Source organism: Periplaneta americana, chromosome 7 (genome assembly GCF_040183065.1).
Source record: "Periplaneta americana isolate PAMFEO1 chromosome 7, P.americana_PAMFEO1_priV1, whole genome shotgun sequence".
Taxonomy (NCBI): domain Eukaryota; kingdom Metazoa; phylum Arthropoda; class Insecta; order Blattodea; family Blattidae; genus Periplaneta; species Periplaneta americana.
This window is the reverse complement of record NC_091123.1, coordinates 90,440,123-90,584,301: the sequence shown is the minus strand read 5'-3', so window position 1 is coordinate 90,584,301 and position 144,179 is coordinate 90,440,123. Positions and strand designations below refer to the sequence as shown.

Below are 144,179 nucleotides of genomic sequence, written 5' to 3'. Positions count from 1 at the left end.
CCTTATTATCTGCTGCTGCCTTTTTTATTCTTCTTTTGTAATTCTCGTATGCAGTTTTTAACTGGGTAGCAGTCCTTTTGCCCTCAGACGAACACCTATTAAAATCGACAGCAATGTCTGACCACGCCTTTTCTTTTTCTTTTGACCAAACTGCATCCGTTTTTTTGTTTTCGATTATGTTCATATATCCCTCCACTATATTTAATAGCAGAGCTCTGTCAATGGAGCTAAAATTTGGGCCCCTTGGTTTTTTTTATTGGAATCGCTCATTGACATCTTGATGTTCTAACCTCAAAGCGTATAATAAACAGACGTTCATTTACCGCCGTTAAACAGCTGAAGGTTGTATTGCGAGCTGGTATGGCGCTGTTGCCATAGGTATTTCTCAGTCAAATCGACAATCTGTTGACCACAGCCATCTGATCGTATATTAACTTTCCTGCAACTCGATCTGTCAGTCAAGTAAACAACACATCAAGTAATCTCCGATTACAACCTGATTTGATTTGCGTTTCTGCAACCGGGCCTTTAAGTTGCACATAATATTTTTTGTTCCCCTGAATTACGTATAAACCAGATACAACTGCAACTAATGAATTAATAGTAGATAAAAACTATTGGTGAAGATAAAGTGTCTCCTTTATTATATTACAATCTTTCTTGTGTATAAAAACTATAATTTCATGTCAATGCGTACTTTATAATGCCATAAAAATTTTCAGTTTTGCGATGCTGTACTTTTTTTTTGCGTATTTCTGGCTGAAGCCGGTACAATGTTCCATTTTTCGGTTAATTATTATATTTACTATTCAGGGTTGTGTTATATAACTCACAATTTGTTAATATAGTAATATTACATTTTTAAAGAAGTAAAATATTGTAACTAAGTACTTTACAATACATTCTTATCTAATGGGTTATTTTTAAAAACCTTTTTCATTCACTTGAATAGCGATCTTGAAACTGGGAACTGAAAATAGGGCTAGCGCCACTCGGCTACGATCCACTGAACTAGAGGAAGTAACATCTTCTACCCGCTCTGGCAGTAGTAAAAAAGTATTGGTGAAAATATAATGTCCCATTTGATATATTATATTATACTTTCTTGTACATCGAAAACTATAATTTTGTGTCAAAATGTACTTACAGCAACACAAAAATGTTCAGTTTTGCGAAGCTGTACTTTTTTTTTGCGTTCTTCTCTCTGAAGCTGACAGAATGTTCCAGTTTACTGTTGATTATTATACTCGTATTTACGATTCAGGAGTAAATGATATAACTCAAGCGTAGTTAATGTAGTTGTATTACATTTTTGAATAAGTAAAATATTGTGATAAACTATAATATACTTTTATCTAGTGGGTATTTTAAAAACATCTGCATTGACTCGAATAGCGCTCCTGAAACTGAGAACAGAAAGCAGAGCGAGCGCCGCTCTGCGACGAACCGCTGGACTAGTGGAAGTATCGTCACTTTCTCTTCTACCCGCTCTGACTCTACTGATACGAACAACGAGCACAGAATACATAGAGTAGACACTAGCATCTTAATACCATTTGACGGAGTGAAGCCGGTTTGATGGACCTGACGCCATCTTGTTGCTACCAAAACATTGCAAAATAGCTATTACGTTATAGAAGATCTTATGATAATAGGAATTCCATATGTCCTTAATTTCCTGGAGGACTCACACTTTGTTACGCTAGGCACGTATTTTTAGCAAAAATTACAAAACTGTCATCGATAAATCACATATATAACATATTTAAATTGACAGCTCTTCAAATTGCAGTATGGTATTTAATAGGTACTGTGGAAGGTTAAACAAACAATAATGATAAAAAGGAAGATAACAGTTTGACCTTATTTTGCTACTAGTCCAATAAAAATGCTAACCTATAACAATTACTTTTATAGGTTGATCCATTTGCTTCGATTTAATAATGCAACTTGTTTCTTAACGCAAATTATCATTCTCTTCCTTTTGCCAGTATTTCGTATAGATGTCCCGATTTTGTTTAGAGAAAAAGTGGAATACTCTTAACCATATAATATCTGATTGGCTCTTCATTTATAGTAGGTCTATATAATTAGATTATAACGGCGAACAAAAGTGAAGTTTTATCACAGTCTAATACTTACAGTCGCGCAACTTCAACACTTTTTTTGCCAACATTCGCGACACTAGCGCCCAAGCGGCAGGCAAGGCACTGGTAATAGAGTTGATACAATCTCGTTCAGCCAGCACGTGCTTTAAAGGGATGCGAGATGTTATAAACATTTTAATCATGCGTCGGAATAAAGGCAATGTGTGCAATGACGAAAATTGCAGTAGCAACAAGTTTAAATCTCCGAATTTGTCGTTCTTCAGATTCCCTAAAGACCAAGAGAAAATCATAAATCAGTCATAACCAATAATCCACGATGTAGGTAGCCTACGTATTGTGTTCTATAAAACATTTATTAGTTATCAGTTACCTATTTGTATGTCAAAGTAGATACCTGTTACAGTATATTATTTTTTTGCAGAGATCATATGTGTAAATGTGTAACCATTCCGATTTTGGATAATGTATCTAGAGTTTTTAATGCAAGTAATTCCATAATTTTTGTATTCGTGTTTATTTCTTTATATTTTTCAGAAGTTGAATGTTATATTGCATTCAAGTAGGGATCATGGTGTTAATTTTTCAAGAATTCATGGAGTATTGTAATCCTTTTGCGAAATATTCACTTCTTGAATAAATCCGGACTGTGTCGATAAAATTTCTGATGTGTTGGTGTAGATTCATGTGGCAGACGTATTAAGTTCTCAAGAAATAAAAGAGCCTTTTTAAATTTAATATAAAAAAGCAATCTTTTCTGTAATAATTTGCATGACTATTAACTGTTATTGGTGTTGATTTTACATTCCCAGTGGTTATTTGAGCCGTTCAGAGCAGAAGTGGTGTAAAAATTCTGTAAAATACAACGCAAAGTAGCAATTAATATATCCTTCGTGCTATTCACTGACTACTAATAGTTTAAATAAATTCAATATTAAGTGCTACTTTGCGCTGTATTTTACAGAATGTTTACGTTAACCCTCATTACCCATTTTTGACTTACACCACTTCTGCTCTGAAAATAAAATTAGGCCTACATTTTCGGAGTTAATATTGAAGTTACAAATTTTTCAACAAAATTGTGTGTTCATTTATTTGTTCTCACCTACGTCATATTAACAGTAAGTGCATGTAAATTACGTATTATATAGGTAGGATAAGTTAAAATTAAGCTTATGTGTGAAAACTGGAAATGTAATGTAAAATGCGGTAAATTTGCCATAAAAATTTACACCATAATATCAGTACTATTTGTGACTCAAAATAATAAAGGAAATACCGGTTCTTAAGAAATTGAAAAATAATGAACTTCATAAATCGATGTCATATTAAGGTTTAAATCCTCCCCTTTTTTTATTTTCAAGTTTACCTCAGCGGCCGAGTTTACCCCAATTTGTGGTATGGAAAATAGTTCATTTCTCAAGAAATAGGGAGAGGAGTTCACCACGCGATGTACCCTACGAGATATGGCCTACAATTTTGAAGCTACTAATTTTGACTCTTCTCACAATAAATATAGAGTTCCAATGATTCATAAATATATTTAGGAATGAATTGAATTAACCGTCCACGTACGAACAATTATATTATTTCAAACCATGATACGTGATCAGGGCCAAGATTCAGTTGTAAGGAGCAGAAAGAATTACGTTTATTCCCAGCTTCTGAAACTTGTAGATTAACTGCGTGTGAAATTCTTCTAGGATTCTAAAGTAAAATTAATAAGAACATATACACTTACTGTATAGCATAAAAATATAAAATAAATTACGCAAAACCCGTTTTCTGATGTGTTATCATATGTCGTGTGCACACTGTTAACTTGCCTGCCGCTAGAGGGCTACTGTCGCGCCAGCTGTCAAATGTTGGCTTATTTTATACGTATGAGTTGCGTGACTGTAAGTATTAGACTGTGGTTTTATTACCAAGTGGGTCAAGTTAGATCACGACCGAGTTAATGAAGCTACTTTTGTACGAGTTTCCGGATAGGCCCTAGCTTACCAGTGTTAAAAGTGCGTACATATAATTTTCTTTTTCAGAGACTGTTAGGATTATAATCTTGAAAAAAATATAAGTTGTGTGATGTACCTTTTCGATTGCTTTAAGACAGCAGCTGTCAGCAACCTCATTATCATCTGATTTCATGATTATAAAAATTAATTACAATAATATTAATACACTATTTTCTTTTTCTTCATCAAACGAATACGTGCATTCGGTTGAAGAGAAACCTCGGTACACCCATTTTCTATAGCACGCAACACAAACTTCTAACTTGGGTTGTTAGGTTGGTTTCGCTCGTAAATGCTAAGTCTGCAAAGCGTAAGTCTGATTCAGTGATTATAAAAATTAATTAAATAATATCAATGCACTAATCCTTTCTCTTAATCAAACTAATACGTGAACAATATGAATCTAACAGACTAACCTAGGCTAAATCATTCATTATCTACCAGTAATAAGTACATTTCACACATGCATATTTACCTGTGAAAAGTTATTCCAGGAATTTTTTTGAAAACCTGTTTGTGCAGCCATACGCAGCACATGTAGGCATATTTAAATTAGTTCATTTATTAATTAAAACAACGAGGCAACATCACAATCAACTGCCCATGTGCTAACCGGGAGCCCAATGTTTTGGTAGCATCATAATGGCGACTGTCCACAAAATCGGCTTCACCTTCAAGCTGTTCATGTCTACTCTATGGATACGAACTCCCACGCGAAGTGAAGCAAACTCTGCGAGCAACAGGGTTGCCAGATGAAGGAATCGAAATCGTCGTACCACAGTCTAGTACACAGTCTAATACTTACAGTCGCGCAACTCGTACGTATAAAATATGCCAACATTTGACAGCTGGCGCGACAGTAGCCCTCTAGCGGCAGGCAAGTTAAAAGTGTGCACACGACATATGATAAAACACCAGAAAACGGGTTTTGCGTAATTTATTTTGTATTTTTATGCTATACAGTAAGTGTATATGGTCCTTATTCATTTTACTTTAGAATCCTAAAAGAATTTCACATGCAGTTAATCTACAAGTTTCAGAAGCTAGGAATAAATGTAATTCTTTCTGCTCCTTACAACTGAATCATGGCCCTGATTACGTATCATGGTTTGAAATAATATAATTGTTCGTACGTGGACGGTTAATTCAATTCATTCCTAAATATATTTATGAATCATTGGAAATCTATATTATTTTCCTGTGAGAATAGTTAAAATTAGTAGCTTCAAAATTGTAGGGCATATCTCGTAGGGTACATCGCGTTGTGAACTCCTCTCCGTATTTCCTGAGAAATTAACTATTTTTCATACCGAAAATTGGGGTAAACTCGGGCGCTGAGGTAAACTTGAAAATTAAAAAGTGGAGGATTTAAACCTTAATATGATAGACATTGATTTATGAAGTTCATTATTTTTCCATTTTTTAAGAACCGCTATTTCCTTTATTATTTGAGTCACAAATAGTGCTGATATTATGGTTTAAATTTTTATGGCAAGTTTACCGCATTTTACATTACATTTCCAGTTTTCACACATAAGCTTAATTTTAACTTATTCTACCTATATAATACGTAATTTACATGCACTTACTGTTAATATGACGTAGGTGAGAACAAATAAATGGACACACAATTTTGTTGAAAAAATTGTAACTTCAATTAACTCAGAAAATGTAGGCCTAATTTTATTTTCCGAACAGAAGCGGTGTAAGTTAAAAATGGGTAATGAGGGTTAAGGGTACTGGGACGTGACGAGTGCCTATTTTAGCTCTTGAACTAGCAAATAACATATAGGCTCTACTGAAGCATTCCTATGTCACAGGTTTATGAAATTTATACCATGCATTAAACAATGTTTATATTATCTTTTCATGAAAAATTAAATCACTTATCTCCAATAGAATATTTATAGGATGTCCCCAAATAAGGTAATTAGAAAATAAATTCTTATGCATGGTTCATCAGTTAGGTACACATATCTCATATAATTTTAGTCAGACCTCTCTAATTTTTTTGTGGTACAATAAGAACATATCAAATGACAAAATGAATGCACTACTTTCTTGACTAAACATCACATGTGTAAAAAATTTTAAAAAAATTATTAACATAATTTTTTTCCAAAATTTTCCTTAGATTTGAATTTTTAAAAATTCAATGATGAAGTTTAAAAGAAAACCACTCCATTCATTTTAAAGAGTTAATTAATATGTACCTGCCACAAAAATTTAATGACTCTATCTTCATTAGTTTATGAGATAAGTGTACCTAAGTTTTGAAAAATCAAGGTTACGGGAAAATGCAAAAAAAAAAGAAAACGTGTATTTTGTACTTCACTCACCAATCTAGAACATTCCAGCCCCATACTCATCCTGCTCCTGTGTTTCTTGGTCCTCTCTCCTCCTTTTGGCATTCCTCTTTCTTGTTCTGACCTCTTTAGTCATTTGCAAAGCAAACTTTTCACCGTCTTCGAAGCGCTTCTTGTCAATGGTGTAAAGTGCAGTTTTTGTATTTGAGCCCACTTCAATGCCCAAACTCTCCAACACATTTAGTCTACTTACAGAACCATCATTAAAACAGATGACTGCATCTAATACACCCAGTTTCAAGGTTTTTAAACCCACAAAAACTGTTTTTGGGATGCGCTCCCATATACAATGATTAAAGCTTTCATTAGGGTTTTGTGTATTCCCATGTAAGCATTTTTCAATAGATCCTGGTTGCTGAGGTCCCTAAAGATGGGTTTTATTTCATCCATCACAGCTGGAGGCAGTGAATGCTGATGGCAATACTTATTTCCAGTGACTGAAGCTTTATTGTACCCACACCAGCAGTCTTCATCTGTACCTGGAGGACATAACGTGTGATATGGCTCCTCATCTGTGCTATACTTGTGGAAGTATATTGCCCACACTGCTCTTCTCATTTTTTCTACATCTTTTCCAGCATTCCTCCTTATGGCCAGTACATAATAGGTTTGCAACTGATCTATTGCACTATCTGTTAGCCGCCCTCTCCCTGTTAGCGGTTTACCATCAGAACATTTTTTACCTTTCATGTCTTTACATAATTTTCTTAGTTTTGTTCCCATTCTCTTTTGCACATGTTCACAGCACTCCAGCTTACTTACTTCCACATTCCCATAAACATTTAATTCTTCAACTTTCTTATATCCCTTTGAGTCCCCATCTCCTAAGTGATTCACATACCTGACCTGATATAAATTCTCAGACCTCTGAAAAATTTTTACTACTGCATCGCTCTCCATCCCACCACTGAAGCCATCATAATTTTTCATGCAAACATGTCCAGGCTGGTCTGATTTACAATTATGGCAGAATTTTGTCAAACATTCGACATCAATTACTTTCCCATTGTCTAGTGAAGTTGCAGTGATGACACCATTGAGGGAAGTGTGGCCTCGCTTCTGCCAGGACCCATCGAAAGCAGCAGTTATGTCCCTACTGTTTTCATTTAGAGCCACTGCTTCTTCTATAGCATTTGTCATAGATTTTTTTTGCTACTTCTTCCAGACTTTCAACAGTTGGGAAGTGCAGAAATTAAATTTGGCAGTTGGTGGTGGGAGATCCATTATACCACACAGAGTTTGTGCTGGCTTCCTGCCTCTGCCAATACTTCTCATTCCATATACAAATCTTAAATTTATTTCATAACATTTTGTTTTCCCTACCTTATTGGATGTCATACTTGAAGCAGACTCTTTACACTTATTACAAACAACAGACAGTTTAGTTGCAAGCCCTCGCCTACTATTTTTATTTTCTGTAAGTTCAACACAGTCGACGCCACTACAATACTTACACTGTACAGTTTTCTTCACCAAATTAGATAATAATTGAATGTCCACAATGATAAAACCCTTTGAATATCCCTCATCACTAAAATAAAAGTTGTCATCACACTCTGGTTTTATGTGAGACAATTTTCTTGCAGCTAGGCTCTGACAGGTTATGTTCACTTATATTATGTTTGCTTTTACTTACATTACCATTAAACACTGGTTTTCTTTTGCCAAACTTCTTTAATCTGCCCATTTTTACTACACACACACACACTAATAATGCTGAATAAAACTGATGCAAATAACACCACAAAGATTCTTTTTGCAACAAAATTTACACGAGGTTATTCAAAACAAAACAGGAGTGCTTTCCACTGGGCTGTGTTATGCTCTTTGCAGTTTCAGAGTATCCAGAAGAACCAACAACAGCAAAGAAATTTACCCGGTCAAAATATTCCAATAAATAGCCCAGAAATTATAACATATTTAATAAGTTGAATTGGGCATTTAAAAAAAGGGCGTGCAACTACGACGCCATTTTTAAATTCCCTATTTTAGGGCATTTAAACCCAGAAACCCCTACAATATATATATTTTTGGATAGAGAATTTATTCAAGAATTCGAAAACAATGAAAACAAAAAATGACATTTTTGGCCGATTTTCACGTCCTAGTACCCTTAAAGTAAACATTCTGTAAAATCAGCGCAAAGTAGCAGTTAATATTAAATTTATTTAAACTATTAGTAGACAGTGAATAGCACGAAGGATATATTAATAGCTACTTTGTGCTGTATTTTACAGAATTTTTACTTTAAACCTCATTACCTAATTTTGACTTACACCACTTCTGCTCTGAACGGCTTAAATAATCAATGGGAATGTAAAATCAACACCAATAACAGCCGTGCAAATTATTACAGAAAATATTGCTTTTTATATTAATTTAAAAAGGCTCTTTATTTCTTGAGAACTTAATACGTCTGCCACATGAATCCACACCAACACATCAGAAATTTATCGACACAGTCTGGATTTATTCAAGAAGTGAATATTTTGCGAAAGGATTACAATACTCCATGAATTCTTGAAAAATTAACACCATGATCCCTATTTGAATGCAATATAACATTCAACTTTTGAAAAATATAAAGAAAAAAACACGAATACAAAAATTATGGAATTACTTGCATTAAAAACTGTAGATAAGTTACCGGTATCCAAAATCGGAATGGTTACACATTTATACATATGATCTCTGCAAAAAATAATATAATATAACAGGTATTTACTTTATTTTTATTTAAACTCTCCTTCCTGACATACAAATAGGTACCTGATAACTATAAATGTTTTATACAACACAATACGTAGGGTACCTACAACGTGGATTATTGGTTATGACTGAGCTATGTTTTTCTCTTGATCTTTAGGGAATCTGAAGAACGACAAATTCGGAGATTTAAACTTGTTGTTACTGCAATTTTCGTCATTGCACACATTGCCTTTATTCCGACGCATGATTAAAAGGTTATTATAACATCTCGCATCCCTTTAAAGCACGTGCTGGCTGAACGAGACTGTATCAACCCTATGACCAGTGCCTTGCCTGCCGCTTGGGCGCTAGTGTCGCGAATGTTGGCAAAAAAAAAGTGTTGAAGTTGCGCGACTGTAAGTATTAGACTGTGGTCTAGTATATACAGTCACGAAGCTTAATACTTACTAAATATGCAAACATAGACAGTTGAAATATGCATCCATAGATAGTTGCTCACCACCAGGATCGCTACTATCGCCTCATCACAGACTCTTTCCCTAGCAGACCATAAAATGTATTGTACTTTTGATATCGTGTTCTTTTGAAAAAATTAACATCTTCCTTCCGCTATTTAAAAATGAAAATACATAAGGTTTACATATTATTTTCATAAAATATAAAAACTCACCTTCCTGGATCTTTCGGAAGGATAACTCTAACCTATTTTTCTTACAATTTATAGTACTACAAACGTCTCCTTGTCCCATATCATTATTCAAATTATTGTATTTTAGCCATAACGAACTTTTCACAAAAATGCGAAATACGGCACAGTCAATGTTTTTTTCGATCGAAACCAGGCCGTACTGTTTGTTCGGGTTTTCTATTTCAGTGTATGGAGCTCAGTGAAATATTATAACTTTATTAATTATTATTTTTAAGCTTTATTTAGTGTAATGTGTTATAAGTTCCGTTTACTTCTTGTTGCATAAAATGTTGCAGAAATAATTACAAAACTGTGTTATTTTAATGTGAAGAGAATTTTACATCTTAACATATCTGTTCGTGTCAATATTTCAAGTTTAGAATGGAAGCTATTTTGAGGATTAATAAAAAAGAATTTATATTGGGATTTCAATTTAGCACATCTACCTTCCTTAATTTTAGACAAAACATTTACCATACCACTCCTATGAAATTAGTGCACGTACAATTGTGTTACTTCATCTCTTAAGTAGTTGATAAATACAATAATTCAGTACTCAATTGTAGTATTAAAATACAGACAAATTGAATGTCCGGGTTATCATACATGACATTATGCTTAATTATAATGTATGATTGCGAATTTAGGAATATAAGTTAAATATAGTAAACATAATCTATAATTTTCATATGAATGGCAAGGCATTGGAGATCACTAAATTTAGACAGAAAGGGGTAACTGGTACAGTAAACATAACCTATAATTTCAACATATCTAAATATCCGTGCGGTGCAATTGAAAATTATTGAATCGTGCATAAATGAATGTACAAGAATTTCGCAATATTTAATCGAAATAAAGACAGGTATTACACACATGAACAACGTAATTTTCACAACATAAATAATATTACATTTCAACTCGCAAGTAAATTATGTCTGAAGTGTCTTATAATCATTGTTTTAAATTTTATCAATGGAATTACACTACATTTTAGTGACACATATGTTACTGTTATGCATTCCAACTAATTTATATGGTTGAAACGCCGGCCTTCGTGATCGGGTTAAGCGAGTTACATGGTTTGCCTTTCGGCCTGTATTAGATCACGATGGCTGTGGCATAGCCTATTGTTCCTAGTACTCACAGCGCTCCAAGCGGCTAGCAACTACCGCGAGATTTGCAAAAAATCACCCCAAGCTTCGTGACTGTATATAGTAGACTGTGGTCGTACCATAGCTTATGACAATTGTCGTACTTCATCATAAAACTATCGTACATTTTTCAGTTTCCTAATGCATTTCTAGTCCACCGCTGTGTAGTAATGGTTAGCATGTCTGATTGTGAAACGAGTGGGCCTGAGTTAATATATATATATATATATATATATATATATATATATATACACACAATAAAACCTATTTATCGAACAAGCAAGGAAGTGAATAAAATTAAACTCGTATTACTTTGATATAACGCGTCGTATACGTTAAACCTATACCTCAAGATGACAATATATATATATATATATATATATATATATATATATATATATATATATATATACTGTATATGGTCTACACACACACACACACACACACACACACATATATATATATATATATATATATATATATATATATATATATATATATATATGTGTGTGTGGTCGGCCTCGGATTCGCAGTTGGTATAGCGCTGGTCTTCTGTGCTCGAGGTTGCGGGTTCGATCTCTGCCCAGGTCGATGGTATTTAAGTGTGCTTAAATTCGACAGGCTCTTGTCATGCGGGACAAAATTTCGGCACACCGGCGACGCTGATATAATCTCGGCAGTTGCGAGTGTCGTTACATAAAACATAATTAAAATTATACCAATAAATTTTAGTTCCAATTAAAAATGCTATTCATTATTGTTCATATCCACAATGACATTCAGCATTGAAACAGTTCACCACCCATTTCATCATCAACACTCTCATCGCCGTAAGGCGTGCATAATGACGCTTTGTTAGAAACAACTTTGTTATAGTCAGCAGAAATTTTATCTTTGGCCGGCATGGCGACAGATAGGCCTGTTCTAGTATCAATCAATGCTGCGGCTGAAAATTATATCAAACTAGCTGAAAGGACCCGGCGTTGCACGGGTTTTCCTTTCTGCTTCTGTTTTTAATTAAACTGCTTATTACATTTTCGGAAATCTAACTATAGACGACCAAAACGAATTGTCTTTACTAAGCTAAGATGAATCTTTACTTAACGTCACTTACATGAATTGATGAACTCCTTAGCGAAATGCCTGCCAGCGTTAACTCAATTTAAAACAGTTGTAAATCAGGCACCGAAAAGAAAACATGTCATCATGTGCCTGACGTTCAAGGTTTTTTTAATTTAGGCTATATATTTATTTGTTTTTATTTATTTATTCTGGTGTAGTTAAGGCCATCAGGCCTTCTCTTCCACACCGCCAGAAATACAAATAAAATAATAGAAAAATCAAACTATCAACAAAGTAAAACCCAATGAAAATATGATTCCTTTTCCTCTTTCTGATCAGTTTCAGCATCGAATCAATATGTACATATATAATTTAATTTATATTGGAAGATTTTTTACCCCTTGACCGCTGTACACCCACTTATACCCAGTTTTTTTTAAATATGACTTGGAAAACTATATCTCACAAATTCAGAACATATTATATTCATTCTTATTTTATACATAGAATACAGATACAATATAAACTTGCAATAAGTCATTTTTTTAACATAAAGACTAATATTCTGAGAGACGTATTGAGAAATTAAGAGATTGTTATTTCCACAACGCGTAACATACTACATGTGCAACGTGATTATACATATAGAATTCCGCAGTAACATATTTTCGGACGTGAACAACAATATTTTGAGAGACGTATATTTTAGAATTAATACAATGCTATTTTCAGTCGGCTTACGTACATTGACATACTACATTAGCACATGACAGAAATATCATTGAACTGCTTTTTGGTATGTGTATTTTTTTTCCCCACTCCTTTGTATAAAATATAGTGGAGGATGTGAAAAACACGCAGTTTTTAAGTCAGTGTCTGCAACTTTGAGGTACTGTCCTTGAGCTTCATTTTAATATGGTCATTACAAATGCTAGTCGCACTGAAATTGCAATTGCATTAAATAGAATGGGTATCATAGCAATACGTGAGATAAAAACATCTTCTCCTTTCGTTTTTCCAGTTAATATTGCGACTTCTATTACGTTTCGCATGACTTCTTCACACCAATTCATGTTGGTGCATAATTTTGGTGGGTTAATATTTCGCAATAGTACTTCTGGTTATTCAATATTAAGTAAATTATGTGGTAGCAATCCTTGTAGTTTAAAAGAATTCTAGAATTCAGTTGGATAAAACACAGCCTGCTCACTATCTACAACTGCATCGAGAACATAATACGGTCCTGCACTGCGTAAAGATATTTATTGTACGAATTATCTACTTTTAGCCTTCATGATGTGTACCAACAGTGTTATTCGTGTTATAATTTCCATGGCCTCGTGAAAGTCGATGTTGAATACAAAAGACAATAATAAAAAAACAATTGACTATAGAAGATAGCATTTTAATATTACACATGAATGTTTGATCGTATTTATTTCTATTTCTTAATTTTTTTTATTAATTTAATGTCCATTTGTACAATTTTAATATAGCCTATGTTTTTCTCCTGGTTATGAAGGTTAAATGTGCAAACTTCGGTAAATATCGGTCAAAGCGTGTAGATTTGTATAGAGAACATACATATCCACCACATTCACTTTTATATATTAAGACTAGCTGAAAGCACCCCTGCGTTGCCCGGGTTGTCCTTTCTGCTTTTTTTTTTTTTAATTAACCTTGTTGTTAGACTTTTTGGAAATCTCAGAAACTCAACTATAGACTACCAAAACGAATTGTTTTTAATAAATTTTCCTCTTCCATAAAGATGACTCTTTACGTAGCGTCATTTACATGAATTAATGAACTTCTTAACCAGATGCCTGAAAGAATTAACTCAATTTAAAACAACTGCAGATCAGGCAACGAAAGAAAAATTTCATCACGTGCCTTACGTGTGTGTGTGTTTATTTATTTCGGGCGTAGTTAAGGCCAACAGTCCTTCTCTTCCACATCACCAGAAACACAAATAAAATAATAAAAAATCAAATTATAATTGAAATGAAACCAAACGAACGTATATATATAGGCTACAGTCACACAAATTTTAAATGAATTGGCATTGTCTTGAAGTTTAGCAAAACAAAAACACACGCTTCGATCCCTATAGGCCCACTTAGCATTGTATCAATGTTCTACAGGTCTTACATTTTATCTCTGCCGGCCAGTGACTTAAATTTCAAGTGGCTATCTTAGTCATGGGAGTCAACGTATTAAAAAGCATTACAACGTTTTTGCCATCTCCTTTCCTCCCCCGCAAATGTGATATTGCACAAAGGCAGAGACAAAATAATTATAAGATCTGTACATTGATTCTGAAGCTGTGCATTTCACGTAATTTCATGTCTGTATGTACTTTCGCTTGAATTTCAGAGACAGCTGGCAATAAACAGGGAATTCCCTTCTTCCCAGTCTGAACCCGTTGGGGTGTCATCGAGAGCCAAAATTTCTCTATCGGTCGTACCAAAGAATATATACGTAGATATATAATTTAATTTATATTGGAAAATTTTTTACCCGTTGACCGCTGTACGCCTATTTTTTTAATGTGACTTGAGAAATTATATCTCACAAATTCAGAACATATTATATTAATTCTTATTTTATACACAGAATACAGATAAAATATAAACTCGCAATAAGTCATTTTTCAACATAAAGACTAATTTTCTGAGAGATGTAGGTATAGGCCTACCGGTTTTTTTTTTTTTTTTTTTTTTTTTTTTAGAAATTAAGAGATTTTTATTTCCACAACGCATAACATTACTACTCGTACATACAGTTAGAATTTCGCAGTAGCATATTTTCGGACATAAACAACAATATTTTGAAAGACGTATATTTTAGAATTAATACAGTGTTATTTTTAGTCGCCTTACGTACATTCACATACCACATTAGCAATATGACAAAAGTATCATCAAATTGCTTTTTATGTGTGTAAAATCTTTTTTTTTTCTACTTCTTTGTATAAAATATAGTTGAGAATGTGAAAACACGGAGTTTTTAAGTTAATATCTGCAACTTTGAGCGACTGTCCTTGAGCTTAATTTTAATATGGCCATTACAAATGCTAGTGACACTGAAATTGCTGTTATTTAAAATCGAAAGGCATGTTAGTAGGTATCATAGGAATGCGTGGGATAAAAATATCTTCTCCGTTCGTTTTGCCAGTTAGTATTGTCATTTCTTACGTTTTTAATGATATTTTTTCACAATAATTCTTGTTCCATTGCATAATTTTGGCGGGTCAATATTTTGCAATAGTAGTATTGGTGATTCAATATTAAGTATTGAATTATATAGTAGCAATCCTTGTGGTTTCAAAGAATTCAAGAATTCAGTTGGATAAAACACAGTCTGCTCACTATCTACAACTGCGTAAAGATATTTATTGTATGAATTGTCTAGTTTTAGCCTTCATGATGTATTTCAACAATGTTATTTAATTTCGTGTTATAATTTCCATGGCCTCGCGAAAGTCGATGTTGAATACAACAGACAATAATAAAGAACAATTGACTATAAAAGATTGCATTTTAGTATTATACATGAATGTTTAATCGTATTTATTTTTATTTTTTACTTTCTTAATTAATTTAACGTCAATTTTAACAATTTTAATATAGCCTATGCTCTTCTCCTGGTTATGAAGGTTAAATGTGCAAACTTTGGCACATATCGGCCAAAGCGTGTAGATTTCTATTGAGAGCATACACACACATACATACATACACATACATACATACATACATACATACATGCATACATACATACATACATACATACATACATACATACATACATACATACATACATACATACATACATACATACATACATACACTTTTATATATTAAGATTAATTCATCTACAATCGACTCAAACCCAACACCTCTATAAAGTCGGTGCGTTTAGATATCTTAATGCTACTGCGGTACTGTTTAATTGATAAAAGACTTCCTTTATCGAACAAACAAGGAAGTTAATAAAATTAAACTCGTATTACTTTGTTAAAACCGTGACAAATACGTGAAAACCTAGAGCTCAAGATGACAAATTATGACTTGCATGGCAAGCATAGTTACCAGATCGATTTTCAAAGCACCCCCCCCCCTTAAAAGCACGTTTCTTTCATATTAGTCCAGGACATAATAGAGGTAGAAGGAAATTGACTAAAAGGGACGAATTAACCATCAGTTTTATTTTAATTATAAACCAAAATTATAAGTTCCCAGTTATTTTTTACCTTTAGTGAAATAGTCGTACAAAATTACGTACGACATAGAGTGCGGTCGTACCTCGTACAATAGTCAAAATAGTCGTATGTGTATTGTTTTATTAAAACATTTCAGAGCTTCCTCGCAAAAAGAGCAAGCTTGTTTTGCTCATGAGTAAGATGAGCAAAGTAAGGTCTTCAATTAAATTAATACCACCCTAATACTTGGATGCAGTGCAAGTAGCAACTTCCGTATAACGGAAATAATTAGTTCGTGAGTTCTGGCAAGGAAAACTTGTGGTTGAACAGCTTTTTAACAGTAATATTCGCTATAGGGTTCAAATCGTGTGTGAGACAAATTAACTGGTTGACGATTTTTCCAGGGTTTTCCCACAACCCTTTTAGAGCAAATGCAGGGTAGCTTTCGGCGCTGGACCCTAAACTCATTTCGCTTGCATTATCACCTTCATATTATTCAGACGCTAGGTAACTATTATAGTTGAAGCGTTGTTAGTTGGGAGACCGGAGGGAAACAGACCTTTAGGGAGGCCGAGACGTAGGTGGGAGGATAATATTAAAATGGATTTGAGGGAGGTGGGATATGATGATAGAGACTGGATTAATCTTGCACAGGATAGGGACCGATGGCGGGCTTATGTGAGGGCGGCAATGAACCTTCGGGTTCCTTAAAAGCCATTTGTAAGTAAGTAAGTAAGTAAGTAAGTTGAAGCGTAGGGCAGAATAACGGTCTATGTTACAATTTTTCAAAATCGAGTTTTTAATGGAATAATGCTCTATATAGTCTTACATAGCTGCAACAGAAATTGTTTCTCAATATCTGTATCAGAGGCACTTCTACACGAGTTATAACCATTAATTCCTTGCTAAGCGAGGGGAGAGTTATGTACAGTACATACAGAAATATTAGACTGATAAGTGATATATTTTAAAAGCAGTGTGGCGTAAAAAGTAGTGACTTCTAATATTAGAAACTCAATATTTTACAAAATCATTATAATGTCCAATAAATATAATGCGGCATGTTGAGTTCGTGTAAAATTAAATGATGAACGTGGTACGTAGACTGTAAAGTATGAGTACGTACTAATAAAGTGATCATTGACTAATCAACGCAACCATAACTTCGACCTTCGATTGCCCACGTGGAGGTGTAATACTATGGTTTAACATAGGTGCTGATACACGAGGGTTTCATTTATCGTATAGGTATGGGTATTATAAGAAATCATTGATTTAGACATGGAAAACCATACCATGCCAAATATAAACTCAAAGAAAAACGAAAGAAAAGGATACGTTTGTTTAAAATGTTAAGGAGGTTTCTTCCGCCCAAATTCCGTTCGCCAAAATTTCTAGTAGCCCAAAACTTTGCAAATTGCCATAAGTAAAAATGTCTCAAACAGGGCTTCGGAGTAGTCCAATCCGCTAGTTTTCACGCAATCTGGCAACCCTGTGACAATGGACAGGCATTGGCGGAGTTATGGGAGGGCATTGCTCCCCAAACTTGCCTGAACTCTGTTTTTTTTTATTAACTTTAGAAAATATTGAATTCAAAATATATTTTTTGCTTTTGTTTATGATCAAGTTTCTGTGCTTAAATTGAATTAATGTCTTCAGATTATGTGTCTGAACTATAATATTTTTATTTTAAATTTTTGAATGTATAAGAATTTCTACACCTCATGAGAAATGGAAGCACTGTAATGAATCTTTTGTAACAGCCTGTATCATGTGTTAGAAGTCTGCAGGTGTTCAGGCCGCCATTTGGAGAAATATGAATAATATACTGCATATAATGCAGAAAAAGGAAAATGATCCCGGTATAATGTGTAAACTTAAAGACGAGATTAAATAAAATAATTAGAGTTTACAATTATTCATATGATATCTTCAGGAAAGCTTGATATAATAAAGTTTCTGTTAGCACTGTTACTTAGTTTTATTGATGTATATGTGTTTCTGCACGAGAGAGAAAAAAATAGATTGTTTTAAATTATGCCCTATTATAAAAAAAATTTGTAGGAGATCTACAGTTCAAGCCATATACAATTCGGTTCGAAACATCGTGGATATGGATGTAACATTGTAAGAACCATGCCCCCCCCCCTCCGAAAATACATTCATTAAATGATCATAGTCCGATATACTGTACTGAACCACGGTCAAGCTATAACGGGGGGAGGAGGTAAATGATAACCCCGTTATATGGGGAGTCTATGGTTTTGTTTTGCCCCCCAAGGAAACGGTTCTCTCTCCGCCTATGTGGACAGGGAAGGAAAGCGCGGAAATTTCTACTCCAATTATAATGTTTGGCGCCAATTATAATGACAATAATCGATTCCTTCATTCACGAATGGCCAATCATATACCTTTAAACGTTCCTTATTTTTTTCTTTGTAACTGGGGTATAATCAGTCAGCGGTTTTGTAGCTAAATCTGGTGTTTTCAGGACTATGATCAGCTACAGAATTTTACAGTCAGCGGCTAACTATTTATTTGGCGTTTTTTGATGATTCTGGCAGAGGGAGGTGATATTTTTAAGTTTTTTCTGTAAATATGTTATAATAGTTTTTATATGTAGCTGCGGACAACAATGTTAGTTAATCATAAACCAGAGTTTAGTTTGGTATATCACACTTTCTCATTGTGCGAGTGTAAAATATCAACGTTTTTTGTTAACTCGATTTGGTGTAATCTAATGTAAGTATTGTTTTTGTAAATGAATTGATATATTTAATCATAAAGAATAGATAATGAACTGAATTATTATTTAATTCTTCATTCCGCATTATAGTTTATGTAACACAGACATACCAGTACTTCAAACTTAAAACCATACTACTCATTGTTTGCAGGTACGTCTCCAACTCAGAGTGAAATCAGATTTCGGACCGACTGTGATTTGATTATTTCCGTAGTGTCCAGTATAATCTTGATCTATTTCATTCAATTTTGAAGAAATACTGTGTGTGTCTATATATATATATATATATATATATATATATATATATATATATATATATATATATACATATATATAATATATAATATTATATAATATATATAATATTTTATTTAACGATGCCACGTAAAACTCCATTCGTACAAAAAATTGGAGATGTGTGGAAAAAACATAGTATTGAAAGATTGGATGGAAGAAGCTGCCAGTGATAGTTCGAAAGATCGGTGTAAATGGTGTAAGGTGATATTGAATGCAAAATATTAAGATTTAATTACCCATGCTGTTAGAGATAAACACAAAAAGAGTAGCGAGTGTTTTTCTGTTGCTCGGCAACAGTTGCTGAGATACGGTGGCGAAAAATTAACTTTGGGGATTGGAAAAATGTTTCCAATACTACACGCTTCTGGTCAGAAGTGAGTGTTATTTTAATTTCCAAAGAATTAGAAGTATTATATTAGATTTTTTTTTTAAATTTTAAATCTCATTATGGTTCATTTCAAATTTTAGGTTGCGATTTTCAGTGATACATGCGGTGACCATCCCTCCAAAGAGCTGGCTAAACTGGCATTTTATTTCTTTATCCTACCATTGTCAAATGCAGAGGTTGAGAGGCTATTTAGCCCGATGAATCTTGTGAAAAAGCACAGGAACAGGATGGAAAATCCCAAGCTAAATGAAATTTTGACCATTCGAGCAGGAATGAGAAGACTTCAAATACTTACGTATTGCATCAAGATGAATAGTCTGTATTTCGAATTTGGAAGTGATGTGTTAAGAAAAATCTGGAGTTTTTTAACTACAGTTCAGCTGTTTTTTTTAAGCTTGTGCAGCGGTAAATGGAATTCTGAGTTGGCAACACTGGTTATAATAACTGGAACAAATTAATAGCGCGCTCAAACCAGTGATTACCTAGTGACACGTTATTGTTACCTATCTCGCTTATATTGTGCCTTGCGTTCAAGTGACTTTGTGCTTTGTGTAATTAATAATTGAATATAAGTGTTTGGTGCTCAATCCGTAAAGTAGTTACTTTAGAGACAGTGCCCAGATAGCAGTATCTAAAATAAACAATTACAGGAATCATTCACATGAAGTTCTTACGACACCACTTCTTGAATGGAATATGTCGTAATCGCGACAACACATAATACAAGTGGCAGCCACTGTGAAATTTGTTTCGTAATAATTGCATTGTAATAGTAGTAAATAGGAGGCCACTGCATGCCGAAATGAATAAATATTGAATAAGATTAAATTTTAGTTTAAACTAAGTTTCACAAACAAAACTTCACAGACTGAGTACCAAAAAATTATTTAAATGTAGTTATATTAATAACTGTTTGCAATTAGTACGGTAGTTAGTACCGTATAAGTTAATCATTATTCATAATTTTCAGAAAAACAAGTCAATCCAACTACCTGTTTACCTCTGTCTGTTTGCTTGTCCCTGCCCACGTCCGTCTGTCTCTGAGAATCTGTGTCTACCTTCCGTCCGTCCGTCTCAGTCTCTGTGTCTCTCTTCCGTCTGTCTTTGTGTGTGTCTCCATTCCATTTGTCTGTCTCTCTGTCTCCCTTCTGTCTGTCAGTCTCTGTGTCTCCCTCTTCCGTCTGTCTGTGTTTTTCCCATCCGTCGTCTGTCTGTCTCTGTGTGTCTCCTTTCTGTCTGTCTGTCTCTGTGTCTCTCCCATCTGTCTGTCTCTGTGTCTCCCTTCCGTCTGTCTGTCTCTGTGTGTGTATCCCTTCTGTGTCTCCCTTCCGTTTGTCTGTCACTGTCTCTCTCTTCTGTCTGTCTGTGTGTCACCCATCCGTCGACTGTCTGTCTCTGTGTCACACTACCGTTTGTCTGTCTCTGTCTCTCTCTTCCGTCTGTCTGTGTATCTCTATCTTCCGTCTGTCTGTGTGTCTCTATCTTCCGTCTCTCTGTCTCTGTGTGTCTCCCTTCCTTCTGTCTGTCTATGTGTGTCTCCCTTCTGTCAGTCTGTCTCTGTCTCTCTCTTCCGTCTGTCTGTTTGTGTGTTTTTTTTTTAATTACAGCATGCCCCATTACCTAAGTAATACTACATGCTTTCACTTTCTAAGTGTAAAAAAATATATATATATATATATATATATATATACAATATTTACAATTTGTTAATCTTAATTTACTTAAAAAGTCTATGTATGTATCGTCCTTATGTTGTATCACACATTTTTAACATTGTAGTAGTGCCTGTTCATATGACACACTTCTAAACTCACTTTTAGTTGCTGTTTTATCACGCATTTTTTGTTTTACATTATATTAGTGTGTGTCATGTCTGTCACAGCCTTTGTCTGATCTAGGCTACCTCTGGCTGTCTGGCTCTCTCTCTCTTTCTGTCTTGTGTATATGTTTGTCTTCTTCTGTCTGTCTCTCTTGTTCTGTGTTTGCTGCCCTCTGTATGTCTATCTCTCTGCCCCTGTCTGTGTCTCTCTGACGCTGTGTGTAAATTTGTGTCCTTCTGTCTGTATGTTTGCCTGTTTTTGCGCAGCAATAGTGGGGTTGCTATGCTGGTACACATCAGTTGGCAACGAACATGTAATCCAAATTCATGCTGTGGTGGTGGTTGTAGACCGTGGATTATTCTCAAACAATTGTCCTCACCAAATGATGTGTGTATGTACATTGACTACATTCCATTTTATCGTTTTGAAAGTAAGTGTGAAGACACACCTCGACATGGCCGACAGACCAGTGCAGCATGTGGACAATGGAGAGCTGCTCAATGAAGGCGTGATCATGCCATAAAAGTACAATCTAGTATCATTGGACCAAGCAATGTCAACCCCAGAAAGGGCAGCCAAGTGGTTGGCTAGGAGGGGCCTAATTAGAAACGCCTATCAGTGCCCTACATGCAATAGGGCCTGTGCTCTATATGCAAGACAAAACATAATAGATGGCATGCAGTGGCACTGTAGGCAGTGTCGCCATACAAAATCGATAGGAGACGGCAGCTTCTTTTCAAGGAGCCATCTCCCCTTAAATATAATAACGAGAATAATTTACTGTTGGGCAGTAGATATGCCTCAGGACATCGCCAGTCGAGAGACAGGGGTAAAACCCAACACAATGGTTGACTGGTGCAACTTCCTCAGGGACGAGTGCCAGTCATATCTGAACAGACATCCAGTGACTGTTGGAGGCTTCAACGAAGCTGGCGAACCAATGGTAGTGGAAATAGATGAAACAAAATACTTCCACCGGAAGTATCACAGGGGAGAATGGCGGGAAGGTCACTGGGTCTTTGGCGGAGTGGAGCGTGACACCGGAATATGTTTCATGATGGAAGTGGAAGACAGATCAGAGGCAACCCTCACCCCCCTAATTGAGGCCCACATCCTGCCGGGATCGCACATCATGTCCGACGGATGGAGGCCTGTAACAACATTGGAGGAATACAGGGAGGGATATATCTCCACTCCGTCGTAATACACGACAGAAATTTTGTGGACCCAGGTGACCCAGATGTCCACACCCAAAATGTGGAAAATTTATGGATGCGGGTGAAGAGGAAGCTGCGACGTCAATATGGGACAACTAGGCCCCTCTTCCCTTGTTACCTTAAGGAATTTGTGGCGAGGAATATGTTCCGTTCCGAGAGGAAGATTTGTTCTCGCGAATGGTAGTGTGCATTCGCGAGAACTATGGGGTTTGAACTTTGATCATTGTAGTACTCGTGGTAACACTTGCCGAGCTCTGTAGTGGTCCATGTAGGCCCACTGTGTGTAGATTGGTAAGTGAAGGTCTTCCATTAATTGCTTATAAGATATGATATATGATATGATATATTTCGTCACAGCTCTTCTTTACATGTAATGGTATACCTCACATTTCTGTATCCGGTGCCACCATTAATATATTATTACAATAACACATTATTTGCAGTACACGTCTACACAAATACTCCCAATTACACTATGTACCTTTTTTGTTACTTGGTCAATCTCCCCTTCAGTATTTCTTCTACATTTCATTTGCTATTCTCTTTTTTTTTTCATTAATCCTAATATATCCAATATTATATACTTCTTTCAAATCCCCATTTTCCTCTAACTACTATTCACTAAAATCTCAGTTTCAATTTTTCTTTACAAATTATCATATTGAATTATTTGTCCTGTTTGTTCTTTGACCTCTTCTCCTATCTTTCTCTTATATTCATTTACTGTTCCAACGTTCAAAAGTTAGTATACTAATTTTATGCTGTCACTTGTTGAATTCTCATAACCCTTTTTCACTATTTTCACTCATTCCTATTTGCGCTCACTTTCACTTTCTCACTATTCTGCTTACACTTAATCCTTTGTCACTATTCTCACTTCCTATAAATACTGTACCGTACTTATATTTTATTCTACACATCTGCTTATACACTTTCTCTCTCCCCTATACTTCTCGCTCTTTTCCAGTTTCACTTTACTTGCACTTTTTGATCACATTCCCACATTTTTTAATCATATCTAATACCTCTGCTATATCCTCAGTTGTCGCAGGTTCTGACCTTTCTTTACTGTTCGTCTCTGTCTCTGTCTTTCTTTCTATTTATTTCCTCTTCTATTCCTCTTTTATTTTTCCTCCCCATGCTTTCACTTTCACATACTAGATTTCCACTTACACTCGCACCCTTATTCTTTTCAATACTTTCTTCTCTATCATTTCCTGAATCTTGGTTCCTCTTTTTATCACCACTTGCCTTTTTTCTGGCGCCCGTGTTTCTTGTTCAGTTATTGTCAGCATTCCTTCTGGAGTGCGCTAACCTTACCGCCATTGTATGGAGACTAGGAATCCGCTTACGCTGCATGATCACGTTAGTCTTTTCTTCTTGCTGTGCCATCATCTTTACACTTCCTCGTACGTCAATATGTGGGTTCCTGAACTCATTACTGTTCACTCCTGTTACCATGTGTTCTGTTACACTTGTTCTGTCCTTGAAGTCGGGATGATTTTCTTTCACCATTCCTGCTCCTTCCCTCTGCTTATGTAGCTAACGTCGACTCTCTGTTGTCTTCTCGTTGCTTCCCTCTGCAAAGTTGAAATATGTCCACTGTCCTCTTTCGTTCTTCTCATTAGTCCAAATTCTGTATGATCTTCATTTCTCAGGCAAAACTCCAGATCATACCATTTTCCGTTCACTTTCAGTTTATCCTCGTACATTTTAACAAAGTGACCTTTTGCCCTCGCTGCTTTCATATAAGGTAATAGCTGTTTTCTTCTATTTCTTACTTCAAATGGCATATCTTTTTCAACTCTCACTCCTGAACCACAGAGCCGTCCTAGGTTATTCAGAATAGCTTCCCTTACTTTTGCATTCATAATTCTCAAGAAGATTGGTCTTTTGGTCCCGTTCCCTAACCTGTACAAATGGTCGCCATGTTCTTCTCTCAACTCTATATTAAAGATGACTTCACATAAATCTCTCACTTTCTCAAAGGTATCCATCTCTTTTTCCCGGCCCCTTTCTTCGAGTCCGAAAATTATTAAGTTATTTTTCCTCATCTTGAGATCGTAGTCACTCATCTTCTTCTTTAATTTGTTATTCTCTGCTATCAACTCTTCTATCTTTTCACTGATGTTTTCTAACTTTAGTCTTAAGTTTTCTAGAACCTGGTTCTTCATTTCTACCTCTACTTGAATCAAGCCTGCATTATTATTCCTTTCCTCTCTACTTAATTCACTTACTTTATCCTTTTCTGATGTCTCTTTCTGTAACTACTGTTCCATCTTCTCTTACTGTATTCTTCGCTTCTTCCTTAGGCCAATAGCCTTTATACTGTGTTAGCAAGTTGTGCACATGCGACTGCTATGCCTATAAGATATATCACAGCAGTCCTCTCCATTTTTCCAATTGCTAGAAGAATAGTGGAACTAGTGTTAGAACTACTGTTGATTACTTCAGGAATTCATTTCACAAAGAAAGTACCGGTAACAGTGCGACTAGTTTTATATGATGAATGTTGGACTTTGTGGTAGGTACGGTTAAATGCCGAGATTGTTATAATAATTTTATCGAGGTTAACATTCCTCGTTGTAAATATAGTTAATATGCTTTGACAAGGCTTCCTTTTTTTAACAATATTTTTCCTACTCTCCAACCTCATATTCTTGAGCACACATCACTTTCTAAGGTTATGTATGTTTATCAAAACTGTTCTTGTTTATTAATGTTTATCAAAAGTGTTCATGTTTTCCAGATCGATTACTGAGTTGGTACCAGACCTAATTACTTCATAATTCATATTCCACACACCATGTTCAGGCTTCCGATAAGACTACTACATGCGGCTCTAAGATTTGATTTTATGCTGCTTATTAGAAATTTTCCGACGCGGAGTCAGAAAGAGGGTAAGACTATTATGTTATCGGTGCAATTATGGTATTAATTTTCTCCATTATTCCTTCTGTGCAGATCCCAAGGCGCATGCTGCTACGTTTACCTTGACCACAACCATTAGTGTACAGTTTACAATAGGTATGTAATCATAACACCAGACCACCTAAATCCCTTTCGAAATAACATTGCTCAATATTTTTTACATTTCATAATGACATAATATGGCTGGAAGTATAGTTGCACATCATTACCCTAATATTATAATGCATTTATAGAGCAGAGGAAGTTCTATTCTTTGTCATTCAGTCATTATGTCCTGACGTACAATTTAATATTACCATATTTGATACAATGCTATAAATATGTACTGAAGTATATGATTAGGCGTAAGAAGTGACATGGCCAATAGCTCAGCACTTATTATTATATTGTAAAGGTCTTACTAATACACAGTGTATAAATCTTCTACAGGACTTAAGCCTATAGTACACTATCACTTGCTTACACAGTATTATCCATGTGCTAAAAAGGATAAATGTTCATCTTCCCTCTTGCTTAAAAAAGTCCCTTGTGCAGACGCTTGTATTTCCCTATTTTGACTATGCTGACATTTTACTGACTGACCTTTCCAGCGACAACAAAACGAAACTTCAACATGCTCATAATTTGTGCGTACGTTTTGTAAGCAATGTTCGTAAATATGATCATATTACTCCAGCCCTGGAAACAATAGATTGGCTTAAACTAGATAAGAAAAGAAATTTACATTCACTTCTCCTTCTCTTCGAAATCTTGAACTCTTCTATTCCTTCGTACCTGTCTCGCTTCACTTACCTTTCTTCCCACCACAATCTGAACACATGCTCTGGCCATGAAACAATACTAACAATACCATCCCATCGCACTTCCTCATACTCATCCTCTTTCGCAAAAGCACTGCCAAGACTCTGGAATTCGTTACCTGCTAACATCAGGGACTGTCGAAATAAAATTGAATTCAAACGCAAACTTACTAGGCACTTTGTCAGTAATTGAGACTCGTTCAGACATGGTTTCTTGTAAATAGTTCTCTTAATCTATCACAAAATATTTCAATATCCGGTAATTTCATCACTATAGAATTTTATTCTAGGTTTAATTTGTAATTCAGTAAATACAAAAATATTCTTTGTTCTTGACTTCTATGATAAAATGTCTAGCTTTCATTAATCAGGTAATCTTGTCGTACTTTAATTTTTATTGTAATTGTAAATTTAATATTAATTGTAATTTTATTGTTCATATTATAGTTGTAATCCCCTGGTAGAAGGGCAGAGAAGGCCTGACGGCCTTATCTCTACCAGGTTAAATAAATAAATACTACTAATACTATAAAGGCTATTGGCCTGAGGAAGAAGCGAAGAATACAGTAAGAGAAGATGGAATAGTGGTTACAGAAAGAGACATCAGGAAATGATAAAGTAAGTGAATTAAGTAGAGAGGAAAGGAATAATAAAGCAGGCTTGAATCAAGTAGAGGTAGAAATGAAGAACCAGGCTTTAGAAAACTCAAGACTAAAGGTAGAAAACATCAGTGAAAAGATAGAAGAGTTGATAGCAGAGAATAACAAATTAAAGAAGAAGATGAGAGACTACGATCTCAAGTTGAGGAAAAATAACTTAATAATTTTCGCGGTCGAAGAAAGGGGCCGGGAAAAAGAGATGGATACCTTTGAGAAAGTGAGAGATTTATGTGAAGTGATCTTTAATATAGAGTTGAGAGAAGAACATGTCGACCATACGTACAGATTACGGAAAGGAACTAAAAGGCCTATCTTCTTGAGCTTTAAGAATACAAAAGTAAGGGAAGTTATTCTGAACAACCTAGGACGGCTCTGTGGTTCAGGAGTGAGAGTGGAAACAGATATGCCATTTGAAGTAAGAAATAGAAGAAAACGGCTACTACCTTATATGAAAGCAGCGAGGGCGAAAGGTCACTTTGTTAAAATGTACGAGGATAAACTGAAAGTGAACGGAAAATGGTATGATCTGGAGTTTTGCCTGAGGAATGAAGATCATCCAGAATTTGGACTAATGAGAAGAACGAAAGAGGACAGTGGACATATTTCAACTTTGCAGAGGGAAGCAACAAGAAGACAACAGAGAGTCGACGTTAGCTACATAAGCAGAGGGAAGGAGAAGGAATGGTGAAAGAAAATCATCCCAACTGCAAGGACAGAACACGTGATTGTCGCAGATCAACACATGGTAACACGAGCAAATAGTAATGAGTTCAGGAACCCACATACTGACGTACGAGGAAGTGTAAAGATGATGGCACAGCAAGAAGAAAAGAGTAACATGATCATGCAGCGTAAGCGGATTCCTAGTCTCCATACGATGGCGGTAAGGTTAGCGCACTCCAGATGGAATGCTGACAATAACGGAACAAGCAAGACGGGCGCTAGAAAAAAGGCGAGTGGGGAGAAAAAGAGAAACCAAGAGTCAGGAAGTGATAGAGAAGAAAGTAGTGAAAAGATTAAGGGTGCAAGTGTAAGTGGAAATCTAGGATATGAAAGTGAAAGCGTGGGGGGGGGGGGAATAAAAGAGGAATAGAAGAAGAAATAAATAGAAAGAAAGACAGAAATAGAAATAAGATAGAGACGAACAGTAAAGAAAGATCAGAACCTGCTACAGCTGAGGATATAGCAGAGGTATTAGATATGATTAAAAAATGTGGGGATGTGATCAAAAAGTGCAAGTAAAGTGAAATTGTAAATGATCGAGAAGTATAGGAGAGAGAGAAAGTGTGTAAGCTGATGTGTAGAGATAAATATAAGTGCGGTATTTATAGGAAGTGAGAATAGTGAGAAAGGATTAGGTGTAAGTGGAATAGTGAGAAAGTGAAAGTGAGCGCAAATAGGAATGAGTGAAAATAGTGAAAAAGGGTTAAGAGAAGTGAACAAGTGACAGCATAAAATTACTAACTTTTGAACGTTAGAACAGTAAATGAATATAAGAGAAAGATAGGAGAAGAGGTCAAAGAACAAATAGGACAAATAATTCAATATGATAATTTGTAGAGAAAAATTGAAATTGAGATTTTAGTGAATAGTAGTTAGAGGAAAAAGGGGGTTTGAAAGACGTATATAATATTGGATATATTAGGATTAATGAAGAAAAAAGAGAATAGCAAATGAAATGTAGAAGAAATACTGAAGGGGAGATTGACCAAGTAACAAAAAAGGTACATAGTGTAATTGGGAGTATTTGTGTAGACGTGTACTGCAAATAATGTGTTATTGTAATAATATATTATGGTGGCACCAGATACAGAAATGTGAGGTACACCATTACATGTAAAGAAGAGCTGTGACGAAATATATCATATCATATTATACTATCAAATTTCTGTGTCACAGAAGTTTGACAAAATATATATGATAAAATCTTTTAGAGTGTAAAATAGCATCTTTGATCACATCTAGCTGTGACATAGTTCTGTGATAAAAGTTATGGTCATCATCATACCTATATCCGTACATACCGGTACCCTTTCATAAAATCTGTGACTGAGAAGAAATAAAATGGCAGACATTAAGTACACATGGTCTGTGAAAACCACAAAAAAACTTTTCATATCACATTAAGAGTCACATGAAATGTTTTATCATCCATTATTAAATACTTTTATATAGGATTTCACATCTTCACACTCAAATTCTCTCAGTAGAGTTTGATAGATCCATTTTGTATCTTTTCTCCCTACCCCAATCTCTAACCCAAATTGTCGGCTTAGGGTGTAAACCTGTTAACTAACAAAAAGTAAATATTACAGGGGAATCAAAAAACTGAGTATACATTAACCCTGATACTTACCACCTGTACTTTGGATTTAGTCTTAAAGTTTCAGAGTTAATGTATACTCAGTTTCTTGTTTCCCTGTAAAATTTCCTTCTTCCTGGTTAGCAGGTTTACGCTCTAAGCCGATGAAATACATTTTTTCTTTGACTTCTTCTTTAGTATTAATGCAATATGCAATAACCATTACTGCATTTTTTACAGTTACAACAAGCATAGAACTATTGCGGATCCATTATTAACTGTGATAAAAGATATCAAAGTTTTGACATAGTGTAATGTAGTCAAAATCTTACATTAGATCATATATATTTGATAAAAAATTTTATCATATTCTGTGACACAGAAATTTGATAGTGCAATATAGGCCTTACACACTGTTGAAACTGAAAATGGCTCTCCCGAGTAGACATCTCTCATGACTGTCCAAGTTATAACAGCTCTGGATCATTATTTCGCGAGTGTATACCTAATTTTATATCATGGAGTGCAGTTTCACAGAAAGGACTTTGCCGACAAACCTTCTCCTACCCCTACTAATTGGTTGTAATGTCTACCTTACTGTGACGGAAATCTTGCCTTCGCCTGTAACCAGTCACAAACCTCGTTCAGAAAAATTGACAGGCTCCCTTCACATTCACGTGGAGGGTGAATTGCCGCATCTTTTCTGAATCCAAGAATCTCGTCAGTTAGCACGAAAGTATCGTTTCTAGGAATGTGGCAGCTGTGCAATATTGGGTCAGGGGGATCGGATGGAATGGTCAGAGTTGTTAGTGCAGAAAGTCGTCAATCTGTAAGTTGGTGTTCAAAGGAACCAGCTAACTGCACTCTGTGATATAAAATGAACTTTGAGCAATGGCCAGATGGCCGCTTCACTGTACAGCTGATTAGCTCTGTACAGTAGGCCTACTTTAGTAATTCCTATTTAACACATGAATAAAAGGTCTGTATTTGTAAGACTGTTAAATTATAATTTCGACCCTCCATTTAACAGTCTTGTAAAACTTGGTTATTTAATAAGGTTATGGTATTTGGTCTAGTGTTTCAGTTCGACAGCTGGTATGATAGTTTACATTAGTGTCATCTGTTACCGGTATCTCCCTCTAAATTGTAAACAACCGAAACATTTACAAATTAATTTCTTCATTGCTTCATTTTATGTGAGTATGTCTTTATGATTCTTCGTAGTCTCTTATGCGACTGTCATTGTTTAATTTCAAGTTATTCTTATTATTGTGCAGATTTCAATACATCTGTGACCTTCTGCTGCCATGATTGCCATGTTAACTGCCACTTGATCTACAGGTAAAATAGTAAGTATGTAGGTTTTCTGTTAATCCTTACACGACTTGACTCCTCTCTCTCAGTAGGATTACGAGTGTCATTACATGATTTTGAAATTAGTTCCGTCTCTCTCATATTAATAATTAAAACTGCATAAGATACCTTTAGTGTAGTTGTGTACGAATACGTTGCAGTAAAATATTTGAATTTCTTGTGAGACATTATTGTTTCCAATACAGTTATTTTAAATATTAAATATTAACTTAGAAAGTATACCTTCTACATTGTTGTAAGAAAGATGTAGCTGAATATATCCACAAACAAGTTTCTCAAATTCTAAATCAGAAATATTAGCTTAGAAAGTATACCTTCTACATTATTGCAAGAAAAATGTAGCTGAATATATCCACAAACAAATTTCTCTATGTTTCATGTTAGCTAGGTGCCTGGATATATTTCCTGTCTCCAATGAACAATGAAACTATCCTCATTATGATAAATTTTCTCTCTCCTATCAGCAATGAAATTATCCTTAACCTCATAATGAGGCCTACAGGTACTGATCCTTAAAAAAGTCAGTTTCTTAAAAATATCTCCAAAGGATAAAGTTCCTCTTGCAGGTAAATGTATAAATCCTGCAAAAGAGAAGTCTTTCTGCAGACACAGTGAAACACTAACTTATATTAAACAATACTTGATTAAGACTTGTTTCATTACTGCATAACTAACTACATCTTTGTCATTGTTAATTGTAGGAGCCTTACTCCAAAGTATACAGTTGCATTCCATTCTGTTTGTCAATGTCTGTTGTACTTATGATTAGGGTGCCAAACTTCTGATATCAAAAATATTGGTTACTTGGTCATTGTATTGTATTGTTTTTATTAACATTCCGTGGCATTGATACATTGCCTCACAGCTAGAAAATGGAACAAGTAAAAAAAAAAAAACTGAATACTACTACAAAGTCTTCATTTATAGTCACAGTCTAGTTGAAATATTTACAGAGGAGGTTTACAATACAGTCTACTAGTACAACACAAAGTTTTAGTATCAATTTCATGAAGTGTCGTTGAATGTCATGAACTAACCTACAGAATAGAAGGCATGAGTATTTAGGTACTTCTTTAATTTGGCTTAATTAATCTTATATTTGACTTTCATTTTTTATATCGATAGGAAGGCTATTCAAAAATTTTTACTGCCATATAACGCACTCATTTTTGATAGCATGATAGACTTGCCTATGGAGTATGGAAGTTATTTTTTGACATGTATTTATGCTATGAACTGTTGAAGCAGTTACTAAGTTTTCACAATTACGAGGAAGATTATTAATGGAAAAAAATATACTGACAAGCCATGGGCTTTATTTGTAGTTTTTTAAAAATAGTCCTACACGATTCCTTAGATTTGGCACCTACTATTATTCTAATTACTCTTTTTTGTAGTAGGAATATACCAGTACTGTTACTATCTGTGAAATTTCCCCAGAATATTATTCCAAAACTCATTACCAAATGGAAGTATGCAAAATACACAGTTTTTAAGGTTTTGATATTTACTATCTTTTGCATAGTTCTAATAGCAAAACATGTAGAATTTAGTCTGGGGGTAATTCCTTTAATATGATTTTTCCAATTTAACACATCGATTTTTAAGCCAAGATATTTGGTTGATGTTGCTTCCAATAAGGACCTATTGTTAAATATTGCACTTGAATTTTGCGAGGTTGAATTTGGACAGGATTTCATTTGAATTACCAGTATGTTAGTTTTGTTTCAGTATAGGTATACTAATTTATTGACTGAGAACTAGTCACATATTTTGAAGAGAATTACCCCTGTTGAAGATTGGAACGTGTTGGAGTTATTGGCTGTAATTACTATAATTGTGTAATCTGCAAATAACATGGGTGACCCAAATCTTTTATTAGGGGGAGCAAGATCATTTATGAAGATTAGAAAAAGTAGGGGACCTAATATTGAACCTTGAATAATTCCACTATTAATAGTTCCCCATGTCGAGATAAATTTCATACTTGCATCGATTTCGACTTTCTGTTTTCAATGTATGAGATATGAGTGAAACCATTGGTGTGCAGTGCCTTTAATTACATTATAATCTAATTTGTCTAGCAGCATTTAATGTTTTATACAGTGAAATGCTTTGAATAAATCACAGTGAACTGCCACCATTTTTAATTCTGGGGGAAATATATATATACCGGTATATAAAATTTATTTTAATCGTTAAAATATTTTAATCATATAGCAGAAGGACAGTGTTTTACACATACTAATTTTCATTATTATACAAGATACAGTAATGGAGGAACAAAAATGTCGAATATTTCCAAAATTTTACTCCTGTAAGCTTCACCTAACCCCTTTAAATTATGCCTTGTCCTGCTGGTTTCATATGGTATGGGTAAGCTCAGTTTTCAATAGCATTTCGCCAGATCACATATCAATAACTGATCATGACTTTATTTATACACAGCCAGCTAATCACGTTTCTGTCCTGAACATGTTCCTTTGATTCTATCCTTTCTTCCTTAAAGCCTCATCCTATCTTCGCTAAGCATTGAGACATTATATATATATTTTTTTTTTAATTCATTTATTGGTCGACCAGCAAACTTGTTATACAGATCAGTGTTAAATTGTGGCATATCCCAAATGCAATAGCATTATGAGGTTGGCTGTATAAGATCGTATAATTGAATTACATACTGGATATCTAATTTTGGTCTTATGTGTGAAACTATTTTGTTCTTGAGTTTCAGATTGATTTCAGTGATGTAACTTATATCTTGCAAATCATCATTTCATGCAACTAGCACTAGTCACTGACACCACTCCCATTGTACTGGAGCTGTATTTGTTAAACTTCTCTGCTCTAGGCGTGTAGCCTACATGATGTGTGTATTTAGTCTCATCGACCTGTACAACCATTGGTTCGCCAGCTTCGTTCAAGTCTCCGCCAGTCACTGGATGTCTGTTCAGGTAGAGTGCCATTAATTAGCTTTCTGAGCTGCCACCTGTGCCTTGAATATTGTTCTTCAATTTAGGATTCTTTTATAACTCACAATGCAAATACTGTAATTCTTATAACTCACAATGCAAATATTATCTCTTCTGGTTTCCTTAAGTTGCACTGGCAAGATCACCTCAAACTATAACGGTTGTTTACCTCTGCGGAGGCGAATGGTCAGACCTTCAGACTGTCACGTAGGCAGCCCAGGTTCGATTCCTGGTCAGGTCAAGGATTTTTTCATAGAAAAAATCAATAGTAACACTTGTGGCAGACAAGGTTGTAGTTGGGGTTTTTCCCGGGGTTCTCCCGTTTTTCCTCACATTAGGCATTTACATCTTTCCGTCACCAATTCTCGATTTCATTATCATTCCATAATGTTTCCCGAACGCCGGCTGGTGACTCATGGAGGAGGTTTGCCTAGGGACAAGTGAAATTGCTTGCTGGAAACCTTAGTGTGGTCGGCCAGTTTGGGTTTGGGAATGCGTCACCAGAGGGCTAGCGCAATAGATCTGAACAAGGTCGCAATGCTGGGCCAAAGTGCCTCCCTCCATTAAATTCAGTTCAATTCAAGCACGGTTGTTACGACTCATCTTAGGAACATAGCTATGTTGGTCTCCATCGTTTTCTTGTACACAGTACCAGTTCTTTATAATTACAGTTTGAATTATTATATGACACAGAGTTATTAAATTATGAGGCATTAGTGTGTGAGTTGTTACACTTGTATTGATTTATTTTTCCGGTATCAATATAATTTGTCTCAATTCGTGTTTTGAGTGCATGGCGTGATTGATTAATCCCTTGAATTTCTCTTTCACTGTAGTCACTTTTTCTTTAATTCGGATTATCTTCTTGTGATTGAGCATGAACTGGCAAAGCACCTTTTGGTAATATTGGAGAAGAATTAACTATTGAATCCAATAATTGAGGAGAAGATACTCTTTTCATGGCAAAACTATTTTTCTTATTAATTGAAGAAAGTTATTATTTCCATTCCATTCATGGTTTTGTTATAATATGAGATATTGTTTGCTTTGCAATATTAGTTATTTCATTTTACATGAATTCAGAAGTCAGTTTTTTTCCATTATAACCACTTGATGGTTAGCCGGTTTTTTGCGAGCACATATTCCATTAATTCAGCGTTTCTCACCACGTACGTCTCTACAGTTCTTGGTATTAACTACTATCTAAAGATCCTGCTATGGAATACTATAATTAGTGTAGAACTAATTTCCTTCCTGGTTGGAACTGTCCTCAGCTATTATGCAGCTTCAACTTATATCTGTTCTCTCGTTCCCTTTCTACCTTCGTTTGAAATATCAATCATTATGAATTGCCTTCATCACAACATATGATGGATTAGGCACATTTGCAAGTACTGAATCTGATTGTAAGTCATGGTAGTTCCCCCTTCGTTTCTTCACTCTCCAAGAGATGTATAATTAATCATTCTTGTAGGATACTTACCTGGAAAACTCATCTGTATTATGTCCTCATGCCAGATATTTCCGTTATTCTTAATGATTTCAGAGATTGCTGTTATGTTTAGTTTTATTCGGATATCCTCATTACGTTCGTTATAAGCTGCCTATGGTATTAACAATCCCTTTATAGCACCGTCTATTCTTTGGAGTTGACTAAATGTTGACGACCATATTTATTTGCCTTTGTGTATGTTTTAATTAGGTGTTATAAAATTTTTATATTGTCTGTCTGTAGTGAATTTTTTTTTTTCCTGTTAGTGTTCCCCAATTTTCATGTCCTCAAACCTTTGTCTACTGTGTATAAGATATGTGGTCACTTATGAATTAGCAGCTTCTGTTACTTTTCGAATTGTTCTCATTACAGATACCATCATTGCTCCTTTTGTGCAAAGTCATCAATTGGTATGGTGTCACGATTACTTTGATGTGAGGCTGTTGTGTAGGCCTACTATTTGTATGTAGATAAGTCCTTGACCTTTTTATTAGCTTAGTATGTCATTTATTACAGTATTATTTTACAAAACTTGCTACTTTTACATTAAATAAAATCTCTTATCACCTCTCTACCTTCCTCAACTACCCGTAACCTAAATTATTTTGAAGAAATTGATTGTTTGTGTGTTAATCCAAGATTTATTGTTGGGCTGCTGCATCCTCTATCTAGGTAGACTTTCTCCTTCTCACTCGAGCTGAAAATTCTTAATTTCTCAACTCATCCGTATTTATGTTGTCAGCATGACTTTGTTCCTGTGATGTCACGTGTTATTTGTACAGTATCTTGTATTTCTGTGAACTTTCCTCTCTTTAGGATTAGACTGTTTCGAAGAGGTGAGGTATTGAACTTCATGTAATTGTGATTGGTACATTTCTTAGCCTAGAAACAGGGTGCGAAATAAGATTTCTGATGAGGGTGGAGATAGAATCCTACATAGAGAATATCGGTACCTTACATAAAATTATCCCCATTCTATACAGCTCAACGCTTGGTTGCTTGTCATGCATCTTGATTATAATAATTACATCCATGAGCAGGCTTAAGATAAGATGTTTAATTCCTAAGTTACAGCTTGCCGGTGATGATTATACATCATTATTTTCCTTGCCTACTTTATATTGTACTTTATAAAGTATATGAAACAATTGTCTTTAGAGACAATTAATATTAGGTACCCTCCACAAAACTGGCTTCATTTATACACCAACGGATCCTTGATCTCCAGAGAACAAGGTGCCGGTGCAGGTGTTACGTGCTGTCTCTTCTCACTTTATAGATCACTTGGATATGGAACAACAAGTTTTGATGGTGAAATCATTGCAATAAGTGAATGTCTCAGGAATCTTCTATGCCACATCAATAAATTTAGGAATGCAGTTATATTGTCAGACTCCAAAGCAGCTATTCTATCAATAGTCTCTAAACACACACCTTCATCTCAAACAGCAGAAATAACTAAAATGCTCTCTCAATTAATATCACTCAATAAAAGAATTGTATTCCAATGGATAACATCCCATTGTGGAATCCTGGGAAACAGAATGCAGATGCTTTACCAAAGAAGGGCAGCACTGCTACTTACAGACCTGTTACTAAATCTACGTATTACTCTGTGAAAAGATTTATTAAATCTGCATACTTGGACTTCAACAAACAGGGTTTGATAACACAATCCCAAGGGGAAAAAATGGAACTCTCTGCATCAAAATCCACAGTTAATTCCCGATTTACCACGAAAATCGTCTGTAGCTGCATTTACATTGGCAACAGGCCATGATTGTTTGGCCAAACACCTGCATAGAATTGGAATATATCAGTCCCCTAACTGCCCATTGTGCAACTCAAACCAAGAAATGGATTCGGAACACCTCAAAATCTGTGCTTCATTGGCTGGTCATGATAATATCTTTGAAAAATATTGGAGTGCAAGAGGTCAAATGACTTATTGTCAAACGCCTGGCATTAGAAAACAACAACAACTTTATAAAGTATACTCGAATTGAAACTTTTATACCAATACACTATTTTGTAGGGGGGATAGAAGTTATCCCTGGCAGGGATGTTAATATGAATTTATGAGAGGGGGATAACTTTCCAACAGGGCGGAAATGCCCCCCCCCCCCATCTTCCCCGTTAATTCGCATACTGCCTACAAACTATTCTAAAATAAGACACTTCTTTCCTTCTTCCTTTCGATGTAGTTACTTCAATACAATTACAAGTTTTGGTTACTAGTATGTGGATTCTTCATCTTCCTATGTTTCAGACAATTAGCTGGATTGGTAGGCTCTTGTTTCCAGCATTGTCTGTATCTACTCGCACAATTACTGCTACCACATCATCCATTATTAAATACCTTCACATTCTGAAAGGGGTGCCGTATATTTAATATTTCTCTTTCTGAGGTATGTTTTTTGCTTCTAAGATGTTACTTTCTAATTTTGAGCGTTTTGTGCTTAACCCTTTTCTTTGCAAAACCACTTCCTTAACTTAGGCCCATATTATCATTTCCCCTCTCTTTCTTAAACTCTTTTCTTCCCCATCCTAAACCTCACCATTTCACAATTAAGGGTTCTTGTGCCTGCTATCCACGGCCTGTTCTGAGTGCAGTGTATTGTGCTCTGTTTTGTTAACGATTGAACAATGTATTAACTAAATGACACATACTTATTTCAGCCACTTTTTTATTCCAGCAGATTTCCAAAAGTACCGGAAATGATACAGTAATGGATGCTGCGTATTTGGCAACGACAGCTAGTGAAATGTGTGACAACTTTGTGTTATTGTGTCACAGCATAGCAGGTAACTTGAATTACAAAGTCATTTCTCATGCACTGTACTGCAAGTTGTCCTAAGTGATTTTTCGTCTTTTTTTGTCTCTTTTTCAAATCACTTTATTGGTCTAAACTTGTAGTGCAACAATTTACATGTTTACTGCCAGTGGTGTACTGTTCGATAATAAGTATGTGGGCTTGGGTTTTTAAATGAATCACCCTTTTCAGCAGCATCACTGATGTTCCATTTGATATCCAGTTTTCCCGATTTTTTTTTTTACACTTACAATGCTGCTGCATTTGTTATACATATTTATGTATATTCTATTTATTTAATATATTTAAATAAACCCTCGGGAGGAAATTAAACGCAGAATAAATATGGGAAATGCCTGTTATTATTCGGTTGAGAAGCTTTTGTCATCTAGTCTTCTGTCAAAAAATCTGAAAGTTAGAATTTATAAAACAGCTATATTACCGGTTGTTCTGTATGGTTGTGAAACTTGGACTCTCACTTTGAGAGAGGAACAGAGATTAAGGGTGTTTGAGAATAAGGTTTTTAGGAAAATATTTGGGGCTAAGAGGGATGAAGTTACAGGAGAATGGAGAAAGTTACACAACACAGAGCTGCACGCATTGTATACTTCACCTGACATAATTAGGACCATAAAATTCAGACGTTTGAGATGGGCAGGACATGTAGCACATATGAGCGAATCCAGAAATGCATATAGAGTGTTAGTTGGGAGGCCGGAGGGCAAAAGACCTTTGGGGAGGCCGAGACGTAGATGGGAAGATAATATTAAAATGGATTTGAGGGAGGTAGGATATGATGGTAGAGACTGGATTGATCTTGCTCAGGATAGGGACCAATGACGGGCTTATGTGAGGGCGGCAATGAACCTCCGGGTTCCTTAAAAGCTAGTAAGTAAGTAAGTAATTTAAATAGACCCTCTTCTTTTCTATTCTGTATTGGAATTACCTGGGTCTAGGTTCAATATTTTATCGTTCTAATATCTTTCATATTACATTGCAAATTAATATACTATCACACTAGCGGCTAAGTTGCTCAGTTAGTGGAGCAGCTGACTATGGACTGATAGATTCAGAGTTCGATTGTGGGTGGTGTTCGGATTTTCTCGTTGTCAAACTTAAGAAATGCCCCGAGGTTCATTTAGACTCTTATCATATTGAGTACAAGGTCTTTTTGGGGGTTAAAGAAGGTCCGAACACACCACCTCAATCTAGTGCCGAAGTCAAGTGAGCATGGTACTCTACTTCCATGTTCCCAAGTATCTTCATGACATGTGAAGGGGCTAGCTTTACGTTTACCCTTACAATATCACAATGGCTGCATTATAAATACCTTCCTGTTCTTTGGATATAATTGTTCTTGCTGAATGTTAATTTCTTCCCTTATTCTGCAAACTGCATTTTGAAAGATAAAGGTTTTTCATGTCTGACCCCTTCTTAGCTTGTTTTTCCTTTTGCCATAACCTACAATCTGTTCTATCATGCACTACACTTTTCTAATCCTTAATTTTGCTTTCGTCTTATCTTAATGATCACACCTATATCAGTTTCTCGTTACCGGTATATACTTTATTCTTACTTCTTCTGTTTCAGATCAGTAGCTGTGTTTGCCGTTATTTTCATCTTACTCTCATTCTTCACACCCTCTGCAAGCTGATGCAACCTTCGCAATGGATACTAACTTTCATTTGCACTCATGCTGCATACCATGTTTCTGAATATTTGGTCTGTTGTGTCAGTGACTTCATATAGGGTAAACATTGGTAATTTCGTGGCAGTGGTTATTTCGTGATACTTTTTCTTTGCTCTTTCGTGAACTAACCAATGGTGTTACGAGATTCAAATTTCCGCCAAGGGATTGCATATGTTGTCCGGTTTCCAGAAACATACAGCTATGCTTTGTGTGACTATTGTAACCGCTTCAGTGAGCTCTTATGTTTGGAGAGAGAAGTTAGCGTCGACTTCTCAGGCGTACAAATTTTGTGGATGTTTGTAATTACATTACAGGCTGGCTTACTACTAAAGGTAAGCATAGGATATTTGGTACAATGATTTATTATATCTTAATGAAATTTTAGGAAATGTTTTTGGAATTTTATATAAAGCTGTAGTCGCCATATAGGCTTAGCTTTGCTGATAGAAATCTTAGCTGTTTGAGGCGAAATTTTGTATTACAATACGAATTTTAGAAATCTGAAGATAAGATGTAATAACAAAAAAGAAAAGGAGGACGCAATGGGTTCAGTATAGCTTCTGTTTGATTTGTTATCATGCTAAGTGTCAATGATAAGTGTTAGATGACTTACTTGCAAGAATTGTGACAGAAGATGAAACATGGCTCCACCATTTTGGACCTGAGATAGAGGGAGACAGAGGCAGACAATGGAGTGGCTTCATGCAAATTCACCAAAGAAATAGAAATTCAAAAGTGCACCTTCGGCAGGAAAAGTTATGGCTGCTGTGTTTTTCGATTCAGAACGACTCTTGCTTGTGGACATCATGCCACACGGAACCACCATTAATTCTGACGCGTATGTGGGAACTCTCAAGAAACTTCAAGCTCGACTGAGTCGTGTTCGACGACATCGGGAGAAGCAGGATGTTCTGCTATTGCACGACAACACACAGCCATATGTCAGTCACAAGACCACAGACCAGATCAGAAAATTCGGATAGACAACACTGAAACATCCGCCTTACAGTCAACTGGCACGGTGCGATTACTATCTCTTTGGTAAACTGAAGGATCCCTTCGCGGAACGAGGTAAGAAGATGACTCCCTTGTGCACGCTGCTAAAGAGTGGCTCAGATGTGTTGGTCCAGACTTTTACCGTGCTGGTTTACAGGCCCTCGTTCCTAGGTTACGTAAGGCAGTTGAAAGGGACGGGGATTACGTGGAAAAGTGACATTTTGTTCCTAAAGGATGTATCTACATTCTGTGAAAATAGCAAAGCTGTAGGATAAAAATATAATTTTTAAACAAATGTTATGCATTACTTTTGGAGTTACCCTAGTAAAATTTGTTGGTTGATTATATAATTTTGTTAATGAATTCATGATTTCATTTTGTTTATTATAAATGTTTTCATGAATTATAAGTTCTATATTATTAATTATTAAGTCTATATTAATAATTAGTGATAGTGTTAAAATAATAATGATTATAATTACTAATATTTTTGTTGATATATAAAATATTTCGTTTGATAGTAAAATCCGTAATAAAAGTGTTCACCCTTTCAGGGCAAAGAAGATCCCTTTTCAATTTCAATTATTACTTTGATTTCATTCTTATTGTGTGTTGATATGTATTTCTGTTTTCTTGCAATGAATATTAGATGGAATTACTATGTTTGAAGTCTTGTAACAATAAATGAGAATTTCATTTGACTTTAATGAATTCTTCCACAATTCTTCTATCTCTCACGAAATTATCAATGTAATATCACGAAATTACCAAGGTTATCACGAAATAACCAACCTTTTAGCTTAAGTTGTAAAAGTTGTTTTTGGCGCTTGTTCAAGAACGTGTCCAATCTTTTATGACTCCAGATTTGTACAGCAAATTATCGTCTTTTGGATGAAAAAATCGGAATAAGGATATATTTACACATTTGCATTTTAAATTAATTTTCATGAAATTATCACGAAATTACCAATGTTTCTATGTTGTGGCTTGTACATTGATTATTGTTGTTGAAGTGCACACAACATCGAGCAGAGTGGAGTTTTGGTTATTCCTGCCTTCTAATTGGGAGGTCCGAAGTTGATCCCTGTGGCAAGCTATCCTCACTAGGGTTTGTCATGGTTTCTCAAGTCCTGCAATAGTAATTTCCAGCGCTGAACCCTGGACTAATTTCGCTGGCTTTATCACCTTCATTTCACTCAGCCACCAGTTAATTGCAGCAATTGATCAAGTGTCTTAAAATAAGTAAAACTATACTTGTTTTTTTTTAAGATGGGACATGACAGTTAAGCGGCCGAGCTTGGAACTACAGTGCTATGTTGCCAATATGGACTACCATGCTGCCAGCTGATGGAAGCTAGCAAGTGACGTTAAGATGGCTGACGTTAAAATATTCATTGACAATTGATACGAAGGTAAGAAAACAATACAAAAATCGACAGAGAATCAAAGATGAAATGTGCCAATGCTAACATTGTGTGCACAATAAATGTTGGTAAGAGAGCTATTAAGCACACGCCATGTGGAAACCTGGACACTGTAAGTTTGGCAACTCGACCCTTGTTACCATAGCAACAGGCCTACCACGCTATATGACATTCAGTTGTTTTTCCGATCGCAACGCTCCTGTCATGTCCCATCTTTCAAAAAAACAAGTATAGAAAAAAAATTGCAAGTGATTTTACAGGTAGTAATAATACTTTTATTAATTAAATTACATTAATAATAATTATTATTATTACCGGTATTATTATTATTATTATTATTATTATAGTAATGGAACTAGTATCAACAATATCTACTAAAGTAATTATAATTATATAGCCATTATATGAGTAGTATTATACCAATATTTATTACATAATATTATACATATCCATGTATTGTGGATTCCTATCACTACGGCATGGTGCGTCCTCACGTTGCGGATAGAAGAGACGGCCTCCAGATATGGAGAGTAGCTGCGAATATATTGAATAAGCAGTCATGGACAGCCGATAAGTGGTGGTCCTCCAGCTAACAACCCATCATCATAAAAAAAACAGCTTGTTACGAATCCATACAATAAGCCTCGGAATGGGACTGATTCTCTGGCATGTCCACAGCAAAGGAATAAGGTTGTGAGATTTGTCACTTGGAACGTAACTAGTCTTTATAGAACAGGAGGGGTAACATTAGTAGCAAAAGAACTAGCTAGATATAGAATGGACTTCATGGGAGTACAAGAGATTAGGTTAGATGGGAATGGCATATCACAAATAGGAGATTACTTGTTGTATTATGGGGAAGGAAACAATAATCACCAATTAGGAACAGGATTCTTTCACAAAAGAATAAAATCAGCAGTAAAAAAGGTCGAATTTATCAGTGACAGGTTATCATATTTAGCACTTAAGGGTAGATGGTGCAATATCGTAGTTATAAATGCTCACGCCCCTACAGAAGAGAAAGACGACCATATAAAGGATAGCTTCTGTGAGGAGGAACTGGAACATACTTTTGATCAGTTATCTAGATATCACATGAAAATTTTATTGGGGGAAGGACATTTGCCAACACGATTTAAGAAGAATTGCATCTAAGATAGTATAATAATAATAACAATAATAATAATAATAATAGAAATATTCTTAATAGCAATAACGACCTATATGCCTTCACAATTACATATTAATACTTTCATGCAAAGTCTAAAGACATAAATTCCTCTACAGTATATGGCCTATGATGCAGCAGCAACCTGTTGACTATGCTTTTAAACTTCTTTTGTTTTTTACTTATTATGGAGCTTGAAATTTTGTTATACATGTTTATGCCTCTATGTAAAATAATTTTAAGACTTGTGGTAATTTTATGAGTGGACAAATGGATATGACTTGATTTCTTGTTTGATACATGTGATAGTCTGAATTCAATTTGAATTTTGCTTTGTTTTTATGAATGAAAGACACTGTTTCTAGAATGTATATGCAATGCACGGGCAGAATTTTGAATTCTCTAAAAATTGCTTGACTTTGCGACCTTATAGGTACTTGTTTTATAATTTTTACAATTTAAACCAACTATTGGCGGATAGCTCAGTTGGTAGAGCAGCTGGCTGCAGACTGGAAGGTCCGGGGTTCGATCCCAAGTGGTGACGGGATTTTTCTCGTTGCCAACTTCCAGAACGGCCCCCAGGTTCACTCAGCCTTCTATAAAATTGAGTACCAGGTCTTTCTAAGGGGTAAAAGGCAGTCAGAGCGTAGTGCCGACCACGCCACCTCATTCTAGTGCCGAGGTCATGGAAAGCATGGGGCTCTACCTCCATGTCCCCCAAGTGCCTTCATGGCGTGTGACGGGGATACCTTTACCTTTTTTTTATTGGCTAAGAGAGCCTACACGTAAGTAGTAATAACAATGGAGTTAGGTTAGCTAACTTTGCCACAACAAAACATTTCATAGTCAAAAGTGCAACATTCCCCCATAAGAATATATATATATATATATATATATATATATATATATAAGGTTATACGTAAATATATGACACAAATAAGGCATCACTCATGACGCAACTAGGCCAGAAGATAATGGGGTAGAGTGGCCAGTTCCTTTCCCTCTCCATTGCATACAATCGCCGATTACTACATATTACACTAATCAAACTTCAGATTCATACAAACAATTTGTTCTTCCTCTGACACATATCATCAAGTGAGATGTACTGCCTGATATTAGATGTACATATCAACCACAACCTCAATCAGAGGTAGTCTGCATATTAATACAACAAATTTTATTACTATATAAAAATTATAACATAACGAACAATTAATTTGAATCATTTAGAAGAAATAAAGGCCTAATATAACTGAATTTTAATAATAATGGTTTATTTTAACTGACAGAGTTAAGGCCATTAACAAAACAAAATTAATATTATAAAATACCATATCTTGGATGAAAACTGTCTTTTTGTGGTAGTTGTGTGTACGAATGTTTAAAACCTTTGCCTAATTCAGTTTATACTGTTCAGTGCAACAACTTTAGGACCTCTGCTACTTACAATGTTCACAGACAAAATCTGTCAAACCTGTTGATTCTGAATATTTATTATTTACCAACAATCTAAAAAAATGTTTACACAATAAAAAATATTGCCGACTGTCAATTTCTTGACTTGAAATAGACTCACTATCTTAAGTTGGTCTGATGAGAATAGAATAAGAAAATAGATATATTTTCAAAAATAATATAACCTCATTAACATATCTACCTACTCTCTTCATCTTCACTCCAATTCAAATCAAATCAACAGACAGATAACGTTCTCAAAGATCTTTGTGTATTCTTTGACAGTAAATTTTATTTTCATAAGCAAGGAGATACACAATTAAATATTGAGTTTAATACAGTCAGCAACATATTCTTTCTCTATGGGCCTACCTAATTCACTATAAATACTTTACTTCACAGAAGTCAGATGAAAATTGTTAAGTACTGTAACAATAATAATACTAACTCTCCCTATTTGCAGGCCCCCCTGAACTTGCAGTCAGCACAATTCAGGACTACCATGAAGACGTCACACAAAAGAGCAAGACAAGGAACAGATTTCCAGTCCTGTGGAATAAAGTTAAATCTCTTGTTCACACCAGGAATTGAGCTGCAGACACTATCTGCAGAGCCATAAACTGTGGACTGTTATCTTTTTTTGCTAAATTAATTTGCTGTTCTTTAACACTTCAGTATTAATAATAATTGTATAATAAATAACAGTATATTTGCCTACTTATTGTACTCATTCTACCTGTCTCCCAGTAATACAAAACTTTGTCAAATTCCTCGAAACATTACTGTATTTATGTAAGAGCTTATAAATATTCTGGCTACTTTTATAGGTATTGGTGTAACTGCATCACAGATTAGTTTTTCCCAAGAAATATTCTTTATATTGCAGTAGTATGAAAGGAACATCTTGCCATAAGACCAGTAATATTATTGTGTGTATTGCAATTTAAGGAAATTGTTCACCACTTTGTGTAAATCAAAACTTACCTATTGCACGAGTAATTTACCCAACAGTCAATGAAGGCAACTCTACAATTGCAAACTGCAAGGAAAATCCTCGGATTTAAATACAGTGAAACCTCGATTCTAGGTTTTTCAGATCAGATAAATTATAACCAGAATTGAGAAAAACCCAAAATAGGGGTTTTGCCAAAATTGAAAAAGAAACACATCAATATATTTAAAAACTAATTTTTATGGTATAATCTCAACTAAAAGAGCAAAAATGCTTCAAAGAACTTCACAACATTAAGTACATGGTTGGTTGCATTAAGTTTGGCCCGTAACACACTTGAAGAGTTTTCGCTAGTGAGAAATGTGTTGCGAGAAAGAGGCGAAGAGCTTTCCTCCACACACTTGGCAAGTTCTTGCTATCACAGATCACATCTCGCTATGATCATCTATGCACTGCATTCATGCAGAAAGCATTTTTCTGATTATAGTAATCACTCGTTGGGGGAAATATTATAGGTTATGTATTTACTTACCTATATTGTCGTACTTAAATATATAACCTGTAAGTATATTGTCGTACTTTACAAATTACGTACGAACGCTGTATTGAATCTGAGTATTCAGATGATGAGGAAATGGAGTTACATGAACATATTTTGTTAATGAAAAGAAAAAGTAGTCCTAAAATTAAAGCCAGAAATATCTGAAAATTACGTTGTATCTTACGAAAATGAGGGCGAGTTTTGGACACTGGTTTCGATTTGAATGATGATACGTTTAGGCATTATTTCAGGTTGAATGGACCACAGTTTTTTGCCATTCATGATATGATAGAGGATTCTTTGCTATGCGTATGGTCTCATTAAAACTATGTAAACTGTTAAGACATAACAAATGTTTAATCAATACTATTAAATCTCATCAAAATAAAATATAGCCCTATTTATTTTCAGATAATCTGATAATTGTCTCCAGATTTCTTCTTTAAGTTTCGTGTTTTTATAGTTTTTATCCCGTGTATCATATAAATAGGCCTACGGGTGACATCGTGCAAGTTCGATAAGTTTCTGACTGCAATTATCAGCCATCTTTCCTCATTTTCAAATAAAAACAATACAATTCATCGCCACCTGTGATATCTTTTTCTACATTCAATCGTCATAAAGAGTATAAATGTCAAACATCTTTGATAAATGTGTCAAGAAAATTCGCTGAGCTACAGATTCCAGCGAGAATCTTGCGTGAGGTTTTTGCCTCGAACAAGATTCTCTTCCAGTGTGTGGACCTCCATTTGAATCCATGTTATCAATCTTTGAATTTTCTCACTGGCGAAAACTCTGCAAGTGTGTTACGGGCCTTTATCTGCCACTTCTTGAAGAAATCAAGAATGGATGTCTGTTTTGCTGGACATCTTTGACCGAGGAAGAGTAGCTCCCTTTTCAGCTGGTTTCATCAATATTGAAGATACACATGTACCTTCATATAGCTTCCAATCCTGCTATCGTTCATCAATGCAGTCTTCTTCATCCTCCATGATGTCACCACTGACAGCCTTCATAAAGCCTGCTTTTCTGAAGCAGTTGCTGATGGTGGCTGCTGACACTTCCTCTCATGCACTGCAGACCATATGCATGGCAGTGAGGATGGAGATTTTGAAAACAGAATCTCCAGTTTGTCTGTCCACGGCAGCAATCTGTTTCTGCACCAGTGAACGTCTATACTTCCTCTTGAGGGCATGAATTACACCCAAATCCAGGGGTTGGAGACAGCTATACAGTTAGGTGGGAAGAAAGCAACCTTCACATTCTTCAGGAATGACATATCAGGGGGATGTGCCAGACACTTATCCACTAAAAGAATTATCTTCCTGTTAGCAGCCCCCATTTTCACGTCCAGCTGTCTCAGCTGCTAAAAATGTACATTGTCATCCAGGCAGTCCTGTTGTTCTTGTAACTGCACGGCAGTGTGCGGACATTTTTAAAACACCTGGTTTTTCATATTTGCAAATTACCAAGGATTTCAACTTCTCGGAATCATCTACATTTGTACAGAAAAGAACAGTGAGGCTCTCCTTACTTTTCTTCCCACCATGGCAGGTCTCTCCTTTTATGTGAAGGCTCCCATCAGGGAGTAGAAGACCCTCGTCTCATCGGTATTAAAATATCTTTGGCATCATAGCCTTCAATGAGACGTGGAAGCACATCATATTTCCGATGATCCACCGACTCATCTGGAACAGTTGCACTTTCATCACACACATTTATATGTAATGTCATGCTGCTTAAAGTGATGAAGCCATCCATTAGAAGCCCTAAAATTGTCCACTTTCAGTCTTAATGCAATGCTTTGTTGTGAATTGATTCCCATGCACCGCAGCACATGATTAACATGTGTTTCTGGCACTGTGTTGCATCAGGTATCTCACCTTGGAACTGTTACTGAAACGACCTTGGACAAGGAAATAAGCATTTAGGGCTGAAAAACACACAATCGAAGCTAATTTGCTTTGTTGGGACAAAAAATTTGTTTCTTAAATGCGGGTAAAACACTAAATCGAGAAACATTAAATTGGGGTAAAAATAGCATTGCGTATATGGAACTTCTGCTGGAACCGCAAAATAACGCAAAATGCGGGTAAATCTTAAATCGAGAAACTCAAAATCGAGATTCTGCTGTATGCATTGTTCACTAACCAATATTCTGTATTCAATATTAAGTTCTCTGCCAAAAAAAAAAGGTACCACTACACTACTTAAAAGTATAGTTACAATTCCCTGAATCTGGCTGCACGTGAAGACAGGAGTTACCAATCAATCCCCTAACTGCCCATTGTGCAACTCAAATCAAGAAATGGATTCGGAACACTTCAAAATCTGTGCTTCAGTGGTTGACCATGACAATATCTTTGAAAAATATTGGAGTGCAAGAGGTCAAATGACTTTATTGTCAAACGCCTGGCATTAGAAAACAACAACAACATATATTTAAAAGATGATTATTTCCAAAAATCATGGATTATGTGTTCTGTGTCATATTAATTGCTTCTTTATTCTCAAGTTATGCCTACGTAAACATAATCTCAATCTTATCTCCACTTCTACTAGTTCATTCCGAAGTTATGTTGCTATAATGCCTATTTAAAATTTTTCATTACTGTTATTATCATTATTATTTTAAAAAGGAATTTTCTGTGATAACACAAGATTCCTCAACCAAAAGATCCCTTCTTTCTCCAGTGCTCCCAATCTAGTCAGTCTTTATCTGTCTAGTTTCTTTTCTACATAATCTTCATTTCTTTTGCCCTTGTGTGGTCTACCTCTCTTCCTTCTGGTTTCGAAATTAGGGATTCTCTATTTAATCTAGTTTCTCATCCTACCTGCATTTTCTTCTATCATTTTTACAATATCTTTTATAACATTCATTTTCACTTTTATTACAGTATTTTTTTCCCCTTCTGAAATTTTTCCTCACTGCCTTACATACAGTAAAACCTCTACGCTATTCCGTGTAATATGCTTTTTTTGTCCAGTCCCTGCACATTTTATATATAACGCCTTTATAAAATACCCCGTTTGTTGCGCTCAAGTCCTGCATAATATGCTGTTTTTGTGGAATATTTTCAATGTAATTTTCAGCAATGTACTGTAACAGTAATGAAATATTGAACTCACTGGTGCCATTAACCTGGAAAGTATTGGTATTCGATCCTTTACCTGCGCATTTAAACCATCATACTTCATACCTTAGTATACCCCACCCTCCTGTTACGCTCTCTTATTCGACTCCTTAACTGCGCGGTTAAAGCCTACATACAGTTACAATACCCCACCCTCTTGCTAACCCCCTTTCTCAAACAACATTCCTCACTCGGTCGTAATAAAATTCTGGAAATTTTTGCTGGGCAGTTTCTTGTCCTTTTGTGTATTGAAGTGTCTGTGAATGTGATTACAATGAGTGTTAAACGAAAACCACTTTCTGTGTCGAAAAAATTGGAAATCTTACGAAAGTATGATGAGAACAGTACTCTTACTCATAAACAACTCTCTGATTCATTAGGAATCCCATCATCGACATTGAGAACGATAATAAAAAATCGCAACTCAATCAGTACAGCTGCGATGTCGGGAGGATGTAATCGCAGAAACTGAAGTGTGGTAAACATGAGGACTTGGAGTACACGCACACGGCAAACAACTATAAATGCCTTTTTTTTTTTTTTCCCGAAAGAATTAAGTAGCTTACAGTAGATATTGTAAATGTCTTTGACTTACAGTACAGTAATTACATAATGGAGTAATACTGTATTACCTTTCATGAATCATGTATTTCAATAAAGAAAAATGCTAATAGATACTGTATATAAATCAAAATTAATATACCTGCCTAAAACGCGTTTTACACCCGGTCCCTTGAACAGCAGCTTATCGGGGTTTTACTGTATTATTATTATTATTATTATTATTATTATTATTATTATTATTATTATTATTATTATTATTATCTAAAAATGAAGAAGAAAGATTTGATTTTTTTAACATTAGTTAACATGCCAACATTATGCAGTTTGAAAAATATTATCTACAACAATAATTTTTTTTCCAACTTAGAGTAAAGAATTAATTACAATTTAATATTAATATATTTTATTCAACCTAAGGCTAATATTCTAATTCAGTTTTCATGAAATATATATCATCAGTTTTACTTATATTTTTTGTGGGATATTGAAAAAAAAGAGAGAAACCATTGTGAGAAGTAGTGGAAGAGAATAGCTTGAAGGGCCATGACAGATGAACATGCTGTCTCATACTCGACCCCAAAACCAGGGAAACACGAGTCTAGATGAAGAAGAAGGAATTTTTTTGTGCTATTTCTTTTTCTTTGTGGAAAATTAACCAACATCTGTTTTCTTATTTTCCATCACACCCTTATATTTGAAAGCCTATATTTTCATCTGCTGTTCATTCTATTTCGTGGATGCTTTTTTAAAATAAGGAAATGTAGCCAGCATTGAACATAATTTCTGCACTTTCCACATGGAGCAGCAGTGGACTGGAAGCAGTACGTCATTATATGATGATGTCGAACACCAAGTTCACTTGCTTTTCACCTACATTTGACTTTGTCAAGGAAAATATAAGTTAGAGTCGGGCAGACTGCCTCATATTATCGCCCGTTCTCGGTTGCGCAATCATCGTAGTCTCGCTCGGTGCGCGAGTACCTAACGTAGCCAAATGACTCATTGATAGAGAACACGAGATTCTCTTGGTCCCGGGATTACCGATACTAGGTCATTCCCGACAGTCTCGGAGTCTAGGTGGGACTGTAGTACTGATAAGCAAGCGATATCGCTCGGGCCGTGCTTCTATAGGAAGCATTGGCTTATACATTTCCCGGTTCTTTAAATATATATCATGTCGTAGCTCCTATAATATTTAATCAATCGCGCTGTAATTTTTTGGATTGATAGCTCAATGTCTAAGGAAAACATAGGAAAAAAATCGAACTGAAAATATTTTTTGGAAAGCGAGGAAAAAAATATTAACTTCGATGGAGATTGATGTGTTCAGAATAGACATTTGCAACTTCACCTTTGTAGGCTGAAAACTTTTTTGTTTTTCACGTCAGATGGGGGGTCAAAGCGAGAGAAATGTTGAGAAAGGATGGGAATTAATTTTAAAAGTGATGGCCACTCAAAATCTTTACTGGTTCTCGAATAACGGCGAGTTAACCAAAGAGCTGTTTGCGAAAGACTCATGACTCAAACGTTTGTTCCGTAAAATTTGTACGGAACCCTTCAACGCATGAAAACCCGTTATTGTACGGATAGTATTAAATGATATTTTAATACAGGTAGTTGAAAATGAGGCTATATAGTCCAAGATGGTTTACACTTTACAGTAATTAGGCTATCTTTTATAGCAACTAAATAAAAAAATAGTTTGTAACACAATGATGTGAAACATGAAAATATTAAAAGCTGGTTCACAATAAACCGGGAACGGAAACGGCAACGAGAACTAGAACGGAAATATTGTTAAAATAAATGTATTTAAATGTAAGCATTCACAATTAACTATTCTGAATGCTCACATTTAAATACTGTAGGCTACATTTATTTTAACGTTGTTTCCGTTCTCCTTTCTGTTCCCGGTTTATTGTGAACCAGCCTATACTATAGAAAACTACACTTTCTACTGGTGTGCACGTTATAAAGTATTGTTACAGAACAATCCTTATTGTATTGCAGCCATGTTGCAATATAAAATGACATAGGCCTATATGGTTTACAATAATTATCCTATATGTTATAGGAACGAGAATAACAAATTAAGAATTAATAAGATTTCTAATTCGTTGTACCTAATGGTAACTTACAAGACAATAATAAATAATAACCATCATAATAATCCTGATAATCATAATCTTGGTCATCCTAATGATTACGATAATGATAATGATGATAACAGTGATACTAATAATAAGAAGAATAATAATAATCCATCGCTGTAGAGTAACGGTTAGCACACCTGACTGTGAAACGATCGGGTTCCGGTTCGAATCTTGGTTGGGACAAGTTAACACTGGTTCACAATAAACCGGGAACGGAGACGACAATGATAACGGAAATATTCTTAAAATAAATGCATTTAAATGTGAGCATTCACAATTAACTTTCGTTCCCGTTCCCGGGCTCCGGCAATCTTCTCGTTAATTGTGAATGCTCACATTTAAATGCATTTATTTTAACATTATTTCTCGTTGTCGTTTCCGTTCCCGGTTTATTGTGAACCAGCCTTTACCTGGCTGAGTCTTCTCGCCTCAACCATTAAGAGCAAATGCTGGGTAACTTTCGGCGCTGGACCCTGGACTCATTTCACTGGCATTACCATCATCTCATTCAGATGCTAGATAGCGATAGCAGTTGATAAAGCGTCGTAAAGTAACTAATTTAATCATAATAATAATAATAATAATAACCGTTCCCTCTTTTATTCTCTGTTATGATATAGCAAATATAAATGACACTCGGGAGGAAACGCAGAATAAATATGGGGAGAAATGCCTGTTATTATTCGGTCGAGAAGCTTTTGTCATCCACCCTGCTCTCAAAAAACTTGAAAGTTAGAATTTATAAAACAGTTATATTACCGATTGTTCTGTATGGTTGTGAAATTTGGACTCTCACTTTGAGAGAGGAACAGAGCTTAAGGCTGTTCGAGAATAAGATCCTTAGGAAGATATTTGGGGCTAAGAGGGATAGAGAATGGATGAAGTTGCACAACGTAGAACTACACGCATTGTACTCCTCACTTGACATTATTAGGAATATGAAATTCAGAGGTATGAGATGGGCAGAACATCTAGCAGGTATGGGCGAATCCAGAAATGCATATAGAGTGTTAGTTGGATAGTCGGAGGGAAAAGACGTTTGGAGAGGCAGAGACGTAGATGGAAAGATAATATAAAAATGGATATGATGGTAGGGATTGGATTAATCTTGCTCAGGGTAGAGACCGATGGAAGGCTTATGTGAGAGCGGCAATGAACCTCCGAGTTCCTTAAAACGCGTTTGTAAGTAATTATGATCAATTTGTGAAAGGATCTACTCTATTTCGTAATTCTGTCCTTCCCCTTGCAAAAGTGTTTCCATTTCACATTCAGCATTTTATCAGTTGGGAAACAAAAATATCTTTTGTCAGAGTCTTTGGTCCCTTATAATAATATAAATAAGTATTAATTTATTTATTTCGTCCTTACACAGCGCAATAACAACGAAACGTCCAGATGTGAACGCGCAATATAATAATACAGTTGTGTGATATCCATTACTTTAGCGTATACAAAACACTATCGAATGATTAAATATGGAATGTCAACGAAATGCTGATAGCGAGAAAATATATCATAGCTCCAACCATAACTTGTTGTTGTTTTAGATTAGCTTAGGATTAGGTAACGACTGAAAGTGCTGCATTATTTTGCTTCTCCAGAAAGGCAATAAATAGTTCATTAAAATAGTGTGACTTCTGTAAGAATGTCGACAATCATAATGTGCTGTATTATTGCATACCACACTGCTGTGCCTTCTTAAATTACTTTATGAACATTAATATTTCAGAAAGAGTCACGAATTGCAGTGATGAGCGGCAATTAAGCCGGCAGTCAGTGTACGCATTTCATAACGATAAGTCGGCCGTGTGATAACAGGCCGGGACCCGGTATTCCTCGTTCCCGAGAGTGCCAATCTCGAGAATACGATTCTCGGAACTGGCATTATCGGCCAGCTAGTCTCGCCTACGAGAACGAGCGGGAGTAAGAGGCTGTTTGCCCGACTCTAATATAAGTACTATCTCTGAACACGGATCCAGCACTTTACTTTATATGACCTAACTTTTGACTTAAAACCAAAGCGAAGTGAAGTTGAAGTGACTTCTTCAATACAACCCATAAACTCATTAAATATCATTCCATTGTAGCTAAAATAAGTGATTATAATTACAGGTAACATCACAACAGTAAAATGGCTTTTGTTTACAGCATATGACCTAAAGTTGGTAAAATTGGCCATGCAGCCTGTTATGCTGGAAAAGCTGAGTGCATCTAACCTCATAAGGCCCCTTCTCTTTATCAGAATGTAGTAATGCCACTGTCTGGCAGTCCACCCTTTAGAAAACTGAAGGAAACAACCCAAATGAATGCTTTGGCCCTACTTTTGCTTCTTTTTACGGCATACTGCTGTCACACACACCTCTGATGCTGTTGCAGAAGTCTTGCAGCAATCTACAAAATCAAGTTTCTTATTCAGAAAATACAGATTAGTTATATAAAGCTAGTACAGTGGTCCAAAAAATAGCTGGCCGAAATTCTCTAGGTTTCAGAAAAGCAGATTTGCGCATGCACATGAAGGCCTCAGCTGAGTTCACACGAGAATATGTTTTTAAAGGGTTTTGTCTTAATAGTTTCAATCTAGATATGCACTGATAAAGCATAAATCATTCTTTTCAACATTCTGTATTGTAACAAAGTTGAATAGTAGTTTAAAACATCAATAAACTGTCTGTTATAGTAGGTTTGACATCCCCTCTGGTCATCCTTGATTACACTCTTTTAACAGTTACCTATCATTCTCAGTTATTTAAGTTAAATAGATAACATCTTCACTGTATTAATATTTAATTTATGTAGGTCTACAGTCTATACAAAACTAGAAAGGTATTGACAGATCAGCGGCTTGAAGACGTCACTATGGTAACTGCTCAAACCAACCAACCACAGACCATGGCAACAGGTCAGCATTGCCAAGTCTTTCACAGCGAGCACATGGTAGCCAGCTGTTTTGTTCAGAAGGGTTTAATCTTCGGTACTGTGTCACAGAAATTGTTGGTTCTGTCGTGACTATTGCTTTTGTAGATATTCCGGTGGAATGTGTATTTATATTATGAACTACGTTAAAAAAGATGAAAATTTCGCTATGAGAAGTGGAATCTTCCACTGCAGTGTTTCTTCTCTGCATATTATCGTAAAGAATTTAGGTTTCATATCTCCAGTGGTCGCGCAAAAGGGCTTAAGTCATTACTTTCTGTGATATAAGATTTCCTTCATTAAATCCGTTTCCTAAAAAACATTCGTTTAGCGATATGATTGCGACCTTGTAGGATCATCAGAAATAGGATCACTATCATCTTCCACCCTATTTAAGTCATCAGTATAATATGAAATAGGCCTAATTGATTTTGCGTCATTATTACTGATACTAATATCTCAGACGACTGGCTCAGATAAACCACATACCCAATATTTTCTGTATTGTTTGCCACGTTATGATACTTAGATTTATGTAGCCCGACACTTTTACACAAGACATTATTAGCTGATGTAAGGTAGTACATGGAGTTAAAAACTGTATCTTTCCTTTATAACTTCAAATAATTTATAGGATGAAATCTTTATTATGGTTTATACTACATATCTTTTGCATACTGTAACATATTCATATTGTCTGATACAAATTTACGAGTTTGTGTCAGCTGCTCGATTCCGACACAGAAGGCAGCAGCACAGCACTACTTCACAACGTTGCTGCATGTGAGAGAGAGAGAACTGTCAATACCTTTCTAATTTTGTATAGACTGTGGTTACTGTAATTACTTATTATTCTTGTATGCATAATATTATTGTGTGTTCTTGGCAACCCAGGATGCTTGGACAGATGATTCTTTTGAAAATAAATTGTATTATATTCTCTGATTGATTAGTTTTGATGTTGTTTCCATGTTCTGAATTCTAGGTGATGGAAATGACATTGAAATTATTCAATCGGGTAAAATAACATCACACATTCAGCATTAACATAGTGAAGTTATTTAATAATTGCTTTAGAGACATATTTACTTAGGCGAGTGTCCTTAAGACTACAGAGTGGCTAAGAGCCAGAGCTTTGGCTCTGTAATCTTTTCATCATGAGTTCGAATCTGCATAGTCACAAAATTATTTAATTCTATTTTTTTTACAATACTGGCATGTCGTGATAACCAATTGCGCAAGTACACGACTCCATTTGTTCCGAGAAAGCATATTATGCTGCATTTGTATCCCTGTGGATTCAAAGCAGCAAATGGATTTCTGTTTGCTTTAGTTGGAGAGCTACCGGTATTTATTCCAATAAGAAGTTCTGTTTCATTCAAACTGTAATTATAAGTAATGACACATTACAACTTTTCACCATATGTATTCCAGTCAGTTAAAAAAAAAAATTCAACCTCCCTCCTACCCCCCCCCCCCCTAACCAAGAGCCAAATTCTGGCAGCACCACTAGATGTAGGGTAGCGTATATCCATGCATTGATACTTCAGAAAGAATTGTTTTTATTCTGCTTTACTACTTTTAATATTGACTTACTTAACGACTTAATGTCATATATCTCTGGATTGACACTTCAGAAAGAATTATTTCTTTTTCTTCTGTTTTACTACTTTTAATACTGACTTACAATCCAATGAGATATGGGCACAGTATATCTGTGAATTGACACTTCAGAAAGAATTATTTTTCTTTCTTCTATTTTACTTCTTTTAATACTGACTTACAATCCAATGAGATATAGGGCGCAGTATATCTGTGAATTGACACTTCAGAAAGAATTATGTGTCTTTCTTCTAATTTATTCTTTTAATACTGACTTACAATCCAATGAGATATAGGGCACAGTATATCTGTGAATTGACACTTCAGAAAGAATCATTTGTCTTTCTTCTATTTTACTTTTAATACTGACTTACAATCCAATGAGATATAGGGCGCAGTATATCTGTGAATTGACACTTCAGAAAGAATTATGTTTCTTTCTTCTATTTTACTTCTTTTAATACTGACTTACAATCCAATGAGATATAGGGCAGAGTATATCTGTGAATTGACACTTCAGAAAGAATTATTTGTCTTTCTTCTATTTTACTTCTTTTAATACTGACTTACAATCCAATTAGATATAGGGCGCAGTATATCTGTGAATTGACACTTCAGAAAGAATTATGTGTCTTTCTTCTATTTTACTTCTTTCAATACTGACTTACAATCCAATGAGATATAGGGCACAGTATATCTGTGAATTGACACTTCAGAAAGAATTATTTGTCTTTCTTCTATTTTACTTCTTTTAATACTGACTTACAATCCAATGAGATATAGGGCGCAGTATATCTGTGAATTGACACTTCAGAATAAATTATGTGTCTTTCTTCTATTTTACTTCTTTTAATACTAACTTACAATCCAATGAGATATAGGGCGCAGTATATCTGTGAATTGACACTTCAGAAAGAATTATTTGTCTTTCTTCTATTTTACTTCTTTTAATACTGACTTACAATCGAATGCGATATAGGGTACAGTATATCTGTGGATTGACACTTCAGAAAGAATTATGTGTCTTTCTTCTATTTCACTTCTTTTAATACTGACTTACAATCGAATGCAATATAGGGTACATCTGTGGATTGCCACTTTAGGAAGAATTGTTTGTCTTTTTTCTATTTTACTTCTTTTAATACTGAATTACAATCCAATGAGATATAGGGCGCAGTATATCTGTGAATTGACACTTCAGAACGAATTATTTGTCTTTCTTCTATTGTACTTCTTTTAATACTGACTTACAATCGAATGCAATATAGGGTACAGTATATCTGTGGATTGACACTTTAGGAAGAATTATTTGACTTTCTTCTATTTTACTTCTTTTAATACTGACTTACAATCCAATGCAATATAGGATACAATGTATATCTGTGGATTGACACTTTAGGAAGAATTATTTGACTTTCTTCTATTTTACTTCTTTTAATACTGACTTACAATCCAATGCAATATAGGACACAATGTATCTGTGGATTGACACTTTAGAAAGAATTATTTGTCTTTTTTCTATTTTCCTTCTTTTAATACTGACTTACAATCCAATGAGATATAGGGCGCAGTATATCTGTGAATTGACACTTCAGAAAGAATTATTTGTCTTTCTTCTATTTTACTTCTTTTAATACTGACTTACAATCCAATGCAATATAGGATACAGTATATCTGTGGATTGACACTTTAGAAATAATTATTTGACTTTCTTCTATTTTACTTCTTTTAATACTGACTTACAATCGAATGCAATATAGGAAGATTGACACTTTAGGAAGAATTATTTGACTTTCTTCTATTTTACTTCTTTTAATACTGACTTACAATCGAATGCAATGTAGGGTACAGTATATCTGTGGATTGACACTTTAGGAAGAATTATTTGACCTTCTTCTATTTTACTTCTTTTAATACTTACAATCCAATGCAATACAGGGTACAGTATATCTGTGGATTGACACTTTAGGAAGAATTATTTGACTTTCTTCTATTTTACTTCTTTTAATACTTACAATCCAATGCAATATAGGGTACAGTATATCTGTGGATTGACACTTTAGGAAGAATTATTTGTCTTTCTTCTATTTTACTTCTTTTAATACTGACTTACAATCCAATGCAATATAGGGTACAGTATATCTGTGGATTGACACTTTAGGAAGAATTATTTGTCTTTCTTCTGAGGTGTGGTATATCTATGGAAATTTCAGAAAGAATTATTTCTTGTTCTTCTGTTTTATTTCTTTTAATACTCACTTTCTCCTATTTTATTTCTTTTAATAATGACTTACAATCCAATGCGATATAGGGTATGGTATATCTGTGTTGACACTTCAGACAAGCGCATACTTAGTATCTCTGTTCATGTGATCAGCATGATAGCCTACAGGGCCATTGATGAGTCAACATAGAACAACACATGACAAGGGACAAGAAGATGGACTAATCTCTGCCATTGCCTGTGCTGGAAATCGAATCAAGAATCTCTTGGATGGTAAGTGCATTATGCTATATAGAATATCGAGAACTACTGTGCGTTTGTAGCTCTGCCAGACCGTTCCACGGCGGCCTTGGACTGGGTGAAGATTGGTGCACCTGCTGCCAGAGTTACACGTAAACGACCGGCAAGTCATGGGTACAGAACACTAACTACTGTACTAACATTAGGCTTACCTGCATCACAACAGATTTTGAAAGTGATGAGCTTCAACTCGAACACATTTCCTACATCTCCGAAAACAATTCATGTTGACTGATTGCCTATATTTCACTCGTGATGTTGTCCTTCAATTCTTGTAATGTGTGTGGATTTGATGCATACACTTTATTCTTTAACATACCCCATAAATAAAAAAAGCATGGAGATGGGTCAGGGGAACGAAGTGACCACAACCCTCGACTAATTCTGTCACCACACACACTTCGCAATTCATGCATAGAATTTGCAGCGGTGTGCGCTGTAGCTGAATCTTGCTGAAACCAGCCACTCAATCGTTCATTTCTTGTTAGTTGCGGAAAAAAATTATTTAAAATTGAAGTTACATAAATGTGTGAATCAACTGTTGTGTCGAAAAATGTGGGACCAATAATTCTACTCACACTCACTGCACACCAAATCCCAACCTTTGCTGCGTGGTGAGGAACTTCATGAATAATATGGGGATTTTCGGTAGCCCAGTACCTATTGTTCTGAGTTGAAATGTGACCTGAAGATGAAACCACGCTTCATCAGTGAAGAACGTTAAAAGTGGGTCCACGTCACCATTATGAACGGACTGCACAAACCAATTGCAATAATTAACCCTACTTACAGGATCTTCTGGTTGTAAAGCATGAACTACAGTTATCCTGAACGGCTTAAGTTTCAGAAGTTTCGTTGCCACAAAAGCTGACGTCTTGGAAATGTTAACCTCTTGTGCTAAACGTCGCAGTGATTTGCGGGGTGAGTGCTCTAACTGGGCCCCTACTGCATCAAGCTTCTCTTTTCTCAGTACATGGCATTGCTGAACACGTTTCTTGTTCAAAAAAGATTCTGTACGTCTGACTTTATTGGCAAGGTCATGAATAGTGCTAGGAATTCGAACACATGCAAACCGATGTTCAAATTCTCTTTGACGCCTTTTTGCAGAAGAGTATTTCACATACGCACCATAGAAAAAAATACGTTGTTCTAAAGTGTGCTAAACCATTATTAATAGACACTTTATCACCACGAGACAACACAATTTTACTCACAACACGAGCACAGACGTCTTTCCCTCACGACAGATCCAACTGGACTGACTGGCGCGTCAGCTCTGGTGGCAGGCGTGCCAATCTTCACTCAGTCCAAGGCCGCCACAGAACGGTCTGGCCGAGCTACAAATGCATTGTACTTGTAGTGCAATAGGATAGAAAGGAAAACCACGACTGTGAGTGAACGTGATCATGTGCATTTTGGAGCAGCTTCTTCTTTGGAATGTGATACATTAAGTATAAGCAACCTACTTAAAAGATATGGATAAAAATTCATGATGCTGTGTTTTGGTTAATATAATGTGTTTACATTTATTATTCATGCCATTTTGATTATGTTATAAACCTGAAATTGATATTGTGTGAAAGCATAACTTTCCAGAGGCTCCTGTGATCTAAAATCTGACACCATACACAAGTCTCTTAAAAATAAAGCTGGAATCCTTGGCCAAATTTTATAAAATGGCAGAAATATCATCTTTGTTTGCTACATAGGAGTAAAACATATGAAAGACTCAGAATACAGACAAATTATGCTTTTGCAGAAGTAAAGCAAGGTAAGCCTCAATTAGCATCACGTTATTCCAACAGTTAACAAAACCATATGATTATAGATCGATAAGATAGAGAAGAACCTTGGCTATTTTGATATACTCACGTGACTGAAGAGGAAGAAGACGTCACAAGCAAGAGTGAGTCAGGCCAGGTTACACTAGTAAATGTCGAAATCCGATCTTTACTGCGAGTCCTACAGAGTCGTCGAAATAGGATTCTTTATCTGGATACTGTGATAGCTCGCATTACCTGTCACAATGACTGACTTACAAGACATACTAACCAGAACTTGTTTTTCTAGCTATTTCATGAAATTGGAGGCGTTCATGTTGAAATAATAGGCGCTCATCTTATGCTTTGATCAGAACATTAGCAGAGCATTTTTTACAAAGCCATTTTCTTCTTCTGCATGAGCTATAATCAATTTTGGTCCCTTACCAATAGACGTTGTGAACCCTGCTTCGTCATAAGATTGCCAACAGGAACCAACCATGTGGCAACCATTTACATAATGTCTCATCTAAATATAAAAGTTGACGGTATTTTCGTATTGCTCAGAGGTAATTAATATGCTAGGAAACAACCTCGGGCTCTTCAATAAAAAGTTTTTCTTCCATTTGAAGACTACTTAGAGAATGAGTTTCCTCAGGAACTCCCTGCTGCATTTTAAACTTTCAATGTTTTGTAAATCAGCATTCAGTTGGCACAGTTTTCTTTGTAATATCATTTCCTTCTAACAACCCACTCAGCAAGGTAATCGTTCCCCAGTTCCTTCTGTCTCTCTTCAGACTTCCTCTTCAGGGTTGAAAATTGACCTGACCAATGGTTCCTTTAATATTCTCTCCATTCAGCTGATACAAATCCTCGAAGTTTCGCTTGTCGATTGAATAATATATCTAAAATTACACCATTTTATTCTTGTAAATATTTTGCAACATTTTAAATAATTGCCCTAACATTGCTTCTCAATGGTCTGCCAACAACACTAAGCTTATGATTAATTCTAACACCTTAGATTTAATTACATATAAGTATTAAGTATACAGGGTGATTCACAAGGAAAGGTAAAAAATTTAGGATATGATATCTTAGGCCATTTTGAGTGAAAAAGTTCATATGAACATAGATCTGTTTTCGAACAATGGCGGAGCTAGATGCATTTTTTTGGTAAAACACCTTGCCCCAATGTGAATCGAACGATGGCGGAGCTAGATGTATTTTTTTGGTAAAAGTCTCGCCCCAATGTGAATCACACATTACCATAAGCTGCTGACGTGAGATGTGAATCAAGGTCACTGATCGCAATGAATGACGTAACATTGGAATCGACATTTTGAGCGATGTGGAGTAAGAGAAGTTCATTCACCTCACAAACCGCATGGTGGGGCATTACAAATGTCCAATCGCATGCTCTTGTCTGATGTAATGACACAGAACCCGCACATAATACAAATACAGTATCACTTATCAGTTCACAGCAGTTCAGTCAGCTACCTACAGTACAGTAGTTATACAGATACAGTTATCGAAAGTGTTAAGTTGTGTTTTTCAAGATGCCTTATAAATTTTCGACTGCAGAATACGTCAATATTGTGTATGTTTATGGTTTGTACGATGGAAGTTTCTTACATACCGTCACTGAATATGAACGACACTTTCCGAACAGAAGGGTACCAGATTGAAGAGTATTTATTTTCTATATGGGGTTGGATGAAAGACTTCGTATACCAAAGGAAGGTGAAAACGAGAGAGGCGCTAATCGACCATATTTTGGATACTGCATACCACATAAAGAAGAGCCACAAGCAGCTCTCCCAAGCGACGAGCGCGACACTCGAGCGCAACAATGCATTAAAGCAGAAGGAGGTACCTTTGAAAATGTGCAGAAACATCGATCCAGACGTCTAGAATATTAGGTATGTATGCATATGTGAATATAAATTTTAAACTTGCCTGTTATCTGTCTCTAAATGCGAGTTAGTACAATGGAATCCCAGAAGTTTTTGTGAAATCAAAGAGCCATGTCTCTGTAACCATTCGAAAACAGACCCATATTCATAAGAAATGTTTGGCTCAGAATGACTTCAGAATTCACATCCTAAATTTTTTACCTTTCCTCACAAATCACCCTGTATAAAAAGAGAAAACATTTTCAGAACTTGGTTTCAAAAAAAGTTAAAAGAAAATTTTTAACAAATGGAAGAAAATTACGAGAAACGTAGTCTACAAAGACATCTTTCCTGAATTAAGCGAGTGAAATATTGTTCCTATATTTTTATCATGAAATTGTTGGTTTCTTTCAAGAGGAGTAGAATTCCTCTTGGTTTCTTTGTAGTCAGTTACCAGTATATCCAAGATTGTAGTGATCGTTGCTTACGAGATTATACAAGCTGGAGCGTAGAGCTTGCAATACGGGTCTGAAGTGGTTCCCTCGTAATGCCAATTCTGCCGCTCGGAGCGCTGTTCTATACTAAATATTCATAGCAGAACACTTAAATGACATTGACATTTGGGACATTTAAAGGAGTCACCATTGCTTATTAAATCCTTCGTACAATATTTTATGGACAATAGACGTAATTTCAAAACTTCTACGTCTCAATTATATGTCATTCTTGATATTAAAAGATATTACATATAAACTAAGGTACTACCTTTCTGTTGTTCAATTCATACGCCATACCTTTTCGGAAATAATGGAAGAAACTTAATATATTTTACATGAACACTGTAGTCTACCCTTTTCACGTATTAATTTATTATTATTATTATTATTATTATTATTCCAATGAATTAAGGTACTGTATTATCTTCCATTTCCCTGACTTCATAATTTAATCATCTGTAAGTAGGCCTAACTTATCCCTTTCTTTTTTAAAAATATATTGATGTTGAAGTGTTATGATTTTTGCTAAAGCAAACAGCAGTCACAATACATGATTAGTACAAATGTGCGATTTTTCCTGCACAACTTGCAGCAGTGAAATAAATATCTAATAGGCCTGCTGATTAACCTGTTACTTACAAATGACTTTTAAGGAACCCACAGGTTCATTGCTGCCCTCACATAAGCCCGCCACCATCGGTCCCTATCTTGTGCAAGATTAATCCAATAGTGGGTAGTAATAGCAAATGCTATGATATTTTAGTGTGTGTAAACAGTTTTTAAATTAGGAGTTAGAATTAAATTAATTAGGAAGTTATACTGCAATATATGTGATTAGAAATGGTTTTCGAATTTGACCATTTCCCAAAACATAAACAAATATCTCAGGAAGCTCAGGGACAATATTTTTTTAGAATTTGCCGATCACAGGCACATGTGCATCTTCTCTCCCCAATCCCCATTTCATTTTTAGTAATGTCTGAATCTTGCTGCTCTGAGCTGTTTTCTGTCGTCACTCATGACATGTCAATTTAATGAAAACATAAAGTAAAATTTTCGGTACACCATGCAGTAATAATTGTACTTTATCACAACGAATAATTGTAGTAATTATTATTTATTTATTTATTTATTTATTACTCGTAATGTCGTAATAATATTTGATTTGGCTTGGAGGATGAGGGGAGTACGTTACAATAAACTCAGCATGCTCAACATTAAAATTGCATTGCTGCGTATGTTGTATCCTAAATAATGCAAATCGTATATGTGTCAATATTCAGCAGTAATAATTAACCATTGTCGTGGAATATTTCGCGACTATAAATGATGATGGTAAATCATACTCTTTTCCTCGAATAACGCTACTGATTGCCTTAAGGCAAGACAAGCTAAGGACTATATTAATTTGATTTTGATGATGATGATGATGATGATAATAATAATAATAATAATAATAATAATAATAATAATAATAATAATAATAATAATAATAATGTCTGAAAGTAGCAGAAACCGGTAGTTCACTTTCAGCAATTATAACAAATTAGAGGGAACGAAATCTGAAGGAAAAATGCGGAACTGAAAACAATCAAAGTAAATGAATCATATGAACAATGTAGTTTGGAAGCAAAATTTTAATTCAACAAATTCAGACTTTCGGGAAACAAAATTGTAAATTGCATTAAATGACGCTGAAAATCTGCATACTGATATTTAACAAGTCATCAATAAATCTCAAATAAGACCGTAATATGCTTGGCATATTTATAATTTTCGTACTCGATCAATAATGCACAATTAATCAAACTATTTTCACGATACACAATGCTTAGTAATGGAACTATTCATCATTTATTAGCACAGCGAGGCGAATCTAGTGGCAGAAATTGTCATGACTCTCAGAGACCTACTCTCAATTGTGCTATGCGTCAGCTTGTATAATCTCGTAAGCGACGGCAGTGATACTCAACGGGTTACTTACTAGTAATGAGGATAGTCCTCATAGTCAGAGAAATAATAAGATACAAGATATAAACTGAAAATATCCAATATCTTACAAGTTCAGAGAATGCAAGGAAAGAAGGATGGATTATAATCATATTCCTTTCGAGATATGAAATTAATGCCATAGTGAAATATAAAACTTAAGCAAATCTAGACAATGGTAAGAAGGGCACCCAAAAATTATGTAGCCTTATTTCCAGAAAGAAGAAAAGAAAACTTTATTAATAAAAAACAGGTAAAATTATCGAAATTAACATACACTGCTCACAAGACTCATTTCCTTGTGGTTGGAGTTGGGCTGACTCAATCAGACTTGTGTCGACTCAGACAATTATTATAACATTGTAACAGGCTTGTGGCAGCTCTCCCTTGACTTTGGGTTAGTACATCGGGTTTTCACCTAAGACAACATAGATAATAATATGAATGACGCTCTTTCAGCTTTCCCAATAATGGGACTGCTTTATTGGACAAAGCATAACAAACACACAGAGTGAAAACAAAACAGATCACAAAAGAGAAATGTAGTGAAAGGAAAGAAGGATAATAGCATGCATATAATAGGCCTAAACATAGTAAACAAACAGATTAGATGTTCAAACAAAAGTTCTTCCTTTTTATGAAAGTACAGGTGGTATTTTAAAATGGCAAGTGATCTTCTGATAGCAGTAAGGGAAACATCACGAATGAAGTCGTTGTTCAGCTGGAACTTCTTGCAGAAACTGACAAAGAGGCGAGGTATTGTGCCCCTAGCGTCAACCATTAGCCCAACTACTTCAATGGAGGTGAGGTAATATTTCTCCAAATAGAATGGAATTGTGGGCTCATAAATTCTGCATTTTTCTGCGTGGACTTCAGCGGGCTGTTGTTCCTGTGCGTTGAACCTGACTGTCGGGTCGATAATGTAGATAGATAGATAATTACACTAATAATGGACAAACATTCCATAGGATTTTAAGCCATGATTGTGGCCTGTCCCTCTAATTAAGAAGTGTACTCAAAAACATTACCTCTGATTAAGGTTTTGGCTGGTATGTACACATATTATCAGGCAGTACATCTCACTTGACAATGTGTGTTAAAGGAAAAACAAATGTTTATATAAATGTTAAGCATGATTAGTGAAATATGTTACCAATCAGCAATGTATGCAATGAGGGGGAAAGGAACTGGCCATCCTATTCCATTATCTCTTGACTTAGTTGCCTCATGAGTGATGTCTTATTGGTGTCACTTATGAGTAGAGCCTGGATGTTTGGCGAAATACCTTTTTTTTTACTGGGTGGAAGTAAAACATTATTTTCATATATATAACTGTGATTTGGGGTAAATCAAAATGATGGGACCAATTTTTTTATGTCCTTTTAAAATTCATAATGTCTTTTTCAAAATTTATTGTGCTTTTTTTTTACGTTTTTATTACCTTTTCTGCCTGCCTATTTTAAATGTTATAAATGCCTAAACATCCGGGCTCTACTTATGACATTCCAACGTGTCTTCGGACAGCTAAAAAACAACAACATTAAAAACATTACAATGGAGGTCAGGAAATAAAGGAGCAATTGTGGAAAGAGAATCACTGAGAATTTAAATATCTGGAGATAATCTGTTCCACAGCAGTTTTGTGCATCTCAAGATCGAATCCTATTTCTTTCTGGCATAAGCAGTATGAAAATGTACAAAAATATAACTGGAGGTGTACTTCCCAATATAAATAAAAAAGTGAATAATAGCAATATTTATTAGCAAATGTACACTTCATGGTATACATAAATCAATCATGCAACAGCTTATATGAAAAATTGGAACTCATTAATTGTAAGAATATTAACATCAAAGATAAGTTCAACAAACTTTGTAGACTTAGAACTCATTAATAACATTTAGCTTAGGAAAATTCTTGTGCAGTTATACATCACTCTGTTGTTGGGATAACAGAATCTATGCTACAGATGAATAACAGGTTTAAAGGGAATTATAACTCGTAATTAATTACACCTCGCGATGCTCTTCTCAGCATAAATGCTAAATGAACAATTTATTTTGCCATTAATGTGATATGCTGTTTAAAAATTCTTTTCCACCATCATACGAAACATTGGCTGCATTGCATATAATTAAGAATAGGAATGAACCCATAAAATTGGTTTAATATTTTTAATTCTTCTCCTCATAATATTTAATCAGTTATAAGGTACTGTCACTGCAAACAGTACAACAAAAATGCAATTTAGTATGAAAATCCAAACATTTATCCTCCAGGGAGTTTAATTTTTATCCAATTCTGATTTCATTAAATAATCTTACAATGCAACTCTTTTTTTATTTCTAGTTTTAATTAACCAACCTAAAAGGTTCAGAAATATAGTTATTTGAAGATATGAGAAGATTTAAACGCAGTAAATACCAAATTATTAGTGAAACATTTCGTAAGATGTGATACTATTGAGTTACATACTTGATTACATTCTTTCTCTTGTACAAGAAATATGTACACCTGTTAAAATGTCGAAGTTGTTTGCATTCGTCTTTTCTCAATTATTGATAAGCACATTTCATAAACAAGTGTTATTGTATTGTAATCGTTACTAAAATTAAGTCTGCGCCACAAATTTGAAGTTGAATTTTTTAAACATACAAGATGGAAATTTATGGGTTGGTTCCTCAGTGTATTCACCTACAAGGACTTCTTTGTGCTAAATCAATCATCCCATAAGTCTATAAATAGGTACATTACAAGTTCGTAGGTAATATCCTCACAAATGCACATGTGTGAACCACTTCCACCTATATTTGCTTTCTTATGCAAATTGTGTTACCTGTACTTCAAATATTACACTTGCAATTCAATATGAACATTATGACAACACTTATCAAATATGGCTATGATATACTGAACTTAAAATTAAAATCATATATTCTCTTTCTAATACCTAGGTTATCTGAATTAGAAATGTTCTTATTCTTTATTCATACGTAACAAAACCTTTCACATTCATTACCAATACTGTTCTTAAAAGAGGAAAGCGAAAAACAGCAAATATTCCAATAAGTGATTTTGAAAAGTTAAAAATGATTTGTTACAGCTATAGTTTTGTAATATATTGTACTGTAACAAATAATTTATCACAGTGATTGGAATATTTTTATTTTAGAAGAAAAAAGACGATGTGGAAGACGAAAGGAGAGATGGTTACAAGACTCAGAAGGCTAGAGGGTTATGAAAGTTGGAAGATGGTGGCAAAAAGACAAAATTCAGAAAAGATCTGAATCCAATAATTGTAAAGGAGGCAAACATTCACTCGTATGTATAGAGTCGAGAAAGAAGATAAATATTTTACTGTCTACTGCAGTGACAACCAACTGGCTGCTCGTGGTGCTATGTGCAGGTATTGAGCATGGTGCAGGCTCAGTGCGAGCGGAGCAGTGACACGTACAGTTTGTCCTTGGTAGCAGTGGTGTCTGTAGATTGGCGTCTGTTTGTCATGGAAAGAGGCGAAGGCTTTTAACGGCAACAAACAATTTCAATCCTGAATGGGAAGCAACATATTTCTTAATGGAATGTAGCAAAGTTCTATGTAGATTTTTCGAATTATTGGAAAGATAAATTTGTTTCTGGAAATGAACTTGTTGCAGAGCTCGCAAATATTAACTGGAAATGTGATCTTGCATTCATGGCTGATATAACTGAACGTTTCATATGAATCACTTCAAGGGAAAAACAAATTAATCACACATATGTAGTATTAAAGCTTTCAAAAAAATGCTGTCATTGTGGGAATGTCAACTGTCCAATGGTGATCCCGGTCATTTTCTCAGGTTGACACTAATGGTCGGAGACTCTGATTTCTTAGAGGTAGGCTGTTATATTGAACATTTCCAGTTGTCTTCTCTTGAGTTGGAAGGCAGATTTCAAGATCTGAGTCATTTAAAAATGGATTTCGATGTGTTTACTACACGTTTAGCATAAATACTCCCAAAGATGTCCAACCGGAACTAATTAACTTTTAATGTGGCGTTGAGTTGGCTGATAGTTATAGGAACAGACGTAGTTTGCTAGACTTTTACAGCTGATTTCGTAAGTCAAGATTCCCTCGTCTCCATAGGCGTGAGGAATCTTTAATTTCAATGTTTGGTTCAATCTATGTGTGTGAAGCTTTATTTTCAGCTATGAAACGTAACAAAGGCTATGAAAGAGCCAACCTCAGTGATCATAACTTGAAGTGTGCATTAAGGGTTCAGAGTTGTGTTTCATTAGGTCCAAATATAGTTCATATCGCACAAACCAAAAGATGTCAAAAAGCAAGAGCGTGTACCGAGTAAACTTTAAAGTATCAGACTCTTAGTTGAGATTATGTATCCATTGCACAATTTATATCACTTTAATTTGAAGCCATCTTTCCAGTATTATCGTTGTATTTGTCAATATGTTTTTGTTTAAGTTTTTCAACATGTCCAGTCTATAAAATATGTAGGAGTTTAATTTATCAATTTCTAAGTTTCACGAACACTGTATTGTTTCGTTCTTATATAACTTACTTAAAAATATGTTATAAGTATATGCCACAATTAAGTTGTATTTAGTTATATTGGTACAATGTATTATTTGTATTTCTGTAATGTAGGTTATTTGCATTTAGTTGTTTAGGCTATAACTTAGTGTTAGCACAAGCGGAATAATGAACAATGTTTATCAAAGCACATGATGTATTCTTCTTTACTATCCGATCATCTATAGTGTGATGGTAAACGCAACTACAGATTACAGAGACAAGCAGGCCGCCACTGCACTACGTTCCCCCTGACACAGATCCTGCACCCTGGGCACAGAAGTAACACGGTGGGCGTGCTTGCAGTTGGTTGACTTGAGGGTGGTCTATTGTTTACCAATAATTTTTAATGTATTAGTGTTAAGTGTATGTAAAGCAAATAAAGATAAATTACGAACCATTAACATTAAGAAATTAAGTAAGCTATATCAGAACAGAAGACAGTAGAAAATTACACTGGTATGCAACCATTTTGCTTCAGAGAAAGTGTTTACATTTTTTAGTTCCCCACTATGGATAGTCACAAAATTCACATTTCTGTTCCATCACATTCATTTTTTTAGAAATGTAAGATTTTCAAAATTCTCGAAAATTTCTATTTATTGAAATCATTTACTATAGACAAATTATTATTATGTTAAAGGTGATAATTTATACGTAACTGAATCATAAAAATGTTATAAAACAATAAATGATTATTATAAACTTAATATATCTCTGAATTTCTTTCTTTCGTACAAAATATTGCTAGAAAACATAAAAAAATATACATGAGAGTCTCCATTATCCGGGTTTTGATTATCCGGCCTTCCGTGTTATCTGGATCATTTTATTTTTTAATAATTACAGTAGTGTATGTATAGACAGTATGGTACTAAACATTAACAAGTTTTTAAAGTCAATTCTTGTTGTACTGTATTATGAATAAAAACTCATTTATTATGTAACGTCTTTCTACATTACTGGGTCCGAACTTTGTCCCTTTAAGATTACAGGATCGAAAATCATATAGCACTCTCACCCTCTGTAATATCTGGATTGCCCTCGGCCCATATAAAATCAGGATTCTACTGTACTCCATTTCTGAGTTTATTTAATATATGGCTTTCCTTGGAGCTGGTAGGTATAAGCCTGTTCAATTTGTGTTTCTTTTGCGAAAATAAATTTTCTTAAGAGGTGCTTAAAATTACTTCATGTTGAAGTGTGCCGCCAAAGAATAGAATTCCAAAAACCGGTAATAATTTCGGGAATCACATGCAAAGCTGTATTGCTAACCTGCATAATACATTTATAGTTATGTCTTCCTGTTTTGTCACTAGTTACAAGTAATTTATTTTGTCATTTTCAGTCAGTGTTTAAACCTCTTTGAATGCATAAGAAAAACTTTGAATAATAATAATAATAATAATAATAATAATAATAATAATAATAATAATACATTTATTTATTCTGATGGTGTTAGCAAGTAAAGAGATAGGTTTGGAAGTAAATCCCGAAAAGACAAAGTATATGATTATGTCTCGTGACCAGAATAGTGTATGAAGTGGAAACATAATTGGAAATTTATCCTTTGAATAGATGCAAAAATTCAAATATCTTGGAGCAACAGTAACAAATATAAATGGCACTTGGGAGGAAATTAAACGCAGAATAAATATGGGAAATGGGTGTTATTATTTGGTTGTGAAGTTTTTATCATCCAGTCTGCTCTCAAAATTCTGAAAGTTATAATTTATAAAACAGTTCTATTACCAATTGTGCATGGTTGTGAAATTTGGATGCTCACTTTGAGAGAGGAACAGAGATTAAGGGTGTGTGAGAATAATGTGCTTAGGAAAATATTTGGGGCTAAGAGAGATGAAGTTACAGGAGAATGGAGAAAGTTACACAATGCAGAACTGCACGCATTGTATTCTTCACCTGACATAATTAGGAACATTAAATCCAGACGTTTGGAATGGGCAGGGCATGTAGCACATATGGACGAACCAAGACATGGATGTAGAGTGTTAGTTGGGAGGCCGAGACGTAGATGGAAGGATAATATTAGAATGGATTTGAGGGAGGTGGGATATGATGGTAGAGACTAGATTAATCTTGCTCAGGACAGGGACCGATGGCGAGCTTATGTGACGGCGGCAATGAACCTCTGGGTTCCTTAAAAGCTGTAAGTATTCTGATGGAGTTAAGGCCATCAGGCTTTCTCTTCCACGCCACCATAAATATGTATAGCCTATATACAAAATTGTACGATAGCAGCAAAGAAACTAATTAATAACATTCATTCAAACAAAACAAGAACATTTGCAATTACAGTAACACAAAACAAAAAAGATAATGCAAAAGAATTACAAATTTTACATTTGTATACTATTAAGCAAAGCTTAAGATTTGTATTAATCGAAATAATTAAGGGAGAAAGGACAACTAATAATGCAAACAAGAAATACAATTATAAATGATTAAAGAAAGGCTGTAATCGACACATCTAGTAACATTAACAATAAATTTAATTAAATAAAAATGCGTTTCTGACTTAATTTTGAATTTCGATAGCGTCTGGCAATCCCTGATATCACTAGGTAGAGAATTCTAAAGACGACTTAATGACACTGTATAGGAGAATGAATATAATGACGTTCTGTGAAAAAGGATAGAAAGAAATGCTTGATTCTGATTCTGTACTATTGTGAGAAACTGAGAACGTGCTACTAGGTAAGTAGGACAGGAGGTATACAAGAGTTTAAATAACAGTGACAGTGAATGCATGATTCTTCATTCTTTCAGAAGAACTCATAATAGAAGCTCGAGTGATGGTGTTACATAATCAAATTTTCGCGTATTGCAGATGACTCTTATACACATATTATGAGCAGACTGTAATCTCTCAGCTAGATTAGAATCACAATAATCAAAATGGGGTACCGGTATTGCAAGCATCTGAATAAGAATCTTTTTAAGAGTAAATGGTAGAAATTTCCTCAAGTGGCTTAAAGAATGGAGCAACTAAAATTTTTCTTACATGTATGTTACCTGACTATTCCAATTTAGGTCACTGTCCATAAAGAAACCAAGATTCTTAACGGTTTCAGAATGTTCTATTGATTTACCATTTAACTTTATGTGTGGTAGGCTATCATGGTTAAGTGTTCCAACCAGACATTTATGTCCCATTATCATAGACTGAGTTTTTTCTGGGTTCAACTTTAATCCAAACTTATGAGCCCACATGAAGACAGAGTTCAAACCGTCATTAATTCTTCTTATTGCATCACTCATTTCGTCAGGGTCGAAGTAGATGTAAATCTGTAGATCGTCAACATACATGTGATATTTATAGTGTGTTATTGTTTTTGTTAGGTCACTGATGTAAATCATAAATAGTAAAGACCCTACACAAGAGTCTTACAGGACTCCAGGGTTAACTCGCCATTCAGAAGAAAAACTGCCTGCTATGACATTGTTGACGGTTGCGAAGATAGGAGTCAAACCAAGATACAGCAATTTCAGAGGGGTTAAGAAATCTTAATTTGTGTATTAATAGGTCTGTAACAACTGTGTCAAAAGCCTTACTAAAGTCAATTAACGTCAATAAGTCAGTTTCTTTGCATCAGAGACCTTGCGAATTGAATTTCTGAAAATGTTGGAAGTTTTTCATTTTATTACAAAAATTACAGACAATATGAATAAAGAATTGGATTCAAAACATTTCAATTAACTAAAAACAATAATAATAGACTAACTCACATCAAGTAAAATACTTTTAAAAAATATATAAACTCGCCAATTTTGGAGTTCTTTCATTTTTATTAAAAAAAAATTCAGAAAAGCCTGACATAATATAGAAAATCAGAATACAGAATGGATTCAGAACACTTGAATTAAGTAAAAACAGTCATACAAACCTCAGTTACATCATCAAATTAAAATACTATAAAAAAATATGACCTTCACCAATTTTGATATTATTCCGTTTTTATTTAAAAAAATTAGAATTAAAAAAAAAAACTGATGTGATACAGAAAATCTGAGTACAGATTCGGATTCGGATCATTTCAGTTAACTAGAAACGTCATATAAGTTAGATTATCGCGTTAAAATAATAATAAAAAAATTATGAACTTAGCCAATTTTGACGTTTTTATTAAAAAAAAATGGAGAAAAACCTGATATGATAAAGAACATTTAAATACAGATTCAGATTCAGGGTACTTCAATGAACTAAGAATAATTAGTTTTACTTATGAAGCAGAAAAAAAAAATTTTAAAATGCATACCAGCATTATACTTAATGTCTTTTTTTTTGTTAAATTTGTTAAACCTACAAGAATGTAATCTACATATTTTCAAATATGTTTAATACTGACAACATCACACTGTATAATTATGAGAAAATGAGGTATCTATCTAAGAATTCTTTTAAATTCACACAATTTGTAACAAGTTGGTACACTGTAGCACAAAATCATATTAATTTCTTTGTTATCATCTTCATCCACAGGAAGTTCAGCAAACACTTTCAATCGATAACTGAAACTTCTGAATATCTGTAAATTTAAAATGTAGCATTTCCCTGTAGAGTGACGTATGGCCATGTCCTGCCAGAAGTTGATTTAATAGACAGAATAAGAATATACTTGAGTCCTGTCAATAGGAAAGAGGTGTATTATCATGTGTATAACAAACATGTTACAGTGGAAACGTAGTAGCACTATTGCAAGTGTATATACAAAGTTGTAAACATATTTCACAATGACAAGAAAGCAACAGAATTTTTTACTTATTAAACACAATCCTTGAATTGAGCACAAATAGGAATTGTAACAAAGTAGATGTTATTCATGTTATAAATCGTATGTAAAAAGTATTTTCACAAGTTTTAATTATATACAGGGTGTTTCAGAAGTGACAGTAAAAAATTTAAGGATGAAAATTACATACTAATATAAGCAAAAAATTCTCTATCAACATGGGTCCACAAATGAGCTGTTTGCATGATAATGCAAAGTTTCTCCTGAACTCTGCCACTGGCCTGTTTGTTTATACACAAGTCCATTTCTTGAAATCGAATAAATAGCAAACACAGTGCCTATAAAGAACGTTAAAATGGAAGGAGATTGCAGCGACAAAAAGTATGCAAATATGCACATTATGTGTGCAATGACAATGCACTTGAGACCAAGTTTTCCCACACAGCAGGTAGTCAGATACACATTCACAGGGATACATCAACACCTCATAGAACATTAGAGCTTCTTGCACGAGGAATGAGGCATATTTTTAATGGAATACCTGCACTATCTCACAATGGCTCATTTGCCAATCCATGTTGACTGAAATGTTTCTGCTTATATTAATGCGTAATTTCCATGCTTAAATTTTTAACACTCACTTTTGTAACATGCTGTGTACATGTTGTTTGTACAGGCTTCCTATTTAAGATAAATACATTTAACCAAACACGGACTATACACAACATCCAATTTTTGGGAAGTAAATTGTTTAGCACAAAGACATATTCATATTTAAAAAATCTATACTTTATAAATGCAATGGTAAATGCAAAAGCTTATAAAAGTGCATTATTCTTCGTATACAAAATGGAATATTCATCAGAGGAAAATGGAAGCAATATTATATTGACCCTGTATGGTAACAACCACACTCACCAAATCTACCATACAAACTGTTGGTCCTTTACAATTGAATTTATAAGAGAAATAAATGCAGGTCATAAGTAACTAGCAATATGTTTAAATTACACACTCACGCACACGCACGCACACAGAGTATATTTTTAGGTTATATTAGAATAGAGTAGAACCCTGTTAGTCTGAACTAATTGGGACCGAGGCCTGTTTGAATTATCGAAATTTCAGATTAAGCGGGAACAGGAATGGAAGAAGGGAAACCGCACCTTATCACCTTCCCACTCCTCACTGTCCACCAATTTGTTCAGTTTCGAGGTTTATGAAGAAAATTAAAGTTTATCTGCTCTTCGTCATAAGAAGCTGACAGATTATCATTATTCACTAGTGATAAAGTAAGTTGTACTACATATTGTAAATATTAAGTTTCTAAATACTGTAGCATTAAACTAAGTTTCGGTTAAAATATGGCCTACTCTTTTTTTTCCATTATACAGAATTCTGGATTAGCAGGGTTCTACTATATATGTTACTGTACTTATTAATATGAACGTAATTAAATTAACATTTAATTGAAAATTGTAAACTCACTCGGAGTTACTTTTAATCTGTGAAAAGTATCTCATATATTATATATCTGTATGTGTATGTGTAAATTAACTACTGCACATTGATCATAGCCTTGAATTCATCGTTTAATCTTTTTGTTTATTTAATGGATTTTCTATTAAATTTCTTCCATCCCGTGTTCATTCATAATCATTTTCATTTGTGAATACAGAGAGCTGTGATCTTTCTCTTATAATATTAATTTCAAAACTGTTGTTTCATATAGAAATTCCAGTGGAAATAATGGCTTCAGCAATGATTCTGACTTTCCAAATCTAGGAACGAAATTCCAAATGGCAAAGCATGAACATAACATTATGCAAATTATTAAATTATGATTTGTGATGGTGGTGGTGGTGATTTTGCTATTATCATCATCGCTTTTTCTGTTTACTAAACAATAAACATGGATTAATTATATCTTGTGTAAACATTTACATAAAGATCACTTTGGAGGCAGAAATTTTGAGAATGTACCAATGTATAATTTTATCCCCACCATATTCTCAAGTTTATGAACTTCCTACTGCCACTGCCACCATTAAGCAAAATAACTCAATTGTTTCAATATTGTAAGTGACTGTAGTCCTGATCGTCAAGAGCTTTGCTGCTGTCCCATATTAATCCAAATTAAAAGATAAATGAATTCTTATAGAGTTTATAATATATGCTTTAAGCTTTGTGATTTGATTGCATTCTGAAATACCGGAACAATTTTCTTTTTATATTAAGTAAAACTATGTAGGACTAATTCAGCATTTAGGAACATACACACGCACAATGAAACAACGCATATTGTTTAAAACAGCATAGATATAATGCATTACTAGAAATTTCATATGCGGAAATGAGATGAATAAAGTGATCATAATTAATTGTACTGAGTGACAACATGCGTATAATGGAATAGATCTGTATATATAGAAATCTGGTCACGTATATTTTAAAGATTTGGGGGAAAAAAATATGTTTCTTCCTTAATTTGTTGTATGTCCTGTAAATCTCATACTATAGAAATTGCACAATGTTGAAAGTGCAGCTTACAATATTTATACAATTTATTAATGTTCACAAAATGCGATTATTTTATTGTAGAAAACAGAGGTAGCTTAGACTGCATGGAATACAGACTGCAGTGGTTGATATGCGTTTGAGGAATGATTTATTGGAAGCTCAATTGAGGAGCATTTTTGCTAAACTCGATAGATGCACAAAACTACTTTTCTCAGAAAACGAGTTTTATTGCATACACAGTTTATATTTTGAGAAGGATATATTTCTAATCATCCTCTACGCACAGTATGAACCGAGTTATGCAAAATCTGACTGCATAGGGTGATACAGAAGCTAAACATCATATGATTGTGATATGTAACTCATTTTCGCAAAATTCTGAATCTATCGAGTTTAGCAAAAATGCTTCTCAATTATAATGTCATTGTTGAGGGCATCTTAATTAATTTGTAGCCAATAGACTTCATTCCCTGTTTTGCTTGCTTCGTTTCTATATTACATTTCTGATAGTGGACTCACAGTCAGAAAAATCAAGAAGACAGTTTCTGCAGTCTTGATTAATTAAGATATTCCAAATATACACATTAAGCATAAGTACTGCGGCTGACACAACTCATTAGACTTGGAACCTGGAGAAAGTTAGGGAGTGCTTGTTGAATGGGGTAAGGTCAACAGTATTTCTGAGGTGGAAACATTCTGCTCTACATTCAGAGTTACAGTAAGTAGTGACTGTGCATTTGGTTTTCTTCAGTTAATTTTACTTACATTTAGAATTGGAAATGTAAATATTTCATTAAGAGTTAAAATATATATAGCATAACTTTGGTCTGTAATCACCACATCTCTTAGAAAAAGAAAGTAATTCACTCCAAAGAGTGTAAAATAATAACGAGTATAATATAAAAGTGTGGTAAAGAGGCAAAGACCAAGAATCTTAGCCATTTAACTGCTCAAGCCATTAAGCGAGCAGCAGAATATTACACTGGTGTAGTGGAGTCTACAATAAAACAAATAAGGAAAGAGAACTTAGAAAGAAATTGTGATTGCCTGGCTGGAAATGAAGTGCTCTCAACTCCTAAGGGGGGGGGGGGGGGGAAGGAAGACCAACTCGGCCTCAGCAGTGTCGACTTTATGACTCTGATAGGTATGTTATTAAAATCACCATCCATTTTTTTATATCTCGTGACCAGAATATTGTATGAAATGGAAATATAAAAATTGGAAATTTATCCTTTGAAGAGGTGGAAAAATTCAAATTTCTTGAAGCAACAGTAACAAATATAAATTACACCCGGGAGAAAATTAAACGAGAATAAGTATGGCTTTTAAACGATTTCTAAACACAGGTAAAATTGAAGACGAGATCAATTATAAACACAAAAAAGCAATAGCCAAAAGAGAAGTTAGAAAATGTCATAGAAGTAACTAGAGTAAATTCGTCTCAGATTTAGAAACTGATTTAACAAGATGTAACCCCAAAACTTGCAAAATTGTAAAATTTCTGAATTGTGATATTAAAGAGACTGGCAAAATTGAATTGATAAAAATATATGGATAAAATATTTTGAGCAATTATGGAATAATGAGATATTACTTGGTAATTGTCCAACTTCAAATAATGATCATCATGAACACTTTATCATAGATGAATTAAATGATGTTCTAAAGCAGTGCAAGAACAACAAAGCTCCAGGATGTGACAATATTAATATGGAACCTACAAGTACGCCAGCAGTGAATTCAAAACACGACTATTAAGATTGTATAACAGAATTTTAGATGGAGAAAGCCCCCAGGATATTTGGCATAAGGCTCTAGTAATACCAATTTTTTAAAAAAGGAGATAGGAATGACTGTGAATATTACAGAGGTATTAGTCTTCTAAATTCAGGATATAACATTTACACAAAACTTTTAAAACAAAAATTATATACATTTTATTAAACCAAATTAATGGAAGAACAAAATGGATTCCGGAAAGGTAGATCATGTGCTGATGGGTACTTTAATCTAAAAATGATAATAGAAAAACAAAGAGAGTTTAATAAAGAGATACATTTGGCTTTTATCGATTTTAAAAAGGCTTTTGACAAAGTGAACAGAAAAAACTTATTTGAAATTCTGAAAGAAGATCATGTTCCAAACCAATTAATAAATGCAACCTATAATTTATATTGTGAAAATTATATTTCAGTATGCACTGGAAACAATCAAACTGAATGGAAATCGATTACTCAAGGTATTCGACAAGGTTATACTATTTACTATATAGTATATGGATCATATGATTAGAAACTGGAAAAGAACAAAACATGGTAATTTTAACATCAATAGAAATTTAAAGTTAGATATATTATTGTTTGCAGATGTAATATTATTAGCAGATTCTGAAAATGGCCTTCAACGTTCTGTTTTCCAATTACAACTCATTTCTGAGGAATATGGGATGGAAATTTCAGTTAATAAAACTAAAGTAATGGGATTCATCTAAAACATCATCTCCACAGCAAAATTTGCCTTTATAATAAACCTGTAGAACAGGTCTCATGTTTGAATTATCATTTGAGCTATGAACAAGAAAATATATTTCTACAAAATTTAATTACTTTAACTATGCAATGAATAACATTAATAACATTTTCAAACCTTCTCTTGTCCAAAAACACACAAGAATTAAAGCCTATAAAACACTGGCAAGACCTGTTCTCATGTCTGGAAGTGAAGCTTGGACCATACGTAAATGCGTAAATGAAGTTTTTAAGAAGAACTGCTGGCTATACTAGATTAGACAAGAAGAAAAATTTGGATATTTTGAAAGAATTAAATATTGACCCAATTTTAGAGAAAATTCAAAATTATTATAGACTGATATGGAAATTTCATATACTCAGGATGCCTAGAACAAGGATACCACATCAAGCACTAAGTTACTGCCCTTCAGAAACAAGATCTTTGGGCCATCCACTGAAACGATGGAGTGAGACTGTAACAGGCCACCAGGCTTAATACGTTATAGGAAGAAGAAGAATAAATATGGGAAATGCCTGTTTTATTCGGTTGAGAAGCTTTTATCATTCAGTCTGCTCTCAAAAAACTGAAAGTCAGAATTTATAAGACAATTATATTACTGGTTGTTCTGTATGGTTGTGAAACTTGAACTCTCACTTTGAGAAAGGAACAGAGGTTAAGGGTGTTTGAGAACAAGATGCTTACGAAAATATTTAGGGCTAAGAGTGATGAAGTTGCAGGAGAATGCAGGAAGTTACACAATGCAGAACTGCACGCATTATATTCTTCGCCTGACATAATTAGGAACATTAAATCCAGATGTTTGAGATGGGCAGGGCATGTAGCACATAGTACGTATGGGCAAATCCAAAAATGCATATAGAGTGTTAGTTGGGAGGCCGGAGGGAAAGAGACCTTTGGGGAGGTGGAGATGTAGATGGGAGGGTAATATTAAAATGGCTTTGAGGAAGGTGGGATATGATTGTAGAGTGGATTAATCTTGCTCAGGATAGGGACCAATGGCGGGCTTACGTGAGGGCAGCAATTAACCTCCAGGTTCCTTAAAAGCTATAAGTAAGTAAAAATAAAGTGCCAAAAGAGAGTAAACTTTCGCTTGTAACACTGATTTTTTTTTGCACGAAATGTATGATTTCTTATGTTTTCCTACGTGCTGAACTGAAATATAGCCTCATAACCTGCATGGTACCCACAGACTTTCCAAAGAACTGAGAGTAAATTTTTAAACATTATTAACTCATTTTTACTATTATGAAAATATAATTTTAAATGCAATTCGTGTGTAATTTATCACTAGCAATATTTTTAAATATTACAAAAAACAAGGAATGGCATATCTAGATACGATTTGTGACAGATATTTTGTTTTTTGAACTTTTAATTGTTTGAATTTTCTAAGGTAGACGTCAGTAAGTTCGTTTTGTCTATGCCACGAAAGATATTTTTGTTGAGAATATAATTTTTATTTCTTTCCATTTGCAGCCATAATGTCATAATAAATAATGATAAAGTCATGGCATAATACATTCATGAACCTCATGTTAATTACTAAACCAGTCATAACAGAGACAGGAGCAATTACATTTTCTCTCTCTCTCCTAAAAACAATTTAAAAAACAAATAAAAAGCACTATGTTGTGTTTGAATGCACAACCTCACGACTACCAGCCCAAAACATAACCATTATGCTACAACAGCAAAATGGAGGACCGTTTTTGCAAAACTTGCTAACTGTAAAAACTAAATTTTATAGGAAACAAAAAACTGAAATAACTGCAAGTTTTTCTATAGCTCTCACATAGCAGAAAGCGAGTTTTGAAAAAACGATCACACTTTGACACAGTACTGTGAAGGAAATAATAAGATTTTCCTAAGAAACCTTCAGCATCATGTAGAGGCCTATCTTATGTTAACTAATCCACCAAAATGTCAATTTTGAAAATTTTGCAGTTAGCAAGTTTTGCAAAAACGGTCCTCAATTATAACTGTAGATGTCAGGCAACATGACTGAACAACATGTCTCCGAATTGTAGTGGAGATATCCGAAGGGAACTTAGTTTCTAGAGAGCGGTCACTTTTTCTTTTGACAGCTGTGCAATATACGTACTGGGCACTGGCTCTGGTATTAAAATAGCTTGCTTGTGATTGGATAATTTAAACCTATGACGCATGTTATTTGTCCTTAGAGAAAATTAAAGATTTGTTCATAATATGAAAATTTTTACGAATTATTATGAAATATGAAGAAAAAAATACCCCCATTTCGATTGTAGTCATGACAAAACATAAAAATTATGATTTCCAATATTCTGGGATTAATGGTGTGAAATATGAAATTTCATATTGTTTTGCTCTGTAATGATGATTAATAACAATCCAATTCAACTTAATGAGTCTGGTTTTATTTATTGTCACATTATTTGATCAATAATTGATATAACTTAAAACTTGAAAATGTTCCGTATTATGTTTGTGCGAAAATTTGCATTTTATGCTGAAGTAATTGCATATTCAGTTTCAAAAAAAGACTGTCATTTGAAGCTGACTTACAATGAATCAATAGTTCACTAAGAAAAGAAAAACATTTATAAACCAACTATTGAATACTTTAAAGAAAAATACCATCTTAAATACACAGATGTGATTGATCTTTTTATCGGGGCCCATAGTGTTATTCCAAAATTCTTTAATACGTTTAGGAAACAATTTGGTTTACCTAAATCTTTAATAGATGACATTGTCACAATAGTTTTGAAGACATCATGTCAAATTTTAAATAATATTTACTTTCTTAAGATATATTTTAATTAGATTTTAGTATACATATTAATTTCTTCTTCTTCTTATTTTAGTCTGTATTTATATTTCAATATTCCTGAAGACAGCCATAAGGGCGGGCAAGCATGCACCAAGCAGAAAGGTGTATATGCTCACCAGAGAAACCTTTTTTCCTGGAAGACATAAGACACAACTTGCTATTACCAGCAACAAGACCATACAACGAAGTAATAGCGAGGAGAAAGCAGGAGAGGGAGATGGATTCCAACTTCTTCGGAGGAGACACTATGGTGAACCGGGAACCGGGAGTGGACCAACAGCAACCAGAAGCAGAGGCACACAATCATCAGGCTGCAATTTATGGATATCATCATCAAATGTGCACAGAGGACAAATATCACCACATAAATGAACAATGTGTGTGCAAAATGTGTAACCAAAAGTGCGAGCTATACCACTTCAGCAAGTGCAAAAAAATGTCACAGACTCTGAACGAACTTATAAAACCCAACGTGTAGAGAACATTAGAAAGTGGAATGCTCTTTCGAGTGCGACTTTTACTTATTATTATAATATTTGTAAATCGTATGTCAGTATACTGAGGCTTAAGGGTCTACCTCCATTGGAAGGCAGTTTGTAGTACCGGTAATAATAATAATAGTAATAATAGTAATAATAATAATAATAATAATAATAATAATAATAATAATATAGGCCCTATAGTCACAATATAATAAATAGTTTTCTGTAATCTTTGGTCGTGGTGATGGTAGTAGCAGTAGTGATTGTGACTGTGGTTTAGTTTCGAGATGGCTAAAATGAACACATTCGTAATAATTTTGCAGTAACTAATATTCTTAAATGAATGCGTCTTGATTCATTTAAACTTTTGGGTATACACTATATATACGAGAAATAATCTTACAATTGTAAGAGTTAAAAGTTATTAATCTATTCGTTTTGACTGTTAAAGTGTAAAGTGTCTCTTTTTGATATATATAAACAATTTGGAGTCACACATCAGTCCTGAAGAACCAACTTTCTTTGCAGATGATACCAGTATATTTTTATCAGGAAAAGATGTCAATACCATGCGTTTTCTTATTGAAAAGATAATAAATCAACTAGTGGAATGGTTTGAGAGAAACAGACTGGAAAACCATAGCCATTTCTTTTCATCATTCACAAAACAATAATAATTCTGACTGGCCGGTCATAGAGTATCAAAATGAAACAATTCAATATTCTAACAATACAACATTTCTTGGTATATGAACATTTAAAATGGTCCGTACACCTTCAGGAACTAGGGAAGAAATTAATTAAAATTTGCTTCGCCTTGCGATTACTAATAAGAGCATCATCTATTGAATGTGCTCGCACATTGTACTTTGCATACTTTCACTCTATTCTAAAGTATGGTATAATCTTTTGGGGTAATTCACCTAATGCAATCCAAATATTTAAACTACAAAAGAGAGCTATTAGAGCCATAGTTCAAGCATCTCAAACTACCAGCTGCAGGCCATTCTTAAAAAAAATTACTTATCTTGCCATTACCCTGTATTTATATTTATGAATCCTTCAATTTTATCAAATATAATTTGTATATATATATATATATATTTTGATGTACCGAAGTACATATGATATTTCCATGCAGATATTCTGCGTCATCATATGATGAAAGAGTATCCGGCGTGGCTTAGTGGATAAAGCATCAGCACGTAGAGCTGAAAACCCGGGTTCAAATCCCGGCGCCGGAGAGAATTTTTCTCCGTTCCATCACTCTTTCATCATATGATGACGCAGAATATCTGCATGGAAATATCATATGTACTTCGGTACATCAAAATATATATGATATGCGTAATAAATCACTTTGTGATTTAAGACGGCGCCTATACCGTCGGATCCCGGCCAATCAGTCACTCATTCGAGTGCACCTCAACACATGTATGGACTTCGGTCCTGCGTTCATAGATATCTATGACGTAGTGCAGAGGGCGGCCACTAGAGGGAACTCAAGAGATGGAGCTTAATCTGAGACGATTCTAACCGGCGTCAGGGTTGTATCCGGCGTGGCTTAGTGGATAAAGCATCAGCACGTAGAGCTGAAAACCCAGGTTCAAATCCCGGCGCCGGAGAGAATTTTTCTCCGTTCCATCACTCTTTCATCATATGATGACGCAGAATATCTGCATGGAAATATCATATGTACTTCGGTACATCAAAATATATATGATATGCGTAATAAATCACTTTGTGATTTAAGACGGCGCCTATACTGTCGGATCCCGGCCAATCAGTCACTCATTCGAGTGCACCTCAACACATGTATGGACTTCGGTCCTGCATTCATAGATATCTATGACGTAGTGCAGAGGGCGGCCACTAGAGGGAACTCAAGAGATGGAGCTTAATCTGAGACGATTCTAACCGGCGTCAGGGTTGTATCCGGCGTGGCTTAGTGGATAAAGCACCAGCACGTAGAGCTGAAAACCCGGGTTCAAATCCTGGCGCAGGAGAGAATTTTTCTCCGTTCCATCACTCTTTTCATAATTTGTATAGCTTTCCCACAAATTCAGACACACACCAGCACAATACAAGAAATAAAGATAATATTTTTATTGAAAGTTTTAACACAACTCTATATAAAAACAGTTTCAGTCATGCTGGTCTTATGTATAATGGTCTACAAAATTATCTTGAAGAAATACCTGCACATCAAAAATTTAAGAAAGCTCTTTACAAAATTTTAATCAAAAACTGCTTTTACAGTATGAACGAATTTATTGAAAATTGCCATAACTAAATAGAAAAAGGATGCCTTATTTAAAAAATTTTACTTCTTCTTTTCCAGGGCCTGGCTTCACGAAGGATGTCTTTTCATGAAGGACGCGTTGGTCAAAATTGACTCCAGACTGCTAAATGAAATGTGATTTGTCTTGTAAAGTGTTATATCTGTTCTTGTGGTTATTTATTAATGTTGCAATTATTTATAATTAATGTTGAAATTTTGTATGTTATATTTTAGTTAATGTACTATGTTGTATTTTAATTTTGTTGTAGCTTAGTAATTATGTGTTACTTTTGACATGTCCCATATCATGTATGTGGTCAGTTCGATGCAATAAATGAATATAAATATGAATTTCTAGACAAAAAAAGTGTCTTGACTCTGGGATTTTGGTAGTACCAGTAGTAGCCCACTTGTCTTTGTCATCATCATAAAAATGCCCTGGTGCTGCCTAGACTCGAAAAATAGTACCCTGGTGTCACCAGGGTCCGCCGGGCCTGAAATACACTCCTGGTCTTTGTGTTTATGAAGCTCCAACATCTCGCTCATTTTTATAAAAACGGGAATTTTAAAGCTTCTACAACTTAATTTTACATATATTTGCAACTATTTCCTGTAATATATATATTTTCATTCCATTTGTAGAAGTAGAGGGACATTCCATACAGACTCATTCAAGGCCATGATACTATGATACTGTAGTGAACGTGTACAGTATTATTGCACAGTTATGTCATACACTTGACTTGTTATTTATTGAGCATGCTCCAACGAATAAGACTCAGATTCAGAGTTTTTACAAGAACTGATACAAAGGGTAAAGTTGCCTAATTCCGTGATACGTTTTTTTCACTGACTGTTACAGGATTGGGTATCTTGCTAGGAAGTTCACCAATGTCTCAAAAGTAGGCGAAAGATGTCTGGCTCTATGGTCAAACGGCAAAGCTTTAACTGACACTGAATTAAAAAAAAAGTATCATGGGATTAGGGGTATCACGGAAATAGGCAACTTTACCCCACATGCTGTACAACACAATTAACAAATCATAAAACTAGAGTATGTGAAAAACATAACATGACAAGAATTAAAGGAAATAAATAAGAGCAGTAATGAATCAGTAAATTTTTGGGGAGAAAAAAAAGTAAACGTTTGAAATGATCAGGTAAATAAACCAACCAAGAATTACTTGCCAAAAACGTTTTCTTAAAAATTTCTTAAAACACCGGGAATTTAGATTATTTACAGATGTTTTAACCTTTTCTCCAAATACTGGGTCTTCCTAAATATGTTATACTCCTCTACTTGAAACCAAGCAAAGGATAAATAGTTAGGTAAGACAATTAAGGAAGAATACACATAGATAAATAATCTCCTTGTCGTATAAATTTAGCTATCATAAATACATCAAAACATAGTTCATATTCTTTCAATGTATAGTTCAGCAAACTACCACAACGAGAAAGTCTCAATTAAAAGATGGAAAGAATAGAAAGGAAATGACACTTACACAATTCTGTAAGTTGGAGTTGCAGTGTGTAGTGTATGATACCCTGACAATTTGGGATAAAGGGAGAGTGGAAAATATTTTATTGGTGAATTCCCAACTATATTACTTAATGAATTGATTGCATATTTCTTCTCACTCATATACATTATAAAATAATTCTAACGTTTTCATTATGAGCCATTCCACTGCAAATATGAAAATTAAGGAATATTTTATTGCCTATATACTAGATTATTGAGATTATAATTAATAAACAGCAATACACAATATAATATAGCAAAATATATATATATGTATATAACAGAATAATTAAATACAGTACATCAAGTCTGAATCTATATAGTAAATTATCTCAGAGATATATTTATTGGAATATCAACTTGTACCAGTCACAGTTACATTCTTGACTTATATTTATTTATTTTACTGAATACTATGATCTGATGATCGTCAAACATAAAATCATTTAAAAACGTATTGCTAGTCACATGCACCTTATATTTATAATGTTATGGAATCGCACACATTCACAGTCAATTCCATAAACACAGTACTTGTAATCATATCTTAAATGCAAAAGGGAATAGTATGCATGTGATACTATGTAGATGAGACGATTAAGGCGTGTAAATAATAATGGTTTGCAGGTTCGGGTGTGTTACTTAATACTCTTGTTTTAACGCGGGAATCCCGGAATATTCCACCATTTCCTCTTATTTGACTATGCCAGCTGTGTCGTAAATGTGCTACAAAATGAGGCCAGCATGTATTATAAAATGGTTGTGTTTTCAACACTATACACCTTTTCATGCGACTTAGTTCATGGAGATCGCAGTTTTTTAGTTATGCAGAACAACACCAGCTATTTGCGTTTAAGGGGGGGACATATACCTTTAAGTACTTTTAAGCACTAAAAAACTGGTGAAATTCAATATTTTTTTTTCAGTAATGAAAAAAAATCTGTAACTTTGAAATTTCATATGCTCAATATAAGACATTTCTGCAACTGTATACTATTTTCACATTTAGTACAACTATTACTGTTATGGGTAATTAGCAATTCAAAATAACAGCTGCATTTTGTGTATTGAAATGCCGTTTCCCTGATAACTTATACTTAACAGAAAAAAAAACAATTAACATAAAAAATAAAAATCATCATTAGTATTTCTGAGTACTGATCTTTTTTGCATTTATTCCTGAATGTCTTATGAACAACATGACTTAGAATAATAGAAATATCTTCATTAAAAATATTTTTTATTTAAATTTTTATTTTGAAGTCAAAGTTTTTAAAATGTTATTAGATAAAAAAACTATACTGGTAAGAGTTAAACCAATAGTTCTAAATAGGTTTGTTCACAAGTATAAAATACAATTCCACGTAAATTTTCACCACAGTATCTTAAAAACTGTTTCAAAAGTTATGGGTGCCATTTTGTATTTTTAATAACCCATAACAATAATAGTTTCACTAAATTCGAGAATACTATAAAATGGCAAAAGCAGTGTATATTCAGGATATTAAATTTCAAGGTCACAGATTTATTCATTGCTGAGAAGAAAAAAAAACTGAATTTCACCAATTTTCATTACCTACTGTACATAAAAGTACTTAAAGGTGTATGTCCTCCCTTAAGCAACGTTGTCTAGTTTTAATGTTAAGAATAAATTACTGTACTGTTAATTATGGTAAGTTAAATATTACATGCTCTCAGACAAAATATTGTAGCCACAAAAAACATGAGAAGTATGAACTAAGTCGTGTGAAAAGCATTATAACACTTTAAATAAACATAATACGTTATTAAAATTTGTCATAGAATGAAGTGCTAACTTTCCTTAGCAACCAAATAAAGTGCAGAATTGTATATTTTCAATTAAGGAATTACCCACTCTAGAAGTATAGCAATTTCGCGGGCATGCTACAAAATGCAGTGTTGTATAAAACTTAATAGTAAGGGACAAGTGAATCACTCTGTATATTAACATTTCATACAACAGTTTGTGTGCAATGAAGAATTACACGAGATAAAATATAAAATGAACGCTAAGTCAGTTGATGGTGTCTTAAAACACTAAATATCCTGATGTGCATTCTTTGATATTAATTACATTAAATAATTTTCAGGCAAGTCCATACAGATATGTGTTTAAGTATCTTAAAAGATTATATATTTCACTTCCTAAAGCAGGTTTACCAAGTATGTTATAAATAATCTGTTTGAAGGGTAAGAAAGTTGGAATTTTCTCGCAAAATTATGGAAATGTTTGAAAGAATCATACAAAAAAGTTCCTTTGGACTTACATTTGGAACATTCTGACTTGAAAATTACTTTCATTTAATTTACTGAATTAATAGCAGAAAAATGAATAAAAATAATAATGCTCTATCATTATTTACGTAATTGATAGAACACTTGTCCACATCAGAAAATTCTTACTGGTACACTTAATGAGCAAGTCTTGTTCAACAAGACCATCACTATCATCATTATTGCCTTAAGTTTCATCTCTCAGCAACATGATAAAGATATTTAATTCATTCCAAAGTAACCACATACATACCTAACTTCTGTTCAAATCTGTATGATTAATATTATAACTTACTCTGAAATGTATGTCATGCACATTTGAAGAAACTACGGAACTTTAAAATGTACAAGATGGAATAAAAAAATAAATTACCACCAAAAATTGTTGTTGGAGCCATAGCAAATTATTAGACTAATTAAATAAAGGAAAGAAGCTGCATGTTGAATGCTACTTAGTACAAAAAAAGCCCGATGCAGATAATGAAATTATGGTGAATTAAAATAAAAATCTGCTGTTGTAACATGAATACAGATTTATGTCTTTATGCATAGCCCTATTCACTTAACATGCTGTTATAAATTTGATACACAAGTAGTGGACCAGTCACCTGTTCCTTTTGAAACTGTTTCCTGAACAAGAACATACAGGATATTTCGAATCTCAGCACTAAGCATCATGGTGTTCCGAATTTCAGTGGTAATGTCATTGATGTTGCAGCATTTTCGCAGTGCTTCCATCAGTTTGCAGAGGTGGTGACAGGCGCATGATATCTGACACTGTTGTGTCACGGTTGTGTGTTCTGCTGTGTTGTTTGTAATGAACAAAGGTAAAAAAATAATAAGTTAATGGCTTATGAACAAACATGTCAACAGACCACTTATTACTACCGGATGAAGAAGTAAAGTGTTTGTGCTCTCTTTTATTTGAGTGAGGTGACTGTATGAAAATTCTGCAAAATCTTGCTAGCATAGCACATACAACTCACACAGCCGCCATGACAGACCTTGAATCTTCAAGCAGTTTAGTTCCTATTTCGCTGCAGTGTGACCTCATTGATGTCCATCAGTCCAGTGAGATTCGGAATATGCTGATAGCCTTTGAGTTAATGAAAAGATACATCAACAAGAGGAAGTGGCATCATCATTGGCAAAAGAAGTTGAAATGTACAGTGTGCTATACTACGAGCTGTTGTAGTTAGCAAATGACTGAGCACATGCTTGTAATATGAGGGTTTATGCACTTAAGAAAGTTCAAGTATTGTTTTGTTTTTTGTACTAAATATAGGATAATTTTCAGAAGTTCTAAAATTTAAAGAATACCATTTTTGTACATTGTAAACATTATAAGTTATTTGCACAACCCCTGGTTCAGGATTTATTAGCATGTGCCATAACTAACCAGTAGTGATCAAGCATGAAGATTTCAGAGGTACAGGTACCAGTAGTTGTCTATGTTAATAGTCGTTTAAATCAGCTTATTGTATGCTCACAGAGCAGACTGTGAATACTTCTAAACCATAACACCAAAGAACATCTTGAAGTATGCAGAAGAGACCATGGTGAAATTCATAATGGCTGAGTGAGAAGGGCAGAATATAAGAATAGCAGCAAGGCAGTGTGCCACATTTCACATTGATTAATGAAATAAAAGGAAAGATTTCTGAACAGAGGAAGATAGGCACATTACCCACTCTGACTAAAGCAGAGAACAATCTGCTCTTAGTAAACATCACATTTAGTGACCACAACACAACAGAGCTATGTGACATGCGACCGAGGTACCACTGTGACAAGGTTAGAGCGAGTTAGATGAAAGGATAGCTAATTGACAGAAGGCCGAGAACTGTGACAAGATCAGAGTGGGTTACATGAGGGGATATCTAATTGACAGAAGGCCAAGAACTGTGACAAGATCAGGATACATGAGGGGATATCTAATTGACAGAAGGCCAAGAACTGTGACAAGATCAGAATGGGTTACATGAGGGGATATCTAATTGACAGAAGACCAAGAACTGTGACAAGATCAGAATGGGTTACATGAGGGGATATCTAATTGACAGAAGGCCGAGAACTGTGACAAGATCAGAGTGGGTTACATGAGGGGATATCTAATTGACAGAAGGCCAAGAGCTGTGACAAGATCAGGATACATGAGGGGATATCTAATTGACAGAAGGCCAAGAACTGTGACAAAATCAGAGTGGGTTACATAAGGGGATATGTAATTGACAGAAGGCCAAGAACTGTGACAAGATCAGAGTGGGTTACATGAGGGGATAGCTAATTGACAGAAAGCCAAGAACTGTGACAAGATCAGAGTGGGTTACATGAGGGGATAGCTTATTGACAGAAGGCCAAGAACTGTGACAAGATCAGGTTACATGAGGGGATATCTAATTGACAGAAGGACAAGAACTGTGACAAGATCAGAGTGGGTTACATGAGGGGATATCTAATTGACAGAAAGCCAAGAACTGTGACAAGATCAGAGTGGGTTACATGAGGGGATAGCTTATTGACAGAAGGCCAAGAACTGTGACAAGATCAGAGTGGGTTACATGAGGGGATAGCTTATTGACAGAAAGCCAAGAACTGTGACAGGATCAGAGTGGGTTACATGAGAGGATAGCTAATTGACAGAAGGCCAAGAACTGTGACAAGATCAGAGTGGGTTACATGAGGGGATAGCTAATTGACAGAAAGCCAAGAACTGTGACAAGATCAGAGTGAGTTACATGAGGGGATAGCTTATTGACAGAAGGCCAAGAACTGTGACAAGATCAGAGTGGGTTACATGAGGGGATAGCTTATTGACAGAAGGCCAAGAACTGTGACAAGATCAGAGTGGATTACATGAGGGGATAGCTAATTGACAGAAGGCCAAGAACTGTGACAAGATCAGAGTGGGCTACATGAGGGGATAGCTAATTGACAGAAGGCCAAGAACTGTGACAAGATCAGAGTGGGTTACATGAGGGGATAGCTAATTGACAGAAGGCCAAGAACTGTGACAAGATCAGAGTGGGTTACATGAGGGGATAGCTAATTGACAGAACTGTGACAAGATCAGAGTGGGTTACATGAGGGGATAGCTTATTGACAGAATGCCAAGAACTGTGACAAGATCAGAGTGGGTTACATGATGGGATAGCTTATTGACAGAAGGCCAAGAACTGTGACAAGATCAGAGTGGGTTACATGAGGGGATAGCTAATTGACAGAAGGCCAAGAGCTGTGACAAGATCAGAGTGGGTTACATGAGGGGATAGCTTATTGACAGAAGGCCAAGAACTGTGACAAGATCAGAGCGGGTTACATGAGGGGATAGCTTATTGACAGAAGGCCAAGAACTGTGACAAGATCAGAGTGGGTTATATAAGGGGATAGATAATTGACAGAATGGAGAGGACTGTGACAAGGTTGTCACTTAGCTCTTTCCTCATCTAATCAACTCTAATCATGTTATAGTCCTTGGTCTCTTGTCACTTAGCGTTATTGTGTTGTGGCTCCAAAGGTAATGTTTGCCTGCACTCTCTTCATGGGCAATTGCAAATGCAAAGAAGAGTTTCCCACTAAAAGTTGCAGAAAATGTGGCAAAAGATAAAAGACCCATTCCATTTACTAAGAAAAAACGAGTTAGGAATTTTTTTACTGTTCATGAAAAGGCACAAAGAACTAACAGAGAAACATGCGGAAACTATTAACAAAGGTCGAATCTCCTATGAAGGGATTAGAACACAGTTTGCTGAACTGAAGCTATTTTTAAAGCCAGAAAACCATGAGGACATTCTGAATGAAAGTATCATTAATTTGGCTGCATCATTTATTTGCTTAATGTGGGGGAATTTTCAACACCAATTTCAATCATCTGTAAATATCTTTTAATTAAAAGATATTGTATTGTTACTTTCACTAAGTTGTCAACTATTGATATATCAACCCTAGTAAGAATTCATTATGACATTTTATATCGCAAGGGCAAAAGATCACGGAAGTTCTTTTATAAATATGAAATGTTAATAAATGTGTGCACATTTCTTTGATAAGATGTTTTTCTTTTAGTGGGTTATTTTACGACGCTGTACCGGTATCAACATCTCTGGTTATTTAGCATCTGAATTAAGTGAAGGTGATAATGCCAATGAAATGAGTCCAGGGTTCAGTACCGATAGTTACCCAGCATTTGCTCATAATGGGTTGAGGGAAAACCCCATAAAAAACCTCAACCAAGAAACTTGCCCCGACTGTAATTCGAACCCGGGCCACCTGGTTTTGCGGCCAGATGCACTAGCCGTTACTCCACAGGTGTGGACTTGATAAGATGTAGTGGAAAGACAATGGAAATGTAATTGTGTAATTCTAAACTAAAGCAAGCGAAAATTCACAGTAAAATATGTAAATGATGTAAAAAATGCACAGGTTACAATATTTACTACACTGCACAAACTTATGTCTTAACAGTGCTCTCACTGAGTGATTATATATATATATATATATATATATATATACTTTAGATTACAAATAAGTGAAAATCAATCCTACGGCAACGGAAACTGACTTTAAAATCACATATATAGAAAAATATATATTTTTTTTGCATGAAATACTTTTAATACAATTTACAGCGCACTGCCTAATTTCAAAAACATAACATAATTGTGTTCATAATCACGATCACCACTATCACCTTTATAGTTGTCATACAGTAGTCCAGCCATTTTTCTCAAATATATTATATATAAGCTTTCATCCACAGTTTTCCTTTATTAGTGAATATCAGTATAATTCTTGACTTGACCACATTAATATTAAAAGAGAAAATTAACATATCTTTGTTAGCTTCTTGGTGCTTAACTGAGTGTTAAATTGGCACATGTTGACTGCATATATTAACAATTAAAATTAAACCCTTCACATTTCAGAGAATTATGATACTTGATTACAGGCAACAAATTTATACAATTTATTTACAGTGATACACATACTATCCTACTATCCTCCCTGAAGATTAAGACACATTAACTCTGTGCCATTACACAAAATTACTCCTCAAATGCTTATCTTGATATAAATTCGCAAACACTATAATTAACAGAAATAACATAATGAAGGCAGTTAGGGGCGTGCATTTAGGACAAGTTGGGTAAATGTTGCACACCCAAGACTTACACTTAAAATTAATGCATCTGTTTTCCTTTCATTTACTCAACACATAGATATATTTATTAATAAAGTGTGTTTTGCACTTCATAAGTGGATATTCTGTGTTAATTACACTTCTGTAATATAAACAGCTCTTTGCTCATTGCTTGCCAGAAGCTACATTTTACAGTGGTGGTGCAAGATTTCCTCATTTACTGCTGCATTGCCTATATGCCTGTACACAACAAGAATAATAGTTATGATTTTTGCTTGTCCAGACTTGTTACATTTCTGCTTTAAGAATAGGTTTCGGTAGTTGAATTTAGCAGTATGTGTGAAATATACGATAGTATTCAGAACCTCTTAGTTACCTGAAGATTTTGGTTTGTGAGTGAGAGAATTTATGTCGTAGTTTTCTATGTATAAACTAAATACTGATTTAGAATAGGCGACTCTTCATGTCCTATCGAATAATTATCGAAATATCCATTTTGGCTACACTGAAAAGTTAAACATAATACAAACTGACTGACCATGTTCTAAATGCCAAAGCTTTTTGTAGCCCATAAAGACGAGAGAATGAAATATACTGGACAATTTTAAGACTCTCAATATCAGAAAACTCAGTGAATTGCAGGAAGTGCGAAATTAAATAAACTCTTTTGCTGTCCTGTCTTACGTTTTCTGAAGAAAATATAGTTTGGCCTCAAAATAGTTACGATAATCTGAACAATCTGCACAATGCCATTAATAAAATGATTCACAACTCCGAGTCAGTGTTTAGCAACACAATGAAATGCTGTGAAAGAATGGAGAAATATTGAAGAGATTCACCAATATAGTATGTTTTCCAGCTATATATGATTTGCCATTTCGTGGTCATTGTGGGTCAAAAGAGGCAGCTGAGAAAGAGTTATATTTATGTGTGCTCAATTATCTTGCAAAATATGACGTAACCCTCAGTCATCATTTCGAAACTTCTTTCACATTCCATAGCACTTCAAATAGAATGCAGAATGAATTGACTCTCGCAGTAAGTGATGATGTTCTGGATAAAATAAAACAAGAACTTTAAAAAAACATTATTTGTTGCAATCATGTTAGACGAAACTTGAGACATTATGAATGCATCCCAGCTTTCAACCACTCCTAGATATGTTAATTCAGAGAATGAAGAAATTAATTAAAGGTTCATAGCCTTTGCTCATGTCAGCAATTATAGATCTGCCAATGGTTTATTCGAACATGTTCAATATAGTCTCTAAGTATGATTTAAGTACAGTACGCAACAATCTCATTGCTCAAATGTTCAATGGAGCTGCTATCGTGGCTGGTCACATAAATGGTCTAAGAGCTAAAGTTCTTGAAAAACATCCTAAAGCAATATTTGTGCACTGTTTCAATCATAAATTTGTACATTTAATCCCATCCCAGTCACATGTTTGAAAGAGTGCAGGATAATTTTACAGACTTAACTAATTAGGTTCTTTCTTCAGTAAGTCGTCAAAAAACACAACGACTTAAAGAACATACCTCAAAGAAATGCTAGACATGCTCTAGGTGGAATTTCACATTGCGTCTTGTTCAGAAAGGAACAAAGAAATTAATTTATTGGATTCATTCAAGACATACTGGAAGACAGTTCTACCTGGGTCAATAAAACAGCTGTTGCTGCACAAGGATTCCTTACATTTTTTACCAGTTTTGAGACATCACTATTATTAGTTATTTTCAGTAGGATATTCAGCTATACTGATACACTTTTCAATCTTTAGATATCTAGTATTGCTGTGAAAAAATTACAACAAAAAGACATATCCAAAATCTCAGAAAAATTTGGGATTCCAGGACAGAAACTGCAGTTTACCACCACGAAGATGATGAAACTCCAGAACTAGACCCAGAAGTTGCAAGAAAGACCCTTTACAATTAGATAATTGATGAAAGATTTAGAATCATAACTTGAACTTTGTGGCTTTATTGGATTCTTGGAAGTACGAAGAATATAGGCAAACTTTCCTGCTAGTGTATTTAACATTTTGAAAGAAATACAGTCAAGACATATTTGATTTTGATTAACTCATTCTGCTCTACTGTTATGAAGAATTTTCTGGACAACATCCGTATATGGTGGTTAACACATCCAAGAAAAAGCAGCTTGACACAGCATTACCAGAAGTCTACAAAGCTTGGATTACTTATTGTCACTATCACCAGAACCACAGTTTCATTTCCATAGAACGAACATTCTCTGCCCTTAGAAGAATAAAAACATATCAATGATCAACATAAAGCCATGAACATCTTACAAGTTTAGTACTTCTATTCATTGAAAAGGAACTTCTTCATGCATTGACACAATCTTCCACATTTTATGAAGATGTAATCAATAAATTTACAAAACAAGAAAGAAGAATAGACTATTTTTAAGTAATATACGTCTACAGCTACTGTAGCTCCTATCCATCACCATCTTACATATAAGCAATGAAAGGACCCTATAATATTATTTATTAGTACTTTGTAGTACTGTAGCTAAAATACATCAAGCTTTCGTTTTGAGAAAAATGCCGATAGTTTTATAAGTCATGATTAATACAGTAGAACACCGATTAACCATCACCCTATTAACCGATCGTCGGATTATCTGACTGTCCTCTCGAGTTTTTGCTTTATTGTAGGCAGAAAAATATGTGAAGTACTGTACATTACATTAGTATGTACTTTTACTAGAAAGGGTTATTTCCAGCTTTACTGTTACACAGTATGTAGCAGGAATGCTGCCATTATCTGCAACAGACACAGTTACTTGTGGAAGGGGGTGTTTTCCCCACTACCCCACTACCTGCTTTCAGAGGAATGACCCAGATAACTTCCACACAATTACACCCAATGCACCATTCAGTCATTGTTCTACTGTCGTGTGGCCGAACTGTGTAGCTACTATGCAAAATGTCTTCTACAGGCATCAAAAGAAAATATATTATGTTAAGTATCGAAAAAAAAAAAGTGCAAATAATCGAGTGGTTCGGGAAAGGAGAAACTGTGGCTCGTCTGGCTTCAGAATACGAGATTGGCGTAACAACTGTGCATGATCTAATAAAAAACAAGGATAAAGTGCTACAATTTGCGTCTTCTTCAGACAGTATTACTGGATTAAAAAATCGAAAAACTATGAAAGATTCCATGTTCAAAACATTAGATGTTGGTTCCAACAAAAGAGCTAAAGGTGTGCCAATTAGTGGGGCAATTTTAATGAAGTAGGCGCAAATTTTTCATGAGAAATTGGGTCTAAGTCAACCATTCACGGCATCGAATGGATGGTTGGCAAGGTTTAAATCTCGCCATGGAATTCGTGAACTTTCTCTAGTGGGAGAAAAACTTAGTGCCAATACAGATGCTGCAGAACAGTTTAAAAATGAATTCAAATGTGTTATTGATAGGTACCAGTTTGTGCCCGACCAAATTTATAACACGGATGAGACTGGACTGTACTGGAAATGTCTTCCAAGCAAAACACTTGCAGCTTCATTAGAAAAGACTGCTCCCGGACACAAGTCAAGTAAGGAACGAGTGACGCTAATGTGTTGTGCAAATGCAAGTGGAGAACATAAAATGAAGTTGTTGTGTATAGGCAAGGCAAAACATCCACGATCATTCAAAGGTACGGAAATTAAACATTTTCCCGTCGATTATTACCACAATAAATCGGCATGGATGACACGTGACATTTTTAGTTCGTGGTTTCATTCCAAGTTTGTGCCCGAGGTTAGTGCCTTTCTGAAATCTGTAGGATTGCCTGTAAAAGCGGTTCTTTTCATTGACAATGCTCCCTCCCATCCCAATGAGACAAAACTCAAATCTCGTAATGGGAACATTTTTTTCTTTTTTCCTGCCACCTAACATCACGTCACTTCTCCAGCCTATGGATCAGGGGGTAATTGTTACAATGAAGCGACATTATAGAAGGGAGCTGTTGAGTCTACTGCTTGCAGAAGAACAGACAATGACAGATTTCTGAAAGAAAGTCTTCAATATAAAGGAGGCAATATATCTAGCAGCTAGGCTTGGGGCATGATATCAAGTCAGAACATAATTCGGTCATGGAGGAAACTAAATAACAATGTTGAAGAGTTGGTCGGTAAAAATCTCGCATTCGACGACGAAGAAACCGACATTCAGATAAGATCGCAATCCCTTTGTGAGATCATCAGACACAATAACGAATTTGGTGATGTGGATAAAGAAAACATGCAGCAGTGGCTCAATGTTGATACTGCGTTGCCAGGATATGAACTAAAAAGTGATGACATCATTGCCAGTGCCAGTAACCAGTGCGACGACGTGGAAAAGAACTCCGACGCTGATCAGGAAGAAGAGGTAGCAGAGGAAGGTGATAGAACAAGACGTGTGCCACTACAAGTAGTGCTTCAATCAACAAAAACTTTACTGAAATTTTTGGAGCATGAAGATGATACTCAATTTCCTGATATTCTTGCCATCAGAAAATTAAGAATGGACATAAGGACAAAGTTAAATAAATCTAAAGTCCAAAGAAAAGTAACTGACTTCTTCTCAGCACAGAAGTTATGGGAATCTGTAGATTGTGTAAATAAATCCAATTTTCTTGCGTTTTTAGTTGCATGTTACTGTACTTCTTTGTGTTTATTAGTTATAAACAGCATAATATTGTATAGTGTAGTGTGTTGTATGAAGATGTCAGTGGTTGCAGTACGGCAGAAGCTTCAAATTACGAAACTCTAAGTACTTTGCACTTGATTTATAAACATTTTTATAGTACGGATTTATCCGATTTTTTCGATTAACTGTTCAGTCCACCCCCTTCATTACCACAGATAATCGAGGTTCTACTGTATTTTAAAAAATATCAATAAATAAATTTAGAGCTTACCCACAAAAATATACCACATGCCCCTGAAATCAGTAATGATATCAATAATTATCGTCTGAGTTAACAAGAACTAATTTGGTTCTATGAAATTATTTCTGCGTGTATAACATTATGTTCCTAACAAATATTGAAAGAGACACTACTGTGCAATTTTCAACAGAAACATCATTAAACATTCATACAGGTGAATGTCAAATTAAGCACCATCAATCTTCACTTGAGCCATATCCTATAAAATCTGATTAAAATACATTCCAAACAATATTCACAATGAAAGGAAATGGAAGATTCGACAAGTGTAACTATTTCTCAGCAGATATTATTTTATTTAAACCTGAGTTTTCCATATGAAATACATTCGTGTAGTATTATTACAGTGGTACGTACCATCTTTAATGAGCACCTACAAATGTTGCTAAAAATTTCCTTATTATCCAATAAATATCATTAAAATTACCATGTGATATTATGTTCATATTTTTTGTTCTTTAACCTTTCATCACAGAATTTCTTCACCAATTGATTGAACTTCCTGGAATTAATACTAACAGCGAAAAAATAAATGAACACACAAATATAAAAAAAATAACCACTATAAACAGGAATACTTTGTCCTTAAGGGTTACTTTGACCAGAAACGTACTAAATCATTTAAATGAATATACTTCTTGCTATGCTAAGTACTTCTGAATTTGTTTCTTTTTGGTAATTTCAAGTCAAACTTACCTCAGGTAGCTAAAGTAACCCCTAACAGAAATAAGAAATAACCAATCTGATTATTTTATGATACTATTTGCTTTCCAGTAATGGCTAGAAGACATGAACTTAAACTAGGCACAAGGGAATACAATTTCCTCAGTGATGATAACCTAAAAACAAAAGCACTATACGACATTAAAAATGATAAGATGTCTATCACAAAGACTTATAACATAAGCAAAGTGGCATTGTTCAACAGAGTTCACAAGAAACAAGAAAATAAGTTTGGCCGTTTCACATCTTTTTCTAACATACAGAAGGAAACATTTCTCTAATATATTTCAATAGTGAGTGAGTGGGGTTTCCCATTTGACCTACAGAACTTGCAACACTTGGGCAAACTGTATTTAGAGAAGAGTGGAAAGTCCCTAATTTTGGTCCTACAACTTTGTCTAGTGTAGGATGGGCTATTGGCTTTATTGCAAGACACAATGATGTGTAGAAGAATATTTCAGTCACCTAAAGGTATCTCTGAGAAAAGATAATTCAGATGCTATGATTCCACCTGAAAAATATTTAATTGTGATGAAACAAATTTATGTGATGACTTAGGTGTGAAGAAATGCTTATTTAAGTGGTGGGAGAGGAAAGGGGAGGGGGAGTACGTTGAATGTATCAGAGACGCCACAAAGAAAGCACATTTATCATATTTTATGGTTCTTCTTCCACCTTATATGGTGTATAAAGCAGAGCATTCATAGGGGAATTGAATGCAAGGAGGACCCAAGAAATCAAGATACAATAGAAATCTCAGTGGCTTGTTTGATGCCACACTCTTCTGTGATTGGTTTCAAAACATATACATGTCAAGTTGTAGTCATTTGTGACAACTTGTCTGTCTCTTTTCTCCAGAAGCTCTAAGATCTGCCTTATACACCATATAATTTTTGCATCCCAAAGAATGCCACACACATGTACCAACCACTAGATGTCGCATTCTATGGACTTCATCTCACTACATCTCGCCAAAAAATTCTAATTGTAATCTTGTAAAATTTTGACTTGTTCCACATCTTAAAGTTTCATTGCTAATGTAAGATCTATGGAATACACTAAATGAAATGAGAAATGAAATAAAAGATGTACTGAAGATCAATTTTGAACAAGTGGAAATTGGGACAAAACAAAAGATCAAAGACAATAAAATTACAAAGGAGTCTTTTCCAACACACACTTTGGAAATATCTACAACACAGAAAATTTAAATTTGTCGTTGAAGTCAGTGGCAGGGTTCAAGATACGTGGTATTGTGCCTTTTAAGCCCAATGAAATATAGTAGTTTTCAACGTTTGCCAGATTCCATATCAAACCAGATGGAGTCAGTTTCAACTGAAGTATCCCAGTGTCTTATGGAAATGCTGACACAAACGAGACATGGAGAAAATGGCACCCAAAAGGGCAGAAAAAAGAGCAATTCTCATGTTTCCTATATGGAGACTTCAAATAGCAACTGAGTAGAGGATCTGGATGATGAATTAAATGCCAATACCAATGCAGGTGTAAATATTGCTGAAATGTCTGAATTAACAGAAAGACAGCCAGAATTCAAAGAAGAAGCTTGTGTGATTAACAGGATTCCAGCTCTTTAGAAAGACGATTTTCGACATTATCTTGCTAAGGTTGAAAATATTTCTGTTGACTGTAAATCGTGCTCTGTGAAATACACGTGAAAAACGGGAAATAAATTTATATTGCTGAAAATCCAAGAAGAGTACACTATAGATGATCTGTATTAATGAAGCCGGACATGTTGAAACAAGGTATTCTGTTCAAGAAAAATGAGACTGGTGGTTTTATTTTTTTATTAATGCACATTGTGAATGAAGAAATTTCCACGAAATTTATTGAATTAGAAGAAATATTTATCACGTCAAATAATTGTATTTATGTAAGTACCGGTATTCTTTTTATTTTTTCTTAAAGCATTAACAATGTTGGTAAATTGCTATATAAGTTACGCTTGTTATTACTAAAATATTAACATTTGAATAATATAGTTACCAGTATTACATTCATGGATTCAATGGAATTATACCATTTTCTAGTGTTCAAAAACACATCAATTTAGATATTGAGGAAGAAATTGAAAATCCGGGATAATATATTGCATTTTAGGTTGAAATTTCAAATGGCCCCCTATATTACGACACTTAAATCTGAAAAAGTATTAAATTCATTTTACGCCTCATTCAGTCTCACAACTTTTGTCTTCTATAATAGCCTGCAACCTGGACTATTATTGTCAGTTGGTTGTAGGATAAAAACGCAGTCTATTTGGGTAATTTTCTAAATTTAATTAATTCAATTTACTAAATTAAATGTTCAAAATGTGCTCCATTGTTGGCTAAAAAGTAATACAGCCTATTTCGGAACTCCTCTACATAGTATTGCCATACCAGCAGGATCAAAACTATACATAAATAACCTAAATCCAGCCACCACGGTGATCTAGCGGTCAGGGCACTGGCCTTATAATCTAGTGGATCTAGGTTCAAGCCTCGGAGTATCCCCGATTTATAACTTGTGTTGGGTAAGCTGGTGGTCCAGGTAACACAGGAGTTTTCTTCAGGAGCTCTAGTTCCCGTGTGACATCCCAACAAATTTCCATCATTTTATTACGGGTGTGGTGTAGACCAGCCTCCAATGGCACACCCTGGTCTACAGAACTGGCTTCATATGGGTGAATGATGAACAGTCAAGTACCCGCCATTAGAAAAAAAACCTAAACTCAAACTTCGACTTTTATTATCCACTACCCTATTTTAAATTTTTAAAGAAAAGGTTTAGAAGACACAATCATAATATTCCTTAATATTAGTTTGCGTTATTACCTTAACTTGTGAACAACAATAAATAATCTTCGTAGTTTTTTAATTGGTTATTTTACGATGATTTTTCAGCTCCTATGGTTATATAGCACCTGAAATGAGTCCAGGGTCCAGTGCCGAAAGTTACCCGGTATTTGCTCTTAACGAGCTGAGGGAAAACCCTGAAAAAAAAACCTCAACCAGGTAACTTGTCCTAACCAGGGTTTCGACCCAGGCCTGCTCATTTCACGGTCAGGAATGCTAACCGTTACTCAAGCAGTGGACACTTTATAGTTTTATCTCTTCAGCTTTAATCAATAACAACAATTCACTATGCCAGGTGATGATAGAAAACAAAAGATCTGAGAACAAATGAATGAGATATATAAACAACTGGATACTCTTTCAAATTTAACCATAATATTGGGGTGTTAATTGAAATTTCAAAGGAGGTGGGGGATAAGAGGGTGAAACCTAAAATGCAATTAATACTGGTTTTAAATTTCCCCCTCATTATCGAAATGTGTTTTTTTATTTAAATTAAATTTAATCAAAATAAATAGTTATTTAGACTGGGACTTTTTAAAATGAAAGCCCTGTATATCTTCTGTAATATCCATCACATTATTCAAATTTTAAATACAGTGTATCTTGGACTATATTTCATTCCAACCATTTATTCCCCAACAGATAAAATAATTTTAAAAAATCAGCAGCATTAAGTGTTAAAATGAATTTCTAAAGCACTTAAAGTATCCCCAGTTTACAGTAAAATAATATTTTACAAATTAACTCTGTTTTACTAAAGTATTGAAAGAAACAATAGCAAGACTGACGGTGAAATGTATTGTCATTCTTCACTCTACCACTCAAAATTATTTTGTTACTTTATTTTCATTCTCAAAATGCGACGATTTAAAATTTAAACTACGGGCAATATAATTATAATAATGTTTACCTACATCCATGACACAATATGGACCATGTTATGAATATGCTGTGGATATCAAATTTATACAATCGAAAAACAATGTTACCAAGATTATTCTACTTCTAAGAATGTAATATATGGTTAATATTAATAATAACTCATGGCAGTACACAATTGAAATTGTAACTGCAACATCTGAGTACCTTATCATATGAATGGTGCATAACGAAACATTACCATATGAATAAATATATGATTTTTTATAAAATGAGAGTAGTCTAGATCTCCAAAAAAATAACGTTTTATACTATCCACATATTGCAAGTATATAGGCTAATACAAAGCAGAAAATACGCCAAGTTGTTCATCAATACTGTATGCAAGTGTTTGTCAAAAACACAAGGAGATGAAAGGAGTGCCAGTTAAAAAAAAATCAAAGAGTCTTCAATTGCAAATTCATAAATATACAGTAAATGACCAACAGTAATTCGTAAAATAATCCTATATGCGGTAAATATGTGTGTTTAATGTTGAGCATTGTGATTTTACAGGCAATGACGAAATGCGATTAGCCTTGCATTATTAGATATTTTTGGACATATTACTTATAGAATGTAAAGAAGCAAAAGTTACTAGCAAAGAATGATCTAGACAGCTGTTTGAAAAGCACTAAAATAGCCTGTGAAACAAGAGTATTATATGACGAAAATATATTTTACATTTTAACTTGAAACAACACTTTCAAGTATCCAGACTCCAACAATGTATGTAGTCACCGTCATTGTCGTATGAAGTTCCTTTATTTTGGTCATTTTACTCTAAACTCAATAAAGCTTCATGTCAAGTGTGCTAATACATGCTGCATTGCTGAAAGCATTATTCAAGTTATTATAAACAGTAATATCAATATTAATTTTATACAGTTCCAATTGTGTAAATTGTACCAAAACACACTCCAAAACCAAACAAACATTAAAATATTTATAAATTAACATTTCTGTAACTCATCATTCAAACTTCGACTAGGGCAGTAACTAGTCTTGTAACAAAATAATTATAATATTATAAGGAGGAAAAGGAGAGCAAGAAACTTTTAAAGAAATGACAAAACTGACCTCCCTGCCAAGATCATGATATTGATTCTTCTTAATAAAACCAGTTTAGGAAACACTGTGCTAAATTATCGATTTTCTTGATTACAAGGCTGATTTCATGGCTGATTTCTAGTTAAGTTTTACCATAACCAAATGAAAGGCGCTGGTAATGAATTCAGTTCCTCTGGTCTCCTTATTTTATATTTGCTGAAACATTTATTTCGTGTAAAATTTAGTGAGGCTATTTCACTGCGCAAAGAGTGTTCATTAGGATGATGTTTGAATCCAATGTTTTTGTATTCTCTCTTATTACAGGTGTTAAACTTCGATTCACATGAATCAAGAAGATAAGGAGCAGATAGTGCATGGTACTTCCTTAACGAGAAATTTGATGTTAAAAAACTACATACAGTAGAGCATTGATTATCTGAATACCGATCAACCAAAATATTGGTTAACCAAAAGCGTTCCAATCGGCAAATTCAAATTTGCGTGTGCTGTTTACGAGATTTAGCAAGCAAAAAAAGCCTCGGCTCTGAAGAAGAAAAAAAAAATTTGGACTCCTTTGTTATTTGTAAGATGTGTGATACAAATATATACTGTATGTACAGTTTTGTGTTTAATATCAGTGTTTTTTTTGTTTCATACTGCTTCTATGACACTGGTACAAATTGTTTTCGTAAATAATTAGTTATCCGAAAAATCAGTTATCCAAACATCCCTCATCCTCAATTGTTTCCAATAATCGATGCTCTTCTGTATATATTAAAATGTAGCCTACATAGGACTAACTTTATGAATTTATATTAGTCCTTTTGTCACCCATTTTAGAATTTCACTTACTTTGAGAGTCATATTGTTATTTCCACTCTTCTATATGGTTTTATATATAATTTTGGTTTTTATATATGATATATTATCCCACTCCTTTTTTTTTTTTGTATTTCATAATCCTGTTTCGTGTGCTGTAGTGAGAAATATTTGAAATTGATACATTTTCAATAGCAATAGTAGCAGCATTCTTCAATAATATTCAAATATAATCAAATAATATTTATACACATAATAAGTGCTTCAGGCCTATCTTATAAATAAAATCTAATCGACATGTATTGTCCCTCTCCTCCTTTCATGATAACTGGATATGACTCTACAAACAGAGTTGCTTTCCTAACAAAATTTGTATGATCCTCTTCCTATTAATCTTCCTTTATGTACCGTAATTCATTACAATCAGACAAATCAGTCATCATAAGGTACTTGTTACCAACATGAGTAGAGAAATTTCTAAGGAACAGTTCTGAAATGACATTTCAATTGCAAGTAACTCTGAAATTAAAATCTTAATTTTAACACCACAGTATCCTACTGGGGTGGACATTCGGCAACCTTGACAGAACAAATGTCCTGAATTATTATAAAGTAAATATTAACAAAGAAAAGAGGGGAGGGGGAGAGAGAGAGAGGGTGAGAGAGAGGGAGGGAGAGGGGGTGAGAGAGAGGGAGGGAGAGGGAGAGAGTGTGTGGAAGAGACAGTGACAGACAGAATGTAAGAGGGAAGAAAGAGAAGAAAGAAACAAAGATTGAAGTCTTACTGTTGAATACTTATTCTGTCTTTTCAAAATGCGTTTCTTGCTATAAATGTTCCAAATAGGCCTACGCAATGATATTTACTTACTTATGACTTTTAGAGAACTCAGAGGTTCATTGCTGCCCTCACATAAGCCAGCCATCGGTCCTTATCCTGAGCAATGATACAACGAAAAAATAACTATTCTTTTTTCCTTTCCTTTCAAACAAGTAGACTATCATACTAAACAGTCTTGAATGGGGGAGAATATTAATGCTTAAACTGGTATGTATAATGTCTACAGTAATCAAATAACATTACATTTTCTTGGAAACTTTGTGTGTCTACTTCTTACTTCATTCATTGAGCCTTGACTTCAGAAAATCCCAAAGAAAAATATAATACATATAAAATAGATGCTTTCACTTAATAACTACGCTAACAACACCATCATCTCTGAGGTGTACAGTCCCTTCTGCAATTTTAACAAAAATGACAAAGTTCTCACTGAGTGTGTTATGTTGAAATGGGAGAAAAAAACAATGCACACACTAAGCTGTAATTTCATTAAAGAACTGAATAAAACTTCAACATTTGAAATAAAATATGCATATCAACAATTTTTTCAGTTCTTTTCTGAAAATACTTTAACAAGATGCCTTATTCTGGAATTCTATCCTTCAACATATTGCCAATACAGCTAACAATGAGAGCTGCTTCAAAAAACTTCAGGCGTGGAAGTATAATATTTTTATAAAATTGTATATATATAATTTCCTCATCAATCCCTGTATTACAATTATTTAAACAGTACACACATTTAATTCCTATTTCAATAAAACTTACAATTCTGTAGACTGATTGATATAATACAGTAAAATATTCATTACCTACCTTCTCTGAAAAAACAAAAGAATATTCTCCAACATTCTTGTATAAATTTATATTTTTAATGACAACCATATGTCTTCTTTCCTCCAACATATTATGTCTTTTAGGAATAATTCAAATAAAGTACATCTATCTCACTTCTACCAATGATCTGAGCTTTCTGTGATTAACTTTTGTGGAAACATACAATACCCGTATTACAAAACCACATGTTTCTCAAAGTTGTATATTCTTGAGACATGTTGAAAACTTCATGTAAGTGAAAAAAGACTATTATAGTTACCTACCAATGCAAAATAAAGCGGGTTTTTTAATAGTGAGAAGTGTACAAAAGTATGGAATAAGCATTGCAACAGTCAATAGCAATAAATGATATTGGTAATGCAGTTATTATATTATAGGTAATTCTTAAGATTGTATTGATTATATGGAGATGATTCCCCAGAAATTAAACTGGTTAATACTATAATTATTATTATCTTCTTTTGCATATCCCCACTTCTATTCCAAGCTACTTATACAGCAGTAATGAACTGCAGACACTTGTATCGAAGTATGATGTAGTTTTATGTGAAACAGGGTGCATCATGTAATGAATCTGTTATGGTTAGTGTTCCAAGTACAGTGCAAAGTGGACCAATTTGCTACAAAGCGAGTCAAAATCAGTGAATTCTATAATCTCTGTTCTAACTAACACATTTGCCATATTTTCAAAATTGTAAAAAAATAAAATTCTCAAATACTGAAATATAAATATGTAAAACTACTACATTATCTCATATGAATAGGTTGTAATTTACATCTCAGGAAACATGACAGTGAATATTAGTATTTCTCTTCATTTGTGTCTCATATTAAAGAATTTTTTTTTCTCTCTCTTCTTCCTCGATAAAAATAGCCTCAAAATATATTTCCTTAGAATTTGCTGGATTCAGTGAAGTAGTGTGCAATAACTTTTATGCAGATTTCCACATGAAGCAAACTGAAAGAGTAGTTGTATGTCATGTTTGTAAACAATATATCGACCTGAATCCAATTAATTTCATTTCATGGGACATTATTAGACCTATTCCTTGCAAGAATAATCTGGGTGAATGGTCCCCAATCTGTCACTAAATAATTATAAATAAATTTTGATGTTTTAATATAACTTCATCAAAGTGACAATAGTGCACATTCAATACGAGATTCACTGCTACCATTTCAAGGATCTTCTGGGATTGTTGAGCAATCACTTTAATAGCAGAGCAATGTTCCATGTTCTTATCTTTTATGTGATTTATGTTTTACTGTCATATTTCCCTCGGATTTTGTAATGTAATTTTAGGTTTTCTAAAATATGTACTATGTAGGCAGGTATTCCAGCAGATGGCACTACTTTAAATCTTTGTCACTGTTTTTTCATGATACATTAGGCAACTATATAATTTAACATTAAATGATAGATTACTGTATGCATGCTTTCTTATTTATGAGTAAATGCTTTGGCATAAGATGACAATGTAATAAATGTCCTAAGACATTATATAACTTTCATATATAACAATCATACTATGACTAATGTATAAGAAGTAACTATTCTTACATTATACAGTAGAACTTCGTTACATCACCCAAGGGACAGGAAAAACTGTGTTGTAACAGAGTTGTGTCATGAGACACACATATTATACTAAGCCAAGGAAAAGTGGGGAAAAATACAATTTTTAAGTAATATTCATAATTGCTTTTTCTCAATACATTAAGTTAAAATGCACTAGCAATTTTGGTTACATTTTTCCAAATCATTTGGACTGTAGACTTAACGAGATTAAATTCACAACACACATCAAATTTTTTCTTCCATTTCCTGTATCTCGTATGACTTTTACTTTTTATTTGATACTAAAGATCTACCTTTTTGTAGCTATGTCTGTGAGAGACTATACAAAAGGGCGGGGAGTTGGGAACATACCTGGATGTGCAGATGCTATTTCTGAAAGATAAGTGTGTGTTGATATATTAAAACAGTCTGGTTCTTGGAAAATTACACTGAAAATGAAGATTGACAATGACATTTACGAGATAGATAAATTTATGTATGTCATATTACAGATGTCAGAAAACATGTGCCTTATGACGAGTTAATTGATACCACATTTTTGACGCAATAGGCAATATACCATATAAACTGATTTCGTTATAACGAAGTTCAACTGTATTTAAGAGTTCCTCGTAATATCAAAATACATTACATCAAATACTTATTATTGGTAGCACTAACCATAACACATATAAAAGACTGATTGATTGATTTTAAATTTAAATCATATTTGTCAGTATAACGTTAAAAATGCTATGAACATTTCTTTTCAAAATAAAAACTTGCATGGATTTCAAAAAGTGCCAGAACCATACAGCAAGTAATAAATGAATTGCAAAGTAATTTGTACTTAATTTGGAGAATTTCACTCCTGACATATCAATAACTGTAAATTGTTTCGGACATACAAAGCAACTTTGTCAATAATTTTGTTTGGGTGCTTGCTCAAGTTGGGTATATGCAAATAATATAATAATGTAAAACAATCTTGTTTTAGAATTTCTAATTATAATCCGTAATGTATGAAAGTAATCCATATAACATCTAGATTCTTTATTATCACAAGCTTCAGTACTGCGAATTAATCATCATTTACCAACATATTTCAGAAAATGTCAATAAAACTGATATTTAGTCCTCAATCGATCAGTCAATAAAAAGTGTCAAAATTCTATGCTTCAAAGGGTGGATAAGATGTGATACAAGTTCCTGCAGTTCATTTGGGAATGACACTCATATGAACAATCTGCCAGAAGACCATGCTTTGAGCAACTTAGACCTTTTTAGGTCACCTGAAAATCGCAGCATGGCAGGTTCATTAAGGTAAGCTTTGTCAGCGAGTTGACCATTGCCCTGGGTGCACGTTGTGTACCTATGCACTGCCGCTATCCCTTGAGACACTCGCTGCGTCGTTGTTAAAGTTGGTTCTCTGTTGCTGCTGATTGAGATCAAGTGTGGACGGTAAACAAAGAATGGACGTTCACTGTTACCTGTTTTACTATACCGAGTTTTACGAAATACCAAAGGAGATGCTGGTTCTGCTCTTTCGTCATCTGGGAATTCGGTACAGAATATCAGGGTTGGTATTTCAAATCTTGATGTTGTCTTCCTCCCTGCATCGAAGTCGTCCAACATGGATGCAAGCAGATGGTGATATCTGGGAACGATGTATTCTTCCCATGTTAATGTGGCAACATTGTGGACTCTCCCTGCAGTACGAAGGAGGCAATCTTTCTCCATTATCATACTTGCTGCTGTATCTGCTTGGAGAGAAGGGATAGGAAAGTTCCAGGGAAGAACAGATACACCTAGTCCAAGTCCATCACGTACTGCAGAACCTCGAAGGACAGAGAGGACTCTGTTTGGCAAACCTCCATCATATATGACGTAATTAGTCACGCCCACAAGCTGGTGGTAGCTCAAGAATTCTGCTGCTGTCGACTTCAACAGACCAGGTGTTGCAGAAGCAGCAATACAGATGGTGGTGCTATTTGATAAAGCTGATTTCTCGTATGTGTAATATACAGGAATGAAAGCTTTAGAAGGCACAATATCATCAGTCTTGTAAAATGTGACTCCATATGGCACATTAACAACATCTTTAGCTTTACAAAATAAATAATAGCCAACTATTTTGGGTTTGCTTATATCTTTCAAAGCATCATTACCAGTTTCTTTTGTATCAATTTTGGAAAAACTGAATTTTCCTGTTACTGGTGCATCTCTGTCCTCGAACCAAAAACTACAACCGAAATTTGGAATATCATCTCCAAATTCCAGTGATAAAGCTTTAACCCTTCTTTCATCGCCAGAAACTTCCCAAAATGCTGAATATAGGAAATGTGTACTACTGAGTCTCTGCCATGTTGGTGTTGGTTCTGCAAAACTTGGGAATTTTCTCTCGTGTACAGAAGAGTTTGTATTCAAGCAATCATTCGAGGACAAGCTACTTTGCTGAACTCCAGGCTTACCAAAGAAGTTCAAAACTTCCAATACATATCGTAGTCTGTTATATTCATGGCGGTAAAATAATAATGTCACTACACTCACGAGAGAAACAATCACCAATGCAAGCTGGTAGTACTTCTTCATAGTTGGTGGAAGAGCTTGGTGATGGGATATGAGTGAAAGGCTGCTGATTTCCTTATGCATGTCCGGGTTTCAAAAGCTGTAGTACTGGTACTCTCTGTACCAACCATGTTAAGCTAATCGATGTGAGTAGTGTAACCTGCAATACCAAAAGGAATAATGATACAAGTGAAGTCCATATATTTGTATTAAATTACTGTAAACGAACTTTACAAACAGTATTTATTAAATAAAGGCATGACAGTACATGTAAATAAATACATTCTATGCTAGTGTCATTATATTCATGTAGTTTTTATTGTGTTAGCATATTGGATTTGAATAGGGTGACCAGACGTCCTCTTTTTAGGCCCTTGTCCGGGGTCTGGGCGAATTTTTAAAAAATCAAGAAATGTCCTCCTTTTCGTAACTTGTATGCCTGATATTTTGAAATTATCCCATTTGACGCCTTTCTCAAGTAATTTGCCTGTAGGTGGCAGCAGCATTGATGGAATATACTCTTTGCCAATAATCATAACTCTCTTTGCTCCTACTTGTTATTGTTGTTGCTTTCATAAAATAGATATTGACATAATTTTCAGTATAATATCGGCCTAAGCCTAAATGTAAATAGATATTATCTGTACCCTTTAATAATATAGTTCACTTGACTTTCATATATGTAGCTAACTGTAAAATCATTATTATTAAGTTTTTTCATAATTATTTTGTAATAAAATAGATATCAAATACATATTGACGTAATTTAAAGCATAATAAGCCTAAATCTAAATACATATTTTGTGTCCTCTTTTTTTCGAACAACGTCCTCCTTTTTGAAGCTTCATATCCTCTTTTTTATCGATGCGAATCTGGTCACCCTAGATTTTAACCCTAATCAAATAATGACCACTCAACTTCTTGGTCTCATGGTATGCCATTAACATATGAACTAGATTTTCCATATTGTCACAAAATCTAGGAAAATATAATTCTTTGTGAAAATCAGGTGATTCTGTTTAATTTCCAATGCACTCTTATCTGTATTGTAAGCATGATTTATTTCCAAAGAAACATTTTGTGAAAAAGAACGAATTTGTTCAGAATTTATGACTATTCAAACACAACACATCAAAATAAACAACACTGCACGAGGTCTACGTTTCAGTTAGCATAATATCATTATTATTATTTCAATTAGCCATTACTGGTACTGAAAGACATAAAGGTCAGACACAGAGTAAGTCTAATGTGCCAACATTTACATAAAATAATGAGTTTAATTTAACAAGCCTGCACATTATAAATAAATTTCAATATTCACAAGAACATATAATATGTCTCTTAATTTTTTTTGCACCTGTCATAATACCCAAAAGGGTGCTATTTGGAATAAACGAATTTTATTCATATTCAGTATCTACGAGTCAATGAGGGAAGAATGCAGACAAAATATTTCAATAAAAACAAAAATAAAAAAATAACAATTTATTTGATATTGGTTTGGGCAATTTTATTACTGAACATTTTCTCATATATAAAAGAACATCTACTGGGCCTCACTGATGGCCTAACTTCTAGGAAAAGTGTTGGGTTGTCCAGGTTTAAGCCACGGAAAGCATCAGTATCTTGGGAAACACATATTGTCTCCCGAGGAAATACAGGAAATAAAATCCAGCAATATTGTAAAGCTGGTCACCCACTGTGGTCTCCTGGGTTGATTTCCAGTTTGGGCCATTCGTGGAAGAAGATATAAAGAAGGTTAAAAATTTAAATATATGTCTCCAAAAGTCATGTGTCAGAGAAATTACATACTTCATACTTCATCTACAGGACTATCCCAAGGGGCAGGCCAGACGAGCCATAGTCCGAGGTGCTGATCTTTAAGGGAGATGTAAAAATGAAAACATTGAAAAAACAAAAAGCAAACAAACAAACAAAATTATGTAAATTATTCATATGTTACAGGCCTATGTCTGTTAAGAAAATACATTGCATTCTTTTTTTACTAAACACAAGTATAATAGCTTAACACTCTCTTTTAAAGAAGTGATGGAAAAAAAATAAAACCTTTTAAATTAGTGAACGTAAAAAAACCCTCTTCTAAATTAGTGATAATAAAGTGTTTCTGAGAAACCATGGTAACTTTATAGGCCCCTACAACAACATGAAAAGTATGACTTTGTGATGATTGCTTGTCCACTCCAGATAGTTTCATGATGATTCTCGTCGGGAGGTCTAAAGCCTTCCCTTGCTAGAAAGGATTTCATCAAAAGAAATTCATTACTATCTAGGGAAAATAACTAAAAATTGACAGAAGTATAGAACTTCTTTTCTTGAAAAACCAGTAAAAAGTGGAAATCAACAGAACTATAAAAGCTAAATACTAAATTGCACACTCTGATGTAAGCTATCAAGAACAGATGTCGTTTATGGTCAAAATTCGTTGATTGTACTCAGGGGCGAATTTATGAGGTCACGCAAGTCGCAATCACGAGGGGCCCCGCATTACAGAAGGCTCCTGAATCATTGTGAGAAACGAAGTAAGACCAGAAGGAAAAGAAGAAAGGGAAAGGAAAATTATACGATTTTGAATGAATATAATCGATTATGTATTATACAAACCGATTATGGTTTCATAGGAAAGATATTAAAGCTAATCGTCTCAGCTTTGCTAGTGAAATTTAACCCTGGTGACCCTATTTGATCGGAGGGTCAAAATTTAACTATATAGTAATTATTTATTCACTTGTGTGTAATGGCAACACTGGGCACTGACAACACACTGGGCAGAATGGAGTAGCCAGACATAATGAGTCCAACAGAGTAGGCGACTCCTCTGGTCATACTTAGGTGCCTTAATGATGAACACGTTTGTAGTTCCAAAATGGCTCAAAAGTCTATTTCTGATCACACTGACCATGAAAGCCTAAAAATGTATATCTATTTAAAAATATTAGTGAATATATTCCGATGTGACTCAAATTGAGGAGTCCCTGAATGGTCCAGTGAGACGGAACCTTTATGTCATAAACCTGCCCATTGATAAAGCCAGTCTAGTTAGCCAAAGAACATTTCTTTCACTTTATCTTGTATTTAATTTAACAGAGGAAGGCCTAATTAATTAACTTCTAGAAGAATCGAGAACTGTGGAAGATAAGGGTAAGATAATGACGCCATCATTGTTGGAAGAAGAAAGGAGTGGAGTTCTTGAGAAGTTTCCTAGAGCGTTCTTGGATATTCTTGTAGGTGGCATTCATTTAATTTAGCTATTAATGATGCTGTTTCATCTTATGTGAAGAATGTATCTCTGTTTAGAGTACCACAACATCCATTTGTTCTCTTTCCTTTAACAAAAAGAAAATTCTTAAGGGGAGTGACATACATCTAATCATTGAAGGAGTTTATGAAACAAGATGGGAATATAGATGGGATATAGATGGGTGGATAGTTTGATATCAGTTTGTTAGCATCTAGCACAAAGATTCGCTAGTTTCAATTCAGAAGGAACTGAATGATCCAGAACAATAATCTGAAGCAAAATTTCTGAAAAAAACATGTCATATCTTTCGATTTCATTATTTCATAATTTGGTGACATATCGTCCCAGACAAACCTTTCCAGAAAAAAAATATGTGAAGAATGAACATGGATTTACCTGACGTCATTTCTCCAATGAAGAAATGTACACCATGTTCAGTGACCACAGCCAAAATAATATTGCAAAGGTGCTTGGCAAACGACTAAGCTCCTATCAATTCCGAAATTCGCTTAAAAACAACAATATTTTATCCCTCAGTCTGCCGAGTTAGCTCTGTGGTTGCGTGTTTGTCTCCAGACTAGCCAGCCCGGGTTTGATTCCCGGCCGGGTAAAAAATTGTAATATAAAATTTCCACCTCGGGACTAGGAGAAATGGCGGTGCATAATTTCTAATCACTAGACTGTGCACCAATATGCCTGGGTTAAATCCCAAATCTCTCCACAGTGCATATGAAGAGAAGGCATATGTCACGTTGATAGTGATTCGTCTGTCGGATGGGGACGTTAAGCCTGGCGGCCCCCTTGGTGCTATTCGAAAGGAATAGGCTATGTGCCAGCACCGAGTTTCCCCTTCTCCCTTCCTCATCTTTATCTTCATCATCATCACTCATTCCAGACACTACACTTACACGAACACTTACACATACGCTCACCCTAGTACATGACATAACGCTCCACAGATACACACCATGTACAGTGTGACCCACTGAAGTGGTGTACAACTAGAAAATGGATCAAAGTTCTGCCATCTATCCACAGCATGCAGAACCCGAATCCCGCAAGTGAAGTGGGTGGACACACGCACACGCGCGCACGCACGCACACACACACTCTCTCTCTCTCTCTCTCTCTCTCTCTCTCTCTCTCTCTCTCTCTCTCTCTCCCTCCCTCAATTGACAGAATTTTGTATTTTCTGTAACAAAACTTCTAGTTACATAGTACCTTTGTTATTGGAATTTTTTTGGGTTAAGCAGAGTAATGAAAAAAGAAAGATATGTACGAACGAAAATGATAGAAATTTATTATCTTTTAATTCATACAACATATAATCCTGGATTCATTATGAGTATTTTGTTTCAGATTCTGTAACTTCCTCATTTTTTTTTTTCAATCTTTATCATCCTTGTCGTTCTGTGGTTACTGTGTGATTAGAAGTGGTATGAAACTACCCTCAATTATTTTTTTAATTGTCCATTTCGTTTGCATTCATTGTAACTTCTCACAATGTGTCATATCCGTTCTTGATTCAGGATTTTGGCAACAGATGTTCTGTAACATAAATGCCCTTCTGTGATCTGTGCAATTACATTTTCCGTTTCTGCCTGGATACTTTTATGTTTTCTAAAAACATGATAAATCGCAATTACTTTTTCCAACTTTGAATGAGTCTTCCACTGAATTACCGGTTCTTTGTCTCTCGAATTAGTTGGTAAATATTCCATAATTCTGGAGGAAACATGGGCAGGAGAGCCCTGTGTCGGCCATATGCTGGTCTCCTTGAATGTACACTGTTTCCATATATGTCACTAACTCCATCACTGCTTCATCCAGATCATCCATTACTTCGCTGAAAGTAGATGCTATTGTTTGTATGAGCACAAAATGCAATCTCTAAGTTCCAACAAATTTTTCCTTATATTTAGCTCATTTTAGTTTAGGTAATGCCCTCTTAAACCTGGGCTTACAATTTTTCTCCATAGAGACTGATCGAAATAAAAGACAGCCATTCAATTGAACGTTGAGAAGAAATTCTTGAGGGCATTGATAATAGCCATTTCGAAGCCTGAAACAGCGCGAGGAGGAAGTAACTCAAAATTATAATATGTCCATGCTGAAAATTCAGTTCTTTATACAGGACCCCATAGGTGACTCGTGACTTATTAGTAGACAATGAATATACCATAGGAAACACATGACATTACCATGCACAGTGAGGAGTTGCATGAATTGCCTGGGAACAGTCTTAGGTTAAACAGGAGAATGTTACTTGCTGCAAGTAAGCGAATATTATATTCAATTGAAAATACGAGAATTGTTTGAAAAGTTCATAGCCTGACATAGAAATTAAATTAGAATTATTATGAAACAGTCATTTCTCAATATGATCCCGCCCTGAGATTCACACACTTGGTTCACCAGTGCTACGATGCTGCTATACCCTCCTTGTACACAGATTCCTCGAGGTCTGCAAAAAAGCCTTCTGCTGCTGCAATAACCTCTTCATTTGACGAGAATTTCTTCCCAGTCAAGCGAGTTTTGATCTTTGGGAAAAGAAAGACGTCTGAAAGTGCGAAATATGGTGAGTGTGGGAGGGGGGGGGGGGGAGGTGCGGCAACAATTCCAACCGTAGTTCGTGTATAGTTCAGCAACTGCGATTGCTGACATGTGAACAGGTGCATTGTCGTGATGAAACAACACTTTCTTCTTGACCATACTTGGCCTCCTCGCGAATTTTCCCTTTCATTTGCTGCAGGAGATTTGAATAATATTCTCCAGTTATTGTTCTCCCCTTTGCTAGATAGTCAACCATGATTTTCCCCTTACAATCCCAGAACACAGATGCCATGACTTTCCCAGTCAGTGAACAGCTTTTGCTTTTTTTTTTGGAGGCATAGAATCATTGTGTTTCCATTGTTTCAACTGCTGTTTTGTCTCTGGTATGTAGCAATGGATCCAGTTTCATCAGTTGTAACAAACTGCCTAAAAAAATTAGACGTATTTTTCTCGAATCGAGTCAGACAATTCCTCGAAATTTGACGTTTGACTTGCTTTTGTTCCAGTGTTAACAAAACGTGGAACCCACTTGCGGAGACCTTGGACATACCCGAGACATTGACTAAGATGTGGCACACCCATTCAGTTGAGATATGCATAACCTCGCTAATTTCCCGTACTTTCAATTGACGGTCATTCAAGATCATATTATGGATTTTTTCTATGATTTCCTCACTTGTTGCTGTTATTGGACGTCCAGTGTGGGGGTCATCTTCCATACTCTCTCGACCATGTGCAAATAGTGTCGCCTATTTTTTCACAGTCAAAAACGCTGGAGTGGATTCTCTCAGTGTAGCATTCATATCTACTTTAATCTGCATTCCCTTTTTTACGAAATATTTAATGACAGCACGAAGATCGATATTTTCCATTTTTGCCATTCTGTTCAGCGCATTAACTTCAAAATTATATTACACAAAATGTAGTCAACAGATTAATTATGATTCTTCGTACTTGAACGAATATAAAATGTGTGCTAACAATGGCACCATTGTATTAATAACCTTCCAGGACTATTCCTTCTGCTATCATACAAAAGGAACTGTTCATCTGATTTGGTCAGAGTATATGGATGAATAAGGTTACCATAACGTATAGTACTGCCCATGATACTGCTGGTCTTGCTTTTTGCTGTAGCAAATTGTTCCTGTAACAAATTACCTATTTCATGTCTTGTCTCAATTTCACTGGTGATCCTTTTTTTTTTTTTTTTAAATTGTATATTTTATTTAATGACAATCGCAAATGCCAAGGTTATATCAGCATCGCCAGTGTGCCGGAATTTTGCCACGCAGGTGTTCTTTTATATGCCATTAAATCTTCTGACATGAGTCTGTCGCATTTAAGCACACTTAAATGCCATTGGCTTGGGCCAAGACCGAACCCGAAGACCAAAACTCTACTGACTGCGCCACCCAGGCAGATATGCGTGGTCTCCTAGCTATGAAGTTTATTGTTTGAATCACTTCTTTTGCTTCCATTGCAACGCCGTCCAATGGATGAAGATGTGCAGCAAGATTAATTTTATATACTGTTATATTTTGCAAATTTACATTTATAATGCAAAGTGCATTCACAGCTTGACCAATTTTCATATCACCAATATATTCTGGTTCGATATATATTGTAAGGGTGATGTTGAAAACAGCAGCTAACTTTTACAAGCAATGGTTTGTTTCTCTTTGGCATAACAATTTTGGGATCCATGATATATTTTTTAAAGATGTATGCATTTTTCTTGTAACACCAGTCAAGTTTTGTATTTCCTATTATTTAGCAGCAATGGTTCCTACTATCTGTTGGCGGGCAGCCAGAGAGAATGGCTGTCCAATACCAAACAAGAACAATTGGACAATATATAGGCTACACTGGATAAACTTTTAGATGACTGAAAATGTTTTGGATGAAATTTACTGTTGGACGAAAATGTATTGGCCTACTCCACTGGACTTAAGTGTATTGGGTAAAGAAGTTTGGACGAAAATACCTGAAAGGACAGAAATTACCAGGTCCAAAAACTTCAAAATCAAAGTGTTTTAAGCTTCAAGAGGTTCTTCTGAATGTGAACTCAGGTGAAAGTGATACAGACAGACAGCCGGCCAGCCAGCCAGCCAGCCAGCCAGCCAGAAGTTACGTATGACATTTACAGGTCTTTGTGAATAGTGGTGGTAATACAGTAATCCCCTTTTCAAACTTTGAATTGCATTTCGAAATACAACATGGTGAACTGTTTTCCAAACATTTAGATATGCCTTACAATTTTATTGAGTAGCCTACCCCTATCTCACTGGCAAATGGAGAATAATTTTCAGTAAATTGGGGCTAATAAAAACACATTTGCGCTCTACAATGATCCAGAAACATGAGTCAGCATTAGCAAGCATCTTAAATGAGAACGACTTCATTCATGCCTCAGACCTGTCTCATAAAAACTTCTGCAAAAAGCAAAGCTAGAAATGTAAAATTTGTGTAAAAAATGTGTTTTCCTTCATAGTATAGTGAAAATATCTACTGTGTATACTTATTCATTCATTCATAGAGGCCACCGGCATAGCTCAGTCGGTTAAGGCACTTGCCTGCTGGTCTGAAGTTGCACTCAGGCACGGGTTCGATGGACTGATTACTTGGTTGGGTTTTTTCCGAGGTTTTCCCCAACCGTAAGGTAAATGCCAGGTAATCTATGGCGAATCCTCGGCCTCATCTCGCCAAATACCATCTCGCTATCACCAATCTCATCGATGCTAAATAACCTAGTAGTTGATACAGCGTCGTTAAATAATCAACTTAATAATAATAATAATAATAATAATAATAATAATAATAAATTCATTCATAGTGTTCTGCCCAAGGGCAGTCTTTCATTGCAAACCCAGCATTCTCCAGTCTTCCATACTTTCTGCCGTACTCTTTGTCTCCGCATATGGTCCAAATATCTTAATGTTGTCTATGTGTTTACTCATATGAATATAAAAAAGCCATGAAGAAGTACTATTCCTTTAGCAACATGGAATGTGCAAGGAATTAGAAAATAAAACTACCTTATAGAAATTATAAACGATTAAGAGAGATAACTGAAGACATACTGGTAGTGGTATTAACAGAAACTAAAAAGAAGGGAAGTGAAATAGAAGTATAAAATTCATATTTACATTTTTAAAGAAAAAAATGAGCAAATAGTGAAGTATTAATTATGTTAGGAAGAAATTTAGAAAATACATAATAAATTGAGAAACAATTTATGAAAATAAGATAAAGATGAATGAGAGAGATAAGAAAAAGTTATAGCTGCCTTTTCTAAGGGTTACCATGAAGATATAGCCTACTGATAATCCAAACAAGATAATATTTTTTATTTATGTAAGCTAATAATTTTTAATGCATTAGTGTAACTGTTTAAGTTTTGTTCATATAAGTGGGCAACTATACTTTCAATAAGTTACTTAATTTTAATTTTTAAGAATGTAAATGGTTATGTACTCCAGTTTGCAGAACAGCACTGTTTCTTATCACACTGGTGATTATTTTTATTTTGAGGGAGTATAATTAATTGTAAATGTTACATGTGTGCGAGTACTTGACTCTTCGTCATTCATCCATATAAAGCCAATTGTATAAATCAATTTACCGACAGAGTCATTGCCCAGGGTGTGCCATAGTAAGCTGGTCTATGCTACATCCACAATGAAATGATAATGGAGATTTTTGGGATACCACAGGGGAACCAGAGTTCCTGGAGAAACCCTTGTTAGCTGGACAATGAGCTTGTTCAATATAAGTTATAAATCAGGGCTACGTCAGGGATTGAACTCGGCACCACAGGATTATAAGTTCAGCGCTCTAGCTACTACACAACTATGACGGCTTATAATAATAATAATAATAATAATAATAATAATAATAATAATAATAATAATAATAATAATAATAGTAATAATAATACAACTCCATAACTTGTTTATGAATCTACAGTAATTCTCGATTCATCTTTATCTTTAGAACCAGAATAATCATTTTCTTGGAAATTGTCATCAATTAGTAACGAATCATCATCAAAAATACGATGGCACACTTTCTCCAAAAAAATCAAGTTTAACAATGTCGTATGTCTCTTTACTCATCTTCAATAAGTAACGAATCCTTACAGCGGCGTGTCTGTAACTTCTTGTCGCGAGGGGGTCTATCATTCCCAAATGACACAACACATGACGTCGATCACATGTGCGGAGTTATTATTAGAGTGATCAGATTGCCACTTCAGGATAACACCAACAAAGGCGTGGTGCAAGATGTCCTAAGAAGATACGAACGTAGACTTGTCTGTTGGTAAAATATAAACTAAATAAAACCCCTGGGTCTGAGAGACCCATGCGTGACTAATGGAAAGTTAAAGAGTCTCTTAAGATATACAGTCCGATATCTTTAAGGTGAAAACTGTGTAGGCCGAAATGGTTGAAATGATGAAATGAAAATCATGTAAATTAAATTGTATTACAGCTGAGTCTAGAAATACTAGACCAGTGGTTGGTCGTGTAAAGAGCTGAAGGGGGGAGAGTCGCAAGATGATTTATAAAATAAAACAAAAAAACATCTTATTAAAACATACAGAGAGTGCCTATGCAGACCAGTCCCAGGTAGTAATGTTCTGTAGACTTAATGACGGTAGTGCGGAGTGCCTGTTCCAAGGAAGCTAAGCAGTAAAGGATGGGGTGGAACTAGTCTGCGTAGGGCAATGTGTACAGACCTGTCCACATGCTGGCATACAACCACTCTCTGACAACCAACAGATTTTGTTAGGTGGAGGCTGGTGTGGGACCAGTCTGCATATCAACTCTCTGCATTTATGTTGTATTTAGAAATATGAACATAAACGACATAATCAAATAGTGTAGGTTTATTACAGTCAAATTACTTATCAATAGTACACATGTTGAACCTTTATGTTATTACATGAAATGGTATTTAAAAGTTTTTGACAAACGTTTTCGCCATAACCATGGCATCTTCAGGTCATAGATAGATTGGGTAAAAAATGAGATCAAATTCCAGTATGTTAAGAAAGATCACTTAAATAGTAAATTGTACAATCTTCACCTACAACTTAATAAAAGTTTAGGTCGCCTTGCTGACATTGCCTATACAACTTGTACTGAGAGAGTTAATGCCTTATTAGAAAGAAATTACGCTACTTTGAATAAGAAATTAAGTGGATTAGTTCATACTCAAAAGCCAACAACCGACCAGACAACAAATAACGAGCAACACAATAACATAGTTAATCTCACAAACCTTGAACTTACCCCAGAAGAAATCCAAATTTTGAATAAGGGTTATAAGTACAATTACGCCATGCATGATGTTAAGAAGATCACTGATGATCTCATCATAGAAACTGAATCCGTAATCCAGAGCAGCACACATCAAAATAAGGATTACCTGAGATATCAATCGGCTAAGATCATTGAAAATTACACTAATAACCAATTGATGAAAACACAAATTCGACAAGCAAAATCTGATCACAAACAAATTAAAAAATTGGGAAAAAAGTTAAAAGAAAATAATATCACCCATGTTAAAGCTGATAAAAATAATGCCATTGTCTTAATGACTAATGATGATTATATTAATAAAACTATAGACTTCATTAATAAAAATGACATCACGGAACTAAAAAGCGATCCTACTGAGTCTTTCCAGAAGCAAGTAAAACAAGTAATTAAATCAGCTACGGCAATTATTCCACATAACACTGTATACAAATACATAGTACAAAACCCCAGCATACCAGTTCTGAAAATTCTCCCTAAAACACATAAAAGCGAGCTTTCGATGAGACCGGTGGTGAATAGTATCAAGGCCCCTAATCATAAAATTAACAAATTTTTGCACACCTTTTTGAAAAAAGCTTTACAGCTTGAACATAAATATACTTTGAATAATTCGCTACACCTTATTAATGCCCTGAAATCAACTAAGCTAAATAAGCATACCAAAATGATACCACTGGATATTGAAAACTTTTACTCTAACATCCCTGTTAAGGAAACTATAGATATCATAAAAGAAAAATTAAGATAAGTGAATTTTGCTGATATCATAGAACAAATTGTGAATCTACTTTCCATCACGCTAAAGCAGAATTATTTTTCTTTCCATAATAAAATATACAGTGGCGTGCAGTCAACCCCAGCACTGCTGGGGTAAGTAATTTCTATACACCGTTGTTTTACTATACTATATTCATTGTTGCATAAATCTAGTTTGAATTTCCCACGCGCGAATCCACTATGATGTGCTGTCAGATGAGAGCTCGCCAGACCCAGCAATACTGAATTTTGCTGAGTTAGCACATGCGCTCTCTATATTTCGGGTGTGCTTTGTGGGTAAGAGAGTGAGAGGGGGTTAGTCGTGTATAATGTAAGAAATCCTGCAAGCTGGCGGTAGGTGACGTCAGAATTCTTATCCAGTGAGAGCTCACTGTTCTTAGCGCGTGGAGCCATAGAGGTATAAATGGTGAATTGGCGGAAGGTTTTAAAAATATTGATGATAATATTATTGAACATATTTTACTCGTATCAAGTTGGAAGTTACCTTTTAGCTGGAATGTAAACTTGTTAATAAACAGTAGGCCTACATAGTTAATTTATTTAATGTGTTTTATAATGTAGTTATTTCTGGACTGACTTTTATTGCATTCAGTTTGTTAACTTGGTAAGCGTGGCCAACTACAATTTGAATTTGTGTTTACGCTTAGAATTTACACATGTCGCGAAGTAGTTAAAGGTAGTTAATGCAATTCGCTTTGTGGCATTGTCATTGAAATATTATAGTTGTTATATTAATTTTATTAAGAACATTTGTAATTTATATGAAAAATGAGTATATTGGTGTGCATAATTGAGAAGCTACATGAGCGACCGTTTTCAACGAGGCCTTTTCAAGAAAAGAAGAGCATTATACAGGAAGGTAGGCCAACCCCTGAGTTGCCAGATTTGGTACATAAATCTAAAAATTGTACCAGACATTTTACAGTTTCTTCTTATGAGAAATATTTATGGCTAGCTGGAAGCAGAAAATATAACTCTCTATTTTGTTGGAATTGTCTGTTATTTGGCCAAGATAGAAATACCAGCTGGACAAAATCAGGTTACATTAACTTAGGGAGCTTCACAAAAGCAGCAGTTTCTCATGAGCAATCTGTTGGGCACATTAAAGCATCCTATTTAATTGCCTCTTTTGGAAGAGTTCGGGTTGACATGCAACTAAATGACCAGCTTAAAAATGAAATAACTTTTCATAATAAGAAAGTTGAGCAAAACAGGGAACTCCTTAAGAGATTTATTCATGCTGTGTGTTTTCTAAGCAAGCAAGAACTTGCATTCAGAGGCCATGATGAATCCAGTACTTCCATTAATAGGGGTAACTATAATCTTTTCGCTGCAAGAAAAATCCTAATATAAACAATAGCACGTGACTGAAGTGAGGCTTCATTGGCCGCTGTTTGGCGCCATATATTCTCAGTACGTGTTCCCATCTACTGTTGTACATTCTGTTTCATGTTAAACATTTCCCGTTACTCGTCAAGTAGGCCTAACCTCACTACTGTGCATTCGTTTGCTTAGGAAACATTTACTTTATAATTACTGTAATTAAATTATTTTTAAGTCTTATGTCTTCACAATGGACAGTTGAGGATGCAAAAGCCATACTTCAGTACCACGTGCTTACGTGAAAAACTACGAGCTCAAGTGATGCCAGCTTGTTACAAGAACAGATTACCTCGGTATTACTGTTGGTATTCATCCGCGTTCATAGTACATAACAAAATATATAAGTAGCTTTTCTTTTACATAGCATTTTACATATGAGTGAAGTTATATATTTCATCGTATTTAACAACTAGAATTCAATGTTTTATTGTGGTTTCCAAATACGAACTGTATTTTCCTGCGTCATGTGAGTATTTCGACTGGGAGCCAATCACGGGTATGACAGCAACGTGCTTGTGTTTACATTAGGATTTTTCTTACAGCGAAAACAGTATATGTTGAACTTCTGAAATATACTGCAGAATACGATCCCCTCTTGAAAGCACACTTAGAAACCTCTACAGTATTCAAAGACGTGTCTAATAGAATACAAAATGATCTAATAGAAGCAGTAGCCAAATCTTTATTAGAAGAAATAAAATTAGAAATAAAATTAGCCAATTATGTTGTAGTTTTAGTTGACGAAACAACAGATGTCTCTAATACTGCACAATTTTCCATTGTACTTCGATACGTACATAATGGCCAAACAAAAGAAAGGTTTATTGGCTTTCAAGATGTAAGTGAAAATCGCACAGCTCCAGAGATTGCTGAGCTAATAAGACAATACTTGACGGAATTTGACAGCAATGATAAACTAATCGCACAGTCTTATGATGGAGTGGCCTCAATGGCAGGTCGTATAAACGGGGTACAAGCACTTATTAAACAGACACATTCACAGGCGTTATTTGTACATTGTTATGCGCACTGTCTAAATTTGGTACTATCAAACACAGTCAATAACATAAAAGAATGCAAAATTTTTTTAGTACTCTGAGTGGCATTGCTGCCTTCTCCTCCCGGTCACCCAAGAGAACCAAGTTCCTAGATGCGTTTCTACAGAGGAGGCTACCTAGTGTTGCACCAACTCGATGGAATTATACAAAGAGATTGGTAAATACAGTCTATGTCCATAGAAATGACTTATATAAGGTGTTTGATGCAATGCTAAACAATTCAAGTGAAATTGAGAAAGATATTTTGGCACCTGTAAAGGGTTACCTTCTAAATTTGAGAGACTTCACTTTCTGTTTTCTGCTGAGAACTTTTGACAAAATATTTGCATTTACTAGTGTTCTATATAGCATTCTTCAAAGCAAATCTTTTGACATTGCCTTCTGTTGGAAGAAAGTAGATGAAACTCGCAGAAAAATATCAGCCATGAGAAATGAATTTGAAACTGTTTTTGCAGAAACAGCAGATGAAGTCAGAGAACCGTGCAAAAGAAATGTGAATTACAAACAAATATATTATGAAATATTTGACAATGTTGACAGCCATCTAGAAAGTCGATTCCAAGACTATGGTAGCTTAGGCTTTTTAGGACTAATATCAAGTGAGAATGGAAAATATGACATTTATCAAAAGCAGTTCCCACAGATTGAATTCTCTAACTTACTTAGCGCCTATGGTAACCATTTTGAGGAAGTCAGGTTGCGAAATGAGCTAACTGTGTTCTATGCTGCTGATGATTTTAAAGAAAAAAACTCATTTGAGTTATTACAAATAATGTCAGACAAATCCATTTCGACATGTTTTCCACAGCTTTCAAAGTTAATTTCACTAATATGTACAATATCAGTATCTACAGCTTCAGTCGAGAGGTCTTTCTCAGCATTAAAACGAATTAAAACATATTCAAGAAACAGGACTGGCGAAAAAAGACTATCAAATCAGGCGTTACTGTCAATTGAAGCAGATCTTCTTGAAGAAATCAGGCAAAAGGACACATTCTTCGAAAGGACTGTAGGTTTCTTTGCTGTGCAGGACAGGAGAATGGAGTTCACCATTAAGTAACAAAACAGCACTTTCATTCCTGGCGTACGGTTATCCCATAACATACCTGCATTATGTAAGTATTTTAAATATTTATATTAATATATTTAAGATGATTAATATTGCACTTATTCACTATTATGTTAAACAATTTTTTTTTTTTTTTGCTGGGGTATCAATGAATGTCACCGCACGCCACTGAAAATATACCAGCAAACAAAAGGCCTAGCGATGGGCGATTCACTTTCCGGCCTCTTATCGGAAGTTTTCTTGCAAAATATGGAAAGAAAACATGTTCCTGGTTTGATCACACAGTTTAACATACAGTTTTATGCCCATTACGTCGATGATAACCTTATACTCTATAACAATAATAACACAATACATGATAAAATCCTTAATAGTTTTAATAACTTACACCCTAATCTTAAATTCACCTGAGATCGAGCATAATAGATCTATAAACTTTTTGGATTTAAATATTGCCCTAAAAGGTTCAAAATTATGTTACAACATTTTCAGAAAACCTACCACTACTAGTCATTCTATCCAGTTTGACTCTAATCATCCTTACACACATAAAATCAGCAATTTCCGTTTCTTAATTGACCGTTTACTTAATATTCCGTTAAATAAAAAGAACTATCAAACAGAATACAAGTATATCTTACATTTAACGGATATTAACGGCTTTAATACAAGAATTATAACTGATCTGATACGTAAACGTAAGAATAAACTTAAATCAGAAACTAAAACAAACACTACTTCATTAAGGTCTGTGAAAAAGGATAAGATTACCAACTGGAAACCTATAACATTTTTTGGCAACGTTTCTTATAAATTAGGTAATTTTTTCAAAAAAGAAAAAATCAACGTGGCCTTTAGGACGAATAATAAACTCAATAACATCATTCCAAATAACTTACAAAATCATAATAAATTTTCTAATAGTGGAATTTATTTATTGCATTGCAAAAACTGCCCTAGTAAATACGTAGGACAAACTAAGAGAAATTTCCGCACACGCTATAGGGAACATGTTGCCGATTTCAAACATAATAGAAATAAGTCCAAGTTTGTGACACACCTAATCAGTCACAACCATGAACTTACAGGTATAGATGACACCCTCCAAGTTTTAAAGACAGTTAATAATAATAAGTACATGAATGCCGCAGAGGAGTATTACATAGCCACCCACTCTAATAATAATAATACCCATTTACTCAATGAACAATATCCTAATTTAAATAACCCGCTTTTCAAAATTGCACAGAAATAATTCCGGTTTATCCACTAGGTTTGCCAGGTACATAGTTTTCTTTATTTGCTACATCTCACTGTAAAGCTCAGTCGTGTTGCTGCATCAATGGACTCAGATCAACCTCTCCTCAACCATTTTGTAAGTATCGTTACCCATGACTTCAAAATTTATATCCTCTTCTTAATTCTCTATTTAATAAATTTTCTTACATTACCCCATTATATTTTACAGAGCTTTAATTTCATAAGCCCATAAAACAGCAGCACAAGCGACCTACATACTGTAGCATGTTTTCATCATTTGGGAACTACACCTGCCTGTATTTGAAGATTGTTATGCCTTTATTCTACTTTTTGTACACTTATCAATTAGTACAGTGTTATTTGCCTATTCCATGTTTTTCATGGTGTTAACTTCATGCTACATGTATTTTTAATGGCATATGTTCAGACTCCTACCACACCAGTTTTTTAACTTTTTAACGATTGTGTTAACCTGAATATTTTAAGTGTTCATTATGTGTTACTATGTTCTCCTTTAATACGACCTGAAGATGCCATGGTTATGGCGAAAACGTTTGTCAAAAACTTTTAAATACCATTTCATGTAATAACATAAAGGTTCAACGTGTGTACTATTGATAAGTAATTTGACTGTAATAAACCTACACTATTTGATTGATACTATACTTATTGGACCCAACATGCCTTCAAAATTGATAAACGACATAAGCTTAGTACATGAATTTTTTTTTTTTGTTAAACTTCTTTAATATAGAGGTTTCTTTAAGCCTCACATTTTTTTTAATACCGGTACTACTTTTCTTCTGAGGGACTTGCTAATTTTTTGGACGCGCACGCATGCGCGCGCGCGCCCCCCTCTCCTCCCGCCCCATAGTAAAAGAAACCAAAACACTGGATAGTAAGTTTTGTTTTGGGGTGTATGAAAGTTATAAAAATGGAATTTCAAGGAAATAGATTAAAATTTGTAGAAATATAGCAATATTTTTTAGAATAATTTAAATTTAGAAAACTGTTAATAATTCACACATTCTTAAACCTAATTAAACGAAATTTGGTATACACATTATAAGGAGAATCTCTGATTTCTTGTAAACTGTGTTACACAGTGTGTGCGTGTACATCAGTTGTGTGACACAAGGAAAGAAAGAAAGATAAATGTAAAAACTATAGATAATATAATTTATCATTATAAACACATTTATTCGAATATACAGGGTCATTCAGTGACTATATTACAAAATTTTAGGGTGATAGAGGTCATCAATATGAACAATTTTCATATAGAAACCCATGTCCGGAAACATTTCATTTGGTAGTTACAACCCTAGATATGTTAGTCTATGTAACCAGCTAGAATCGAATTCAAGGCCAATCTTTTGAAGTTTGGTTGCAAACATTGGTGATTCTCAAACATTGTATAAGCTAGTTGGAATCGTAAATGATATTTTGCAGCTTTCCTTCCATTTCCTTTTGCTCTTCCATAAATGAAATGCATATCAGCAAGTTACAAGTTGCAAGGAAAGTTCGAGGTTTAATCAGTCAAAATGTAATTTACGATACGATGAAAGAGTAATGGAACGGAGAAAAATTCTCTCCGTTCCATTACTCTTTCATCGTATGATGACGCAGAATATCTGCATGGAAATATCATATGTGCTTCGGTACATTGAAATAATATATGATATGCGTAAATCACGAAGTGATTTAAGACGGCGCTTATTCCGTCGGATCCCGGCCAACTAGTCACTCATAACGAGTGCACTTGAGCACATGTGTGGACTTCGGTCCTATGTTCATAGACATCTATGACGTAGTGCAAAGGGCGGCCAATAGAGGGAACCCAAGAGTTGGAACTCAATCAGAGACGATTCTGTTCGGCGTCGGGGTTGTATCCGGTGTGGCTTAGTAGATAAAGCATCAGCACGTAGAGCTGAAAACCCGGGTTCAAATCCCGGCGCCGGAGAGAATTTTTCTCCGTTCCATTACTCTTTCATCGTATGATGACGCAGAATATCTGCATGGAAATATCATATGTGCTTCGGTACATTGAAATAATATATGTAATTTACGATGTCAATTAGCTTATACCATGTTTATGAGAAATCACCAACTTTGCAGGAATAGGTCGTCTGCAACCAAACTTCAAAAGGATGGTCTTGAGTTCGATTCTAGCTGATTACACTGACTAACCTATGTAGGCTTGCAACTACCAAACGAAATGTTTCCGAACACGGATTCCTATATGAAGAGGAAAGAGTGGAACAGAGAAAAATTCTCTCCGGCACCGGGATTTGAACCCGGGTTTTCAGCTCTATGTGCTGATGCTCTATCCACTAAACCACACCGGATTCCCATCCCAATGTCAGATCGAATCCTCTCAGTACATCGTCATAATATATGATATGTGAAAAATAATCACTTTGTGATTTAAGACGGTGCTTATTCCATCGGATTCCGGCCACTTAGTCACTCATAACGAGTGCACCTCTGCACATAGCCTATGTGGACACTGTACTACTGTCATACATCTATGACGCAGTGCATGAGGTAGGCCACTAGAGGGAACCCAAGAGGTGGAACTTAAACTGAGAGGATTCGATCCAACATCGGGATGGGAATCCGGTGTGGCTTAGTGGATAGAGCGTCAGCACATAGAGCTGAAAACACGGGTTCAAATCCCAGTGCCGGAGAGAATTTTTCTCTGTTCCACTCTTCCATCATATGATGACGCAGAAATTCTGCACTGAAATATCATATGTACTTCGGTACATCATAATATATTCCTATATGAAAGTTGTTCATATTGATAACCTCTACAACCTCTAAATTTTTATAACATAGTCACTCAATCACCCTGTATAGAAAAAAATCTGCACTGTACCACTGGCATGTAGAATACATATCCAGTTTGAATGAAACTACAGTTGCATTGGTTTGAATATGTTTTATTTCTGTTTCAGTTTACAAATGGAGAGTATGGGTCTATGATAAGAAGTAATTAATGAAGGACATGCAATACATTTTTTCTTAATATCAAGTGACATTCCGAAATTAGCCTCACCTCACAATAAATTTTTTACTATGGTTCACTCAAAGTCTATTATCACTTTCATATTGCAGAACTTGCTAGGCCTATTATAAATCAAACGAGTGGATGCATAAATCTGTAACTGCTCTCGATGCCAAGATATTGCTGAGAGAGGCCATATGGCACAACTAATTTTATAGTACAGTACATAACTTCAGCACACTCATGCCCATAGTGAGGGGAGATGGTGTCATTGGGCGCGGTTACAAGTTGCTTGTGGAAAAACCTAAGACAAGGTTGCTAAAAGCAAGCCCCATATGATGGGGGAACCAAAAAGCAATATTCGGAGTGAGAAAGCATCAGTTTCAAATAAAGAACTTCGCTGTAAGAACAACAATTTTTTGCTAAGCTATCAAGAATGTGTATGTACAAATAAAGGGTTCAGAACCATAGTGGGCCAAGCGCCATTTACTAAAACTGTAGAAAACAAGAGTTAAAATGAAGTTATCACCATAATTCAATGGAAACATATAGCAAGTAATATAAAGTATACACATTCAAACTAAATGATATGTCAATTTTCATTAAACTGTGGTATTCACTTAACCCTTGCTTTCTCAGTTTTTAATAAATGGCGCTTGGCCCACTATGGCTCTGAACCCTTCAAATGGACATGTATATGTGTCGAGATTACACCCTATGTGTTTACTCTAATTTCCAGACTCACACAGTCAGTGGATTGACCTGGTGTCCAAACAGGAGCTAATGGCAGCACGTTCAATAAATGTCTTGAAATAAAATATTTTGCAAACTGGGATGAATTTTTCACTATTCACACAATAATAGCTATTTTGAAGGAAACAGGCCAAGACATTGTGATGCTAGGCTACATGTTCGTTTGTCTGTTATTGCAGAGTTTGACATTTAGCTTAGAGTATTTAATTCACTGCGAATATTCATGGTTACTTCCTTACATCTTGCCTATAGAAAGGAAATGTGTACATACCAGTAGCTCTGAAAATATTAGGTAATTACGTGTTTCTTTTTTTAAACACGTACATGTTTAACAATTAGGCCTATCTTATGTAAATATACATTAAAATCTGTCTGTGATGGAACCTTTATAACAAGGAAACCTGTCAATACAGAAAGAAAATCTCAGAATGGAACTATTTCATACATAACGTGGAAACAGAATGGTTTTAAAAAAGCATTGGTTGGTTGTTGTCTGAATAAAATGGAAATTTATTTTTAAGTTAATGGCACAAATACACGGAAGGCATTGCGAAAATACATATTTTTCCTATTTACTCAGTACAACAGTATAATTTTATTTAAACGGTGTAGTGAAGTGTAGATAGGTGCTGATTTTAAGTGTGCAGACTATTAGTTTCATTTTGAATAAAATTTACTAAGAAAGTAGAATAAATTACGTTAAAAATCCAGGAAGAGATGAGTTCTGTCTTCTGAATAAGTATTAGCTGTAAAAATTCATGTTTATGTGTGGCTTAATTTTTCTTTGCATATTTCTTCCCAGATTAACCCGAGTTAACTCAGGTTGCTAACTGCTGTCAAAAGTTATTAACCCAAGTTAACTCGTGTGAGACCCATTTTCGCTGCTAAGGATTATTATCCCGAATTTATACGTTTCCATCACATCATTAACCTTTTCCTCACTAGATGGCTACAGAAGTTAGTGACATTACTTCATCTGGTGGAGTGTTCTTTTACTTTTTTCTTGTGAGTGGAATTCTATGCTCATATAGCATTCACACAAAGTAGTGAGTAGATGCTAGTTAGTTTTGGCGGTTTCTGTTTGTGTTTAATGTTTAGTTGTGCTGTTTTGTGTAAAGATGGATCATGTTAGTCATTCCGAAAGTTTTGATCAGGAATATATTCCTGTAGAAGATTAGGCAGTGACACATCATTATCAGAAGACGAAGTTATAGACCAACATACGGATTCAGATCAGTTGATGTCGCATCTGTTCGACAGTGGTTCGAAGAGAAAACATTTGGCACCATTTCTTCTGCACTTCCGATGTTCCCTTCACAGCTGCTTCTTCCCTGAATTTTAACATTGTTCCTAATAACGATAATTCTCAATTTTTTAAATTATTTTTTGATAATGACCTATCAACATTATATTCGAGGAGATGATTCGGCGTGCTAATAAGTCTAATAAGTGTTTACAGAATGCTGATAATAATTTGCGGCGGCGGACTACAGTCTTTGAAATACATGTACTTTTGGGCATAGTGATATTGCAGAACATTATTCACAAACCTGAAGAACAGATGTACTGGTACAAATATCAAATGACTGCTACACCATTCTTTCCAAATACACTCTCATATAGGAGATTTGTCGAATTGAAAAAATTCCTGCACTTCGCCAACAATGAGGACTACAATCCAGAAATCTATCCAAAACTAAAATTGAATAAAATCTGGCCTATTTTTCGAAATCTTGAAGACAAATTAAAAAAGTTATACATCCCTGATAGAGATGTCACCATCGAAGAGAGCCTGTTGTTTTACAAGGGGTGACTAGAGTGGGTACAATTATCACTAAAATAAGCCAGATTTAGGATAAAGACATAGTATACAGTATGATCTGTGAATCTAAGAATGGGTACGTTGAGTCCAGTATAATTTACACTGGAAAAGGAATCGTTCTTGATAACGACTACAAGGACATTCCAATGTCTAGTCAAGTAGTCATGACATTCATAAAGCCTTTACATGGCCGGGACTATGGTCTCACAACTGACAATTTTAAACGTTACTCCAGTTATCCAACATGCATTTCACACACTACAGACACTTATGGGACTGTGAGAATGAGCAGGAAAGATATGTTACCAGGGTTGAAGACAAGAAAGCTGAGGAAGGGAGAAACTGAGGCCTTCCAGAGGAGCAGGAACATTGTCTTCAGATGGAAGGATAAAAAGATGTGGTGCTTCTCAGCACAGTACACAGCGCTGAGATAGTCATCATCAAGGATGATTTGAAGCCGAAAATGATAGTCGACTATAACAACACAACGGGAGGAGTCGACAGGTTAGACTAGGACTTGACAGTTTATCCAGTCCCACGAAAGAGTTGAAAGCAATATTATAAGAAGATCTTCTTTCTTCTTCTTCTCAAGTTGGTCCTGTGAAATTTCTACGTTTTGTATACGATATCTAGAGGCAGGAAGGCACCCTTGGACTATCAAATGGTGGTAATTCGTAAGATGTTCGAAAAAAAAAAAACACGCCAAAAGTCCTATCACTCAAGGCAGGATAGCTAGGAAAATCCCCCAACCCACTTCGGCTTATGGGTATTTTCAAGAAGTTATTCTACGAACTCTGAAGAAGAACAACCCAACCAGTGTTTCATGTGTAGTATTGCGAGAGACGCAAAAAAACAAACAAATCTGACGTGAGAGCAGATATTACTGTCTGGAATGCAATATGCCACTGTGCGTATTACCCTGCTTTCGAGTCTATCACATGACAGGTAACATTCATTTAACGCTTTGATAGCAACACTGGTATTGTATCCCATAAATTAATCCATAAAAAAAAACATAAGTTGGTAAATAGTTCAGGAGCAAATCAAAGTGAAACAACTACCAGAGCTGGAATCAAGGTGCATGAGATAACTCGGGATAATAATTCAGGTATAAATGTATGTCTATTTTATAGTGATTTTTTTTAGGTACCTATGTAAGAAAATTAGTGATGTGCAATGATTCTGTAATATTAAATGACTTCTATACAAAAATTAAAAAAAATGTGATTTTTTTTTCTTCACAAAATTGGTAAAATAGCCTATATAGTAAGGGAAGAGGTTAAGCAACCCTTTATAAGAAGGAAATCTGTCAAGATGGAAAATGTTCTATGGAACCACAATGTTCCATTATATACGAGTTTTACTGTAATTACACACAGTATATAGTCTAGGTGAGGGGCATGTGAGCTGTGCAAAAAGGGAAAGAATGAGCTATCAGAAAGAGACTTTATTTCAGGATGGTTAATATACGAATCTACCGACACAGAAGTTCATTTCAGATTAAAACCTATCTTCCCCCTCCATACCCATTGGTGATATAGCCACGGCACATGATAAGATCACAAGACAGGTCTTGCCTCCTCTACTGTACTTCATAACATACCTCTGATCTCTGGTTGAGGTTCTTATCGCTACATACATGTATTATCAGGCAATGAATCTCACTTGGTGGTATGTGTCAGAGAAAGAGCAATTTATTGTTTGTATACATCTTAAGTCTGATTAGCGATATACAGGGCAAGTCAGAACCTTTATCACAAACTCTGAGGAGTGGTAGATTTTGTAATGAGCATAATTTTTGGTGAAACAACACATTTTCGTTGAAGCGGGAACTATGCAACATCGAAGTAAAGACAGATTTGAGTGACATTTACAATAATTATGAAATTAATTAATAATTCCTTTCTTCAAGTACTCTTGCAGACAAGTTACAGAAGGTGTATAAAGTATCTACACTGAATCTGATCACATTCATTACACTGTCTTAGCAATGATTTTCAGCATCTTTCAAACATTTCAGGTCTGTCAACAGCAAAGGTTTGTCGTAAACATCTGGGCTGGAATTGTTGGCAATCATCTGCTGGGACCTGTCAACTTGCCACCCTGTTTGAATGGAGAGCAACTTCCACTTCCGCTGTACAAAGAGGATGTGCCTCTCACAACAGGCAGGGGCATGTGGTTCCAGCATGATGACACTCCACTATAATTCAGCCTGGTTTACGAGCACATCTGAACAACACCTATGGGGAGGAATGGATAGGGAGAGCAGGACCTGTTGCGTCCAATTTAACGACCTTAGGTTTTTTTCTTTTTTTTTGGAACATGTGAACAGTTTCGTGTATGGCACTCCAGTTGACACAAAAGAGGAACCGATTGTGTGATTCGCTCTTTGATCAAATTTGGCACAGATCTTAAATGTCTGGAAGAGTCTGATAATCACTGCTATGATGGTGTAATGAGTGTAATCAGGTTCTGGGTAGATACTTTGAACACATTCTGTAATTTGTCCGCAAAGGTACTTGAAAAAATAAATTAATAATTCATTTCATAATTGTAAATGCCACTGGGAAACCTGTCTTTTCTTTCGATGTCGCTTAGTTCCTAAACAATGTATCAGAGAACATGGGTTGTTTACCAAAAAATGATCCCCATTGTGAGATCTATCGCTCCTCACACCCTGTATGTCACTAGTCTGTGATGTATGCAATGGAAGTGGAAAGGAACCGGTGACCCTACCCCATTATCTCCTGGCTTAGTTGTCTCATGAGTGATATCTTACTAGTGTCACTTATGAGGTTCCAACCTGTCTTTGAACAGTTGACTAAACACCAACTACATAACAATGCAAAGTGAAGATGAATTCTCGTTTCTGAGAAGTAGGATGTAGCTAGTTCAAAATATTTTCCCCCATTATTTCGTATGAGAAAGTACAGTAATAGCGTAATAATAATTCTGTAGTGCTCGGGAAAAGTGGCACAAATCAAAAATGTTAATTTTACAGGAAAAGGAAAAAAACTGTCTTCACACTGGTTTATGTCGATTTGATTTTCTTCTGTATGAATTATTGTAATGGGAGAAATACTTATGTCTCTTCTCCCAAACGAGCAGATGTTCCATAAGTTGTCAATAAATTAATAAAAAAATGTTTGTGGAAACTGACTTATGCCACTTTTCCCAAGCAATGCAGAATTGTTCCTATAAGTATGTATAATGCTTTCTTCTGGAGAAAAAGGTGGTGGAACTCAGTGTGGAATATATTATAGTGAACAGGGAAATGATTACTGTCGAGTGCACAGGAATTTTTTCATTTTTAACTTCCTTTTCGTTCAACTTTAAGACTTTCAAGGCTTAAGGGGAGTTCAAGAAAAATAATTATTAACACATTTTTCGGTTCTATAATGAAAACACAACAAAAAGGTGCTGAAACGACATTCTGACATGTTCTGTCAGAAAAAAGCATTCTCAGTATTAAGACTTGTAATAGGTCTACCTACTGCATTATAACTAAGGTGACCATACATACTAATTTTACAAGTACAGTACAGTACAGTACAGTACAGTACAGTACAGTACAGTACAGTACAGTCTAGTATATATAGTCACGAAGCTTGAGTTTATGAGGGTACTAGGAACAATAAACTGTGCAGGTACTATTTGGCATTGTCTGTAATGAGGCGATAGTATAGTGATCCTAGTAGTTGGCAACTATTTATGGATGCATATTCCCTACATATTGAGCTTAGTGACTATATATACTAGACTGTGGTAAGTACAGGTTTTTCGGACATTGTCCTGGTTAGTCGTCAGATGTAACCAGTACAGTCTAGTTAGGAGTAAAGCATAAAAAAATTATCCTATTTAAAAGAACAAGCGGTAGAATTTTATGACATATGTATTCAATATCTAGAGGAATGGGAAGGATCTATTAAGCATACCGAAAAATTCAATTAGGCTTTCTTAAATATTAAATCCATCAATGAAAACATTCAATTTTGCAGTGATTACATTCTTCAGCATTTTTCTGAAATCAAATTAGTAGAAGATTAGCTGTTTGAAGAAACCTGCTTTGTCCTACACTATACAATAAAGGGAAAAAATTACTCACTGGAGACAAAATTCTGTACCAATATCGAAGAGCTGGATTGAAATATTCAAAGCTTTCAGAAAAAAATGACGTTTCTCACAAACATATTGGCAAATTGGTAGAATATTGTCTCTGTTTAACAGGAACCAAAGCACTGGGCGAACGTATGTTTTCTTTGATGAATAATATGTGGTCTTGTGATAAAACTCAATTCCAAACTTTGAAATGTATACTAACTTAATTACTAAATATAATTTGAACCAATCTTGTATGGAATTTTATAAGAAGATTCTGGAAAACGAAGTAAGCTTATTATTAAAATCAATCCACTCTTCCAAAAAAATATAAGATAGCCTATGAAAAGCAAAATTAAGAATGAAAATTGTAGAGCGACAGCTTTTCATTAAAACCATGTTGCTTTACTGCTACACTTGTTTTTTATTTTAAATGTCTTGGTTTTGAATTTGGAAAAAAGGTTACCTTAGTTTATAACTATCATAACATATATTTACAGTGGAAGTAAAAATGCCAAACCATAGGAACCAATACCAATGTATCATCTCCATGAATATTAAAGAAGCAATGTAAATTAATTGTATGATCATACTTCTGTATTGCAAGTAGACTATACAAATAGTGTTAATGAAATAATTACATTCCAATTATTCACTGTTGGAATAGTAAGTTACATTAATACAAAATTTGAAAATTACCGGCACTGTCTATCCACAACAGCAAGCATATCACTAATTGAAATATAAAATTTTCTTTCCATTTCTTACAATATTGTATTATTCATGATAAACTTATGTATACATGTTTTGCCTAAGCTTTAAATTTCTCAATAACTACCATCCCCATCAATGGGAATTCTACTGCAGTGCGCAACTAGTCACAGTAGTCACATGGATGTTTACATTCAACCACAATATTGTAATATATAAGCTTGTTTTCCCATATAATTTCCACAACAAGAAGTACTTACCGAAACGTAAAGTAATTCACTGTTCTAACTCATCATGAATTCGGCTTGAAGAAATTTGTTATTAATCAGAACTTTTCTATGCATTCTAATACGTTTGTATACACTTCGAACAGCTGAGTGTCTGATTAAAGGCATTCATGGTCATGCCGATCAGTTGTCATTTGCTCCATGAGAGATGCATGACCATAACGCAGCACAAATACGAGTACCCATGGACGACCAATCACAATAGCCGATGTAGTAACTTTTCTCGTAACCAGATGGCACATGCATGTTAAACAAAGTTCTGTACCGAGTGTTAAAGTTAACTTCTGCACATTTTTGTGTGTACTTCTTCATTCATTCGATAGTCAGTAATACATAGACTTCGTGGAATTGCCACGAGAATCGTAAGGTTTACTACGCACGCGGTATAGGGCATAGACTTTATGAGAAGGGGACGTGCAACGGATGGAGTGAGTAAACACTGAGCAGTATACTGCGGTTACAATAAAATATGTATCCTGCATTCAAGAAATATAATGAATGACCATTGAAATAGGAAACGTCTAAACATGTAAATACACAATTATTTTGTAGTGAGATATATTAACTCTTAAAATTTAATGTAAAATACTCACATCATCCTTGAAGTTGGAGTGAAGAGTTACGTACATTTTGAGCGACTGCAAAGTGAACCTTCTCCGATGATCACTCAAACAGTTTTCATATTCGGAAAATGTACGTTCAACATCACACGATGTAACAGGTGCATATTTGAAGAACGGAAAGTCACTACTGTTTAGTACACCAACTTCAGACGTCTTGTCATGCCATCATTTATAATACGTAGTTGTGAATAGGCAGAATTTTTAGCAATAACGTTTCTCAACTTACATTTCACTTTTTTCGAAATTAGTGAATTGTTATTTTGGATAACGGTTTGTGATACTTTATACACTATATTAAGGGCTTCTGAGAGTTGTAGTTTGGACGATTCTAACAGGGTGATGCTTTTGGACACGATTTTGAAATTAGAATCAACGAACAGAATATCTTCCAATAGCTGTTCAGAAGGCAAAGATTTTACAGCTGCAACAGCGGAACTGTCTATGCTATCCAATGCATCAATTATTTCCATTATTTTGCCGTAATATTTTGCATAATAATTAACAGCATCCAACCACGTTTTCCAACGGGTCAAGACTGGCTGCTGGGGTAAGGGTATTCCAGGGGCAATTATTTGGAACAGCAACACTCTCACTGTAGTATGTTTAATTGAATTCTTGTCTGCACTGAACAAATGTTAAGCTTTGACTACTCCAACCACAGTAATGCAAAAACAAGTGCTTACATAGGTATACATTAGCTGTAGCTGCTCTATCTATTTGGAGCGGTCACAACTCTTACTACGATACCGGGAGGTCGCTCTCCTCTTCTATACTACCGTACATCAGCAACCTGATTGCATGCTGCGTGTGGCAATTCAACGAAGTCTACTAATACATGTAGCATAGTATACTATGTATAATGTATTCATACTTTTTTCTGATAGACAGACATGCGCGCGCATACATCTAGTGTATCCAAGCGGCAAATGACTACCTGGAAACTGAGCTGCTTATACGTTATGGTGATTAATCTTTTTTTTAAATAGGTTATTTTACGACATTGTAGCAACATCTCAGGTTATTTAGCGTCTGAATGTAATGAAGATGATAATGCCGGTGAAATGAGTCCGGGATCTAGCACCGATAGTTACCCAGCATTTGCTCATATTGGATTGAGGGAAAATCCCGGAAAAACCTCAACCAGGTAACTTGCCCCGACCGGGATTCGAACCCGGGACACTTGGTTTCGCGGCCAGACGCGCTAACCGTTACTCCACAGGTGTGAACTATGGTGATTAACAGTAGCGAAACATTCATTAGAAGAATTAGGGTTTCAAAGGACCGTATTGTTCAGGCTTCAAATTCCAGCAACAACAAAGGACTAAACCTAGAATTGCATAGTTTCGCTTTCTCCAAAGATAAAAATCCATAAATTTTTTTTTATACAATCACGCTCTTTTTGTATAGTTACCATCATTGTTGCATGCCATGTAAGTTGAAGATACAACACTTTCAATGGTTATTATGGAAACGCTAGAAATAACAGTGCAGTAGTCCACACCTGTGGAGTAACGGCTAGCACGTCTGATCGCGAAACCAGGTGGCCCGGGTTCGATTCCCGGTCGGGGCAAGTTACCTGGTTGAGGTTTTTTCCGGGGTTTTCCCTCAACCCAATATGAGCAAATGCTGGGTAGCTTTCGGTGCTGGACCCCGGACTCATTTCACCGTCATTATCACCTTCATCTCATTCAGACGCTAAATAACCTAAGCTGTTGATAAAGCGTCGTGAAATAACCTAGTAAACAGTGCAGTAAGTAAATTAATACTTACAACACAGCTGCGTTGTAAGTAAATTCTCTACAAAACTTGATATACATACAGTCACTTGTAAAAAAAACTCTGACAGAACAAACTATAACTTTATTTATTAACATTAAAATTGAACGTGAAGATTGAACAATTTATTGTTAAATGTTGTGGGATAAAAACTGTCATTCTCTTTATTAATAGGAAAAGATTCAGACACTTCTACGCCACTTGAAACAACATCAAACTTCATTTCGTATAGTGCAATAGCTTTTTATTTATTTAAACAATGCATACACATACAAGATAGTCGTATACAACAAATAAAACAAAATAATAAAAAAAAAACGACCACCCAGAAAATTACACATTGCCATTAACAAAATGGCAAACGTTCAGTTTGGTGTGAGCCTACTGGCTTACGCTTGGCATGTGTTAACGTATGAAGTTTCGGATTTTTATCTTTTTATTTCGTTTAATTGTTAAATTAAATCATGATGTAATGATTTCAAATGCAAAAATGGGCTAGTCTATAAATATTCGGCGAAAGAATTTGCTAAAATAAAATATAAAATATTTGAGTGCAAATTGCCGTCCATGCACGGAACACTTTGAGAACAGTCTGCTTATGAATTTCAAAGCATAATGAACTTTTAGGAGAAACAGCGATATTATGAAACATTTGATCGATGTTGTTTGTTTTTGAGAAAGCACAACGAGAGCAGAGATTCTTCAAATAAAGGAAACTATGTTGAATATTATACTTTATAACGTCTTTGAACTGAACTTAGTATTGTTACAGTCGGCTTCTAATATCAGAGACTGAAGAGTATTCTTCTTAACTTTGAATGGACTGACAACCGTTTTTTTTCTTTTCAAAATCAACTAAGAGAAGTCATGCGCTATATGAGGAAGTCAGGAAGAGTTTGCCCAAAGCGTCGGCCACACGCAGGACCTTCAATTCACGATTAGTAGGAACAGTTTCGGAATATCGCGACCAGTTATCTCATTATTTGAGAAAATGACCAATCCTGATGAAAAGTGGGATCACGAGGCGTTGATTTCTTTCCGTGAGTTTTTAGTTTAATTGAACACATTAACTTCTATTTTATGCTGACAGTATTTTGAAGTATTTTCACTGTTACTGGCGTTCTGTATATTGCAGTCAAAGTCTCGTCATATTGGTTATTGTGCAAATAAAGTCAAAGAGCTGAAAATAAACTCTGTAAACCACATTCCACTCACATCTTACAGGTACTGTTCAAAATATCCACCATCAGCGTGTGTGCAGCTTTCACATCTTCTAGTCCAATTATGACGAACTCTGGTCAGTAGTTCTTCACTATTCCGAATTTCTTCCGCTGTCTGGATCATGTCTAAGCACTCACGATTTGTGAACTCTGGCATCTCGTAGTTTTGAAATAAGCTAAACTGTATCGCTGTACATCCAACTGCACACTAATGCAATGTAAACATCACAACAGCTGATCAGTTTCGACTAGGCAAACTGTCTGCCGTCCGGACAGCGATGCCAGATTTTTAGACCTTCTGTAAGTGATCCGACAATCAATGTTTCCAATATTTCTTCAATCGATTAATTCGAAATCTGTGAATTTTCTAATGAAATTACTGCTGCAACGTGAACATAATAAACGTTCTCTTCGTTGTTATACAAGACATTAAACCGTATTTTAAACAGCATTCGTAACATTCGCGATCGAAATGTCGGCATAAAAGTATTATTTCTTCAAAAACCTCACAAAAACGAACAAAATGGTATGATTCTTTTTTGTTCTTTATGTTTCAAGGAGTCACATCCTACAATAATGAATGTACTACCTTACCTTCCACCCTGTATACAGGACTCCTACAAAATACCTTTCCGATTTCGAACACATGTAATTTACGTTCTATGCATCTGAGGTACATGGAAAAAGAAAGTCAAAAAGGTTAGTTGTGGCAACATTGTTTTCCTAATTGGTAACACTGCCTCATAAGAGCGCATATAAACAGATTTGTTCATTGTTGAAGCAAAATGGCTGCTATAGAGGATAGAAAGCTTGATTTTCAAGTGAGCAGGTCGGTTATTAATGAGCAGGGAACGGATTTATATGGACTAAAAATATATGAAATATGTAAATATATATGTAGTTATTTTTACCAAAATATGGAATTAAATATGGATTTTTACCAAAATATGGAATTAAATATGGACTTAAAATTATAAAAAAATGACTATGTACGTTAAATATTGGTACATTTTAATCAAACTAAACAAAAAATATAATGGACGTACCTTATCTTCCAATGTAGTTTCAACAAAACACAATTTTTATTGTCTGTTACCATAACAATAGGTTACAAACATTTCTTTCAAGTGCTGAAAAGTGAATCTTCTTCTATTGTCTCTGAGGATAGATTTATACTGACTAAAAGAGCGTTCGACGTCACAAGAAGTAACTGGTACATAATTCAATTTCACAATGTCTGCTGGGGATAAGTCCAAGTTAATCTTCACTGTTGATTCACCACTCATCACAGCAACAACCTTTTGTAGTTCTTCATATCCAGGGTTTTTTGAAAGTACAGTGTCCACCTTAGCTCTTACTGCATCTGCAACTTTACCTCTACCACGATTCAGTTGTTCCACAGTACTATTTATAATTTCAAAACTTTCAGATAGTGAAAGGTGCCTATTTTGGAGACTTTTGAGCGTTTTTATGATGCATGAAAATGTATGCTGAATGTGAGCTAAGTCATTCTTCACACTTATGTCACAGGTAACTGTTTTCGCAGTATCAATTGAGACTGCATCTTCAGAGTCCAATGCAAGGAGAACATTGTTAATAGAGTCTATATGTTCGGCATAATATTCAACTGCTTCTAGCCATGTACCCCATCTAGTTAAAATTGGCTTTGGTGGCAATGGAATTTCAGGGTACATTTCTTTCAACACGTTAACTCTACTGGGAGCTTTGAGAAATACTTTTTTCACTGATGAAATCAACAAATCTACTTTAGGGAAATTGTCTCTGACCACTTCT

The 144,179-nt window shown here is 34.8% G+C and overlaps 3 protein-coding genes across 52 annotated transcripts in view; 1 reads left to right on the top strand and 2 right to left on the bottom strand.

Moving 5' to 3' along the window:
* The window catches only part of LOC138702714 (myb/SANT-like DNA-binding domain-containing protein 3), a 1,418-nt gene extending 1,129 nt beyond the window's left edge, over window positions 1-289 (bottom strand). The window contains exon 1 of the mRNA XM_069830033.1: window positions 2-289. Within this exon, the coding sequence (XP_069686134.1) occupies window positions 2-184 (183 nt within the window). The 5' untranslated portion in view covers window positions 185-289. The remainder of the gene's footprint in view (window position 1) is intronic.
* A 19,868-nt stretch (window positions 290-20,157) lies between these two features.
* Window positions 20,158-45,558, top strand: LOC138703279 (uncharacterized). Of its 50 annotated transcripts, XR_011333034.1 has the most exons (9): window positions 20,192-20,276; window positions 21,977-23,053; window positions 25,512-25,662; window positions 30,539-30,650; window positions 30,732-30,803; window positions 33,680-33,782; window positions 37,992-38,097; window positions 42,061-42,203; window positions 45,305-45,558. XR_011333034.1 is itself a non-coding variant. In XM_069831027.1 (6 exons), the coding sequence occupies exons 2-6, from the start codon at window positions 25,569-25,571 to the stop codon at window positions 45,430-45,432; spliced, it is 498 nt and encodes a 165-aa protein (XP_069687128.1). In that variant the 5' UTR covers window positions 20,181-23,053; window positions 25,512-25,568; the 3' UTR covers window positions 45,433-45,558. The 50 variants fall into 50 exon arrangements, 4 of the variants coding, with proteins under 4 accessions (XP_069687128.1, XP_069687131.1, XP_069687130.1 ...); XR_011333037.1 differs by having other exon boundaries at window positions 20,182-23,053; window positions 33,557-33,782; window positions 37,989-38,097; XR_011333047.1 differs by having other exon boundaries at window positions 20,183-23,053; window positions 30,732-30,795.
* A 21,551-nt stretch (window positions 45,559-67,109) lies between these two features.
* LOC138703278 (uncharacterized) lies at window positions 67,110-138,870 on the bottom strand. Its single transcript, XM_069831026.1, has 2 exons — window positions 138,740-138,870; window positions 67,110-111,553 (listed from the first exon to the last, which is right to left on the bottom strand). Exon 2 carries the CDS (start codon window positions 111,475-111,477, stop codon window positions 110,059-110,061), a length of 1,419 nt encoding a protein of 472 aa, XP_069687127.1. The 5' UTR covers window positions 111,478-111,553; window positions 138,740-138,870; the 3' UTR covers window positions 67,110-110,058.
* Between the last annotated feature and the right edge of the window lie 5,309 nt (window positions 138,871-144,179).

Bases quoted from the DNA above. Each gene is read 5' to 3' on its own strand.
- LOC138703279 (XM_069831027.1), top strand. From the start codon at position 25,569: ATGTTCAGGCTTCCGATAAGACTACTACATGCGGCTCTAAGATTTGAT. The intron at 33,783-37,988 runs GTAGAGTGCCAT...TTTTTATTCCAG, and splicing joins GTCACTGGATGTCTGTTCAG to CAGATTTCCAAAAGTACCGG. The intron at 38,098-45,304 runs GTAACTTGAATT...CCCTATTTGCAG, and splicing joins ATTGTGTCACAGCATAGCAG to GCCCCCCTGAACTTGCAGTC.
- LOC138703278 (XM_069831026.1), bottom strand. From the start codon at position 111,477: ATGCATAAGGAAATCAGCAGCCTTTCACTCATATCCCATCACCAAGCT.